This window comes from Erythrolamprus reginae, chromosome 5 (assembly GCF_031021105.1).
Source record: "Erythrolamprus reginae isolate rEryReg1 chromosome 5, rEryReg1.hap1, whole genome shotgun sequence".
NCBI lineage: Eukaryota > Metazoa > Chordata > Lepidosauria > Squamata > Dipsadidae > Erythrolamprus > Erythrolamprus reginae.
The window spans coordinates 100,316,838-100,435,972 of record NC_091954.1 but is presented as its reverse complement, the minus strand read 5'-3'; the positions used below and the strand labels follow the sequence as shown (position 1 = coordinate 100,435,972).

The following is a 119,135-nucleotide window of genomic DNA, read 5'->3' as shown; positions in this document are numbered from 1 at the left end:
TAAAGGGGGTGGGTGGAAGAAGCAAGGCTAGGCTAAAGGGTGAGTGGGAAGGAAGAAAGGCAAGGGGGGCACCCCTCCCTTTTCTTTCTTCAAAAGACACCGTTTCAGTGCCTTTGCAAGCACGTTGTTCTCTGCAAAAATTTTCCTCCCCCAAGCTGCCCCTTCCTCCTCCCTTTTCTTTCTTAAAAAGACACCCTTTCAGTGCCTTTGCAAGCACGTTGTTCTCTGCAAAATCTTTCCTCCAAGCTGCCCCTCCCTTTTCTTTCTTCAAAAGACACCGTTTCAGTGCCTTTGCAAGCATGTTGTTCTCTGCAAAAATTTTCCTCCCCCAAGCTGCCCCTCCCTCCTCCCTTTTCTTTCTTAAAAAGACACCCTTTCAGTGCCTTTGCAAGCATGTTGTTCTCTGCAAAATCTTTCCTCCAAGCTGCCCCTCCCTTTTCTTTCTTCAAAAGACACCGTTTCAGTGCCTTTGCAAGCATGTTGTTCTCTGCAAAAATTTTCCTCCCCCAAGCTGCCCCTCCCTCCTCCCTTTTCTTTCTTAAAAAGACACCCTTTCAGTGCCTTTGAAAGCACGTTGTTCTCTGCAAAAATTTTCCTACTCCAAGCAGCCCCTCCCTTTTCTTTCTTCAAAAAAAGGGGGGGGAAAGAAACCCCTTCATTCCAGCAGCAGCTCCTTGGGTTCGTAAGGTGAAAATAGTTCGGAAGAAGAGGCAAAAAAATCTTAAACACTGGGTTCGTATCTTGAAAAGTTCGTTAGAAGAGGCGTTCGTAAGATGAGGTACCACTGTAGTACAATCTTATAGAACGAGAGTGATGCCTTCTCTAGTTGCTAGTTATTTCTCCTATCTGGAACAGAATTCTTCCCTCAAATGGCTTGAAATTATTGGAATTTAGAAGAGTTTTAATTCTTGTATTCCATAATGTATTCTGATGCGTGGCAAGTTATCAAACCTATATTGCAAACCAAATAAAACGTTTGGCAGTGTTTACCCAACCTGTCAGTTTACAACTACACAATTCTAGAAACGTTTTTATCACATTTAGTGCTCCACACCCATGATAGATTGCTGTATTTACCCAACAACACCTGTCTTTGTAGCTGACTGCAATTTGCTAAGTCTTACATGCTCATATTGCACGGTTAGCCATCTTTCAGGCAATTACAATAACAAAAAGATTATTCAGAAAATGTAACATATTAATGTAAATGTAAACTTTTCCTTAGTACCTTACCTGAGTTCCTTTTCTGGAATTAAACTAATTAGGAATTCGGTATGTTGCTCTTTGGATCCTGTTCTGTCTTGTGGCTTAATAATATTATACTGTGGACCTAAATAATTCTTCTGAGATTTATCCTCTTCCCATTGATACATTGCAGTTTGGAATTAAATGTAGTTCAATAAATTGACATCAACCAGGAAGCATCCAAATTGAATTAAAAAAATAAATAAAAGAATTGATCGATCAATTCATTTAGCCAGGGTTATCTTTAATTTTGGACAATCTATAAAATGAAAATAACAATCATTTGCTCAATAAAATAGTAAATGCAGATACGATGGAGTCTTTTAAAAGTAAATACACTGAATAAATAGCAGATTTTTTTTCCTGAGGTGGCTTCCTTTTACTTATGATATTAATTTTTTAAGCTATTTGGTGCCACACTTTTCTCAGAGTGCATCAATTTATCCTTAAAACTAGAGAGAGTAAAAGGTTAGAGAACACACTGAACGTGTTCTGGAAGTATTGTAATTTGAGCTATAAATTGACTCAACCCTTGGACAACAAAAGCAACACCAGGAAAGTGTCACATGTAGGAAGCAATGGTATCCAAGTCTACAAAATTATTCTCCTTTTCATTTTGGAACGGCAGAAAAGAAGGGAAGGAAGGAAGGAAGGAAGGAAGGAAGGAAGGAAGGAAGGAAGGAACAGTAGGGTATTTAATGAAATATTTGAGCAAAACTATTTACTAAACTTTTGGCAAAATTTTGGGGAACAGAAAACAACCAAACACAATTGAGAAAAAAAATCTGCTTGGAGCAGCATCTCTAAGTTTTTGAAGTCTGCCACAGATATTTTAAAATAGCAGTGGTTTGGCATCATTCTCTGGCATCATTTTTCTCAGGAAAGTTAACAGCAGAAATTGTCCAAGAAGGATTAAACAAAGTGAAGCAGTTAAATGATCAAGAACCCATTGCCAAGGATAACTTGATTTAGTCAGAAAACCATTTTACAATGGATGAGAAAGGTAAGTTGCTGGATTTAAAATGTGTTTTGTGAAGTTGTTCAACTTTAAAAGAAAAAAAACATTTGAAAATATGGCTTATTTTTGTGTATATTTGTGCATATGAACTCTATTTCTGATGTGAGATGAGAAAATTCTTCAAAGTTCCAATGATTACACAATGTTTATCTAAGAGAACATATACAGCTGATAATGTTTCTAGATTAAAGCTATCATATTTAGAGTTAGAGTTTTAAAAGATCTAAAAAGTTCAGAGAGGGAGGAAGAGGGAGAGAGAGACAGAGAGGGGGGGGGAAGCTAAGCATAAATGCTTTCATTAATGTTTAACAAATTCCTAATTTTCTCAGACTTATACTGGAATAGAAGAAGCTTATTCACAGAACAAAACTTATTTGCTGCCTTTTCAAATTCTGTTCAAGCATAGACTAATTATTTCACATATGTAGAACTCACTAGGTAATTTGCATTCAGGGCTATCTATAGCAAACCATGATGATGCCAAATGGTGATGTGTTCAATGACATTATTATACAACTTTACCATAACATGCTGCATTTGCAAGATGACATCACTGTGAATGCTTTCCCTGCCCCATGGGGCACGAGGGCAAGTAAGATATGAGCTATCTTGACCTATTGCTTAGGTCAATAATGGCAAACCTATGGCATGGGTGCAGTAATGAGCAGCCAAAATTTTTACTGCCACACTGTGGGTGTGGCTTATTTTGTGGGTGTGGCTTAATGGCCATGTGATCGGGTGGGAGTGGCTTGCTGGCCATGTGACCAGGTGGGAGTGGCTTGAATGATCATCATCGTTCAAGTGAACTGTTAAGTCTTCGACTTACAACCTTACGAGTGTCTTTCGCTGGGGTGACAATTTGCTTCGCGTTTCCCGCGCTTTCCTACCTGGGTCGACCCCCCGCTTCAGGCTGGGTAGCTAGGCGAATGGGTGCTGCCAGATGCATAAATGCTGCCAGCGCTGCTTCCATCCGCGCCTTCTGCTTGCACTTCAGGCGGAGGTGGCCACCTCAGACTGGAGTGGAGCCGGGCAGGAGAGAGGGAAGCTCATCCGAGGCCAGGAAGGAGGAAAGAGGAAAAAAGCAAGGAGCACAGATGCAGCAGCAACAGCAGCAGGGGAAAAAAGGAGAGCCGAGCCGAGACCAGTAATCCAGGAAGTGACAGCCACCGATCAGGTGGAGCTGTGCATGCATCTTCATTTCCACCAGTGGAACTGTGTTCCACCCCGTCCTGCCTGCTGCCCACCCCTGCACAAGTGCCACAGGTGGCACGCAAGCCATTACCTTAGACCAGCTGCAACATGCATGTGTGTGCTAGCCAGCTGACTTTTGGCTCGCAGAGGCTTTAGAAGGACATTTTTGGCTTCCAGAGAGCCCCCGGGGATGTGGGAGGGCGTTTTTATCCTCCCCTAACTCCAGGGAAGCCTTTGGAGCCTGGGGAGGGTGAAACACAAGCCTACTGGGCCCACCATAAGTTGGGAAACATGCTGTTTCTGGCCTCCAGAGGGTGGGGAAAGCTGTTTTCGCTCTCCCCAGGCATTGAATTATGGATGTGGGCACTTGCACATGCATGATAGCATGCGCGCATGCTCCTTTGGCACTGGTCTGTCGGGCTCTCTGGTAGACTCCTCCCAAAAATTCACAGGTACAAATTTCAGACACACACATGTTTGAAAATTCAAAACAATTTTCTTTATAATGAAAATTCACTTAAACTAAGCCCTCTTTTGGTATAGTAAAGAGCACTAGTCTCCAAACAAACTGGTAATTTGTACAAGTCCCTTATCAGTTCTGTGATACTTAGTTTGCAGCTGTGAGGCAATTCACAGTCCTTCTTCTTTCACAAAGTGAAACACACTTTGCCCTGGTTTAGTTTCAAAGCGGGGAAAAATCAGCACACAAAAGGTCAAAGTCAGTAAAGCAGTCACAAAACACAACGATCAGATAATCTTCCACAATGGCCAAACCCACAGGCTGCTCTTTATAGCAGCCTCACTAATTACCACAGCCCCACCCAACCACAGGTGGCCTCATTTTCTTTGATAATAATCTCTCAGTTGTTGTTGCCTATGCATCGCTCTCCGCATGCGTGGCTGTATCATTAACTCTTGTTCTGAATCCAAGGAGGAGCTAGATAATTGATCTCCTTCTCAGCTGTCTGCCCCATTCTCCTCCTCCCTGTCACTCATGTCTTCTTGGTCAGAGGAGCTTTCATCAGCAGATTCCACTGGGGGGGGGCAAAACAGGCCTGCAGCATGTGGATGTCTCCCCACATTCACAGTCCTTGGGGCAGGAGCTGGGCCAGAGCTAACCACAACAGGCACGGAGGGAAAAAAAGGTTCGCCATCACTGGCTTAAGTCTTTATTCCGGTTCCCACTGAATACATTACCAGTATATGACCAACACTGAACTGTATTTTTTTCTTATGTCATATTCATAGTTGGCCAAATCAGATCATTTTCACCAATTACATTCGGCAAGGATATCTTTGTAGTTCCAAAACTAGATCAATTAGAGGCCTCAAAAAGAAGATTAGTTGTCTCATGCTGCCTGGCATGGCGTTGTTGGTAGATGCTGAAATGTACACTAGTAGTTTGTTCGTTCACCAGATAACCTGCTAATTTCTACTTGTTCAGCAGAAACAATGTCCTGTCATTGGAGAGTTCAGCAGTTCTGGAAAAAAATTGGCAGACTGCCCTCTGACAAGAATTTGGATTTAAACAATTGTCCGTTGAATGCAGTGGATATAATAGAGCTGAGTGAGTATATGTCTGTGTTATTTCTTTTCACACACATACAGGCATACATACACACATCAATTATTATTTTTTCTGGAGCCTTCAAGAACCAATTTTGTAAGTAATATTTGCATTTGTAAAATTTGGAATATCTCATTCTGCTCTTTTTATGTGGGATCTTGTTTGTCTTTAACTTTCCAGCCAATCCCATTTCTTACTTCAAGCCCTTTCCTAAAAACCTTTTAAAATAATTTAGAGTGGTCACAACTTTAAGATCTATGGATTTCAACTCCCAGAATTCCCCCAGCCAGCAGGCTGTATTTCTTGCATTGCATGGACTTTTGTTTTCAATTTCTCCTTTCCACCAAGCGCCAATGCATTTAATGAATTCTATCCACAGAAATCTATTCCACATAATAATCACTCCTCCACTCGAAACAGAATATCCTATGAAAATAGACTAACAATCCTGGCCCTAGAAAGCCTAGAACTACGGCGCCTAAAACACAATTTGAGTATTGCCCACAAGATCATATGCTGCAACGTCCTACCGGTCAATGACTACTTCAGCTTCAACCGCAACAACACAAGAGCACGCAACAGATTCAAACTTAATACGAACCGCTCCAAACTTGACTGTAAAAAATATGATTTCAACAATCAAGTTATCGAAGCGTGGAATTCATTACCGGACTCAATTGTGTCAACCCCTAACCCCCAACACTTCTCCCTTAGACTCTCCACGATTGACCTCTCCAGGTTCCTAAGAGGCCAGTAAGGGGCATACATAAGTGCACTGGTGTGCCTTTCGTTCCCTGTCCAATTGTCTTTCCTTTCTTTCACTTATCATATATATTTTCTTTATTTCATATATCCTCTCCTCTAAGTTTACTTTTACCCTTATATATATTACTACATGTCTATTTTTCTTCCTATGTATTTGTGTATTGGACAAATAAATAAATAAATAAATAAAATAATATCTGCTCATCTTTAAGGTTCCTTTAAACTATAATTAATTTTGTTGCAATAGACCTGTCATGAAGAATTACCATTCATTCATTCAACTGATGCATTTCCACAAAACAATAGATAATATGTAACTTACATTATGGGAATTGATGGAAGGCTAGGTTTTCACACTTTTCTTTCTCTGCTTCTATCATCATCATCATCATCATCATCATCATCATCATCATCATCGAAACATAGAAGACTGACGGCAGAAAAAGACCTCATGGTCCATCTAGTCTGCCCTTATACTATTTCCTGTATTTTATCTTAGGATGGATATATGTTTATCCCAGGCATGTTTAAATTCAGTTACTGTGTATTTACCAACCACGTCTGCTGGAAGTTTGTTCTAAGCATCTACTACTCTTTCAGTAAAATAATATTTTCTCACGTTGCTTTTGATCTTTCCCCCAACTAACTTCAGATTGTGTCCCCTTGTTCTTGTGTTCACTTTCCTATTAAAAACACTTCCCTCCTGGACCTTATTTAACCCTTTAACATTTTTAAATGTTTCGATCATGTCCCCCCTTTTCCTTCTGTCCTCCAGACTATACAGTCGTCGTCATCATCATCATCATCATCATCATTATTATTATTATTATTTATATGCCTCCCCTCTCCGAGGACCTAAGGCTGTTGAGAATTCTAAATCAAAGGAAAGATGACCTATTTATATTTTTTATTATTATTGGGTAATAAGCAATTTGAGATTGCTATTTACTGTTTAATAATTTATTTTAAAAAGTCATTTTTAATTTACCATTTACAAAGCCGACTTCTTCGAGCAAGATATAGTTAGAACTGACTGTGGTTTGTAACATTAAGATGACATTAAATAGAAACATACTGTAAAGCTTTCCATCTTCTTTTGGCTGGAGAGGAGAGGGGGGAAAACTCAGGGAAATATACCAGTATGCTCAAGGCTTCATCAGACTTGTTTTCTTAGTGCTACATCACAGCACTTACATGTGAATCATTGTTTGAAAATATAGCCAAGGGCTGTTCTCGCAACCTACTTCACTTTGGTTAACTGTGACATTGCTCTTTCAACTAAACAGGAAATAAAGAACCAGCAAAAGTTTTAAAGAGCAGCATGTTTAACTATATGTATATACAGTAGAAGAGACGTAGATTGCATTGGTGTGGCTTAATGTTAGCCATAAACTAATAAACTGGAAGGCAGGAGTTAGATTTAAGAGAAATAATAACATTCATTCATATTCTAGCCACTGATGGGTTGCCAAAACTTTTACTGCCACTCTATAGGCATGGCTTTTTTGTGGGTGTGGCTTGCTGAACATGTGACCACGTGGGAGTGGCTTGACAGTCATTTGACTGGGGGTGACTAAAAGGTCATGTGACTTGATGGGAGCGGCTTACTGACCAAGATAAGTTTTCAAATAGGTGCTTGGCCTCCTTTTCAGTTGATTAAGTCACAAAAAGAGCAAATAATAGACAGCATGATTGGTTGAGGAGCACAGTAACATTTTAAGGTTTTGTACTAAACCCACAAGGTTCAGTATGATAACAGATTAGGCAAATAGCTCAATTTTCTTTAATTGTTATAAAAGTTCAGTTCTAGATCATGGTTAAAATTATTAAAGCGTTTATGGGTAAAAACATACTATTTATTTCCTATTTTAAAAGTAATTAAGGATCATACTAAGGTACTAGAGAAGGAAGGATAATTAAGAAAACTATTAAGTATTCAATAAATAGTGCATAAACTTACTAACCCTACCGTGTCTCCCCCACTCCCATAGGGGCAGCAGCCCATTATTGGTTCTAGCCTAGCTGTGTGTCAGCAATCTTTCTCTCTTGCTTTGCTGTCTTTTAGCTACTCTAATATCACTGCTGCCGGATTTGGAAGAGATTGATCTTTCCTGGAATGACTTCATAGGAGGAGCACTACAACCTCTGGCCCTTCAGTTCAAACATCTGCAAGAGCTGAAAATCCTCCAGCTCAACAGCTGTAGACTCACCACCAAGGATGTGGCATATTTAGGTACCATTTAGTAGATCTCAATTGACTATGTTATTAAAGAGATTGATGGATGACACAAGTCACCAGTGATGAACTCCTATAGGTACAGTCAGGTATGCAGAACCGGTAGAAAAATGTTGGTCAGGTACGCAGAACCAGTAGAAGGTGTTATTCTTGTATTATAGCTTAATTGTCTGAATGGGAGCAAACCATTTTGATCTGGATGTATATTTTTCTTTATTTTTTTTTTCATTCTTTCTGCTATTATTGACATAAATATTTTGTAATCTGCATTTAATAATGATATCGAGTCTCCGGAGAGGGGCGGCATACAAATCTAATTAATAATAATAATAATAATAATAATAATAATAATAATAATAATAATAATTATTATTATTATTATTATTATTATTATTATTATTATTATTATTATTATTATTATTACAGATTCGGTCAGGGTCTGTACCTTTTTTGTGAATCAACGTGGTATGTGCTTCTTGCCATGATAGTGGGCATTCTGCATTCTTTAATGTATTGTTATAAATATCTAATAATAAATCTCCTAGAATTTGGAATGTTGCCTTATAGAACTCGCTTGGAAACCCATCCAGACCTGGTGTTTTATTATTATTTTGTTTATTAATTGCCTGCTCTAGCTCTTCCTTGGATATTTCCCTGTTCAGCATCTCACTGTCTTCCTTTTCTATTGGCTTTATCTTAACTTTCTCCTAATAATTCGGTATGTCTTCCTCTCTAATATTGTCTTTTGCATATAGATCTTTAAAGTAATCCAATACTATTTTTTTTCTTTTTATCTATTTGGTGTTGTATTTTATCTTCTTTATCAATTAACTGTTATATCATCCTTTTTTCTTTTTCTTTCCTTAATTTATATGAAAGCCACCTCCCAAACTGTTCTTGTGTCTAGTTGTCTTGGTGTGCAGTGCTCTGTAGTGATGTTTTGAGGGTAGGAGTTGAAATACTGTAGTTTATGTCCAGGATGCGAGGGGTCAGTAAATATTTTCACTGCCCTCTTTTTGAACTTGCGCAGTATGCAGACCCTCAATGGAAGGCAGGTTGGCAGCAATTGTTTTTTCTGCAGTTCTGATAATCCCCTGAAGTCTGTGTCAGTCTTGTTGGGTTGCAGCACCAAACCAGACAGTTATAGAGGTGCAGATGACAGACTCATTGATTCCTCTGTAAAACTATATCAGCAGCTCCTCAGGCAGTTTGAGCTTCCTGAGTTGATGCAGAAAGAACATTCTTTGTTGTGCTTTTTTGATGACGTTTTTGATGTTGGGTGACCATTTTAGCTCTTGAGATATAATAGAACCTAGAAATTTGAAGGTCTCTACTGTTGATACCGTGTTATCTAGTATTGTGAGAGGTGGTCGGATGGGAAGGTTTCTCCTAAAGTCAATCACCATTTCTACGGTTTTGAGTGTGTTCAGTTCTAGATTGTTCCCGTCCCACCACAAGGCTAGTTGTATATTCAGTTCAATATCTGAAACATCACAAAGAATCCCAAATGATTTCTATATTTATTTATTTACAGGGGAAGCACTAGAAGGAATTTCTCACCTTGAAATACTGGATTTATCATGGAATCCTGGCATTGGGGGAAGTCTTTCCCTTCTAACCTCCAAAATCCTCAAAGGCTCTAAACTCCATACATTAAAAGTAACAGACTGTTGTCTTACTCAGGAAGATGGCAAATCACTAGGTAAGACTCTGTGGCAGAGAGATGCTAACATCTTTGGAGTATTCACTGTATCAGCTTATTCTTCAAACTAAATGTCTGATTGAATGAACTCATTATTTTTCCAGGCAGGAAATCAAAATCATGAGGACTAAGTATTAATAATAATAATAATTTATTGGATTTGTATGCCGCCCCTCTCCGTAGACTCGGGGCGGCTAACAACAATAATAAACACAACATGTACAATCCAATAATAAAAAACAACTAAAAACCCCTATTATAAAACCAAACATACACACAAACATACCATGCATAACTTGTAATGGCCTAGGGGGAAGAGCTATCTCAGCTCCCCCATGCCTGGCGGTATAAATGAGTCTTGAGTAGTTTACGAAAGACAGGGAGGGTGGGGGCAGTTCTAATCTCCGGCGGGAGTTGGTTCCAGAGGGCTGGGGCCGCCACAGAGAAGGCTCTTCCCCTGGGGTCCGCCAAATGACATTGTTTAGTTGACGGGACCCGGAGAAGGCCAACTCTGTGGGACCTTATTGGTCGCTGGGATTTGTGCGGTAGCAAGCGGTTCCGGAGGTAATCTGGTCCATTGCCATGTAGGGCTTTAAAGGTCATGACCAACACTTTGAACTGTGACCGGAAACTGATCGGCAGCCAATGCAAGCCACGGAGTGTTATAGGGTTATGGCAACAGTAAGTTGCAAGTCTAAAAGTGTTTCCTCCCTCCCCTGTTTATATTTATAGTGTGGCTCTTCCTCCTGTCTCCCAAGATTGCTTTCACTGCCTATTACACTTTCCACTTATAGATTATATCATCCTTCTGTTGTGTCCATTTTATTGTGCATGGAGCAAGAGTTAGGCTGGGGTGGGGAGACAAGGAATAGACAAGTCTTGGTCCATTTTCTCCTGGAAGTCAGAAGAATTGGGAGAGAGCAAGACAGGTCATTTGTATTGGAAAATTATTGTGGATAACTTCCAGTTTAATTTGCATATAGGATGCATCCAATATATTCCATCATGACTCTATTTCCAAATGAGAGCAAGCACATACAGCACTTAGTTCAGCTAGCAAAAATATGGCTTGATACCCTATTTTCCCCAAAATAAGACATCCCCTGATAATAAGCCCAATCGCATGGCAATAAGGCCAAGTACCTATTTCAGGGCATAAAAAAATATAAGACGGGGTCTTATTTTGGGGGAAACATGGTATTTAATTATTGAACTTCAACAAACTTTTAAAAAATTAACTGACAAAAGTAAAACAAAGCAGGCAAAATCAGGGAGAGAAACATGGACATCATTGTTTACAGTTTATATGTCTATATCCATATCTATATGTCCCAGAACTCTTTAAAGCCACTGGGAATAGTGTAGATAATTAACATGTCTTAAAGGGAAGGCCCATTGGTTATTTTTACCTTAATCCTTTTTATATGTAATAGCAATAGAACAGAGATGAGAATTAGGATGTCATTTTTATTCTACATCCTGAAAGAATCAACAAAGTGGGTAGGGATGATTTATCCAATAATGAAAGTGTCTACTTCCTGCAATACATATCAATAATATTGATATTATTGATATGTATTGCATATCAATAATGCAAATGTGCACTTGAAGATCTGGCTGCTGTGGTGATAATGGTGTTATCTCGAGACTGAATGGCTGGTGTGCTATATAACTTACTTTTTATATTTAAATTGAACCTGTATTATTTAAAAATACGTAGTTGTAATCTTTAGAATTGAAGCTGCATATAAACCAAGCAGAGCAAATAATTTCTGATGCTTTTACTTTGGTTTTCTTCCCCTTAAGTTGATATATTTTAGCCTGTCAAAGACTTAAGACATTTTATTTCCTCATTTTGTAACTATAGATGATATTTGGTGATTTGTTCCTGAATTCTGAGAATGTACTTGCTGGGCAGATCTGGAGATTGAGATTTGGGGACTGTACAACCTAAAGATTGTCTAGCCCAGATCTCAGATATTAGTCACAAATGACCATGAGATAATTCTTGTTCTGATATTCTAGATGTAATTCTCAGACACTTGAAATATATTACTGTACAATAATTTTCAGACACTTTCTTAAAATGTCTCTGTGATATTTCCTTAGCGATCATAGTTCAAAAAACTGTTTGGGGTGGTGTGTGCGTGTATGTGCATATGTGTATATGTCCCGTCGACTAAAAAATGCCATCTGGCGGGACCCAGGGGAAGAGCCTTCTCTGTGGTGGCCCCGACCCTCTGGAACCAACTCCCCCCAGAGATCAGAGTTGCCCCCATCCTCCTTGCCTTTCGTAAGCTCCTTAAAACCCACCTCTGTCATCAGGGATGGGGGAATTGAGATATTCCCTTCCCCCTAGGCTTATAAAATTTATGCTTGGTATGTCTGTATGTATGATTGGTTTCTTAAATTAGGGTTTTTAAATTTAACTTAAACTTAAATATTAGATTTGTTTATATTGTCTTATTATTGTTGTTAGCCGCCCCGAGTCTATGGAGAGGGGTGGCATACAAATCTAATAAATAAGTAAGTAAGTAAGTAAGTAAGTAAGTAAGTAAGTAAGTAAGTAAGTAAGTAAGTAAGTAAAGAAGTAAAGAAGTAAATATGTAAATATGTGCGTATATATACAGACCTCAAAAAATAAAGGAAACACTTAAACAACACAATATAACTCCAAGTAAATCAAACTTCTGTGCAATCAAACTGCCCACTTAAGAAGCAACACTGATTGACAATCAATTTCACATGCTGTTGTGCACATTCATCTTTGTACAGAACAAAGTACTGTATTCAATGAGAATATTTCATTCATTCAGATCTAGGATGTGTTATCTGAATGTTCCCTTTATTTTGTTGAGCAGTATATTTATACAGACACACATACATCAATGCATACTTATGCAGCTGTCTGCTATCCAGTCTTCCAGTGTTCTTAACTACTCTGCATCTGTCTTATTTTCAGCTGAGCTTCTAAATAGAATTCCCAGCCTCAAAATTCTGGACTTATCAATCAATATAAAATTGGGACATAGCCTTAAAAATATTGCTCAGGAATTACGATTTGTATCAAGGTTGCAGGTATTAAATCTGAACGCATGTGGATTGGAACAAGATGGCTTCCATTCTTTAGGTAAATACAGGGGTTGATTGGGAACTGAGATTTTTTTTTCAAATTTGTAGCCAATCTTTTTGGAGTGAGATTGAAAACTTCATGTTGAGAGAGGTGATAAAGGTTAGTATGGTGAAAGCACAAAAAGTTGGGACTTGAAATCAAAATCATATTCATTTGAAGGAAGACCAACAAAATTAGCATCTAGTCCATCAAGCAAGAATACAGAGTTGCTCCATTACTGTAATTAAAACTGAATTGTTCATAAATTGAATTGAATATTACATTTTAGACATTTTCTAAAAGAGCCGAGGTGGCGCAGTGGGTAGAGCGCCACTAAAGCTGACTGCTAGATCTGCAGGTCAGCAGTTCAAATCTCATCACCGGCTCAAGGTTGACTTAGCCTTCCATCCTTCAGAGGACCCGGATTATGGGGGCAATATGCTGGCTCTGTTAAAAAGTGCTACTGCTAACATGTTGTAAGGAGAAAGGCGGCAATCAATCAATCAATCAATCAATCAATTTTCAGATTTCTGGGTTTTTTTTAATGATTGTTTAGCCAATATACTGATCTTAAGCATCACGTTGCTAAATTCAACATTTTAAAACCTGATTGTTTGAAATAATGTATACCTTGTTAACATCTAGAATAAGGAATATTGACATAAATGCAAGTTATGAACAGAAAATTAAGTTAGATGTTTTTGCTTAAGAATATTTTATATGTGCTTAAGTTAACCTCTTAGTAGTAAGTTAGAACTTTTATGAAAAAATATTGAAACTAAAATCTGATAACTTAAGGAATTTATCAATTCAAATCTTAATTCTGAGCTAATCAAAATGTGTTAGGTTATGCTTCAGCCACATTTCTGACCAACGAAAAATAACATAAGATAGTGAACATGGTTAACAATGAGTTAAACAGCTTTTATAATTTTGGCTTTGGAAATTCAGCATTATTATGTTAATCTTTTTTTTAAAATTGTGTGCATTCTTGAACCTCATCCTTATGGATGAAATGCCATTTATCTATTGTACAAATGAATATCTTATGTGCATGTAATGGTTAGAAATTATATAATTAGTAAAAATTTACCTATTTCAGGTGCTGCTTTCCAATATTTATCAGAATTGAGAACATTAGATGTATCATGCAATAAATTGATTGGAGGAGTTTTCCAGTCTTTGGCTGGTCATTTGGCCAGTTTAAGTAACCTTGAAATCCTGAATCTTCACCAGTGTTGTATTACAGAAGAGGACATGTTGGTTTTATGTAAGAAATATGTGGAAATACCTTATAACAAATTGTAAAATCGTTTAGCTTGGAGAAGCAGTGCTTATCAGCCCACGCAAAAATGGAATCATCGGTTCTCCCAGGCTTTTAACAAATCAACTCAGACAATTTATATCTCAGTGCAGAAGTAGCTGAGAGCAGGGCCATTATTGAAAATTACAGCAGAGAAATAGATTTGTCTGTTCAGCTAAGTGAGATAAATATCCTAGTCTAGTCAATTAAATCATCTTTAATGTATTGTCAAATATATTTTAACACAATGAGATCATTACTTCAACAGAAGACACTTTTTAAGTGAGTGCTTTCTTCAATGTTGCCTATGATGGACAAGTAAAGTTGCATTATCTACTAAAGCTGATATTGCTCAATTTCTTATCATTTTTAAAACTCTATTATTCCATTTTCCAAAGAATTAATTTAATTTATTTATTTATTGGATTTGTATGCCGCCCCTCTCCGGAGACTCGGGGCGGCTAACAGCAACAATAAAACAGCCTATAATAATAATCCAATACTAAAAACAGTTAAAAACCCATTATTATAAAAACCAAACATACATACAGACATACCATGCATAAAATTGTAGAAGCCTAGGCGGAAAGAGTATCTCAATTCCCCCATGCCTGGCGGCAGAGGTGGGTTTTAAGCAGCTTACGAAAGGCAAGGAGGGTGGGGGCAATTCTAATCTCTGGGGGGAGTTGGGTCCAGAGGGCCGGGGCCGCCACAGAGAAGGCTCTTCCCCTGGGTCCCGCCAAGCAACATTGTTTAGTTGACGGGACCCGGAGAAGACCCACTCATTATAAATGTTGTGTTCAAACAACTAAGAGTAGAAAAAAGACTCACAGGTCAATATATGAATCTGGTGTTCTATTAATGGATTCAAAATAAATTATTTTTGATTTTAATATCTGTTACCTTTTCCCTTACAGCCCAGATATTACCTCTTTTGTCAAATCTTGGGGAGCTGAATTTATCCTCAAATACAAATGTAGGGATATCCACCTATCATCTTCTTAGCAGACTCCGATTTTTACCAAAACTGACATCTGTGCTCCTCAGCAACTGTGCCTTGCAATATGATTCATTTCTATCTGTAGGTAAGAACCCATTAAAATTCTGTCTTTGACTTCTTGTGTCCTCCTCCTCCACTTTCTGGTAAAATTTGTTCCTCTTCTGTATACCGTATTTTGGGAGTATAAGACGCATCTTTTTCCTCCCTAAAAGAGGCTGAAAATTCAGATGTGTCTTAAACTCTGAATGTAGCTTTTTTTCCAAAGCTTCTTTTCCCAGCCCTAACTAAGTGCTAACAATCTTCCCAGCGCTTACCTTGCAGGTTCTTTCATTGTTACTCTTTGCAAAGAATGTTTTCCAAGCCCTAAGTCTTTGCAGGGTTTTTTTCATTGCTCTACTTGCTCCCAATGTTTCTTTCCAGCCCTAATCAGGTGCTAATAACTTTCCCAGCTTTTACATTTATTTATTTATTTATTTATTCATTCATTCATTCATTCATTTATTTATTTATTTATTTATTGGATTTGTATGCCGCCCCTCTCCGAAGACTCGGGGTAGCTAACAGCAACAATAAGACAGCATATAATAATAATCCAATACTAAAAACAATTAAAAATCCATTATAATAAAAACCAAACAGACATACAGACATACCATGCATAAAATTGTAACGGCCTAGGGAGAAAGAGTATCTCAGTTCCCCCAAGCCTGGCGGCAGAGATGGGTTTTAAGTAGCTTACGAAAGGCAAGGAGGGTGGGGGCAATTCTAATCTCTGGGGGGAGTTGGTTCCAGAGGGCCGGGGCTGCCACAGAGAAGGCTCTTCCCCTGGGTCCCGCCAAGCGGCATTGTTTAGTTGACGGAACCCGGAGAAGACCCACTCTGTGGGACCTAACTGGTCGCTGGATTCGTGCAGCAGAAGGCGGTCCCAGAGATAATCTGGTCCGGTGCCATGAAGGGCTTTATAGGTCATAACCAACACTTTGAATTGTGACCGGAAACTGATCGGCAACCAATGCAGGCTGCGGAGTGTTGGTGTAACATGGGCATATTTGGAAAAGCCCATGATTGCTCTCGCAGCTGCATTCTGCACGATCTGAAGTTTCCGAAGACTTTTCAAAGGTAGCCCCATGTAGAGAGCATTACAGTAGTCGAGCCTCGAGGTGATGAGGGCATGAGTGACTGTGAGCAGTGCCTCCCGGTCCAAATAGGGTCGCAACTGGTGCACCAGGCGAACCTGGGCGAACGCCCCCCTCGCCGCAGCTGAAAGGTGTTTCTCTAATGTGAGCTGTGGATTGAGGAGAACGCGCAAGTTGCGAACCCTCTCTGAGGGGGTCAATGATTCTCCCCCCAGGGTAATGGACGGACAGATGGAATTGTCCTTGGGAGGCAAGACCCATAGCCACTCTGTCTTGTCTGGGTTGAGTTTGAGTTTGTTGACACCCATCCAGGCCCGAACCACCTCCAGCCTTGCAAGCTCTTTCATTGTTACTCTTTCTGAATAAGTTTTTTTTCTTAAAGCCCTAACCAGGGGATAAAATAATGTGCTGAAGCTGACCAGGCCAAGGATGCTATCCAGACGAATATCTGGTAAGCAGGTTCTTTCCCCTATTTTCCTCCCCAAAAACTAAGGTGCATCTTATACTCCGGTGTGTCTTATACTCCCACCTGGTCACATGGCCAGCAAGCCACAGCCACAAAATAAGCCATGCCCATGGTGTGGTAGTAAATGTTGCAGCCCTTCATTGATTACTAGTAATAAAAGAAGGTTCATAAGGAAGAAAATGTTGGAAAATCAATTTGATATATTGAGATGAAATCTAATTTTGATGTATGGGACTGTCTTTCTTTGAGAAAATACAAAGGCTTGTTGTTAATTTTTTCAGCTGATGCTGTCTCTCATCTTCCTGAATTGAAGTTACTAGACCTTTCTTGGAATAAATGTGTTGGTGGGAACTTGAAGCTGATTCTGAAAGCTTTCAACCCTGATTCCAAGATCCAAATGTTAAAGGTGAGCAGCTGCAGCTTGGTGGATAAAGATATGATCGATTTGGGTAGGTACAGAATTGTATCCATCCCCTTCCATTCCTCCACACTTGTTCCGTAAAATCTACATTTCACTTTTGGTTTGTTCATTGGCATATAAGATATCTCCTTGATATCACAGGAAGTTTCAAATGGCTCCCCTTTTATGGTGAACTAATCCGTAGTAACAATCTTTCCCAATCTACTGTCTACTAAACTGGTTCCCAGAATTCCTAGTAGTAAAGATAAAAAGTCAAAATAAAAGGATTAACGCTAGAATAAGCAACATAAAAATGACTCTGTGGTTTTCCGCATCCTCCTTTTTAGCTGGTTTAGGAAGATGGGGATTTAGGAAGATAGGGATTTAGAAAGATGGGGATTACTTAGTTTAAGAAAATGGGGATTACAGAGTTCCCTCGATTTTTGCGGGGGATGCGTTCCGAGACCGCCCGTGAAAGTTGAACTTCCGCGAAGTAGAGATGCGGAAGTAAATACACCATTTTTGGCTATGAACAGTATCACAAGCCATCACTTTAAACCCCTAAATTACCATTTCCCATTCCATTAACAACCATTGACTCACCATTATTACTGGTACTCACCATTGAATAAGACACTTAGTGATTCTGATATTGATAAACATAATTATTTATTAACAATAATTATTTTTTTGTTATTTATTTGCAAAAATTATTAGTTTGGTGATGACGTATGACATCATTGGGTGGGAAAAACCATGGTATAGAAAAAAACCCGCAAAGTATTTTTAATTAATATTTTTTGAAAAAAACGTGGTATAGGCTATTCGCGAAGTTCGAACCCGCGAAAATCGAGGGAACACTGTACTTAGAAAGCTAGCAAAAAATCTTCAGTTAAAAGAGACATTATGTTGCACAGGTTTGTTATCGAAGATTGATGTTTAGAGCCAACTGTTAATTGATTTAATCATGAGAGGGACATGGTAGTAACTCCGAGTCTACAGAGAGGGGTGGCATACAAATCTAATAAATAAACAAACAAACAAACAAAAATGATAACCATTGACAGCAAGAGAGCAAGTGATTATTATTAACTTTAAAAAAAGAACATGAAAAGCCAACAAAACCAATACAGAATAAAGAAGGTGAGGAAGCAAACATACAGAAAAGGAGAGTATAAAAAGAATTAGGTAAAAGGACCTTGGCATTGTTGGAAGGAAAGAAAATGTAATAGACCTAGAATCTTTATATTTAGCTTTCGTTGTGTGAAGCACACAGGAATTCTATGACAAATGGTTGGGGCACCCATGATTGGGAGAAAGTTCCCTTAAAACAGCAAGTTACAAGACATTGACATTGATTTAATTCTGATAAATAGGGAGCTCACAGGAGCCTTTCCTTTCAATTTTATCCTTGTAACACTGTGAAATAGATTGGCTTAATAAATAGTGCATGTGCAAAATCTAACTTGGGAGTACACCTTGTATGTTTTGAAACCCATTATCTACATTTATAATAAAATAGAACAGAATAACAGAGTTAGAAGGGACCTTGGAGGTCTTCTAGTCCAACCCTTGCTTAGGCAGGAAACCCTATACCATTTCAGACAAATGGTTATCCAATCCTTTCTTTAAAACTTCCAGTGTTGGAGCATTCACAACTTCTGAAGGCAAATTGTTCTACTGAATAATTGTTCTGTTAGGATTTTTTCCTTAGTTCTAAGTTGCTTCTCTCCTTGTTTAGTTTCCACCCATTGCTTCATGTCCTACCCTCAGATGCTTTGGAGAATAGCTTAACTCCCTCTTCTTTGTGGCAACTCCTGAGATATTGGAACACTATCATGTCCCCTAGTCCTTCTTTTTATTAAACTAAACATACCCAGTTCCTGCAGCCCTTCTTCCTATGTTTTAACCTCCTGTGCCCTAATCATCTTTGTTGCCCCTAATTTCTTTGGTTGTTTCTCTCAGCTTTGATCATCCAGGATGGATTTCTAGCTCAGCTAAAGAACCTGGACCTCAGCTATAACAACAGTATTTCAGACCAAGGATGGGAGACCTTCTGCATGAGCCTATCTGCTCTTGGGCAACTGTCTGAATTGGATATTAGCTGTCATCCTTCATCACGGCGTGGCTGTGGGGAATGGCTTGGGAAGCTGTTGGATGCCCTATCTCGGATACTTCTGTTCACAGACCTAGAACTAAATGGCTGGCTTCTTTCTGTAGCTCAGCAAAAGCTACTTGAAGATTTCAAGCTGAATAAGAAACGAAATGTCCATTGCAACCTTTGATACAAAGCCTAAAATTTTGAAGCACCACAAAAATGTTTAGTTGGTGGATTGATACTTCAAATTTACCCAAAAATATTACAGTAGGGGGTCTCCAGACTTGGCGGCTTTAAGATTTGTGGATCTCAACTTCCACAATGTTTTAGCCAACCAAAAGGTTACAGGGGAAAGGTGGAGAACTATGTCTAATATCTAAGATAACAGTTTCCTAGTCAGTTGTGTTTTTCTCTTAGAGCTGGGGTCTCCAACCTTAGAAACATTAAGACTTGTGGACTTCAACTCCACAAAGGTGAGCAAAGCTGGCTGGGGAATTCTGGGAGCTGAAGTCCACAAGTCTTAAAGTTACCAAGGTTGGGGACCCCTGCTCTAGAGCAGTGTTTTTCAACCAGTGTGCCATGGCACACTAGTGTGCCCTGAGACATGGTCAGGTGTGCCGTGGGGAAATTAAACATGGGTCCCCAAACTATGGCCGTGTGCCGGATACGGCCCACAGAGGCCATTTATACGGCCAACCCCAGCCACCTCCATCCGAACATAAACATTCCCCTCACAATCTCTGACAGGAAGAGTGGAGGCACAGGGAACGCTCACTGACCAATCACCTTCTAGGATTCATCCCGACCACTAGCGACGAACCAATAGCAGGCCGCCTCTCATCCACACCCAGGAAGTTCCATGGTCAGGTGTGCCATGGGGAAATTAAACATGGGTACCCAAACTATGGTCGTGTGCCGGATATGGCCCGCAGAGGCCATTTATCCAGCCCACCGCCAGCCGCCTCCATCCGAACATAAACATTCCACTCACAATCCCTCACAGGAAGAGTGGAGGCACAGAGAACGCTCACTGACCAATCACCTTCTAGGATTCGTCACTAGCAATGAACCAATAGCAGGCCGCCTCTCATCCACACCCAGGAAGGTCCCCATTCGGGCTGCTGCGCACTTGTCATTGTGTGGCTGCAGTGAGTAGTTGAAACTGTTAATCCTCCCCATGATCCCGATTTCTAATCCTGGTCAGGTCTGGAGGCAAATGCTGCCACCACTAGTGTTAGAGTGTCATTTTGTGTCATTTTGGTTGGTGGTGTGCCCCAGGATTTTGTAAATGTAAAAAATGTGCCGTGGCTCAAAAAAGGTTGAAAATCACTGCTCTAGAGGATGGTGGCTATTCATTTCTTGACAGAGGAAGCGAGAGTTTTCCAAAGACAATTTTCATGGTCATGTGGCCAGCATGGTTATACACTTACTTGAGGATTTCAGATGAAATATTAGACATCCAATATCTAATCCTCACCTATTGATGGGTTGGATAGTTAATTCATCTTCTCTTCAGGTTTCCCATCCCAACCACGTGAAATGTTCTTTGATCAGTAAAAAAAAACTTCTTTACCTCTAAAGATAAACAGGGATTAACAAAAAACAATACTCATTTTGTGTGTGTTTATTCCTCGTGTTCTTTTTCTTGCAGACTTTCCAAAAGCCTTGTACAGCTCCAAGAAATAATTATTTCTTCTTCTTGGCTTTGGGTTTTTCTTTCTCCTTGCCTTTCTTGGCTTTGGGTTTTTCTTTCTTGACCTTCTTGATCATTTTTAGGACCTCTGAATAGGCCCCAACCCCTTTGCGTACCATTAGGCCGCGCCACCAAGCCTGGACCTGTGGGAATGAGGGAATAATTAATACCCCAATGTGGTTAGCAGTTGTTATGTTTCTTTGCAGACGCTGGACAAGATACACTAAGCACCTCCCTGGATTTGTTCTTTGGATTCAGGCACAAAATATGTCAGATAATTCAACTCTTCTATTCCCCCCCCATCCCTCAATATTTAAATTTCCTTTATGACAGTGATGGCGAACCTTTTTTTCCCTCAGGTGCCGAAAGAGCATGCACAAGTGTCCACACCCACAATTCTGTTATTATTATTATTATTATTATTATTATTATTATTATTATTATTATTATCATCATTGTCATCATTATCATCATCATCATCATCATCATCATCATTATCATTATTAATTAAATTTGTATGCCGCCCCTCTCCGTAGACTCGGCACGGCTCACAGCAATAGTAAAAAGCAATGTACAATACAAATCTAATATTTAAAAATCTAAACCCACATAATTTAAAAAGACATACCATACATAAACTATATAGACCTGGGGAAGATGTCACAGTTTCTCCATGCCTGACGGCAGAGGTGGGTTTTAAGAAGTTTACGAAAGGCAAGGAGGGTGGGGGCAGTCCTAATCTCCGGGGGGAGCTGGTTCCAGAGGGTCGGGGCCACCACAGAGAAGGCTCTTCCCCTGGGTCCCGCCAGATGACATTGTTTCGTCGACGGGACCCGGAGAAGGCCAACTCTGTGGGACCTAACGGGTCGCTGGGATTCGTGCGGCAGAAGGCAGTCCCTGGGGAGGGTAAAAACAGCATCCCCCCCCCCCCGAGGCCCTCTGGATGCCAGAAACAGATTGCTTCCCAACTTCTGGTAGGCCCAGTAGGCTCGTGTTTCGCCCTTCCCAGGCTCCAAAGGATTGCCTGGCACCGGGGGAGGGTAAAAACGTCCTCCCTCATCCCTTCCCGATGCTCTGGAAACCAAAAACAATCTCCCAGTGTCTCTGTGCAAGCCAAAAAGCTGGCCAGCACACACATGCACATTGAAGTACAACAGCCCACTTGCCAGCAGATATGGTACCCATGCCACAGGTTTGCCATTACTGCTTTATGATAATGAATACTATGAAACTTGTACAATTTGCCTTTCTTTTTAGTATTATTGTCCCTAATCCCACACTAATCAGATTATACGAGGATATTGTGATGATTTAATCATATTTTCCAGGAAGTATATTCAATTCCTGGATTCTTGCTTTTTTTAAAAAAAAAGGGGAAAGGAAGAAGCAGTTAATTACCAAACAACTTTAAAGTGCAGACTCGGGGCGGCTAACAACAATGATAAAAAACAACATGTAACAATCCAATTTAATAAAACAACTAAAAACCCTTATTATAAAAACCAAACATACACACATACATAACTTGTAATGGCCATGGGGAAGGAATATCCTAACTCTCCCATGCCTGGCGACAAAGGTGGGTCTTGAGTAATTTGCGAAAGACAAGGAGGATGGGGGCCGTTCTAATCTCTGGGGGGAGTTGATTCCAGAGGGCCGGGGCCGCCACAGAGAAGGCTCTTCCCCTGGGGCCTGCCAAACAACATTGTTTAGTCAACAGGACCCGGAGAAGGCCAACTCTGTGGGACCTAATCGGCTGCTGGGATTCGTGCGGTAGAAGGCGGTTCCAGATGTATTCTGGCCCAATGCCATGTAGGGCTTTAAAGGTCATTACCAACACTTTGAATTGTGACCGGAAACCGATCGGCAGCCAGTGCAGGCCGCGGAGTGTTGCAGAAACGTGGGCAAATCTAGGAAGCCCCACGATGGCTCTCGCGGCCGCATTCTGCAATATGCTGGCTCTGTTAAAAAGTGCTATTGCTAACATGTTGTAAGCCGCCCTGAGTCTAAGGAGAAAGGCGGCATTAAAAAAATTAAAATAAATAAACTTCATACCTTTACCGCTGTCTCTTTGGTTTTTCTTCTTTGTCGTAAATATTCCCATATGGCTGGCAACCCTTGAGTGAATACCTCCACGGGTGGGCTCATCAGAGGATTCCCTTCCAGCGTTATTTCTTGCAATTTTTCCAGGCTGTCCAACTCGTCTGGGACTTGAAATATTTGGTTGTGATGGAGGAATAGCTTCTGCAAATCTAAAGGCAAATCAGAAATAAAAGAATGAAATGGCGTGATGAGCTCAGTTGGCTAAGGAGACCAAGAATTTTCTTGTTTGTGTTTGTCTTTTTCTTTTGTTTACCTTGTAGTTGGCATATGGATTCAGGCAGATGTATAAGAAAGTTGTTATGAGCGTCAAGTACTTCCAGGTTATTCAATAATCCTATGCTTGATGGAAGACTCTCCAAGTAATTGTTTTCGATGTACAGTTCCTTTAAATTCTAAGGGGGAAATGCACATGTCCATTGGGCCAGATGTGGCTACTGACTTGTCGAGAAACTCAAGCAATCTTCAGAAAAATGTTAGGTGAAGCCACATATCATTTTAAATGGGGGGAAAAGGCAAAACTGAAACTGCAGGCCCTTCCCCAGAACTGACGAATCACTCAAGATGTTTGTCTCCTGAATCTTTGACACCTCCATTTCTTTGCCCCCAAAGTATCTTAGAGTCTCCCAGCTAAGTCAGCAATCCTTTCCTCTCTCAAGAAAGTCAGATGAAAAGTAGCACCAATCAGCTGGTATTTTGATGCCTGCTGGGTGACTACCTTGCTGTTTTGATCTTGCAGTTAAGCGATAAAACCCAAGGGAAATCACAATTTACCAACCAATACTCAGCTCAGATAAGAAAACATCAAGATATGGAGGGTTAGTTTGGTCTAGTGCAATGGTACCCAACCTTTTTTTAGCCATGCCCCACCTAAGTTACATCTCTAAAATCCTGACGCTCCCTCCCTGTGACATATAATTCTTACTTTTCAAAAAGTGAACTCCTACTCACACATCGTGTGTGTGCGAGATTTCCGTACACAGAATCAAAAAGGTCCAGAAATAGGCCAAAATAAGGAAGTGGCCGCCACTTGCTCCGCTCGTCGCCTCTTGCCACTGCTCACCCCACTGTTCAGCCCTACTCGTTGCTGCTCGTCCCGCTCCGCCGCGAGTGGTGGCTCCATCCTACCACAAGCAGCCTGCCTACCACCCGCTTGCCATGCCACCACCCACCACGCCACAAGTGGCCCGCCCGGCCCTTACCTTGCTCCGGCATGTGACCTCCTGCAGGGACACCAAGAAGATGGGCCATGGCACAGGGAGCAGGCCGGGTAGCCCCAAGCTCTGGCCACGTGGCTTGCTCTGTGCTCTCCCGCGCCACAGGCATCTCTCTCCTGCAGCACGGGAGAGCAGAGAGCAGGCCACCCGGATGGAGCTTGGGCAGGCCACTTTTGCTGCAGGCTGCCACTCTAGGCGCCGCAGTAAGATTCAGCTGCTGCACATGCGCAAAAGCAAAAAACCCAGTAATTTTTATTGGAATCATGCTAGCGGCATTGGAGCTAAGCTACACGCCCCATTGCCACCAGTGGAACGGCGTTCCCACCGTTCCGGCCTGTGGCCCATTCCTGCAAACAAGCCACGTTGTTTGTTCTGACAGTCGAGTAGTTATGGGATGCACCGATGATGTCTCCTCAAATGGTGATGAAAAGTTTGCAACCAAATTGCCAAGCTCGGAGCTCAAACCAACGGCTTCAGTTAACTACTGTCTTGGTTAGCAACAGAAATGTTGGGCTCAATTGTGGCCATAAGCGGAAGACCACCTGTACAGAATCCCCTGACTGGTGCCAATCTCAGTTCTGCACAACATTTGTAGCCAAAGCATCCCATAACTTCATCAGGGTAAGCTTTGTGTGTGTGTGTGTGTTTTTAAAGAAGAATGCAGCTCACTTTGAACAGTAAAAATCTGCTGACTGCTGCTTACTGTATACTTTAATCTGTAAAAATTAATAAATAAACTTTTTTTAAAAAAAGAATCACACAGCTTAGCTTCAGTGGCATCATCAGAATTTTTTCTTTCTGCAAACAATAATTAATATGTATGCATATGCGTCCTTTATTTTTTCTAATTACTGCAGTGAACAATAACCTGAGAAATGGGGACCATGGAGAACAAATCAGATGAAAACCTTATACAATCTTGATCTTGGCCAAAAGTCCAAGAGCCAATGAATAGATGTTTCTCAAACTCACCAACTTTAAGATATGTGGGACTTCAATTCCCAGAATTCCCTAGGAAATTCTGGGAATTGAGATCCACATATCTTAAGCTTGCTGATATCGATAAAGACTTTTTGGGTGAACAGTTTTCTAGGCCCGCTATTTACATTGCAAATGTCTTTACTTCCATTTGTATGTTAGCATTTTTTCTTACCTGCAGTTGGCTAATATTCTCTGGTAACTCTGTTAATTTGATCCCTCTATCTTGTCCCAGGTACAGTGTCTGTAGTGATGTAATATGGAATATTTCCTCCGGGAACACAATGAACCTGTTGCCGGTTAGACCAAGGCTTTTTAGCTGACAAAGCTTATTTACCGCTGGAGGTATCTTGATGTTTTCAAAATACAGATTTGGGGAAATACATATTATTCAGTTTGTATTATTATTATTATTATTATTATTATTATTATTATTATTATTATTATTATTATTATTTATTGGATTTGTATGCCGCCCCTCTCCGGAGACTCGGGGCGGCTAACAACAATAATAAAACAGTATACAAAATAATCCAATAGTAAAAACGATTAAAAACCCATTAATATAAAAACCAAACATACATACAGACATACCATGCATAAAATTGTAAAGGCCTAGGGGGAAAGAGTATCTCAGTTCCCCCATGCTGGATGGCAGAGGTGGGTTTTAAGTAGCTTACGAAAGGCAAGGAGGGTGGGGGCAATTCTAATCTCTGGGGGGAGTTGGTTCCAGAGGGCCTGGGCCACCACAGAGAAGGCTCTTCCCCTGGGTCCCGCCAAGCGGCATTGTTTAGTTGACGGGACCCGGAGAGGACCCACTCTGTGGGACCTAACTGGTCGCTGGGATTCGTGCAGCAGAAGGCGGTCCCTGAGATAATCTGGTCCGGTGCTATGAAGGGCTTTATAGGTCATAACCAACACTTTGAATTGTGACCGGAAACTGCTCGGCAACCAATGCAGACTGCGGAGTGTTGGTGTAACATGGGCATATTTGGGAAAGCCCATGACTGCTCTCGCAGCTGCATTCTGCACAATCTGAAGTTTCTAAACACTTTTCAAAGGTAGCCCCATGTAGAGAGCGTTACAGTAGTACATTTTAAATGGGTTCTAAAAATTGAGTGAATTTCTCATTGATTACCAAGTACCCTTTTATATGCCAGTATCTTCTAAAACAGGGGAACTACCAAGGTTTCTATAGGTGATTCACAAATATCAGATTGACAGCTGTGATCACCTGATTATGGTCCCCCTCTTAACTTTCGTCTGGCAGACAAAGCTGAATTCTTCCAGGTTCTAAAGTTTATTCTCTTTCTCCTTTTTAAACTTCTATTTTCCTCATCACCCTCAGTATGCAATGTCTGTGGAGTCTCCTAGCACCTTAATAAAAAAGTTAATAACTCCAGGTGAAATATAACAATTAAAAAATGATGTCCTTTAGAAGACTCCAGGATATTTTATTCCACATGAAAATCAGTGTTGGGTCTCTACCGGTTCACCCTGGTTTTGGTGAACTGGTAGCAGCAGCGACAGGAGGCTCCGCCCACCCAACCGCATGTCATCACGGACGTTCTGCGCATACGCAGAAGGTTCTGTGCATGCGCAGAAGCACTGCATGTGTGCGCACTCCCATTCCTGAACCGGGAGCATAGGTAAGTGAAACCCACCACTGCTGGAAATGTGAATCAATAGTGATGGGCGAACTGAACCTGCACAATTTGGGTCCATACTGAATTTTGCAGTGTTCGGTATGCCGAACACGAACCCGAAAATTTTTGAAAGTTCGGGCAAAGTTCGGGGTCGTGTTCGGCGTTCGGAGCTTTGATGTCCCTGGCAGGTTGCTAAGGACGCCAAGGTGATCACTTGGAATCCAGGAAGTGATCACCTTGGCGTCCTTAGCAACCTGTCGGTGACGTCAAAGCTCCGCCCCCAGAATCTCTTCATGGGAGGGATTCCCCGTTCGGGTTCGAGTTCAGGTTCGGTTCGGGTTCGGCCGAATTTTGTGTAAAGTTCGTCCGAACTTGCCGAACCCGAACACCGTTGGGTTTGCCCATCACTATGAATCAAGTCACTTACCACCAGAAATACATTCATTCATTCATTCATTCATTCATTCATTCATTCTACATTTGAACAAGCAAAAAGAAAATAAATTAAAATGTGGTAGGGACAGTAGGTACGATAATGCACTTATGCAGCCTCCCTTAGGGAGTCCCAAACATGTTTTTTTTAGGAGGCAACTGGACTTTCTTGTTTGTTTCTTTTGAAAAACGAAAGGCGGGGAAAAAAGCTCTGAGCTTAAGAATCTTATTGGATGAAAAGAGAAATGTCTTCAAAAGAAAAAACAAACAAACAAGGAAGTCCAGTTGCCTTTTGAAAAAGCACCTTTGAGACAACCATGACCTGGATTCAATTCAATTCAATTTATTAGACTTGTATGCCGCCCCTCTCCGAGGACCCGGAGCGGCTCACAACATGCAATACAAACAATATGTATACAAATCTAACAGGAAACTAAAATTCCATTATATAAAAAATAGTCAGTCTACTCAACCACATCCATACATGATATATAACGGTCAGAGAAGAAGGGGGCATGATCTAACTGCCCCATGCCCGGCGACATAGATGGGTCTTAAGTGTCTTGCGGAAGGCAAGGAGGATGGGGGCAGTATGAATCTCCATAGGGAGTTGATTCCAGAGGGCTGGAGCTGCCACAGAGAAGGCTCTTCCCTTACATCCCGCCAGACGACATTGTCTGGTCAACGGGACCTGGAGAAGGCCAACTCTGTGGGACCTTATCAGCCGCTGGGATTTTCCTTCCTATGGTGGCCTATCTGAGGCTGAAGGAAACTGCAAAGTATGGTCCAAAGGGTTTGCAGCCTTAATGGCACAGGGGAAGCTCCACCAATTTTTTTTGTGTCCCACATGAAACACACGTAACAAGCAGATGGAGCAATCTTGACATTTAGGATTGCAACCTGTGGCTAATTCTGCACAGGAGCCTCACGTTTATTGACTCATGTCTACATATTTCCTCAACCCTATGTAGGGAGAGAAAGCTGAGCTAACAAGCAGATCTTGGCCAGCTGTATGCAAGTGGTAAATAAAAAACAATTTCTCACTGCAATTTTTAATACAATATTTTGTTACAAAAGGTCTTTTAAAATTAAGGGGATATAAAAGCAAAGTTGCAATACACACATTGCAACTACTGTATTATTATCATTATTTTACTTGCCAAAAAGCATAAGTTCCCATGTTTTTAAAGATGAAAATGTATCTGTATATGTTTATGTGTGTGGAATTGTTGGTTTAATCGAGTGGTCCTTATATTTTCTAAATGTTTATTTTGTATTTGACAATTTAAACTTTGAGAAGTGCCCCTAGCAAGTACGATTCTGCCTCTATACATCTTTTATACTTTTAGGCCCACCCCACAAAATATATCAGTGGTTTTTCAATGATATAAATCTGATAACAATCTACAATTATTGATCCTTTAAAAAAATATTTAAGGATATTTTAAATGAATTTTAATTTACTATGGGAGGTGATCTTACCTGGGGAAGTAAAATATAAATATGGTGGATAAATACCTCACTTATCTGATTGTCGTCCAGGGACAATATCTCCAGATTTTCCATTGCACAAATCTGTGCTGGAAACTCTTCCAGAAAATTTTGACTTAGATCTAAAATTGTTGTATTGCTTAGTTTTCCAAAAGTAGGGTGTAACGTTTTCAGGCCACAGTTCTTCATATAAATTATAGTAAGGCTTTTCCAGTGCCGTAATGGACGTGGGAAACCAGCCAATGCATTCCCAGATATGCTAAATTCCTTCATTTCTGTCAATTGCTTTAAACTTCGAGGGAGCTTGGTCAATTTATTTGTTGACAAATCAAGGACAGACAGTTTGCCACACTTACTCAGTGAATCAGGCACTGTTGTCAGATTGTTATAGGCAAGATAAAGCTGAGATAAATTCTGCAGGGATGAAATTTCAGCTGGAAGGACACTCAGATTATTTTTCTCCAGGTCTATAATCTCTAGATTATGCAGTTGACAAATTTCCAAGGGAAAATGTTCAAACCCATTCTCTTTTAGGTAGAGCTCTTGAAGTTTGGAGAAATTCACTATTTCCTTGGGAAAACATTTTAGATTGTTGTTAGAGAGTCCCAGCAGCTTCAAGTGATGAAGATGTCTGCAGATTTCCAAGGGAAATTCATCCAGATTTATATCATAGAGTCTGAGATGCGTTAGGGCTAGTAGTTTACTGATGACTGCAAGTGAATCGAACGGAAGTAGATTACCGCTCAAATCCAGACTTCGGAGATATTTCAGGTCTCCCAATTCCTCACAGAGCTCTGATATCCTGTTCTTATTCAAATAAAGAACCCGAATATTCTTAAGGTTATTTATTGCTCCTGAGATGCTACAAATTTCATTCCTTTCCAGATGTACTTCCTCTAGGTCTTCCAGCTCAAACACTTGCCATGGGATGTTTTTCAAATTCCTGTTGGCTAAATCGATGAAATAAATCCGGTCTGTGATCTGCACAGGAACCAGAATCTCTTCTTTGGATTCTTCGGTTCCCAAAATTTCGTATATTATCCTTTCGAGATCAGACGAACGCCTTTCCTCTGTGGTTGCTAGTTGTTCACTTTCTTGAATGGCAGGAAAAGTTTCAGAGCGGAGAGCACATGCTTTTGCAGTATAAGAGGTCTTGCAGGCACCAATCGGAATGTAACTGTTTTCCCAGAAGGAGAAAAGAAAAACGTTTTCAGCCATGTCTTAAAATACAGGGGGTCCTCAATTTACAAACTGTTTGTTTGGCAGATGTTCAATGTCACATCGGCATTGAAAAAATGAGTTATGATCAATTCTCACACGTACAATGGCACTTAGCAACCAGCATAATTTTTTATTATTATTATTATTATTATTATTATTATTATTATTATTATTATTAATTAGATTTGTATGCCGCCCCTCTCCGTAGACTTGGGGCGGCTCACAACACAATAAAAACAGTTCATGACAAATCTAATAATTTACAATTTAAAAATGTTTTTTTTAAAAAACCATTATTAAGCAGACATACATACAAACATACCATACATAAATTGTATAGGCCCGGGGGAGATATCTCAGTTCCCCCATGCCTGACGACAAAGGTGGGTTTTGAGGAGTTTACGAAAGGCAAGGAGGGTAGGGGCAGTTCTAATCTATGGGGGGAGCTGGTTTCAGAGAGTCAGGGCCGCCACAGAGAAGGCTCTTCCCCTGGGGCCTGCCAACCGACATTGTTTAGTTGACGGGGCCCAGAGAAGGCCCACTCTGTGGGACCTAATCGGTCACTGGGATTCGTGCGGCAGAAGGCGGTCTCGGAGATATTCTGGTCCGATGCCATAAAGGGCTTTATAGGTCATAACCAACACTTTGAATTGTGACCGGAAATTGATCGGCAACCAGAAGGAAGGAAGGAAGGAAGGAAGGAAGGAAGGAAGGAAGGAAGGAAGGAAGGAAGGAAGGAAGGAAGGAAGGAAATATTGTTTCTTGCTCTTGAGTTAAAATGGTATATACAAAATATACCCACATTTTGGTGGACGGGTATGAATGTTGTCTGGTGGCGGGCACTTAAACACTGAGCACATTGTTATATGTTGTGTGCTGTGTGGATGTTATATATTATAAAAATTAATAAAAATATATTAATTAATATATATATTATATTGTTTAAAATTTTTAGAAAAAATAATTAGGAACAATACCCCAGAGTTTGATTAGATGTGAGACCATACACAAACGTAAAGGTTCCCCTCAAATGGGTGCTAGTTATCCCCAGCTCTAGGGGGAAGTGCTCATCTCCATTTCAAAGCCGAAGAGCCAGCGCTGTCCTAAAACATCTCCGTGGTCACGTGGCCGGCATGACTAAACACCAAAGGCGCACGGAACGCTGTTACCTCCCCACCAAAGGTGGTCCCCATTTTTCTACTTGCATTTTTCTACGTGCTTTCAAACTGCTAGGTTGGCAGAAGCTGGGACAAGCAACGGGAGCTCACTCTGTTACGTGGCGCTAGGGATTTGAACCGCCGAACTGCCAACCTTTCCATCGAAAAGCTCAGTGCCTTAGCCATAACTGGGCTCAATTGAGACAACAGTGTGATGAAATGACATAAGAGAGGAAAACTCTTCTTCTCTGGAGAGAGGAACAGTGATGATTTTTAACCCCTGCAAGTTGCCACTTGCTTCCTGATATAACTGCCAGATTCTAGGACGTTGGCTTTTTTTTCAAATAAAGATCGAATCTGATTCGCTGATGTGCCGCTGATGTCATAAACTAAACTGCCAACGGCTGACATTCGTACTAAAGACCAAGGATAGGCAGACATATATTAAGAAGGTAGAAAAAGAAAATGCTCTCCCAACAAAGTTCCCACGAAGGCAGAACCATATCACCATCAGATTCCAAGGTATTGTTACAGAAAAACGTTGGAAATGAAGCCGGTAGATCAATAAAAGCTTTGCATATACTCAGTTATTTAAAAGTTGGCTTTCTTGAGCTGATATACAGAACCCAAACTTAAGAGCGAAATCATTCCAGTACAATTGTCCTGAGAAACTGGCAGGTAGCATCAGAATAGAATAGAATAGAGTAGAATAGAATAGAATAGAATAGAATAGAAGAAAAGAGAAGAGAAGAGAAGAGAACTCCTTATTGATTGCACACACAAGAATTTATCTATCTATCTAATCTATCTATCTATCTATCTATCTAATCTATCTATCTCTCTATCTCTCTATCTAATCTCTCTATCTCTCTCTCTATCTAATCTATCTATCTATCTATCTATCTATCTATCTATCTATCTATCTATCTATCTGTCTATCTAATTATCTAATTATCTATCTATCTATCTCTCTATCTATCTAATCTATCTATCTATCTAATCTATCTATCTATCTCTCTCCCTATCTAATCTATCTATCTATCTATCTATCTATCTATCTATCTATCTCTCTATCTCTCTATCTAATCTCTCTATCTCTCTCTCTATCTAATCTATCTATCTATCTATCTATCTATCTGTCTATCTAATTATCTAATTATCTATCTATCTATCTCTCTATCTATCTAATCTATCTATCTATCTAATCTATCTATCTATCTCTCTCCCTATCTAATCTATCTATCTATCTATCTATCTATCTATCTATCTATCTATCTATCTATCTAATTATCTAATTATCTATCTATCTCTCTATCTATCTAATCTATCTATCTCTCTAATCTCTCTTTCTCTCTCTCTCCCTATCTAATCTATCTATCTATCTATCTATCTATCTATCTATCTATCTATCTATCTATCTATCTATCATCTATCTATCTATCTATCTATCTAATCCATCCATCCACCCACCCACCCACCCACCCATCTATCATCTATCTATCTATCTATCTATCTATCTATCTATCTATCTATCTATCTATCTATCTATCTACCTACCTTTCTATCTATCTATCTATCTATCTATCTATCTATCTATCTATCTATCTAATCCATCCATCCATCCATCCACCCACCCACCCACCCACCCACCCACCCACCCATCTATCATCTATCTATCTATCTATCTATCTATCTATCTATCTATCTATCTATCTATCTATCCATTTAATTCGACTTCTATGCCACCCAATCCCAAAGGACTCAGGGCAGTTTACAACAACAATGTAAATACAAACACAATAAAAAGAAGTCTTAAAATTTAAAATCTAAAAAAACCTATAAAACCCTAATAAAAAGCTCATCAATTAACAAATCACAACAACATGCATACTAGTCAGGTCAGCGGTTCAGATCTCATCACCGGCTCAAGGTTGACTCAGCCTTCCATCCTTCCGAGGTGGGTAAAATGGGGACCCGGATTGTGGGAGCAATAGGCTGGCTCTGTTAAAAAGTGCTATTGCTAACATGTTGTAAGCCACCCTGAGTCTAAGGAGAAAGGCAGCATTAAAAAAATTGAATAAATAAATAATAAAAAATCCGAATGAATAAATAAATAATCATACATACAATTTGGCCACAATAGTTGTTAATTCATGACCCCCCTCAAAACCTGCTGGCAAAGCCAGGTCTTCGTGGCCTTATGGAAGGCCAGTAGAGTGGGAGCAGTATGGACATCGGAGGGGGGGACGGGGGGAGAGAGTTGATTCCAAAGAGCCGGGGCAGCAATAGAAAAGGCCCTTCCCCTCAGCTCAAACATTTGTGTTTGGTGACTATGCTCTCAGTGTACATAAAAGACAAGATACATTTGTCAAGAACCATGAGGTACAACACTTATTGATTGTCATAGGGGTCAAATAAGCAATGAGGGAACAATAAATATTAATAAAAATCTTAAGGACACAAGCAACAAGTTACAGTCATTCAGTCATAAGTAGGAGGAGATGGGGATAAGAATGAGGACTAGGTGCTTTTATCAAGAGGCAATTGGAGTTTCTGTTTTTTCTTGGAAGACATTTCACTCTCATCCAAGAAGCTTATTCAACTCTGATTGGGTGGTGGGGAATGAAAAAAAAACACCTCCTTGTATTTATTTATTTTTTAATATATTTTTATTGATTTTTAATATCTAATTTCTAATGCCTCCGGGTGGGTTAACATCCATATATTTACATTTACATTGATATATTATTCATTTTTACATTTGTACACATACAGTATTTCTTTATAATGTTATATCTCTTATTGTTGATTTGTATTTCTTTTTTGTGTGTGTGTCCAATTGTACCACTTCGTTTAGGTAGCATAGTAATTTGAGTCCTTTTGATCGTTCAATTCCATAGTTTACTCCTTGTATTTATACTCTTTGTATATACAGTGTTCCCTCAATTTTCGCTGGTTCGAACTTTGCGGAAAGTCTATACCACGGTTTTTCAAAAATATTAATTAAAAAATACTTCGCGGTTTTCCCCCCTACACCATGGTTTTTCCCGCCCGATGACATCATATGTCATCGCCAAATTTTTGTCCGCCTTTAATAAATATTTTTTTAATACACTTTAATAAATAAACAGGGTAATAATCTAAATGGTTGTTAAGGGAATGGGAAATGGTAATTTAGGGGTTTAAAGTGTTAAGGGAAGGCTTGTGATACTGTTCATAGCAAAAAATAGTGTATTCACTTCCGCATCTCTACTTTGCGGAAATTCGACTTTCGCGGGCGGTCTTGGAACACATCCCCCGCGAAAATCGAGGGAACACTGTATTTTTATTGATTTTTAATATCTAATTTCTAATGCCTTCAGGTGGGTTAACATCCATATATTTACATTTACATTGATATATTATTCATTTTTACATTTGTATACATACAGTATTTCTTTATAATGTTCTATCTCTTATTGTTGATTTGTATTTCTTTCTTTCTTTTGTGTCCAATTGTACCACTTCGTCCAGGTAGCATAGCAATCTGAGTCCTTTTGATCGTTCAATTCCATAGTTTACTCCTTGCATTTATACTCTTTGTATATACTCCTACATCCAGCTGTCTGCAAGGAGTATAAATCCTTCCATTCCTCACCATCCAATCAGAACTGAAGAAGCTTCTTGGATGAGAAGTATTCATTTTATTGTATTTGACTTCTATGCCGCCCAGTCCCTTGGGACTCAGGACAGTGGTGAAAGGTCTTCCAAGAAAAAAACAGAAAATTCAATTGCCTCGTGAAAAAAGCACCTTTGGGACCACTATGATCTGGATGCCTGAGAATCTGCATAGATGCTTGACCAGGTAGCAGTGGAAAACTGTTAAGAATTCAGTTCGCATAAGAGAAGGGGGAAAAAAACCGGTTTTCTTTCTTTAATTTTACACCGCTTAACCATAGATTTCTACCACTGCGTGACCTTGAGATTGCAATTCAAAATCAGGAGCCCCACCACTGGTTTAGATGGATGGACAGGCTTTATGTCAGTGCTGGATGAAAGTCCTGATTCAAAGGGGAAGCGTGGTTTGAACTGTAGTATTCCTTGTGTACGTCAAAGTTGGCCTTCTCCGGGTCCCATCGACTAAACAATGTCATTTGGCGGGACCCAGGAGAAGAGCCTTCTCTGTGGCGGCCCCGACCCTCTGGAACCAGCTTCCCCCAGATATCAGAGTTGCCCCCACCCTCCTTGCCTTTCGCAAGCTCCTTAAAACCCACCTCTGTCGTCAGGCATGGGGGAATTGAAATTTTTCCCTTCCCCGTAGGCTTATAGAATTTATACATGGTATGCTTGTTTGTATGATTGGTCTCTTAAATTGGGGTTTTTTAGATTATTTTTAATATTAGATTTGTTTACATTGCCTTCTTTATTGTTGTTAGCCGCCCCGATTCTTCGGAGAGGGGCAGCATACAAATCTAATAAATAAATTAATGAATAAAAAGGTCATATTGATGGGCATGCCCAAGTATCACCTGGAGCCGCACATGAGTGCTTCGTTCACATTATGCTGTTAGCATAAGTTAGCATGAATTTTGCTCAGGCTTTGCAGTTACAGATTTCTGGAAATTTCAGGGAAAGTTCATGTTCTCAGGAACAGACAGTGTTGTATGAGATCATGAGAATAGATGGGAGAACTAGCTGGTACCATTAGACAAATTCCTTTGCCTAACTTTCACACAGGTTTCCTGTAAACTCCTATCATATACCTGTAGCTTTATCTATGATATGTTGGCATAGAAACATAGAAAGATAGAAGATTGACGGCAGAAAAAGTCCTCATGGTCTATCTAGTCTGCCCTTATACTATTTCCTGTATTTTATCTTAGGATGGATATATGTTTATCCCGGGCATGTTTAAATTCATGCTTATGAATTACACCATCATGTAGAACTGTGCATGTGTATTAGCTGGATTAGGTAATAAAGAACAGAGTATGTGTGAAATAAGTTAGTTTAAGATGAGTTAGGATAAGTTGCTTCTTTTAGTTCCTTTGGTTTCTTGGCTCTCTTCACTAATAAAGTACAGTGTTCCCTCGATTTTTGCGGGGGATGCGTTCTGAGACCGCCAGCGAAAGTCGAATTTCCGCGAAGTAGAGATGCAGAAGTAAATACACTATTTTTGGCTATGAACAGTATCACAAGCCTTCCCTTAACACTTTAAACCCCTAAACTGCAATTTCTCATTCCCTTAGCAACGATTTAGATTATTACTCACCATGTTTATTTATTAAAGTTTATTAAAAAAATATTTATTAAAGGCGGACGAAAGTTTGGCGATGACGTATGACATCATCGGGCGGGAGAAACCATGGTATAGGGAAAAAACAACAAAGTATTTTTTAATTAATATTTTTGAAAAACCGTTTTATAGCCCTTTCGCGAAGTTCGAACCCGAGAAAATCGAGGGAACACTGTAAGGCCTTCGGCTTTTTTCACCCTGCAATGATCTTCGTCTATCTTTGAATTATTTGTAACAACACAACATTGAACCTTATGTGGCTGAAAATTGCAGCCCTTGGCAATTCAGGGTGTTTTCCTGTGCAAGGCCCGGAAAGGATTCATCAATTTAAGGAAGGCAATTATTTCCTTTAATTCAGTGGTTCCCAACTTGGGGGGTCGGGACCCCTTTGGAGGTCGAACAACAATTTTACAGGGTCACCGAAGACCATGGAAAAAGACAAAAGACAATGCATGCGCATTGCAACATTTCACACATGTATGCCCTAGCGTGATTTTGCCTGTGCGCATGCACAGAGGGACGATTTTCCTTTTGCGCATGCTCAGAGAGCTGAAAATCACGGGAAATTATAAACAAAGATATTGACACACAAGGACTGGCAAAGACAGACCGGAGCCATTGTGCCAGCATTGCGTAATTGGCGGGCCGCTACCGGAACAGCGCACTGGAACCAGTGGCGGGCTACAAGCCAGAACGTTAAATTGCGCTCGCCACCGCGGCTCATAAATTCTTGCGGGACCAGCGTGATTTTGCATCTGTGGAGGAAGCAAAATCGTGCGCAGAGCTGTAGGCCCACCCGTGTTTCGGTATGTGCAGAAGCCAAAAACCTCACCGAAATACAGGCGCACCTGTAATTCTGTGCGCAATTTTGCTTCCTCCACTGGCGCAGCAACAAAATCACGCTGGTCCCGCAAGAACTTACGAGCCGCGGTGGCGAGCGCAATTTAGAGTTCCGGCTTGTAGCCCACCACTGACTGGAACCCACCGGTAGGAACCCACCATGCACAAATCCCAGCGACCGATTAGGTCCCACAGAGTGGGCCTTCTCCAGGTCCCATCAACTAAACAATGTCGGTTGGCGGGCCCCAGGGGAAGAGCCTTCTCTGTGGCGGCCCCGACTCTCTGGAACCAGCTCCCCCCAGAGATTAGAACTGCCCCTACCCTCCTTGCCTTTCGTAAACTCCTTAAAACCCACCTTTGTCGTCAGGCATGGGGGAACTGAGACATCTCCCCTGGGCCTATACAATTTATGTATGCTATGCTTGTGTGTATGTCTGTTTAATAATGGGTTTTTAAAAATATTTTAAATTGTAAATTTATTAGATTTGTTATAAACTGTTTTTTATTGTGTTGTGAGCCACCCCGAGTCTACGGAGAGGGGCGGCATACAAATCTAATAAACAAACAAACAAACAAACAAACTGGAAAGTATTAATAGCTACTGAAATCCAGAGGACTTACTCTGTTGATCGGACTTTCCTGTACGCTACTATTTTAGATAGAGTGACTTCTGAAGGTCTATATTTGATACTTCCCTCTGAAGCACTGGTCATGTTCGCAAATTCTTGTTATTTCTCGGTGCAAATAGAACCAATAAAAAAGCAGACAGTTGCTTCGCTTACTGCTTTTCTCAGGCCTCCTGTGCATCCGTTTTGTGTATCCTCTAATTATTACAAAACAAAAAGAAATCATGACATGCATTAGGGTGATTTTAGTTGCTGTCACTGCAGTTTAGCCAATAGGAAATATATACATATAAAATGCAATGGGCAAGGGAAGCATTCCAGGTGATTTTTCCAATAGATTATGTGTAAAAACTTCAAGATTTAAAATTATTCTGGCAATTGCCAGGTTCTCTCAGCTTGTTAGACAAAATACCTCAAAATTATACACTGCTCAAAATAAATAAATAAAGGGAACACTTAAACAACCCAATATAACTTCAAGTAAATCAAACTTCTGTGAAATCAAACTGTCCACTTAGGAAGCAACACTGATTGACAATCAATTTCACATGCTGTTGTGCACATTCAACTTTGTACAGAACAAAGTATTCCATGAGAATATTTTATTCATTCAGATCTAGGATGTTTTATTTGAGTGTTCCCTTTTTTTTTTTGAGCAGTATATATATATTTGCCAGGATCCAAAGACCCAGAGAAGGACATTGTAGTAAAACCATGAAGCCATTCAAGCAACTGTCTTGTGCTTCTTTTAATAAAGGGCTAAAGTAAACTTTTCAGCATTGGTCGAAATTTCCCTCTGTTCTTTGCTTTGATCTAGTACTGGTTTACTGTTCTAGTGGCTTCGTTTTTGAGAATAAGATGGTTCCCAGAAAGTCTCTGTACTGGAAAAGCAGAGAATTCTTGACAAACAAAGAAATGTTTCTCCCAATGATCAGAGAAGACCAAAAAACCAGGGGTCTTTTGATATAGAAGGAAGGAAGGGAGGAAGGTGGAGGGAGGGAAGGAAGAAGGAAGGAAAGAAAGAGGGAAGGAAGGATGGAAGGGAAGAAGGAAGGGAAAGAAGGAAGAGAGAGAGGAAGGAAAGAAGGAAGAAAGGATTGGTGTGAAGAAGGGAGGAAGGAAGGAAAGAGGGAGGGAAGGAAGGAAGGAAGGGAGAGAGAGAGAAGAAAGGGAGAGAGGGAATGAGGGGGAGAACGAAAGGAAGGAAGAAAAGGAAGGAAGGTAGGAAGGAAGGAAGGAAGGAAGGAAGGAAAGAGAGATGCATGAGAGGGAGAAAGGAAGAAAGGATTGAAAGAGAGGGATGGAAGGAAGGGAGAAAAGGGAGGGAGGGAGGAAAGAGGGATAAAGGGGAGGAAGGAAAGAAGGAAGGAAGGACGGTGAAAGGGAGGAAGGAAGGAAAGAGAAGAATGGAGGAAAGGGAGGAAGAGAGAAGGGAGGGAGGGAGGGAAGAGAGGAATGGAGGGAAGGAAGGAAAGAAAGAGAGAGGGAAGGAAGGAAGGAAAGAAGGAGGAGGGCGATAGGGAGGAAGGAAGGGGAGAGAAGGAATGAAGGAAAGAAAAAAGGAGGGAGGGAGGGTGAGAGGGAGGGAGGAAGGAAGGAAGGAAGGAAGGAGGGAGGGAAAAAGAGGGATGGAAGGAAAAGAGAGAAGGGAGGAAGGAAGGAAGGAATGAGGGAAGGAAGGAAGGAATAGCCATATTATCTTCAAGCTCTACCGATATCTTCCAGGCTCTACCGCTATACCGATAGCTTTGTTGGCTGAAGAACTCTGGTCGTTGAGGTCTCAAAGTTGCAAAGGTCGGAGCCCACGGCTGCAACTGGGGAGGAGTGAGGGCCGGGGGGGGGGGGGGGGAGAGAAGGAAGCGCATGCCCATTTCCAAAAGCGTCTGTGGTCACCATAGCAACCGCGGCCCGGGCAGCTTGGGTTCCTCTCGAGCCGGCCGATTTTTGCAAGGATCGCTTCTCAGTCCCGGAGGAGAAGAAGGCAACGTCAACACACAGGGAAGCGGTAGGAGTCCAGAATTGCACGGCCAGGGTCTCCCGCTCTTTGTCCTGCGCTCCTCTCGGAGTCGTTTACTAGGAAATCTTTTATTTTTTTTATTTTTTTATTTTTTTATTTTTTATTTTTTTATTTATTTATTTATTTATTTATTTATTTATTTATTTATTTATTTATTTATTTATTTATTTATTTATTCTTTGTCCAATATACAATACATATGAAAGAGAATAGACATTAAGTGATATATAAAAGATAGGAAGTAAAGATAGGAAGTAAAGAGGAAGAGAAGTGGGTGGGAAGGAAAGAATATACAGTATATGATAAAAGGGAAAGGAAAGACAATTGGACAGGGGACGAAAGGCACATCAGTGCACTTATGTACGCCCCTTGCAAAGGAACATTGGTAATCGTGAGAAAGCTCACATACACTGCTCAAAAAAAAAAATGGGGGGGGGACACTTAAACAACACAATATAGTAAGTAAATCAAACTTCTGTGAAATCACACTGTCCACTTAGCAAGCGACATTGATTGACAATCAATTTCACATGCTGTTGTGTGCACATTCAACTCTGTATAGAACAAAGTATTCAATGAGGATATTTCATTCATTCGGCTCTACGGTAGGATGTGTCCCTTTATTTTTTGGAGCAGTACATATGGATCTTGAAAAAAATTAGAATTCAATCTTAATTACTATAGTAAAATGCCATATTCATCAAACAAAACATTTAAACTAATTTCAACTATTATACATATATAGACCAAAGTTCTTAATATGTTACTTATACTTATACCTATACATAAACTACTATGCCATAATCATCAAAAAATGCATTTAAGCGTATTGATATTGTTATCACCTAAGTAAAAACAAATACAAAAAGTTAACTAGAAATAAGTGTGTATATCTTATTTTTTCTTATCTATCCATTTATAAACATTGTTCCATGTTTCATAAAATTTAGTATCTTCTTGATCATTTAATCTTCTTGTCATCATGTCCATTTCAGCGCAATCTAGTATTTTAGCTATAACCTCTTCTTCCTTGGGGATTTCCTCCCCTTTCCAATTTTGCGCATATATTATTCTAGCCACAGTTAATATGTGTATAATTAAGTAAAGAATTTCTTTCTTATAGGTCTGATTGGTAACTCCTAATAAGTAAAATTCCGGGGTATTATCTATATCTTGCTTTATTATTTCTTTTAATATTTTCTCAATCATCTTCCAATATATTTTAGCTTTGCCACATGTCCACCATTGATGGTAATAGGTTCCTATATCCTTCTTACATTTCCAGCATAATGGGGATGTTTTGGGAAACATTTTTGCTATCCTATTTGGTGGGAGATGCCATCTGTAGAACATTTTGATTTGGTTTTTTTTTTATGACTATTCTATACTAATTTTACCTAATATTCATATTGTATTCAAGATTTGTAAAACTTTAACTCAAATTTACTAAACCTTTTAACATTTAACATATATTCAATTATGTATTCTTTTTCTGTACTTGAATGTACACTTTCAAAAGAAGCGGGGGGAAATACACCCCCACTTTATGTTTAGTGTTTGTATGTGTGTCTGTTTATTTTATGAAAATTAATAAAAAAATTGAAAAAAAAAAGAAAAAGAAAAAAATTAGAATTCATTGAGCAATCAGTAGGGGTTTATTTATTTATTTATTTAATTTATTTATTGGATTTGTATGCCGCCCCTCTCCGTGGACTCGGGGCGGCTAACAACAGTGATAAAAAGAATATGTACCAATCCAATAATAAAACAACTAAAAACCCTTATTATAAAAAAACAGACATACATACTGACATACCATGCATAAACTGTAGAGGCCCAGGGGAAAAGAATATCTCAGTCCCCCCATGCCTGACGGCAGAGGTGGGTTTTAAGGAGCTTGCAAAAGGCGAGGAGGGTGTGGGCAATTCTGATCTCTGGAGGGAGTTGGTTCCAGAGGGCCGGGGCCGCCACAGAGAAGGCTCTTCCCCTGGGTCCCGCCAAACGACATTGTTTAGTTGACGGGACCCGGAGAAGGCCCACTCTGTGGGACCTAATCGGTCGCTGGGATTCGTGCGGCAGAAGGTGGTCCTGGAGATAATCTGATCCGGTGCCATGAAGGGCTGTATAGGTCATAACCAACACTTTGAATTGTAACCGGAAACTGATCGGCAACCAAAGGCTCACGCTGGGCCTGTTTCCAGTACTGTACTATGGTTCCTTTTAGTGACTGTTTGAAGTTGCAGCGGCACTGGGGAGAAAAGTGATTTTTCACACTTACTGCCTTTGCAGCATTCCTCCATGGTTGTGTGATCAACATTTGGGCGTATGGCAACTGCTTGGTATGTTTTTTAGGATAATTGCAGTCTCCCAGAGTTCTGTAATTAGAGTGGAGTGGAGTGGAATGGAATGGAATAGAATAGAATAACAATTGGAAGGGGTCTGTAATATGGTAAATGATTTAGCTTTACTAGATAAATGGTCAAAGCAATGGAAACTGCAGTTTAATGTTTCCAAATGTAAAATAATGCACTTGGGGAAAAGGAATCCTCAATCTGAGTATTGTATTGGCAGTTCTGTGTTAGCAAATACTTCAAAAGAAAAGGATTTAGGGGTAATGATTTCTGACAGTCTCAAAATGGGTGAACAGTGCAGTCAAGCGGTAGGGAAAGCAAGTAGGATGCTTGGCTGCATAGCTAGAGGTATAACAAGCAGGAAGAGGGAGATTATGATCCCGCTATATAGAATGCTGGTGAGACCACATTTGGAATACTGTACTGTGTTCAGTTCTGGAGACCTCACCTACAAAAAGATATTGACAAAATTGAACGGGTCCAAAGACGGGCTACAAGAATGGTGGAAGGTCTTAAGCATAAAACGTATCAGGAAAGACTTAATGAACTCAATCTGTATAATATGGAGGACAGAAGGAAAGGGGGGACATGATCGAAACATTTAAATATATTAAAGGGTTAAATAAGGTTCAGGAGGGAAGTGTTTTTAATAGGAAAGTGAACACAAGAACAAGGGGACACAATCTGAAGTTAGTTGGGGGAAAGCTCAAAAGCAACATGAGAAAATATTATTTTACTGAAAGAGTAGTAGATCCTTGGAACAAACTTCCAGCAGACGTGGTTGGTAAATCCACAGTAACTGAATTCAAACATGCCTGGGATAAACATATATCCATCCTAAGATAAAATACAGAAAATAGTATAAGGGCAGACTAGATGGACCATGAGGTCTTTTTCTGCAGTCAGACTTCTATGTTTCTATGTTTTTAAGGGACCTTGGAGCTGGAGGTCTTCTAGTCCAACCATCTGCTTAGGCAGGAAACCTTACATTACTTCAGACAAATGGTTATCCAACATCTTCTTTAAAACTTCCAGTGTTGGAGCAAGTTGTTCCACAGTTACATTGATCAATTGTGCCTGTCAGTAAAATTTCTTCCTTCTAAGTTGCTTCTCTTCTTGATTAATTTCCATCCATTGCTACTTGTCCTACCCTCAGGTGCTTTGGAGAATAGGTTGACTCCTTCGTTTTTGTGGCAACCCCTGAGATATTGGAAGGCTGCTATCATGTCTCCCCTGGTCCTTCTTTTCATTAAACTAGACACACCTAGTTCCTGCAACGGTTCTTCATATGTTTTAGCCTCCAGTCCCCTAATCATCTTTGTTGCTCTTCTCTGCACTTTTTCTAGAGTCTCAACATCCTTTTTACATTGTGGTGACCAAAACTGAATGCAGTATTCCAAGTGTGGCCTTACCAAGGCCTTTTAAAGTGGTATTAACACTTCACATGATCTTGATTCTATCCCTCTGTTAATGCAGCCTACAACTATATTGGGGGGTTTTTGGCAGCTGCTGGATTTTTGCCGCCACCTGACAAGCAAAATCTTTATGGAGGTCACATTCATTTAACATGTTTCTAACTTTAGCAACTATAGTGATTTATTTAACAACTGTGGCAAGAAAGGTTTTAAAATGAGGCCCATCTCATTTAACAACTGTCTCGCTTAGCTACAGACATTTGGGGCTCAGTGGTCATAAATTGAAGACTACCTGAGTTCCTGTTTCCTTCTTTGTAGGTGATCATTTAGAGAGATGTTACACATTTGATTTAATGTTATCAAATTTGTACCATTTCTCTAAATCAGTGGTTTCCAAACTTGGCAGTTTTAAAACTTGTGGACTTCAACTCCCAGAATTCTCCTGCCAGCATAGCATTCTGGGAGTTGAAGTCTACAAGTCTTAAAGTTGCCAAGTTTGGGAACCACTGCTCTAAATGGTCACCTGGAAAGAAGGAAAAGTGAATGCTGGTAGTCCTCAATGTATGGCAACTGTACACATTTCTGTAGACAAGTGGGACTTCAATTCCCAGCCAGCTATTGAAGTCCATGGGTCTTCATGATATCAAGCATGGCCAGTCTGGCGAAGAGAAGGACCGGGGTGACTTGATAGCCATGTCCCAACACTTGAGGACCTACTACAGAGAGGAGGGGTTCAGACTATTTTCCAAAAGCACTAGAAGACCAGAAAAGGAATAACGGATGGAAGCTGACCAAGGAGAGATTCAACATGGAAATAAGGAGGAACTTTCTGACGGTGAGAGTGATCAACCAGTGGAACAGCTTGCCTACGGAGGTTGTGAGACCAACACTTGAGAATTTCAAGGGGAGATTGGGCTGCCATTTGTCTGAAATGGTGTAGAGATTCCTGCTTGAGTGGGGGGTTGGAGTAGATGACCTACAAGGTCCCTTCCAACTTTAAAATTTGAGAAACCCTGATTTAGATTCCTGGATTGCAGGGTCTGGACTGGTCTCCAGAGGCCAAATATATCTGCACCACAGCTGCTGCCAGTTCCTCCTAATATGTGGGAACACTCTAGAAAATATGTGGGAACACTCTAAAAAATGTCCAGAGGTCCTTTACTAAAAGAGCCCTCCACTCCTCCACTTGCAACAGAATATCCTATGCAACTAGACTTACAATCCTAGGTTTAGAAAGCTTAGAACTACCTGTACGTTGCCTTAAACACAACCTAAGGATAGCCCTTAAAATCATCTGCTACAACTTCCTTCCTGCCAATGACTTCTTCAGATTCAACCACAACAACACACGAGCACACAATAGATACAAATTTAAAATAAACCACTCTAAACTCGACTGCAGGAAATACAACTTTAGTAACCGAGGAGTTGGTGCATGGAACTCACTACCTGACTGCAGTACAATCACCTAACCCCCAAAACTTTATCCTTAGACTATCCACTGTTGACCTCTCCCAATTCCTATGAGGTCAGTAAGGGCGTGCATAAGTGCACCTTCCATCCCCTGACCTAATGTTTCACTTTTACTAGTATAATGTATATAGATATTATATCTTTGTATACCACCAATATGTACTTGACAAAACAAATAAATAAAACTAAAACAAATAAATAAAAGATTCCATAACCAGACCCCCCAGAATCAGCTGAGGGTTTCTTATGAGTGTGTGTACATGATGCTGCTGCTCATAGATGCTATAGAGCCAGTGACTGTTTTCTCACCTTTTCCATTTTAGGTAAGCATGCTAGCGTACATGAGCCTGGATCAGCAATATTCTGAAACCTGCAAAGAAGTAAAACAACCTGTGAACCCGTTCATAAAGCGCATTCTCCAAGAATTGAAGCTCCCTATTGAAGGGTAAGGTAACAGAATAAAATTTAGCTGCTAATAATAATAATAATAATAATAATAATAATAATAATAATAATAATAACAACAACAACAACAACAACAACAACAACAATAACAAAAACAATAACAATAGAGTCAGATGGGACATTGGAGGTCTAATCTAGTCCAATCCCCTGCTTAGGCAGGAAACCCTACATTACTTCAGACAGATGGTTATCCAACATCTGCTTAAAAACTTCCAGTGTTGGAGCATTCACAACTCCTGGAGGCAACTTGTTCCACTGATTAATTATTCTAACTGTCTAACTTCTCCTTAGTTCTAAGTTGCTTCTCTTCTTGTTTAGTTTCCACCCATTGCTTCTTGTTCTATCCTCAGGCCTTTTGGAGAATAAATTGACTCCCTCTTCTTTGCGGCAACCCCTGAGATACTGGATGACTACTATCATGTCTCTCCTGGTCCTTCTTTTCATTAAACTAGCAATGCCCAATTCCTGCAAATGTTCTTCATATGTTTTTTGCCTCCAGTCCCCTAATTATCTTTGTCACTCTCTGCAATTTTTCTAGAGTCTCAATATCCTTTCTGCATCGTGAGAACCAAAACCGAATGCAATATTCCAAGCCTGTAGTAAACATAGTAAACAATTTAGTAAATTTAGTAATTATAGTAAACATTTTAGGCAACATAGTAAAACTATAATTCATTAAACATTCTGGGCATATGAAATGCTTTTGCAAACTAAATCTTGCAGCATAAAAATCTGGATTCTGCAAAGTTTAGGATACATATAACGTACAGGTTGTCCTTGCTTTAATGATTCAGTGGTTGGCAACTATTTGGAGGGACTACTTCCCTCCCAAAGGTACATATGACCCAGTTCCAAGATTAATACTCCTTTTTCATTTCAGGCATTTGCCATTACAGCTGGCTGCATTGTTCCATGGTCACCTGGTGTAATGAATAGAATAGAATAGAATTTTTATTGGCCAAGTGTGACTGGACACGCAAGGAATTTGTCTTTGTTGCATCTTGCCAAATGACTGGGACAAGCTCCCTAAATGGTAAATAGAATCTATTGCATTGCTGATAGAAACATAGAAGACTGACGGCAGAAAAAGACCTCATGGTCCATCTAGTCTGCCCTTATACTATTTCCTGTATTTTATCTTAGGATGGATATATGTTTATCCCAGGCATGTTTAAATTCAGTTACTGTGGATTTACCAGCCACGTCTCCTGGAAGTTTGTTCCAAGCATCTACGACTCTTTCAGTAAAATAATATTTGCTCACGTTGCTTCTGATCTTTCCCCCAACTAACCTCAGATTGTGCCCCCTTGTTCTTGTGTTCACTTTCCTATTAAAAACATTTCCCCTCCTAAACCTTATTTAACCCTTTAACATATTTAAATGTTTCTATTATTATTATTATTATTATTATTATTATTATTATTATTATTATTATTAATTAGATTTGTATGCTGCCCCTCTCCGAAGACTTATGTCTCCCCTTTCCCTTCTGTCCTCCAGACCAGTGTTTCCCAACCTTGGCAATTTGAAAATATCTGAACTTCAACTCCCAGAATTCCCCAGCCAGCATTCGCTGCCTGAGGAATTCTGGGAGTTGAAGTCCAAATATCTTCAAGTTGCCAAGGTTGGGAAACACTGCTGCAGACTATACAGATTGAGTTCATGAAGTCTTTCCTGATAAGTTTTATGCGTAAGACCTTCCACCATTTTTTAGCCCGTCTTTGGACCCGTTCAATTTTATCAATATCTTTTTAATATTAAGTACAGTGATACCTTGTCTTACAAACTTAATTGGTTCCGGGACAAGGTTCTTAAGGTGAAAAGTTTGTAAGACGAAACAATGTTTCCCATAGGAATCAATGGAAAAGCGATTAATGCGTGCAAGCCCCAAATTCACCCCTTTTGCCAGCCGAAGCGCCCGTTTTTGCACTGCTGGGAATCCCCTGAGGCTCCCCTCCATGGGAAACCCCACCTCTGGACTTCTGTGTTTTTGTGATGCTGCAGGGGAATCCCAGCATCGCAAAAATGGGCGCTTCACAGGCAACGGAAGTCCGGAGGTGGGGTTTCCCAGCGAAGGGAGCATCAGTGAAATCGCAGCATCACAAAAACACCAAAGTCCTCGAAACCCCATCTCTGGACCTCTTTGTTTTTGCAATGCTGCGATTTCACTGAGGCTCCCCTCACTGGGAAGCATCCCCTCCGGACTTCCGTTGCCAGCGAAGTGCCCGTTTTTGCGCTGCTGGGATTCCCCTGTTGGGATTCCCCTGCAGCAACACAAAAACACGGAAGTCTGGAGGTGGGGTTTCCCATGGAGGGGAGCCTCAGGGGAATCCCAGCAGTGCAAAAACGGGTGCTTTGCTGGCAACGGAAGTCCGGAGGTGGGGCATCCCAGCAGCAGCGGTGGGTTTGTAAGGTGAAAATAGTTTGCAAGAAGAGGCAAAAAAATCTTAAACCCCGGGTTTGTATCTCAAAAAGTTTGTATGACGAGGCGTTTGTAAGACGAGGTATCACTGTACATTTGATATTAAGTACAAGGAATTGAATTATGGCATCATTTACTTTGCAGCAAATTGAGTAAGACTTAGTTTTTAAAAATCCATCTGTGCATGCCTGGATGCATTTCAGATTATGAATTACTTTTTCCCCTCTCGGTGAAAGAGAAAGAAGACTCCATGAATAATGTTTAATTGGAGCGAAATAAAATGGAAGAGCTACAACGAAAAGAGCTTCTGTCTATGTTATCCACAGGTCGGACAAAAAGATAACACTTAAAATAGCTGGAAATAACCGCTTGATACCTGTGCAGAAAGTGACCGATTCTGATTTTCAAATCCTTGCGTCTGTCTTTATGAACAATGTGTATCTTACAGGTATGTTTCCTTATTTTAGCATCTGTAAACACAAAACATAATGCCTTAAAGCAGCTGTGAAATTTACCTACCTTCTTGTTGTGGTTGGCTCTGGCCCAGCTCCTGCCCCAAGGAATGTGGAGGTGGATGCAGGGGAAACATCAACATGTCATAGGCCTGTTTTATTGCCGACAGAGTCAGGTAGCGAAGTTTCCTCGGAAGAAGAAGAAGGTGGGGGGTGACTTGGAAGAGGGGGGCTTGGCAGACAGCCCAGGAAGCCAATCTCCCTTATCTTTGGTAGATTCGGATGAGGAATTGATAGACCCACACATGCGTAGAGTTATGCATAGAAGAGAACAACTGAAGAAATATTACAGGCGATAGAGAATCCACCTGTGGTTGGGTGGGGCTCACATAATTATAGCAGCTGTTAAATTGGCAGTGTGCGGGCTTAGCAGCGTGGAGATTATCTGATTGTAGTTGTTGGGAGTCACGGAGTTTGAGAAAAGAAATCCTTGTAAGTTTTTGCCACGTCTGGAACAAACAGTATTTGTGCCGAACTTCACAGTACTGGTTTATTGCTGATTTATTGCTTGCCTTGTTATCGGACTGTAATCCATTACTGCCTTGTTTATACAAGAAATCCCTTTGAATTCTAAAAGGGAGTTTTGCTTCTCTTTTGTTGAGATAAAAGACATTTACTGGACTTCTACTGCGTGTGTGTGTCTGTTTTGAACCAATTTTCTTTTCATTGGAGGCTTGTACTAGAAGTCGGCAGAACACCTTCTGTACTAGTTCAAAAGCCTGCATCACCATTACGTGCACTATTTCACCCTCTGCACATGCGCAGAAGGCTTTGCGCATTCACAGAGGGTTTAAAAAAAGACAAAAGTAGCGACGTCCAGGTGGGGGGGGGGTCATAGCCTCACACCACCGCTGCTAATAATTCTCCAAACAACCGACAGCGGCTGCTGGTGGTATGCCCAAACTGGTAGCATTTCAGAGCCAAGGTGGTGCAGTGTTTAGTACTGCAGGCCACTAAAACTGGCTGCTAGATCTGCAGGTCAGCAGTTCAAATCGCAAGGTTGACTCAGCCTTCCATCCTTCCGAGGTGGGTAAAATGAGGACCCGGATTTTGGGGGCAATATGCTGGCTCTGTTAAAAAGTGCTATTGCTAACATGTTGTAAGCCACCCTGAGTCTAAGGAGAAGGGTGGCATTAAAAGAAATCAAATAGATAAGAACATAAGAAGAGCCATGCTGAATCAGGCCAAAGCCCATCGAGTCCAGCATTCTGTCTCACGCAGTGGCCCACCAATTGTCCATGGGAATCTTGAGCAGAAAGAGAAGGCAAGACCCTCCCTTTCCCTTGACCCCCACAAATGGTACTCAAGGGAATCCTGCCTGCCTCAACCAACATAGAGGCGGCAGGTGGACATCCGTTTCAATAACCACCGATACACTTGGCATCCATGAATCTGTCTAATCCTGCCTTGAAGCTATCAAGGCTGACAGCTGTCACGACCTCTTCTGGAAGTGAATTCCATAAACCAACGACCCTCTGGGTGAAGAACTATTTCCCTTGATTTGTCCTCAGATAGATGGATGGATGAATGGGTGGGTGGGTGGGTGGGTGGGTGGGTGGGTGGATGGATGGATGGATGGATGGACGGACGGATGGACGGACAGACAGACAGACCGAAAAATTTCACCCTGCTTTAAAGGGGATTTATTCATTCATTCATTCATTCATTCATTCATTCATTCATTCATTCATTTATTAATCAGATTTGTATACCGCCCCTCTCTGTAGACTGGGGGCCGCTAACAACAATAAAAAGACAATGTAAACAAATCTAATATTAAAAATAATCTAAAAAACCCCAATTTAAAGAACCAATCATACATACAAACATACCATGTATAAACTCTATAAGCCTAGGGGGAAGGGAATATTTCAATTCCCCCATGCCTGACGACAGAGGTGGTTTTTGAGGAGCTTACGAAAGGCAAGAAGGGTGAGGGCAACTCTGATATCCGGGGGGAGTTGGTCCCAGAGGGTCGGGGCCGCCACAGAGAAGGCTCTTCCCCTGGGTCCCGCCAAATGACATTGCTTAGTCAACGGGACCTGGAGAAGGCCAACTCAATTTGTGATCTTCTGGAATCAGATAGTATAACCGAATAAAGACTTGAAGTTTAAATTTTCCTGTTTGTCTCAAAAGATGCTTTTATTTTAAAGGCAATTGGACATTCTGATTTTGCTTTAAGATATTTTACAAAACCAAAAAAATGGGGTGAGGTCTACATTCCTAAGAGGTCTGCGGGGGGCTTGCATAAGCGCATCAGTGTGCCTACCATCCCTGTCCTATTGTCCTCATTTATCTGTATTTACTATATTTATGTTTATACCAAATAACTGCTAACTTGTATATGTTTTGACAAATAAATAAATACATTTTTGGTGTCCTTTGGGTTTTTTTCAGGGCTGGACCTGAGATACAATCTCTTAACTGATGCTGGTGCAGCCCACATTGCTGCTTTCATTCAGGTATCTAGAAATCCCTGTTCCTTTAAAATTTTGGGAGGGAATTGCATTTGCCTTATGTGTCTCAGTCTTTTCTTGCAGGGTCGAGAATCTAGAATTCATAAACCCAGCATAGTTACAGACAGTTGTAGATTGGGCCAGGCTAGTTCAGGTTGTCCTCAGTGTATGACAATGTTTGTTCTTTTTCTGACCTCATCAGCTAGCCATGCCCTCACTGGGATTTGAACTTGCAGCCTTTGCCTTGCAAGGCAGAGTATTAACCTCTAGGCTAAAGTATCTAATCCCTTCAACTTTTTTCGACATAAATATTTTTATTTATTTATTGATTTATTAGATTTGTATGCCACCCCACTCCGAAGACTCGGGGCGGCTCACAACAGCGATAAAAACAATATAGCAGTGGAACAAATCTAATATTAAAAGCATATAAAACCCTATCATTATTTAAAAAACCAAACAGCAACATTCATACTATATATATATATATGCATACACATACACACACACACACACATATAAAGAAATTATGATTGGTTAAAGTGTATAAATCATGTATTCATTGTAATGTTACCATATTTCGACTACTGCAATGCTCTCTACATGGGGCTACCTTTGAAGAGTGTTCGGAAACTTCAATTCGCCCAAAATGCAGCTGTGTGAGCAGTCTTGGGCTTTCCAAGAAATGCCCACATCTCACCATCACTCCGCAGACTGCATTGGCTACCAATCTGTTTCTGGGCACAATTCAAAGTGTTGGTTATGACCTTTAAGGCCCTACATGGCATAGGACCAGACTATCTCCGAGACCGCCTTCTGCTGCACAAATCCCAGCAACCGGTGAGGTCCCACAGAGTTGGTCTCCTTAGGGCCCCATCGACCAAACAATGCCGGCTGGCGAGACTCAGGGGAAGAGCCTTCTCTGTGGGGGGCCTGGGCCCTCTGGAATCAGCTCCCTCCGGAGATTTGCACTGCCCCCACCCTCCTCACCTTCCGGAAGAGTTTAAAAACTCATCTTTGCTGCCAGGCCTGGCGTTCCTTAGATCATCCCCCCTGACCAATGAATGCTTTAATTTGATTGTTGAATGAATGATATTAATGCTTTTTTTTCCTTTTTAATTAGAAATTTAAAGATTGTTTATAATGTGTTAATTGGATTGCTATTATTCTTGCTTTACTGTATATGCTGTGAGCTGCCCTGAGTCTTCAGAGAGGGGCAGCATGCAAATCCAATAAAATGATTGATTGATTGATTGATTGAATGAATAAATAAATAAATTTGAAGGAATATGGATTTACATATGGATTTTTTAAAAAAAGACTTTTTGCAAAAAACGAAATCCTCCACAAATCTGTATGTGCAGATTGCATGGAGCCATGTAGCTGTTGGGCCCCAACTCTCAGCCATGTGTTTGACTGCTGACCAAACTGGAACATGCATTGTGCATTCATCCTAAGGAAACCAATCATTGGAAGGGTGTGACAACAGACAATGACAGACCCCCATGTCTTTGTATTGTAGGATAATCGGACCCTGCTCTATCTCAACCTGATGTTTAACGACATTGGTACCCTTGGAGCAGAATTCATAGCTAAAGGAATGCATGTAAGTGTGGATAGATCTGGGAGAAAGGCATAGAAAGCCATATCAGCTTCCCATTTGGAGCAAGACCCATTGGGATGTAAAGTCTTGGATAGATTCAGACAAGGCAGTTGGAGAGTAGATTCAGTCTTGTTGCAATTTCTGTTCAGGATCAGCCCTTAGGCTAGAAGTGGGGAACTATGGACCATTTATGACTTGTGGATTTCAAGTCCCAGAATTCCTGAGTTGGCTGAGCAGAGAGATTATCACTCTAATGCCAGATGCTGAGTTCTTTCTTGGCTTAATTCTTTGCTAGAGGGTAAAAATCCAACACTGAATCCAAATGAAAAAATATTGCTAAGGATACAGGCAGGTACACTATGAACAAGATAGCCTTTGGTCAGTGATGGTGAACCTTTTTTCCCATGGAAAAAAGCAGGTTGTGGAGAACTAGTAGGGATCATTTTGAGTAGTTCAGACAACCTGCAAATACCACCTATGGCTGGCTCCAGAGTGGGGAGGGATGGAGATTTTGCAGTATCCTTCCCTAGGAGTGGGGTGGGAATGGAGATTTTGCAGTATCCTTCCCTAGGAGCGGGATGGGAATGAAGATTTTGCAATATATTTCCCCCAGGAGCAGGATGGGAATTGAGATTTTGCAATATATTTCCTCCAGGAGCAGGATGGGAATGGAGATTTTGCAATATGCAGTGTTCCCTCGCTTTTTGTGATGGATGCGTTCCGAGTCCGCCAGCGAAAGTTGAATTTCCGCGAAGTAGAGATGCAGAAGTAAATACACCATTTTTGGCTATGAACAGTATCACAAGCCTTCTCTTAACACTTTAAACCCCTAAATTGCAATTTCCCATTCCTTTAGCAACCATTTAGATTATTACTCACCATGTTTATTTATTAAAGTTTATTAAAAAAATATTTATTAAAGGCAGACGAAAGTTTGGCGATGACATATGACGTCATCAGGCGGGGGAAACCGTGGTATAGGGAAAACAACCCACAAAGTATTTTTTAATTAATAGTTTTGAAAAACCGTGGTATAGACTTTCCGCGAAGTTCGAACCCGCGAAAATCGAGGGAACACTGTATATTTCCCCCAGGAGTGGGGAGGGAATGGAGATTTTGCAGTATCCTTCCCCAGGAGTGAGATAGGAATGAAGATTTTGCAATATATTTCCCCCAGGAGCGGGATGGGAATGGAGATTTTGCAATATATTTCCCCCAGGAGTGGGGAGGGAATGGAGATTTTGCAGTATCCTGCCACACTCACAGAACCGGTAGGGAAAATTTTGAATTTCACCCTTGAATATCAGGGATAACACCAGTCTCTCCTCAGCCTGACATCATCCAGGAAAGTGGGGAGGGAGGTGCTAAAATATTTTAAATTCCCTGAATAAATTGTCAACATTAATGTTGTAGCCTATGTAAAGGATTGGGAAAGAGCCATGCTGGCTAGGGATCTTGGAAGGCGAGGACCAATTTAAACTATTGCAAAGAAATAATTAAAGTTTTCCTTCCAGAGGAACGAAACACTGAGTTACTTAAGAATGACAGGCAACAAGATTGAGAATAAAGGAGGGATGTATTTTGCAGCCATGATGCAGCTGAACAGCACAATACAGAAGTTAGATTTAGGAGACTGTGACCTGGTAAGTAAAGTTAAAGCAAAATTATTTCAGAGGCTTGTCAAAAAGAAAAACATAACTCAACCACGTTTACCGTACGCAGCCAAGAAAGATTTACCATTATGACTTTGAACAGAATATAAAACTTAATTTTAAGTGTTAGCTTTAAATTGTTGAAGTTTAACTGTGGAGCTGAAGTGACCTTTTCCTGGATTTTTTATTCATTATTTTCAGGGTACGGAAAGCATGATAGCCATGGCAACAGTTTTGAATCACAATGAGTCAATTAAAGCTTTAAATCTCAACAGGCCAATTTTATACAGTGAAGAAGTGAGTATGCTGGGCTGTTTTAGCAGCCATGACCACCCCTAAATTTAAGTTGGTTTCACTCCCTCTAGGGAGAATAGATGGTAACAAATATAAATATGGACCAAAATCTTGGGCAATGTTAAATTTCTTTGTCCTTTGAATCTACATTAGACAAACCCAGATGAAAGCTAACATTCTCCTCACCGTTGGAAAGCACCAGGTTGGGGAAGGCTGTGGTTAGGAGCCATGGTGACACAGTGGTTAGAAAGTAGTACAGTGGTACCTCTACCTAAGAAGGCCTCTATTTACAAACTTTTCTAGATAAGAACCGGGCGTTCAAGATTTTTATGCCTATTCCCAAGAACCATTTTCCACTTACAAACCCGAGCTGGCAGGGTGAGCTTCCGTGGGGCCTCTCTAGGAATCTCCTGGGAGGAAACAGGGCCGGAAAAGGCAGAGAGAAGCCTCCGTGGGACCTCTCTAAGAATCTCCTGAAAGGAAACAGGGCCAGAAAAAGCGGGGAGAAGTCTCTGTGGGACCTCTCTAGGAATCTCCTGGGAGGAAACAGGGCCAGAAAAGGTGGGGAGAAGCCTCTGTGGGCCCTCTCTAGGAATCTCCTGGGAGGAAACAGGGCCAGAAAAGGCGGGGAGAAGTCTCTATGGGGCCTCTCTAGGAATCTCCTGGGAGGAAACAGTTCTGGAAAAGGTGGAGAGAAGCCTCTGTGGGGCCTCTCTAGGAATCTCCTGGGAGGAAAGAGGGCCTCCACCCTCCCTGTGGTTTCCCCAATTGCATGCAGTATTTGCTTTTACATTCCTATGGGAAAAATTGCTTCTTCTTACAAACTTTTTTTTCTTAAGAACCTGGTCAGGGAACGAATTAAGTTTGTAAGTAGAGGTACCACTGTATTACAGGCTAATTCAGCTCACTGCCAGGTGTTCGATCCTGGTAAAATAAGGGTCCTGATTGTTGGGGGCAATAGGATGACTTTGTAAACTGCTTAGAGTGGGTGATAAAGCATTATGGGGTGTTATGTAAGTCTAAGTGCTATTGCTGTTGCTACCTGGAATAGGTTCAAAATGTAATTTAATAATATGGAACTTCAGGAAGAAACCACCATCCACCTAGCTTTTATGCTGAGAGTCAACTGCACTTTGGTGGAATTGCATTTATGTAAACATGGAATGAAGAATTTTGGGATGGAACGTCTGTGCGATGCCTTGTACGACAATAGCACCCTCCGATATCTTGATATCAGCTGGTAAGAGAGTCTTGAACAATACAGATTGCTTTGTTGGAATAAGGCTTCTTTTTTTTAACACTGGTAATTCCGAAAACCTCTGCCGCCTAGTTGTTCCATATCCTCCTTCACAAGCCTGCTGATATTCCCCTTTTTTATGGAAGTAGAGATAAAAAATTGCACCTCTCTTGCATCAATCTAGACTTCCCTAACTTAACAGCTTTTAGATAGGTGAAGATTTGTTGAATGTCCAATTGTCACATGTGGGTGCATTCATTTTGAGAAATATGATTTTGGGGATAGGATGGCATATTCTACTGAAATGGATGCAATTAAGATTTGTAAAGTTCGGGTTTTCAACAATGTCGATGTTAGAAAAGAATTCATATTAATAATATTGGACAGTAATTAAAAGTTATATTGGGGGTTTCAAGTTTTATATCCAAATTCAGGTCCAGATTAAAGTTGTGATTTTGTATCCCATTTCCTAGGGATAAAAATAACTAATGACATTGGGATTCACTTTTGAATAGAAATATAGAATAGAATTCTTTATTGGCCAAGTGTGATTTGACACACAAGGAATTTATCTTTGGTGCAGATGCTGTCAGGGTACACAAAAGAAAAAATACATTTGTCAAGAATCATGAGGTACAACACTTAATGATTGTCACAGGGGTCAAATAAGCAATGAAGAAACAATCAACATTAATTAAAAAAAACAACAAGTTACAGTCATACAGCCGTAAGAAGGAGGAAATGTGTGATAGGAATGATAAGAAAAAACTAGTAGAATAGAAGTGCAGATTTAGTAAATAGTTTGACAACATTGAGGGAATTATTTGTTTAGCAGAGTGATGGCATTCAGGGAAAACTGTTCTTGTGTCTAGTTGTCTTGGTGTGCAGTGCTCTGTAGTGACGTTTTGAGGGTAGGAGTGGAAACAGTTTATGTCCAGGCTGTGAGGGGTCAATAAATATTTTCACTGCTCTTTTTGATTCATGAAGTATACAGGTCCACAATGGAAGGCAGGTTGGCAGCAATTGTTGAAAGATGGTTAGAAAGATCTAGACTCCACCCTAACAACACGGGTTTGACACCCCTAATCTAGAAGATCATCCATTACAGCATTTTTCAATCTTGGCTTTTCCCACTTCACATGATCTTGATTCTATCCCTCTGTTAATACAGCCTAGAACTATGTTGGCTTTTTTGGGAGCTGCTTATAGTATTCATGGCACCGGACCAGAATATCTCCGGGACCGCCTTCTGCCGCACGAATCCCAGCGACCAGTTAGGTCCCACAGAGTTGGCCTTCTCCGGGTCCCATCAACTAAACAATGTCATTTGGCGGGACCCAGGGGAAGAGCTTTCTCTGTGGCGGCCCCGACCCTATGGAACCAACTCCCGCCAGATATCAGAGTTGCCCCCACCCTCCTAGCCTTTCGTAAGCTCCTTAAAACCCACCTCTGTCGTCAGGCATGGGGGAATTGACACTTTCCCTCCCCCTAGGCTTATAAAATTGATGCATGGTATGCTAGTATGTATGATTGGTTTCTAAATTGGGGTTTTTAAATTAACTTAAATATTAGATTTGTTTACATTGTATTATTATTGCTGTGAGCCGCCCCGAGTCTGCGGAGAGGGGCGGCATACAAATCTGATTAATAAATAAATAAATAAATTAGCAAACCTTTGTGGACCGCAATGCAGTTCCTCCTCTGGAACACAATACATTCTTTTAAAAATGAATATTTATGCTTATCTCTTTTCAGTAACAAAATTAGCCGAGATGGCATGAAGTTTCTAGGACAGCTGTTAAAACGAAACACTACGCTCGAGATTGTGGATCTTAATTTTAACAGGATAGAAAATGACGGTGCTTTCTATCTGAGTGACGCTCTTGCTACACACAATCGAACTCTCCAAGCGTCAGTATACAAAATCTTTATTTCTAGACATATTGATGTGATAACACGAGAGTATTGCAAACTGCAGATATGAATGAAACAACAACCCCCAAAATGGAAAAAAATATTCAGGCTGTTACTTGAAACACAACAGTCACATTTAGAAGTCTCTGTTAAAATGGTTTATATTGAACGTCAAAAAAAATAGTGCATTTAACAATGGCTTTCATTATTTGCTATGGATTTTTTTTAATGTCCCAAAAATCATATCCCTAACCAATTTTATGAAAATTGTATCCATCTAGTTTTGTGATCCTAGGATGAGAAATTAAGTAAGCTGTTCCAAATTTCTTCAAACAAAATTGAACCTATTTGAATCTTTCTGACCATTGCTGCTGGAACACCTTAAGCCCGTGATGGCAAACCTATGACCCTCAGGCCAGAGGTGGCACGCAGAACCCTTTCTACTGGCACATGCGCCATCGCCCCAGGTCAGATCTCCATGACGCTACTTTCATCAGCTTCTGTTTCTCTGCAAACAACAAAACAAGCTCACAAAAGAAAAAGATCTTCCCTCTTGCCGTGCTATCGGTGTTGCGATGCCCCATCTCGCCCTAGCCAGCTGGTCTTCGGGTCTCTGCTGCACTTGCGCATCTTTCAGCATGCACGTATGCGCAGTTAGAGCACTTGGTGTCTAAAAGGTTCACCCTCACTGGCTTAAGCACAAGTCTCCTGGTGCCAAAATCTTCCTGATTTTATTGTCAGAAGTTGGTGATAAATTAACCTGATGTTTATGGGAACTTGGGAGGGGCGATTTTTCAGGAAGGAACAGATGGAGCCACAAAGCATTCTTTCGAGGGGTTCAAGGCCATCCTATGCCCACCCACCTGGGCGGAAGCGGAGGAAGGATTGGCCATGCTGGCACAATCTGAGTGGGCAACGTGACAAGGTGGTGGGTGGGGGACAAGGGATGTGAACTTTCAACTGAATGGGAAACTCAGATCCAGGTTTCCCTGCATAGGTGTTGTGGTTGTGCTGCAAGGACTGTGGGGGTGGATGTGGGTGAATCCTCCCAATGTCAGAGGGCGGTTTTGCTGCCAACTGCTTTCGACAGCAAAGCGTCTGTAGAAGATAGTGAAAGTGAAATAGGATCCTCAGAAGAGATAATTACAGGCAGCCCATTAGAGAGTTGTCCCGTGAGTGATTCATCATCATTATCATCAATGGATTCAGAAGGGGAGACATTCATTGATGTGCGCAGATGCAGGGCGGTATCAAGAAAAGAGCAACTGCGGAAAGACTACAGGAAATAAGGGAGAGCACCTGTGGCTGGGGGTAATTAGGCTAATGGGGCTGCTGTTAAATTGTCAGCGTTCTTGCCTCTGGGCGTGGAAGTTTATCTGTTCGATGAAGGAGATAAGTGTACTTTGAATCGGGATTCTACTAGAACTATTTGAACTGTTTCCAGGACGTTTGGACTACTTCCTAGTTAAGTTTGTGACTTGAGAACTCTTGAAGGAGGGTGGCTGTGACGTCTTTACAGCTGCCTTTTTTATCTGCTTTGTGTTTGTTTATTGTTCTTCACAGCATTCAAGGCTGTTGCTTTGAAGGTGAGCACTTTGGCTAAAAGTGTGTTCGGTTCGTATTTTCCTTTCGATAAAACAGTGTTATTGACTTTACAATTATGTGTGTCTGAATTCCTACCTTTGAACTTCATTGGGGGCTCGTGTCGAGAAGCCCGGCAGAACAGGTGTCAGGATGGCTTTGGAAATAAATTGGAACTTTGAGGAGTACTTTGACTTGGACTCTGATTTAGTTCGGATGTTACCTGGAACTTTGACACTTATCTCATTAGCCTGTAATTAATCTTCAGTGTGTTGATTCCTGGGTCTGTAATGTAAGCTTTCCATAAGACCATTTAGGCCATGGTTTGCTTAGCCATGGTTTGCTGAAAGCCACAGTGGTCTGGTTCAACACTTAGGTTGTCAGAGCATAAGTAAGAAGCCCTAAGGAAAATGGAAAATGAATAATCAAATAAAGGAGAAATGAGCACCACGGAGTGAGCCAGAGACATAAATACTATCATGAGGATGTTGTGGTTAGCTCTGGCCCAGCTCCTGCCCCAAGGACTGTGGATGTGGGGGAGACATCCACATGCTGCAGGCCTGTTTTGCCCCCGGTGGAATCTGCTGATGAAGGCTCCTCTGACCAAGAAGACATGAGTGACAGGGAGGAGGAGAGTGTGGCAGACAGCTCAGAAGGAGATCAATTCTCTAGCTCCTCCTTGGATTCAGAACAAGAGTTAATGATACAGCCACGCATGTGGAGAGCGATGCATAGGCAACAACAACTGAGAGATTATTATCAAAGAAAATGAGGCCACCTGTGGTTGGTTGGGGCTGTGGTAATTAGTGAGGCTGCTATAAATAGCAGCCTGTGGGTTTGGCCATTGTGGAGGATTATCTGATCGTTGTGTTTCGTGACTGCTTTACTGACTTTGACCTTTTGTGTGCTGATTTTTCCCTGCTTTGAAACTAAACCAGAGCAAAGTGTGTTTCACTTTGTGAAAGAAGGACTGTGAATTGCCTCACAGCTGCAAGCTAAGTATCACAGAACTGATAAGGGACTTGTACAAATTACCAGTTTGTTTGGAGACGAGTGCTCTTTGCTATACCAAAAGAGGGCTTGGTTTAAGTGAATTTTCATTATAAAGAACATTGTTTTGAATTTTCAAACGTGTGTGTGTCTGAAATTTGCACCTGTGAATTTTTGGGAGGATTCTACCAGAGAGCCCGACAGAACAGAGGATAAAAAGTGATATAAAGCAACATTGATTTTGTGATTCTGGATAACGATAGCAGATGTGGTTATGGATGGGGAACAAAATATAAGAGTTGCATGTAGTACAGGAGTCTCCAACCTTGGCAACTTTAAGACTTGGGGATTTCAACTCCTGGCTGAGGAACTCTGGGAGTTGAAGTCCACAAATCTTAAAAGTTGCCAAGGTTGGAGGCACCTGATCTAGTATAGAGATATTTTCTCATGCAGTTTGAAAAAAGGCTAAGCCTGCTCAGCTTTGCTCCAAATAACTTTGTTTTCTGCTTCATATCCTTTTCTTAGGTTAGCAGTGACGTACAACAATATCTCTGGACCAGGACTAGTGGCGCTTTCAGAAGCCATGCAAACAAACCCCGTCCTTTCCTACATCTACATCTGGGGAAACAAATTAGATGAAGATGCTTGTGTGGTAGGCCCTTCTGCTCAAAGGTTTCTTTAGACTACCGTATTTTTTGGAGTATAAGATGTGCCTTTTTGCCCCTAAAAGAGAGTGAAAATTTGGGTGTGTTTCTACACCAAATGTAGCCCTGCCCAGCCTCTCAAACAGAGGTTTCAGAGGCTGAAAATAGCCTGTAAAAACTCCGTTTCAGAGGCTTTATTTCAGCCTCTGAAATCTCCATTTGAGAGGCTGGGTGGGGCTACAGTGGAGATTTCAGAGGTGGAAAAATGCCTCTGAAATGGAGGTTTCACAGTCTGAAAAAACTCTCTTTGGTGGTTCCCATTTTTAAAAATTATTAAAGAAAATAGTTTACATCAGTTTATTTAATCAAATGAAAAAAAGGGAAATTAAATAACCAAGCCGGCAATTGTCATTTAAATAACTGAGTGATGAAACATAGATTGTGTTCTGAGCCAGCCTAAGCACAGAACCAAGAAACAGGGAAACTCCCCCTTTATTGAACTACAGAGTTCCCTCGCCACTTCGTGGTTCACCTTTTCGCGGACTCGGTGCATCGCAGGTTTTTATTAATGGAAAATACATATTGTGGATTTTGGCTACTTCGCGGGTTTTCTACTTGCCTACATGAGATTGTGTTGTGGTTAGCTCTGGCCCAGCTCCTGCCCCAAGGACTGTGGATGTGGGGGAGACATCCACATGCCGCAGGCCTGTTTTGCCCCTGGTGGAATCTGCTGATGAAGGCTCCTCTGACCAAGAAGACATGAGTGACAGGGAGGAGGAGAGTGTGGCAGACAGCTCAGAAAGAGATCAATTATCTCTCTCCTCCTTGGATTCAGAACAAGAGTTAATGATGCAGCCACGCATGCGGAGAGCGATGCATAGGCAACAACAACTGAGAGATTATTATCAAATAAAATGAGGCCACCTGTGGTTGGGTGGGGCTGTGGTAATTAGTGAGGCTGCTATAAATAGCAGCCTGTGGGTTTGGCCATTGTGGAGGATTATCCGATCATTGTGTTTCGTGCCTGCCTTGCTGACTTCGACCTTTTTGTGCTGATTTTTTCCCGCTTTGAAACTAAACCAGAGCAAAGTGTGTTTCACTTTGTGAAAGAAGGACTGTGAATTGCCTCACAGTTGCAAGATAAGTATCTCAGAACTGATAAGGGACTTGTACAAATTACCAGTTTGTTTGGAGACGAGTGCTCTTTGCTATACCAAAAGAGGGCTTAGTTTATTTGAATTTTCGGTATAAAGAACATTGTGTTTGAATTTTCAAACGTGTGTGTCTGAAATTTGTATCTGTGAATTTTCGGGAGGATTCTACCAGAGAGCTCGACAGAACAAGATTGTAAACAACACACAATCGGTTGATTGATGGAGAAGTGACCAATCTGAAGTTAGTTGGGGGAAAGATCAAAAGCAACATGAGAAAATATTATTTTACTGAAAGAGTAGTAGATCCTTGGAACAAACTTCCAGCAGACGTGGTAGATAAATCCACAGTAACTGAATTTAAACATGCCTGGGATAAACATATATCCATCCTAAGATAAAATACAGAAAATAGTATAAGGGCAGACTAGATGGACCATGAGGTCTTTTTCTGCCGTCAGACTTCTATGTTTCTATGACCAACCAGAGTGCTGCTTTGCTCGGGTGCCAAAAGGGCACTTGCAGGCACGATAGTGCCCACATAATGTAGTGCCTTCCCCCTGTCCATGCACACAAACACACCTCGCTGCTCCCCCCAACATGCGAGAAGGCCTCTCTAAAGCCACTGGACTTCCGATAGTAATTTTTCGCCCTCCCTAGGCTTTAGGGAAGCCTCCCGAGCCTGTAGATGACAAAAAGTGGGCCCAATGGGTCTGTCAGAAGTTCGTTTCCGAACTTCAGGTAAGCACCTTGGGCCTGTTTTCACCATCCACAGGCTCGAGAGGTTTTCCTGAAGCCTGGGGAGCTGACACAGGGCAGCGCCTTGTGTGCCTTCAGATATACTTCCATGTGCCACCTGTGGCACGCATCCTATAGATTCACCATCACTCCTGCTTAAGCAGGGTATGGGAGTAGAAGACCCCTTACCCTATTATTTTATGACCTATATTATGCTCTACTTTCATTGGACCATTGTCTTTTTGGCAGTCTCTGCCTGTCTCTCAAGATCTGTCTTTCTACCCACGTGTATTGTAACCTTTGAAGAGTGTTCGGAAACTTCAGATCGTGCGGAATGCAGCTGCGAGAGCAATCATGGGCTTTCCCAAATATCCCCATGTTACACCAACACTCCGCAGTCTGCATTGGTTGCCGATCAGTTTCCGGTCACATTTCAAAGTGTTGGTTATGACTTATAAAGCCCTTCATGGCATCGGACCAGAATATCTCTGAGACCGCCTTCTGCCGCACAAATCCCAGCGACCGGCCAGGTCCCACAGAGTTGGCCTTCTCCGGGTCCCGTCAACCAAACAATGTCATCTGGCGGGACCCAGGGGAAGAGCCTTCTCTGTGGCGGCCCCGACCCTCTGGAATCAACTCCCCCCGGAGATTAGGATTGCCCCCACCCTCCTTGCTTTTCGCAAACTCCTTAAAATCCACCTCTGTTGTCAGGCATGGGGAAACTGATTCCCCTGGACCGTTTCTGCTTTATGTATGGTTTATATGAGATGTTTGATTGCTTTTTATATTAAGGTTTTAAATTGTTTTAATTATTGGATTTGTATTGTTTTGCTGTTGTGAGCCGCTCCGAGTCTTTGGAGAAGGGCGGCATACAAATCTAATAGATAGATAGATGATAGATAGATAGATAGATAGATAGATAGATAGATAGATAGATAGATAGATGACAGACAGACAGACAGACAGACAGACAGACAGACAGACAAACCATATGATGTATGCACCATTCTTCATTTTATTTTCTTACTGAAAGTATTCCTGGGACACTGCTGATTGCAAAAATAGTCAACTTCATATTGTGTGGGTTTTTTTCCCCAGGCATTTGCAGACTTGCTTGAGAGTGGCCGTTTGAAGCCCACTGGAACAGATGTTGAGCCCTACACAGTGGATGGAATTATATATCTTGCTGAAGTCTCCCATGGTCTTAAGCGTCATTACTACTGGACACCAAGTTATGGAGAACCAGATAACAAAGTTGAAAATGCAGCTTTAGCAATAAATCCTGCTTCAGAACATATATGAACATAATTCTCTCCCCGCCCCCCTTTTCCAGGAGTGTTTTCATGTGTGCCTTCGTTTAACACACGAGCACTTTTTTAGATATTTGTATCATAATCATAATCATGACAACCATCAATGCTGGTTTATTTCAACAGTTGGGCTCTCAATGCAGCAATAGCTGACCTGATTGAAAGCATTTATTCTGTATCTTTTGTGTTTGTGAGTGTATATGTTGCAATGATCATAAATACAGTACAGTATGTCTTTTTATATGTTTTGAATTCTCAAGTGGATTTCAGACCACCCAATTATCCTAAAATCCTTGGTTTGATTCATGTTTAGGTCATTGATCATTCTGAAATGAAACTTTTTCGGATCTGTTTCCTGTTTACCTTTGTAGCCCAAACAATAACAGAAGAGCAGGACCCAGAAGTGTTACAAAACCAGTTTATTCAAATCTAACATTAAAATATTGCCACCTATGCACGGGTACCCTCAGAGGGATGTACAAAAAACAGGAAGTCAGCTACACACACATTTACCCATGAACAAAAAAGATTTGCAAATACATGAGAAAAATATTCCAGAAATAATTTAAACTAGTAGGGTAGGGCAAGTCACAAAACTCTTCAAAATGCCCACAATTGTGCAACTCTCATGTGGCAAAAATAATAACATTCTCAGCCAAGAGCTCAATGTCTGCACATTCCCTGCTCTGCATGAAGGTATTATTCCACATCAGCATTAAAACCTCTGTTTAATGATGGTGAATCGCAGCAAATAATTGGTCACCAACCAGGTGGTTAATTTAAGTCCAAAATGCAGTTGGCTCTTCCTTCCATCTTCCCCCATAAGCAAGAGGGGAAAGCTTTATACACAAAATGTAGCACACCCCTCTTTGTGACACTATCCCTACAGCACCCAACAAACTCTCGCAGCTAGTACTTTAATACCAGCAAAAACTATGATTTGTGAAAAAGATACGTTATCGCTCAACAGTCCCAAGTTTTCCGAGTATCACGGTAGAATCTTCAGACTTGGGAGGCGAAAAAAAAAGGTTGTATATTCAGTTATTGCTCCAATAATTTTCAGCTCTTCCAGAGCCTAAGTAGTGTATAAGATAAAAATGGCCTTTTAAAAAAATTCCTTCACATACAAACTGCAAACCGTAGAAAGACAGAAAATATTTATAAATATTAAATAGTCGAATACAGTCCAATAAAAAAACCCCGGGGACAAGATTTTTAGAAATTCGGAAACAGTATTCAAGAGTGACCCAAATCATCTTCATCTGAAATACCTACATTAAACTCTTTTCTCCAGAAGGTATATTATAAATGATATTATAAAGAAATATATTCAAAACCTATCTTCGTACACATTTTAGATTTTTTTTGTGCTAACAGAAGCATAGTATCACCAGCACTAAGCAAGATTATACCATAAAAGTCTGATTTGAATGTATCAGGAAAATATCTATCACGAAAACCACCAGGTTCTCGCCACAAAAGTAAAAAGTTGTGGCCAAGTTTCACAGAGATAACCCTTCTTTCCCTCTTCCATAACAGTAACTCCTAAATGTAGGATAACAATGTTAATTATATTCTTGAGTAGTGGGGGAAGGAAATAGGTACCAAAGCCATTTGGCTGAAGTTTGTTAGGACAGCAATTTGGCTGTCGTTAACAAGGGCAAAACCCATCTCTTTTTAGTTTTTGACAATTCAAAAACAGATTATTATTCAGGCTGGATTAACCAAGCAACACATCAGGCTAAGAACAGAGTGCTTAAAATCAGAATGAGTCTCTAGCTGTCCTGGTCCTGAAAAATGCATGGAAATTCCTTTGATCCTATGCATGCCAAAATGTCTGCACAATCACATCCAGTGGCATTGTTCGTCCTTCACATACGGTCCTACAAACTCCCAAATTCAGTCATTGGGACAAAGCACGCCTTTTAAAGATTCAATTTCAATTCAATTTATTAGATTTGTATGCCGCCCCTCTCTGAAGACTCTGAAGATAGTAAAGTAGTGTAGTGACTGTGAGAGGGATCTTGCAGTCATAGTGGAAAACCGTTTAAATAAGAGCCAGCAGTGTGCAGCAGCTTTCAAAAAAGCCAACACAGTTCTATTTTGCATTAACAGAGGGATAGAATCAAGATCATGTGAAGTGTTAATACCACTTTATAAGGCCTTGGTCAGGCCGCACTTGGAATACTGAATTCAGTTTTGGTCATTATGATATAAAAAGGATGTTTAGATGCAGAGAAGAGCAACAAAGATGATTAGGGGACTGGAAGCTAAAACATATGAAGAACGGTTGCAGGAACTGGGCATGGCTAGTTTAATGAAAAGAAAGACCAGGGGAGACATGATAGCAGTTTTTCGGTATCTCAGGGGTTGCCACAAAGAAGAGGGAGTCAAACTATTCTCCAAAGCACCTGAGGACAGGGCAAGAAGCAATGGGTGGAAACTAATCAAGAAAAGAAGCAACTTAGAACTAAGGAGAAATGTCCTAACAGAACAATTAATCAGTGGAACAGCTTACCTCCAGAAGTTGGGAATGTTCCAACACTGGAAGTTTTTAAGAAGATGTTGGATAACCATTTGTCTGAAGTGGTGTCGGGTGTCTTGCCTAAGTAGTGGATTGGACTAGAAGACCTCCAAAATCCCTTCCAATTCTGTTGTTGTTATTATTGTTGTTATTATTGTTATTATTATTATTTTTGATCTCTTGCCTTCAGGAACTGGAGATCAAAATGTACAATACACTGGTTCCTTTTACATTATGCAATGTAAACTGATACAGTTCATTCTGTCTGAATTTGGTTTCCTAGTTACTGGATACTAGTTATATTTAGTTTTGCATATCAATACCATAGACCTATATAAGCCTATCTGAGTGAATACTACAAATCTTACCCTAATCAGAATTTGAATTTGGTATAGTTATCAGAGGGAGAGTACATATTGCATTAGTGCTAAAACTGCTACATAATTTAATATTTGTACTTTTTCTTACGGCACAATGAATTTGCTTTTGTTGCATTGGATAAATTTGTTTAAAAAAAATGGAATCCTACTCAAATATTTCTCCATCTCTTTCAATATTCCCAGCTTGTATTTTCTAAAGTCTACAAAGAAGAATAAAAAAAGGGAGTTAAATAGTACAGCTAGATTTTCTTTTTTTGTTCCTTAGGAATTTGATGATAACTACACATATGTTTAAGTTCACACGCTGTTCAATGTCAACTTAACAGCACTTTTTAAAAAACATGTCCTTATCAGGAATTCCTTAAGGGCACCTCCTAGTCAAAACACAAAGGCAGAATTCTAGAACTAAATCTTTGGCTGAAATTAGCTGGTTAATTCATTTACAATGCGGAGTTCCTTAAAGCATCTATACTATATTTTTGATAAGGAGTGGTTGAAAAAATAGTAAGCCATTTGGCACCTCCTCACAGAAACACTTGGTATTGATAAATAAAAAACATAACTGCCATGAGGTTATCAAGAGCTTTTTTTTTTTTTTAAGTCCTTTTAAAAAAAAAACTTCTGTGGAATTGGGAAGGAACCACTTCTACAGCTTGCCTCAATTTTTGGCTAAGAATTTCATCTGGAAGGGAATTGTTTTTCAAGGGGGAAAAAAAAGAACCCAACATGCCTTTAAGTGGCGTAGAAACGGTTGGTGTGGATATTGTATGGATTTTGGGCCAGCTTCTGTTGCAGAAAGATTTTATAATCTATCAGACAAGATAGATTAGAAGTCAGCTATATGCTTAGAAACTGATTTGGTATGCAGGGACCACTCAGAATTTTAAACTAGGCAAGCACAGAAGGGATCAGATAGTTTGCCAGAGAAAACATAGTTTGCCAGAGAAAAGATGGAATATCGGTATTTCTTCTTCAGTTGCTTCGTTTGTCTGCGAGCTGTGGAGGAAGTAAATTTCTTTTTCTACAACTAACATGACAGATAAAACTAACCATCTTCTCAGAAGGCTACTAACATTTGTGAGAGAAACCAGAAAAGCTTTTCTTAAACCTGTAACCATGCCATTCCAATTGTTTTTTTCCAAGCCAGGGATATCTGAAACTGGAAACAAAAATCCTGGGAACATGTATGTACCTGGACTAGTCGAATCTGTATAGAGTAGGTAGCAAGTCAGGGGAAAAAAATACTTTGGGTGATTCTAGCTTTGAATTTTATCCCCAAGACCCAAAATCTAACTTATCATAACATCATAATTACCGTATACTTTGGAGTATAAGACGCACCACCCCCCTCTAAAAGAGGCTGAAAATTTGGGTGCTGCTTACATTATACAGTGTTCCCTCGCTTTTCGCGGGGGATGCGTTCCGAGACCGCCCGCGAAAGTCGAATTTCTGCAAAGTAGAGATGCGGAAGTAAATACACTATTTTGGGCTATGAACAGTATCACAAGCCTTCCCTTAACACTTTAAACCCCTAAATTGCAATTTTCCATTCCCTTAGCAACCATTCAGATTATTACTCACCATGTTTGTTTATTAAAATTTATTTAAAAAAATATTTATTAAATGCAGACGAAAGTTTGGCGACATATGACGTCATCGGGTGGAAAAAACCATGGTATAGGGGAAAAACCCGCAAAGTATTTTTTAATTAATATTTTTGAAAAACCGTGGTATAACTTTCCGCGAAGTTCGAACCCGCGAAAATCGAGGGAACACTGTATTCCAAATGTAGATTTTTTGAAGTTTTCAGCTCTAATAAGATCTGCGTTTTGCCTGATTTTCTCATTGCAGCTCCCTCCAACGATCAGCTGTGTTTTAGAAGCTGTTTTTCATCCCTAACAAGGGTCTAGTGCAGTGGTTCTCAATGTGGGAGTCGGGACCCCTTTGGGGGTCGAATGACCATTTTACAGGGGTCGCCTAAGACCATGGAAAAATACAAAGTTCGCATTTGTGTTAGGAACTTAAGCTTCCATTCTGGCGCCTTGTTAACATATTTTCACACTCCGACCAATCAGGCTTTATAGTGGGGGTACCCCTCTGCCCTTCCTGCCAATCGGCTTAGGATAATTGGCACTAGACTTCTGCTGGGGGGTCACTACAACATGAGGAACTGTATTAAGGGGTCGCAGCATTAGAAAGGTTGAGGACCACTGCTCTAGTGAGTGAAGCGATCTTCCATGCTACTCCTGATTTCTCATTACTTCTCAGCTGTTTTTTAATCTCTAACTGGGGGATAAAAAACACACACACACACTCAAAACCTGCGATGGAGGTTTTGACCAGACTAAGGACGCTAGCCAAATGAATATCTGATAGTCAGATTCCCCATTTTCTCCCCCCAAAAAACTAGGTGTATCTTATACTCCAAAAAATATGGTACATTATTTATTATCAATGGGGCCAACATATAGCACAACCACTGATAATAACTTATCAAGCTATTTCGCTAATATAGGCAACTTTGCAAATTTCTCTTTAGACAAGAAATTCATCCTGTGGCCTACAGAGCAAATATCATCGCAGCTTCCTATATCCAATGACTTAATCTCTCATTCAGATTTATCTCTGCTTCTGGATACATGGCATCTTCTTCAGATAGCTTCCTCTGTCCCAAGATCCTAATTTTCCTTGACATCTTTGAAATGGTACAACTCCCCCCATTTTTTTGTCCAATGGCATCCAGTTGTATCTGTAACACTCCGTGGAACATACTGGGCAGCTCCTGCATCTATAATGGCTGTTTTCAGAGTTGCTTTCAGTTATTGTTGAGTTTGTTTATTTCAAAAGCTAAGTCATTTATGGTTTAAAAAAACCCCTTCTTCAATGTTTTTATCTTGAATACTTTGACTTAGTTTCTGCATGAACACTGAAGGATCCCCCCGCCCCCGTATTAAATGGTTTAGGATTCTTAAGGCAGATGTTGAAGAGAAACAAGACTTTTTTTTTATCTCCTAGAAAATGCAATCTTGATTCTTTCTAGTGAAAATACACATACATATACATATCTTTGTTCTAGAGTAACAAAATATTAAGAGAAAAAAGCTGATTTCAAAGCAAAGATGCATCACCCAAAGTCCTTTGTGGAAACTGAGACGAAAATCTAGCTCACCCACAGCTCCTTTTGATCAGAGGTGCTTGGCTTTTTAGAGTTTTCGTCATTCAACAGTTGTCAGTACAATTGTTGGAGGAAAATAAACTGAGGTTCTGAATATCCCGTGATGGAAGATCTTAGAAGTGTGTCGGACGGGGAAGACTGACCATCCGTGACAGGCAGCAATACCTGGTGGTCCTCTGTTTCTATGGACAGAGGCAATATATCTGAGGGCTTCACATCAACAGATTCCAACAAAAGGCTTTGCTCACTTGGAATTGAATCTTGCTCACTGAAGGGAGAAGTGTCAAGTGTGATGGAATCCAATGGGTTATCGGAATCTGAAAAGTCAAACAAAACGGAAGAATTAGTCTCGAAAATAAAGACCTATTTATTTTATTTAGTCATTTTTTTTATTTATTTATTTATTTATTTATTTATTTATTTATTTATTTATTTATTTATTTATTTATTTATTTATTTATTTATTTATTTATTTATTTAGATTTGTATGCAGCCCTATTCCTCGGACTCAGGGCGACACAGAAATCTAATTATTCCAATTTAATGATATTTATTTACTTACTTACTTACTTACTTACACTTACTTACTTACTTACTTACTTACTTACTTACTTTTACTTACTTACTTACTTTTACTTACTTACTTACTTACTTACTTTTACTTACTTACTTACTTACTTTTACTTACTTACTTACTTACTTTTACTTACTTACTTACTTACTTACTTACTTACTTTTACTTACTTACTTACTTACTTTTACTTACTTACTTACTTTTACTTACTTACTTACTTACTTACTTACTTACTTACTTACCTACTTTTACTTACTTACTTACTTACTTACTTACTTTTACTTACTTACTTACTTACTTGCTTTTACTTACTTACTTACTTACTTACTTAGTTATTAGATTTGTATGCCGCCCCTCTCCGTAGACTCAGGGCGGCTCACAGCAATAATAAACAATATATAACAAATCTAATAATTTAAGAGAAACACTAAAAACCCCATTATTAAAAGCAAACATACACACAAACGTACCATACATAAACTGTATAGGCCCGGGGGAGATGTTTCAATTCCCCCATGCCTGACGGCAAAGGTGGGTTTTAAGGAGTTTATAAAAGGTGAGGAGGGTGGGGGCAGTTCTAATCTCTGGGGGGAGCTGGTTCCAGAGGGTCGGGGCCGCCACAGAGAAGGCTCTTCCCCAGGGTCCCGCCAAACAGCATTGTTTAGTTGACGGGACCCGGAGAAGGCCCACTCTGTGGGACCTAATCGGTCGCTGGGATTCATGCGGCAGAAGGCGGTCCTGGAGATATTCTGGTCCGATGCCATGAAGGGCTTTATAGGTCATAACCAACTTTGAATTGTGACTGGAAATTGATCGGCAACCAATGCAGACTGCGAAGTGTTGGTGTAACATGGCCATACCTAGGGAAGCCCATGATTGCTCTCGCAGCTGCATTCTGCACGATCTGAAGTTTCCTAACACTTTTCAAAGGTAGCCCCATGTAGAGAGCATTACAGTAGTCGAACCTCGAGGTGATGAGGGCATGAGTGACTGTGAGCAGTGAGTCCCGGTCCAGATAGGGCCACAACTGGTGCACCAGGAGAACCTGGGCAAACGTCTATACCATGTAGCATGGGCCTACGAGGAATAACGGATGGAAACTGACCAAAGAGAGATTCAATCGGGAAATAAGGAGGAACTTTCTAATGGTGAGAACAATCAACCAGTGGAACAGTTTGCCCGTGGAAGTTGTGAGCGCTCCAACAGTTGAGACTTTCAAGGGGGAGATTGGACTGCCATTTGCTTGAAATAAAGCAAGAATTCCTGCTTGAGCGGGGGCGTGAACTAGATGGCCTACAAAGTCCCTTCCAATTCAAATAAATAAATAAATCTAACAATGCCTAACAATTAGCTCCTAGATTTATAAGGATGTTTTTAAAAAGTTGTTTCCCTTTCTTTCCCAATCAACAAGACCCCCCCCCCCATAATATATAACTATTGTAAGAACAATAAAAGAAAGACAAGAAATTAATTTTTACAAGTTACATGAGGTTCAGCTCTGCATTTTTTTTTAAAAAAAGCCAACTATTAACCTATATAAACAAATACTGTAGTACCGAGGGACGATGCAACACCCCTATATTTTCCTATCCATTTATCCTTGGGAGGTTTTTTTGTTCAGGTTTTTTTTTTAGTTTCTTTCAATATTTTATGCAGGGATAGATTAGCAATACAGAATGGCAGGATTTCCCTACAAAAACATTCCATCATATAACTGTTCCATCATTCGCTGGCTGGGGAATTCTGGGAGTTGAAGTCCAAATATCTTCAAGTTGCCAAGGTTAGGAAACACTGGCTTAGACGACTGAGGCACAGATTTCTCCACTTTGAACAGAGACTAAGTAAATGCCTTTTAGGCTGTGAAAGTATTAGGTATTAAAGTGAGCACTTACCTGAATGAACTTTCAATTTGTGTTTCTTTAGATTCTTGATATCTGTATAGGAGTTTCCACACAGCTCACAGATAAATGGCCTTTCACCTTAAAGCAAAATTTCTAGTCAGACTCATTAAATTCCAATATAAAGTATTTCAATAGGAATGGGTAGTGGTGAAATCACCCTTCAATTTTTAAAAGAGCAGTAGTACAGTGATCCCTCGATTTTCGCAATCTCGTTCTTCGCGAAACGCTATATCGCGATTTTTCCCACCCGATGACGTCACTCTCTTCCTTCCTTTCTCATCTTTCTTTCTCTCTCTCTTTCTCTATCTTGCTTCTTCCTCTCTCACACTCTCTTCCTCCCTCTCTCATCTCTTTCTTTCCTTCTCTCTCTTTCTCTATCTCTCCCCCTCTTGCTGGCGGGCGGCGGGCGGCGGGCGGGCGAGCGGGGGCATCAGCGAGGAAGACCCAGGGAAGGTTCCTTCGGCCGCCAAGCAGCTGATCTGCTCGGCAGCGCAGCGAGGAGCCGAATCGGGGTTTCCCCTTTGCGTGGGCGGCGGGGAAACCCCGATCTTCATCTGCTCGCTGCTGCTGCGCTGCCGAGCAGATCAGCTGCTGGGCGGCTGCAGCAGCAGCGAGCAGACGAAGATCGGGGTTTCCCCGCCGCCCACGCAAAGGGGAAACCCCGATTCGGCTCCTCGCTGCGCTGCCGAGCAGATCAGCTGCTGGGCGGCCGAAGGAACCTTCCCTGGGTCTTCCCCGCCGCCCACGCAAATTCCACCATCTGCGCATGCGCGGCCATGAAAAAAAAAAGGGCGCGCATGCGCAGATGGTGTTTTTACTTCCGCAACCCTACATCGCGAAAAATCGATTATCGCGAGGGGTCTTGGAACGGAACCCTCGTGATAATCGAGAGATCACTGTATAGCATTAAGCAACGAGTCTACGGAAAGGGGCGGCATACAAATCTAATAAATAAATTTCATGCATAATTTGCTTCAGATTTCACCTGTATGAGACCGGAAGTGTTTGTTAAGTTCTCCTGAAGAAATGAAGCTTTTGCCACAAATGCCACATATATAAGGTTTTTCTCCTGCAGAGAACATAAGGGATAAATGATCAGAAAATGCTGTCTTTGACCTACACTCTTAATATAAGCAGCATAGTCTTTTTGATATATAGAACAGTTTTGGTTTCCAAACTTTTTAGTCTGTTATACTTTTCTACTGAGGGCAAAAGCCCTTCATGGCACTGGACCAGATTATCTCAGGGAACGCCTTCTGCTGCACGAATCCCAGCGACCAGTTAGGTCCCACAGAGTGAGTCTTCTCCGGGTTCCGTCAACTTAACAGTGTCGCTTGGCGGGACCCAGGGGAAGAGCCTTCTCTGTGGTGGCCCCGGCCCTCTGGAACCAACTCCCCCCAGAGATTAGAATTGCCCCCACCCTCTTTGCCTTTCGTAAGCTGCTTAAAACCCACCTCTGCCACCAGGCATGGGGGAATTGAGATACTCTTTCCCCCTAGGCATTTACAATTTTATGCATGGTATTTCTGTACGTATGTTTGGTTTTATAATAAGGGTTTTTAACTGTTTTAGTATTGGATTATTATTATATGCTTTTTTATTGCTGTTGTTAGCTGCCCCAAGTCTGCAGAGAGGGGCGGCATACAAATCAAATCAAATCAAATCAAAAAATGAATGAATGAATGAATGAATGAATGAATGAATGAATGAATGATACATGAATCCATCTTTCGCCTTTCAAAAGTCTGCTTTTTATATCTACACCAGCCCAAGCCCCCCCTAGGTCATTTCATTTCAGGATTACCTGTATGCTTTCTTGAGTGTGTGATGAGTGAACTTGAAACGGCAAATGTTTTCCCACAGGTGTCACAGACATAAGGCTTTTCTCCCGTGTGTCGTCGCACATGGTACGTCAGCGTGCTTGCTTGTGCAAATCGCTGCCCGCATCGATCACAGACATATGGCTTCTCTCCACTGTGTTTCCTAAGGTTAAAAAAAGTAAAACTTGTTATCTGTGCCCCAGTGGCTTTTCTGCAAATGGCATCATCTTGAGCCAAATTTCAGGTGATGCTCATTACTCACTCACCTGGCGTGAATTTTTAGATTACTCGAAGTTGCAAATTGCAGGTTGCAGGCGTCGCATTTGTACGGCTTCTCCTCTCCGTGATGCATTCGGCTATGGAAAACAAGCTGGCATTTCTGAACAAAACCTTTGTCGCAGAGATCACATTTGTATGGCTTTTCACCTGCAAAGGGAATTAAGAGGTTGCTTTAGTCATCTTTAGTCATGCATTCTAAAGGAACTCCAACCCCCTCCCGTTCACCCAACAAGACAGACACAGACTTCAGCAGATAATCAGAACGGCCGAAAAAACAATTGCTGCCAACCTGCCTTCCATTGAGGACCGGTATACTGCACGAGTCCAAAAGAGGGATGTGAAAATATTTACTGACCCCTCGCATACTGGACATAAACTGCTTCAACTCCTACCCTCAAAATGTCACTATAGAAAAGTCACGTCCCTCTTTTGTGTCAAGACAACTATACACAAAAATATTTTTTTTCTCAAACGCCATCACTCTGCTAAAGAAATAATTCCCTCACCGCTGTCAAACTATTCACTATTGCTATTAGTTTTCTCATAGTTCCTATCACCCATTTCCTCCCACTTATGACCTTATGACTGTAACATGTTGCTTGTATCCTTGTATTTTTATTAATATTGTTTCCTGATTGCTTATTTGACCCCTATGACAATCATTACGTGTTGCACCTCATGATTCTTGACAAATGTATCTTTTTTTATGTACACTGAGAGCATATGCACCAAGACAAATTCCTTGTGTTTCCAATCGCACTTGGCCAATAAAGAATTCTATTCTATTCTGGGCAAAAAGGAATTGTGGACAGACACAGGGAGATATGCCTGAATTTCAGAGAGTGGGCAAGACCCCGTCTGGTGACATCATTCAGACCCTGAAAGAAGTCCATCTCCTTGGCTGATGAAGCTCTTTATTCCAAGCTCTTTAACTATTGCCACTAATAGATGCAATGGAGAGATTTCCATTCCCCCGCCCATTATCCACAATAATTTAGCTATACAGTAACTGCTTATATAATGCTGGGAAACTTTTTGCCACAAATCAACCCCATAGCAAATGTTCAGGAATTTTAGGTATTGTCTTTCTGCTTAATTAAGGCTTGAACATTTTCAGACACTGCTTATTCCACTGAGTCTTGGGATGAGTACACATTTAATGGGAAGGAAGAGATGTGTGTGTGTTTCCTTTCATGATTTCACCAATTGTTTATCAAGTCAGATTTGACATTCAGAGTTTATTTATGTATTCATTACTTTTACATGACATCCATCTCAATATCAAGCAACTCTGTGTGGCTTACGCCATACACAGCCATCTAAAACAATTAAAAGATTAGAACCATTGGCCATTAAAAGTCAAAAGATAAAGTTTCACCCTGTATACTGCAAAGACAATTTAGACCAGGGGTCTTCAAACTTGGACACTTTAAGACTTCTGGACTTTAACTCCCAGAATTCTCCAGCCAACATGGCTGGCGGAAGAATTCTGGGAGTTAAAGCCCACCAGTCTTCAGACCAAGTTTGGGGACCCCTGATTTAGATCCACACAGTTATTAGTTAGTTCTAGAAGATTGCATGGCAAAAAAAATACTGGGTTGAAAGATATGGCTTAACTGTCACATAATGGAACTGTGACAATCTCACACTGTAACTGAATTTAAACGTGCCTGGGATAAACATATATCCATCCTAGATAAAATACAGGAAATAGTAAAAGGGCAGACTAGATGGACCATGAGGTCTTTTTCTGTCATCAATTTCCTATGTTTCTATCTTTCTATGTTGCTTATCAAGATTTCAAATACTGTGCAGACGAGCCACACACTACAACTTCTGTAGCAAACATTCTTTTAAAGACTGCCAAAAAAATGTGTGTGTGGTAGGGAGAAGCCTGTTGTGGGTTTTCTTTTAAAATGGTCAGCCAGAAAGATTACAATAAGAGCCCTTTTCTGGTGAAGTGGAAGATTACTGGTTTGCAGCCAAAGTTGACACCAAAGAAAAATGACTTTTCTCACCTCTCCTTCCTCCTAGCTGTCTTCAGCTTTCAGTTTTAGATTCTGGGCATCTATCCAGCTAGCACCTGGCATGTCTTTCTAGCCAAGCAATGTGACCTTGGATGTCTTCCCAAAACACTTGAATGTGAAAAACGAAGCTTTCTTTGCCACTCTTTCCATTCACAGAGAGCTAAGAAGGACATTACTTTATTCCTTTATGGGGTTTTGTTTCTCTCCTATGTTTCCTGGCCTGGGGATTCCCTGCCTTAACACTTAGCCTCCCCCTTCCCTTATGCAGCCCTTGCCAGTTATTATCACGACCCGGGAAACAAGTGCTTGGAAGCGAGTTCGACAGGGCCAATATAAGAGCTCTCTCTCTGTTTCCTATTTTAGCATCCTCTTTTACTGCTAGCTGTTGTGACTTTGGCCATTTTGCTGCCTGACCTAGTTTTGTGGTTGCTGCTTGGACCAGATCAGGAGTTGGTACTTACCGTATTTTTCGGAGTATAAGACACACCTTTCTCCTCCCTAAAAGAGGCTGAAAATTTGGGTGTGTCTTATACTCTGAATGTAGCTTTTTTCGAAGCCTTTTTTCCCAGCCCTAACTAGGTGCTAACGATCTTCTCAACTCTTACCTTAATAATAATAATAATGATAATAATAATAATAATAATAATAATAATAATAATAATACCTTGCAGGTTCTTACGTTGTTACTCTCTGCGAATAATGTTTTCCAAGCTTGCTATGTTGTTTCTTTCCAGCCCTAACCAAGTGCTAATGAGGTTCCCAGCTCTTACTGGCTTGCAAGCTCTTTCATTGTTACTCTCTTCGAATAAGGTTTTTTTAAAGCCCTAACCAGGGGATAAAATATTGTGCTGAAGCTGACCAGACTAAGGACGCTAGCCAGTTGAATATCTGGTAAGCAGATTCTTTCCCCTATTTTCCTTCTCAAAAACTAAGGTGCCTCTTATACTCCGGTGCGTCTTATACTCTGAAAAATATGTTAAGTCACTGTTCTTCCCATTGGACATTAGAGCCTCGGTGGTGCAGTGGTTAGAGTGCAGTACTGTAAGCTACGTCTGCTGATTACCAGTTGCCAGCAGTTTGGCAGGTCGAATCCCAGTAGACTCAAGGTTGACTCATCCTTCCAAGGTCAGTAAAATGAGGACCCAGATTGTTGTGGGCTATATGCTTACTCTCTGTAAACCGCTTAGAGAGGGCTGTAAAGCACTGTGAAGCGGTATATAAGTCTAAATGCTATTGGACAAGTCTTCCTAGCTGCTAGAACCAAGTACAACAGGAAGTTCTCTCTCCTTAACTTACCAGACAGGTCACTCACACTAGTCAATAGAAACATAGAAGACTGACGGCAGAAAAAGACCTCATGGTCCATCTAGTCTGCCCTTATACTATTTCCTGTATTTTATCTTACAATGGATATATGTTTATCCCTGGCATGTTTAAATTCAGTTACTGTGGATTTACCAACCATGTCTGCTGGAAGTTTGTTCCAAGGATCTACTACTCTTTCAGTAAAATAATATTTTCTCATGTTGCTTTTGATCTTTCCCCCAACTAACTTCAGATTGTGTCCCCTTGTTCTTGTGTTCACTTTCCTATTAAAAACACTTCCCTCCTGAACCTTATTTAACCCTTTAACACATTTAAATGTTTCGATCATGTCCCCCCTTTTCCTTCTGTCCTCCAGACTATACAGATTGAGTTCATGAAGTCTTTCCTGATACGTTTTATGCTTAAGACCTTCCACCATTCTTGTAGCCCGTCTTTGGACCCGTTCAATTTTGTCAATATCTTTTTGTAGGTGAGGTCTCCAGAACTGAACACAGTACTCCAAATGTGGTCTCACCACCGCTCTATATAAGGGGATCACAATCTCTCTCTTCCTGCTTGTTATACCTCTAGCTATGCAGCCAAGCATCCTACTTGCTTTTCCTACCACCCGACCACACTGCTCACCCATTTTGAGACTGTCAGAAATCACTACCTTTAAATCCTTCTTTTCTGAAGTTTTTGCTAACACAAAACTGCCAATGCGATACTCAGATTGAGGATTCCTTTTCCCCAAGTGCATTATTTTACATTTGGAAACACTAAACTGCAGTTTCCATTGCTTTGACCATTTATCTAGTAACACTAAATCATTTACCATATTACAGACCCCTCAATGTCCTTGGAAGTCTGACCGTTCCATTACTGGACTCCATCTTTCTGGTATCATTGCAATCCCTATAAACTTCAGCTGCTACTTTAAAGCTGAGCTGCCAGACCACTCTCAGAAGCCTCTGTTTCCTTCTTATCGAGCCTCACAGCATAAAATGTACGTACTTCTTCCTCAATGTTCTTCCGCCTTCTTCCACTAGTTCTCCACCACTCCAAATCTTTAGCTACCACTATGTCGTGTTATGCCATCACCCAGTTGCCACTCCAACTTCTCTGGAATTTGCAATAGTACTTAGACTTATATACCGCTTCACAGTGCTTCACAGCCCTCTCCAAGTGGTTTACATAGGGTAAGCACTTTGCCCCCAACAATCTGGGTCCTCATTTTACCTACCTGGGAAGGATGGAAGGCTGAGTCAACCTTGATCCTGGAGAGATTTGAACTGCCAAATTACAGGCAGCAGAAGTAGCCTGCAGTACTGCACTCTAAACACTGTGCCACTGAGGCTCTAGCCTTTTTAAATAGCCAATTAGTCTTGCTAAAGCCTTTTTGGCTCACACATGCCTTGCCCAGTAAGTGTTTATGTACAAGACAAGTAAAGAGTGACACCGCAGGGCAACCCTGTGCTTTAACTCAACTGTCTCGTCATATAAACCATAAGATTCTCTAACATTTTTGCAATTATGACAAAAATAAAGTTACTGCTTACGTCAAAGTAGATATGCACTATCAACCAGAACCTGTGCACCAGAAACCATTTTATTTAATAAGATTTTGAAGGTTTAACTATAGTTTTGTAATGCGATGTGTACATTAGTGTTGTTGTTGCTGTTATTATTATCATCATCATTATTGCTTTATTTTCCTTTATTTACTTGGAAGAACTTTTATAATGTCCCCACCTAAATAGTTCTGGCAAGAAACAAGGGCTACAAATATTACACAAAGGGTAGAATAAGGCTATAGCTCACAAATCAGTAGACCAGTGTATCGGGATAAACTACTCTGAAAATGGCCAGGAGTGAGCTTTCTGCTTACAAACTATATTGTTAAAATGTTCTCTCTCTCTCCTTGCAGCTTATAGAAACAAGAAATGCTGATACATCTAGTTTCATTTGATAGGGCATACCTGCTTCCTTGAAAAATAATAATCTGAAGATGAAGAATGTTCCTGAGTCCTATATTTCTGTCTGTCTATTTAGACATATACGCCACCCCTCTCTGAGGACTCAGGGCGGCTTACAACATATAAAGGTACAAAATATAAAACCAAATTCAAATACAAAGTCCAATATTAAATAATTTAAAATCCCAATTAATCTAAAACCCATTTAAAACCATGCACACACACTCACACTAATCCATTTGATCAACATCAAAATTAACAGCTGGAGCAAATGTTAACAATCAACAGCCCCAGGCCTGCTGGCCCAAGTGAGTTTTTAAAGCCTTCCGGAAGGCCAGGAGAGTGGGGGCAGTGCGAATCTCCGGGGGGAGCTGGTTCCAGAAGGTCGGAGCCGCCACAGAGAAGGCCCTTCCCCTAGGGCCCACCAGCCGGCATTGCTTGGCTGATGGGACCTGGAGAAGGCCGACTCTCTGGGTTATGAAAAAAATGAATTTATTTGAAAGATGGGTGACCTTTCCTGCTTATTTTGACCGGATGTAATCCCCATACCCAAACAGGGAGCCTACCTGTGTGAGTTCTTACATGCGTTTTCAGCTGGTTGCACTGGGTAAACGCCTTGCTACACAGCTGGCACACGTATGGTTTGACGCCCTTGTGAATCCGCATGTGCCGTCTCAAGCTACTAGATTCCGAAAATACTTTCCCGCAGGTATTACACACTGGCTTGGTTTTGGGGTATTTCTGATCCAGGTCTTCTCCCGAGCTCTCCAACTGATAGGAGTTCTTGTCACTGGCGATGTTAGACAAGCAGTGCTCTTTCAAAGCAGAGTTCTGATGTGGCTTGCTTTGTTTTGGCTTCGCGGCCATCGTCTGCACCAGGATTTCTTGAGCAGCAAAAGTTTCACTCTCCACCACAGGGGTGAGTTGCAGTTCAGAATTATCGCCACCTTGGGCAGCTTGCTCTGTGATCTCGGTGGCTAATTTATTTGCGTCTAGAAACATCTCCATGGCAGAGTTTTCTGCCACATCTCCTGGATATTGGACTGGCTTGCTCGGTGGGTGTTTGGGGGAACTAAAGGCCTTTTTTCGTTTTTTGGGCTGAACAGATTTTTTTTCCAAGGTCGCTGTTAAGACTGGAGATAGATCTATATCCACTGAAGGGGCATCCGATTTCTCCTGGTTATTGTAGTCACGAAGGGTTAGCAGGCAAGTCTGTTGGTTCAATGCAATGTTCCCAGTGATACTAGAAGTTTCTGTAGAAGAAGGATTAGCAATAAAAGCAAAGTCTTCCATTTTAATTTTACATTTAGTGACTACTTCCTCCACTTTAAGATAGTCAGCAGCCTGGTGAATTTCTTTAACATTCCAACTGCAAGAAAAAATATGCACAAAGAAAACGGATGGTCTTAAAAATGCACAAATATTGAGAAAACATACAATTTTAAAACAAGACTTTAAAATTCTAGATCAGAAATAAGAGTTATAATACACTCCCTTTTCCTTTTTGAAAATGGCCATTAAATCACAAAAATAAGCATCAGCCGTAAAAGTTATCTCACTGCTATATAATCTCATTTTACCAATCAATTCACTCTGTAGTCTAACACGATTATTCAGATTGACCAAATATGATACCAAATCTGATAATTTTAGATGACAAGGGGATACAATCTGAAGTTAGTTGGGGGAAAGATCAAAAGCAACGTGAGAAAATATTATTTTACTGAAAGAGCAGTAGATCCTTGGAACAAACTTCCAGCAGACGTAGTAGATAAATCCACAGTAACTGAATTTAAACATGCCTGGGATAAACATATATCCACTGTAAGATAAAATACAGGAAATAGTATAAGGGCAGACTAGATGGACTATGAGGTCTTTTTCTGCCGTCAGTTTTCTATGTTTCTATGACATAGAACGTGTCAAAACAGACGTACTGCCACATAAAAATATGGTAAATATTAAGACATGTGAGATCCAATGCTTAGATGGGGCCACTGGGCAAATTGTAAGGCTGAAAATGTTGAAGTCAGTTTAGCTTACAAAAATGCTGAATAGAAAATAATCACCAACAAAGTTTATATATCACCAAGTGGTACTAATTGAATTATTCCTCAGTCATCTCTGAGAGAGGCAGAGTGATGTAGTGGTTCAAGGTTTGGACTAAGAAGTGGGAGATTCAAGTTTTCTCTACTCTCAGTCATGGAAGATCCTCAGATGACTCCAGACATCCTCACACAGTGGTCCTTGTAGGGACAAGTAGGAGGAGCAAGTACTATTGCTGGCTTCTTGAATTCCTTTACAAAGACAGGCTATAAATGTAATATCTCAATACATAACAAGCGATATCAGTTCTAATACCTTATAACAAGCTGTTGTAATTATTATTATTATTATTTATTGGATTTGTATGCCGCCCCTCTCCGCAGACTCGGGGAGGCTAACAACAATGATAAAAAACAACATGTAACAATCCAATTTAATAAAACAACTAAAAACCCTTATTATAAAAACCAAACATACACACAAACATACCATACATAACTTGTAATGGCCTAGGGGAAGGAATATCCTAACTCCACCATGCCTGGCGACAAAGGTGGGTCTTGAGTAATTTGCGAAAGACAAGGAGGGTGGGGGCCGTTCTAATCTCTGGGAGGAGTTGATTCCAGAGGGCCGGGGCCGCCACAGAGAAGGCTCTTCCCCTGGGGCTGGCCAAACGACATTGTTTGGTCGACGAGACCCGGAGAAGGCCAACTCTGTGGGACCTTATCGGCCGCTGGGATTCGTGCGGTAGAAGGCGGTTCCGGGTGTATTCTGGCCCAATGCCATGTAGGACTTTAAAGGTCATTACCAACACTTTGAATTGTGACCGGAAACTGATCGGCAGCCAGTGCAGGCCGCAGAGTGTTGCAGAAACGATGGAGCCGCACGATGGCTCTGGTGGCCGCATTCTGCACGATCTGAAGTTTCCGAACACTTTTCAAAGGTAGCCCCATGTAGAGAGCGTTGCAGTAATCGAACCTCGAAGTGATGAGGTTAACAGCTTCTGTTAAGCTGTTTCTTGTTATTTCCCCCAACATTCCTTTCTTAATACTGGGGTTTTAAGTACACCACTCATATAACAGATGATTTTGCATCATGAAATGAGGAGCTTGCAAATTGGATTAAACTACTGGCAATTGTCATGTGACACTGCCCATCACCTTGCATATATGAGTTTCCTCTTCTGTTCCTGCCTGCTTTGTTTCTGTAGCATCTTAACTTTCACTGTAATGTAATCTTAAGAAAGAGCATTCAGTTTAGTTCTCTGTCTAGTACTTCCTTTAAGCACTAAATAAATATCCAGTCATACCTATCAAGATTTAAATCTCCTGTGTATATGAATTCCAAAAGTTTCTGAAATCCATCAGCCTTCACTTGATTCTGATCCAGAAATATATTACTTTCTGAAGTGTCCCTGTAAATAGCCCAAAAGTACTCGCTAAAAGATGCAAGAACATTTCGATGAGCTTTGAACTGGAATTCACCAATAATGATGGTACAGTCACAAAGGAAGCCCACTTCACGCTGCCTGTTCAGACTTTCCAGTAGATGCTCACAGTGATGGGAACACTGCATTTTGCGTAACGATGCACAGTTTCTTTCCTTTGGCCTGAAAAGCAAAGCAAATATATATAAGCATCAGGTTTCCTATGGTAGTTTCTGCAGAATAAAAGAAATAACACAAACCCCTCTCAGTCATTCAAAGATTTGCATTATTTAGACAACAGATTCTAATTATGATGAAGTAAAGCAAAATGTTCAGACAAAGTTAAAACAATTTCATTCGACAAATACAACATCCCCATAGGTGCTATATCTCATGAAACTATTTTCTGGGAAAAGATGTTCTAGAAAGAAAGTACAGTGGTACCTCTACCTAGAAACACCTCTACTTACAAACTTTTCTAGATAAAAACTGAGTGTTCAAGACTTTTTTGCCTTTTCTCAAGAACCATTTTCCACTTACAAACCTGAGCCTCTGAAACTGTAACCGGAAAAGGCGGGGAGAAGCCTCCATGGGACCTCTCTAGGAATCTCCTGGGAGGAAACAGGGCCTCCATTCTCCCTGTGATTTCCCCAGTCGCACGCATTATTTGCTTTTACATTGATTCCGATGGGAAAAATTGCTTCTTCTTACAAACTTTTCTACTTAAGAACCTGGTCACGGAACGAATTAAGTTTGTAAGTAGAGAAACCACTATATCAGCATCCCTTTCCAAAACAAGCAAATTTAAATTACAATAAAAAAGGAGCCATCTTAAACACTATTTTAGATTGTAATGAGATTCTGAAAAACTGGACTCTCTTTTGGGTTTGTCAAGCAGAGATTGAATTGGATGATGGCCCTATCAAGTTTCCTGCATCATCCCAGCAGCTTTTCCCCACAACCCGATGCATCTTTGTATATTTGGCAGACTAAATTCAAGATGCCAACTTAAGGATATATCTGTTGCAGAGTTCAGCTGAGATTCCTCCCATTTTAGGCAAAGGGTGTTATATCTTACAGCTCAATGCCCTTATGTAGGGATCCAGATACAAAAGGCAGAACCTGATTTGGAGTGCCAGTAGGCAATCCCCCAAAGACAGCTTTAGGTTTGGTGTTCTTAACAGGGATGCATAGAGGTAGGCTCTTTTATTAAATTACATTCATTGGCCGCCCATCTTACCCCAGGATAACTGCAGGTGGCTTACATTAACTGTACAAATAAAACACTACAAAAAATGCAATACGTAATCTTAGCTGACAGAAGGGAAAGCAACAGGATGGAGCAAAGGGGAACAGTGGGATGTGTTATTCATCTAAGCCAGTGATGGTGAACCTATGGCATGTGTGCCACAGGTGGCACACAGAGCCATATCTGCTGGCACACGAGTTGTTGCCTTATCTTAGCTCCAGCACGCATATGCGTGCCAGCCGATTTTCGGCTCACACAAAGGGTCTGGGAAGGTGTTTTTTGCTTCCAGGGGGCCTCTGGAAGGCAGGAGAGGGCATTTTTGATCCCCACAGGCTCTAGGGAAGCCTCTGGAGACTGGGGTGGGTGAAAAACGGGCCTACTGGGCACACTGGAAATCAAGAAATGGGCCATTTCTGGCCTCCAGAGGCCATCTGTGGGAGCCAGGGGAAGCCGCTTTTGCCCTCCACACACTGAATTACAATTGTGGGCACTTGTGCATGTACAATAGTCCATGCGCATGTGCTTTTGACACCTGAGGATAAAAAGGTTCGTAATCACTGATCTAAGCCATCTACAATGAATGAAAAATTGGACCAGGACTGGAGATTCAAGGGACCCCCAATTTCCATTAGAGAAACTCACTCGGGCGATTTGGGCTCAGTTCACCCTTCCTCACCCAAACTTCCCTAATAAGGCTGCTAAGGGGTTACTCCCTGTTGCAAGATGCAAGGGACCCCCTTAATAACAAACATATGCATTGGGTGGGGAGTGACGGGAGTTTTGGGGCAATGCTTCAGAGTGGCATCTCCTGCAAAAGCAGAAACACAAAGTGGCCCCATTGTTTTTGCAGCTCTCTCTTTTGCCTGAGGATATGGCTGAGAGATGGGAGGGGGAAGAGCTCCCTCTGCTTCCAAATCTGACCTCCCCAAATGCCCGGCTCCTTCCTGTCACACGCGCCCGCCAGCCGGGCTGCCTCCCACCCACTTCTTCTCCCGGGTCCTTCGGATTTTTCCTCCAGCAAGCCCGGGTGTCCTTTCTCTTTCCTTCTCCCCTCCCCCCCCGCTATCCAGCCCAAATGGTTCCGTCCTACCCCCCGCTTCCTTTTTTCTCTCCCTCCCTCCCTGCAGAATTACTGGGCAAACACACCTGGCAGGAGTGGCAACTGGAGAAGCGGAAGCCTCTTCCGCTCAGGGCGCCATTTTGTGATGACGCGAGGTTGAACCCGCCTCCTTGGTTGGTGGCGGTTTCAAGGCTCACTTCCGTTCGCCCGAACAATTCCAGCCAGGAAAGAGTGACGGGGTGGCTGTGGTTGGGAATTGGGGCGGGGCTTAATGACGTAATTGTGTGGGGGGGGAATGGGCGCTCCTCCAGCATAAACTACACTTCCCATGATGTCTAGCACAATAGATTATTATTAATGTTAATTTTGTAGAGGCAAATGGCGTGAAATCTATTTTGTCATCTGGTAAAGTGGGAAAGTTATTTCAAAGCCGCACGATTGCAATATTAAAACATTGAGGTACACGGGTTTTTTAAAAAAGTTCTTTTAAAAAAATACTAACCACTGGGAGCATGTGTAGTAAATTTATTACAACGGATTATTTGAGAGAAACAGTCTATTTTTCAACATTTTCTGTCAATTATAAATAAAATACATTTAAAAGAACGTTGAATAAATAACAATGTCTAAATAAAAGCTGTTCTGGAGATTAAAAAATGTTTCCGCCCGGTTTCGAACCGGGGACCTTTCGCGTGTTAGGCGAACGTGATAACCACTACACTACGGAAACCGCCATGCTCACCACTTTGAAATTATTTCCCTTATGCCTTTACTACGCCTACGCATCTTCAAGCGGAATTTGAATAGGACCAGCATCCAACAGTGAGACAAAATATTTATTAACAAAAAGTCCCAATTAAAATATAAACACTGCGGTCCCAAATGAAGACTTCCTCTATAAAGTCTACACATTTATAGGATAATGAGATCTAATCGAGTAATGAATTGTCTGCAAGCAAGCAATCCGGCTCAGAGCAGCTAAAATCTCCCAATTCAACCCTGATTTACATATACAGTATTTACAACTATAGAATAATTAACATTTACAATTACAATCACAAAAAATAATTATTAGAATATCTTCATTCTCTTTTCTTAAAACCCAATTACTTATGACTTGATAAAAAGAAAGGCTTAACTGTTATTCTGTCACTCCTTGAAGCAATTGTTGAGAATTTAAACAGTAGAAACTCCCTATGAAAACCAAGCTCCCACAAACACTCTGAGCTAAAAGATGGTTTGCAGTCACTTACTTGGGAGTAAATCCCATTTGGTTTCAGCGGTGTTTGCTTCTGATTAAATTTGAAATGGGGAGTTGATCAGTTCCAAATTTCCCTTACCACTGTCTTATATTGGCTGATTTCTAAAATTTGAAAAGCTCCTGGTGTAATATAAAGCAGTGTTTCCTAACCTTGGCAACTTGAATATATTTGGACTTCAACTCCCAGAATTCCCCAGCCAGTCGCTGGCTGGGGACTTCTGGGAATTGAAGTCCAGATATCTTCAAGTTGCCAAGGTTGGGAAACACTGATATAAAGGATTCCAAATGAAAGCATTCAGTCATTGCAAAGTGATTGATGGGTCCCAAGTGGGGAGGGGGGCGAGTATTTTTACATATTTACTACCCCACTTTTAAATGGTGAAACAGTTTCAGGCATGTTAGTGCTTGCTTACCATTCTTTGCCTTTCAAATGGAAAGATCTTTACATTTCTTTGTCTTTCAAACTGGAAGTTTGTGAATTCACTTCTGTGACCTCTTTATATAGGGCTATAGACTAAATTCAGAATGAGGAATTTGCTATTTATTTTTTTCAATATTTCTCCCATCAAAGTACTTTTCCCAGCAAGTCAAGATAGTTTTGCAATCCCATTTGACCAATTGACCTTCAATCAGAATAAACTTTTTAATCAGATCTTAAGAGATCTTTGTTCCAAGGCACAAAAATCTTTGAATCAAGACTGTGTAGATCAAGAAAGCTGTACTTTGAAGTCTTTTTCAGCAAATCCTGAAACCCATAACAATTGGCTGCTGTGCTTGAGTTAGGAACTGCCACCACAATGCAAAACAGAAGGACCCCAGGCTAAGAGAAACAGATTTATTTCTTTTGGTCCCCAAATTTATTGGGGAGATAATTATTGGGATAATGAAAAATATCTGCTTCCAGGAAAAATAAAGTGCTTACAAAGAAAGTGCCACAGATCTAGCAACCTGGTGGTCAACCAGGTATTTTATTAAAAACAGAGTCCTCTTCCAATGGGAAGCAAGTGGTGGGTGAGATCCAAAGCTCAGATTATTATTATTTTTTGTTATCCTTACCAATGCTGGGGCTACAGTTCTATGAGGGCAGCTTCTCAACTAGACTCAATATGGTTTTATGGTTTTCTGGAAGAAGCCTCAGAGAATTGGAAGAGGAAGGCCAGATATAGCCCAAAAAGTCAAGATGGTGGCTGTGACCCTATGCTTGAGACTACAGTACAGTGGTGCCACTACCTAAGAACGTCTCTACTTACGAACCTTTCTAGATAAGAACCGAGTGTTCAAGATATTTTTGCCTCTTCTCAAGAACCGTTTTCCACTTACAAACCCGAGCCTCCGAAACTGTAACCGGAAAAGGGGGGGGGAAAGCCTCTGTGGGGCCTCTCTAGGAATCTCCTGGGAGGAAACAGGGTCAGAAAAGGCAGGGAGAAGCCTCCGTGAGGCCTCTCTAGGATTCTCCTGGGAGGAAACAGTGCCGGAAAAGGCGGGGAGAAGTCTCCATGGGGCCTCTCGAGGAATCTCCTGGGAGGAGATTGGGTCGGAAAAGGCGGAGGGAAGCCTTCGTGGGGCCTCTCTAGGATTCTCCTGGGAGGAAACAAGGCCTGCACCCTCTCTGTGGTTTCCCCAATCGCACACATTATTTGCTTTTACATTGATTCCTATGGGAAAAATTGCTTCTTCTTACAAATGTTTCTCCTTAAGAACTTGGTCATGGAACAAATTAAGTTCGTAAGTAGAGGTATCATTGTATATCTGTTTTTATATGCAATGCTGTTTAAAGGTAGACAGAACTTCCATAGTACTAATGCATCTATTTTAGCTCTTTTGATTATAGCCAGCTGACGCTCCCAATGAAGGCAGCAATATTGATGCATTTTATCTCTTTTTAGTGCAGGGTGGCTATTTAAATATTTTTCCTTTTTCTGTTCCATTATCTTTGTTGGTTAATCTGTTTCAAGATATTGGCTAATTTCTATACATAAATTTCCAGATTCACTCCTCCCCAAGTACTTATCGTTGTTTCAATTAATGAAAATAAAAACCATTCTTACCCAATATTTGGCTTGCATCAGTCCTACACATTCCACAATATTTTGGGTTCAGGGAAAACCAGGGCTAACTAAATAAAAAAACTTTAGTCCTGGGGAAGAGGGATATGCTGTTCTGCCCCAACCATGTTTGGGGTAAAAAGGACATCTCCCCATTTAAAAAAATTATCTGCCCTAGTGCTTCATGCTTACCATGAGTCTTCGGAGAGGGGCGGCATACAAATCTAATAAATTATTTGTTGTTGTTGTTGTTGTTGTTGTTGTTGTTGTTGTTATTATTATTATTATTATTATTATTATTATTATTATTATTACCGTATTTTTCCGACGTGCAGAGTAAAAGATGCACCTTAGTTTTTTGGGGAGGAAAATAGGGAAAAGAATCTGCTTACCATATATTCATCTGGATAGCATCTTTAGTCTGGTCAGCTTCAGCACATTATTTTATCCCCTGGTTAGGGCTTTAAAAAAACCTTAATCAGAGAGAGTAACAATGAAAGAGCTTGCAAGCCAGTAAGAGCTGGGAACATTGTTAGCACCTGGTTAGGTCTGGAATGAAACATTTGGAGCAAGTTAGAGCAATGAAAAAAAAAAACCCTGCAAAGAATTAGAGCTTGGAAAACATTCTTTGCAAAGAGTAACAATGAAAGAACCTGCAAAGTAAGAGCTGGGAAGATTATTAGCATCTAGTTAGGGCTGGGGGGAAAAAGCTTCAAAAAAGCTACAGAGTTTAAGATGCAGCTGAATTTTCAGCCTCTTTTAGGGAGGAAAAAGATACGTCTTATACTCTGAAAAACACGGTAAGTCACCCCAGTGGTGGGTTGCTACCAGTTCGCCTTGATTCAAGCAAACTGGTAGTAGCGATGGTGGGAGGCTCTGCCACACCCACCCAGACATCATTATGAACATGGACAATCTATGCATGCGTGCATATCTCTGAACCCGTCGCAAAAGTCACCCTAGTGAGAAATTGGAATGGGAAGTGTCAACTTGTGTTATGAGTCTGTGCCTTTGGTCAAATTTAAACAGCTTCCCATTTAAGTTACACGTCCCCGAAGAGAAAAGACTAACCACAACTGGACAGTTCCTGAACCATGAAAGAGACTTCACTGAAGAATGCAGACAAAACAGAATCATCGTATTCGTCCTATCTTTACCCAAACATCCATTCAAGGCCTTACAAAGCTTTGCTCAGAAGGTATCATAGCAACATGGAGGTCATAATAGCCTGAGCCATACCTGTCTGGAGAGATTGTTAGCCTTAACCTTTCCCTAATATAAGACAAGCCCACTGAGGGTCACACGCGCTGTGCAGCAACTGGAACCATCAACCAGGGATGGGTGAGCTACCACCAGCTATAGTTCTAGACAATGGCTCAGGCCTGCTCAAAGCTGGTGTTGCTGGAGACAAGGAACCACGTGTCATCTTCACCAACTTGATAGGCCGTGCCAAGGCCAAGTCTGTAATGCTCGGTGCCGGCCAGAAGGATTTCTACATTGGAGATGAAGCACAAGCCAAGAGAGGGATCCTCTCCCTCAGGTGCTTTAGCAAACACTGGGGAATGTAAACCACAGGGCTGTGGTGGTGAAGCTATGTCATGGGTGCCACAAGTGGCACACGGAGCCATATCTAGGGCAGGCGAGACATTTTATTTATTTTGATTGATTAATTTTGTCCAATACACAATGAGGGTTTTAGTGGGTATACACATATGTAGTAAAATTCATGATGAAGGTTATAGAAGGTCATAGTAAAATATATCTAAGAAAGAAGAGAAGAGAAGATATAGGAACATATCAATGAACATATCAATGAAAGAATAGAAGAAGAGATATAGGATATTCTGTTTCGAGTGGAGGAGTGAAGGGCTCTTCTGGTGAAGTATCTTTGGACATTTTCAAGGGTGTGAATGTCTGAGATGTGATATGGATTCCAAACAGATGAGCTGTATTCAAGGATGGGTCTGGCGAAAGTTTTGTAAGCTCTGGTAAATAGTGTGAGATTGCCAGAGCAGAAGCTAAGTAGGATTAGCCCTATGTCAGCTCCAGTGCACATGTGCATGCTAGCCAGCTGATTTTTGGCCTTCCAGAGGGCAGGGGGAGGTCGTTTTCACCTTCTCCAGGCTTCAGGAAAGCTTCCAAAGCCTGTGGATAACAAAAAACAGACTCAATGGGCCTCCAGGAAGTTCATTTCCGAACTTCCGGTGGGCCTCTTAGGTCAATTTTTCGCCATTCACAAGCTCCGGAGATTTAAGTGAACGCTGCATGCATGCCGGGGCGGGAGGGAGGGCATTGCATTATGGGTGTGGACATATGTGTGTGCACTCTTTTGGCACCCAAGCAAAAAAAGGTCACTGCCATAGGGGATAAATAAGAGTTAGCTGGTCTGAAAAATCATGTTAAAACTGTTTACTTAGGGGAGGGAGTGACTCAAAAAAAAAAAAAGCAATCCTAGGCATTAAAAGTTGAAACGATGATGTAAAAGTAGGTTAATTTACATGAATATAATTTTAGGTCAAGTCAATGATATCTATAGTGCCACAATGGAAAAAGGCTATTCTGTACAATAGAACATCATTTTGATGGACTAATGCATTCTGTGATGATTGACAGTGAGTTCTGGCTTTGATCCATGTAATTGGATATAAACTCCATAATGGGCAGCAATTGGCAGTCTTTCAGATTAGTCATGCTGGTTGAATGTACTGGAGTTCAATGTCTGGAAAGGTATATGTTGTCCATTCAGGTGCTATTATTGCTGTTTTTTGGAGGGCAATGAAAGCTATCAAGAGATTTTTCTGTACCCACGATAATAATAATAACATTAATATTAATAATAATAATAATAATTTATTGGATTTGTATGCCGCCCCTCTCTGTAGACTCAAAACAACATGTACAATCCAATAATAAAAAACAACTAAAAACCCTGTTATACACACAAACATACCATGCATAACTTGTAATGGCCTAGGGGGAAGGAATATCTTAACTTCCCCATGCCTGGCGGTATAAATGAGTCTTGAGTAGTTTACAAAAGACAGGGAGGGTGGGGGCAGTTCTAATCTCCGGGGGGAGTTGGTTCCAGAGGGCCGGGGCCGCCACAGAGAAGGCTCTTCCCCTGGGGCCCGCCAAACGACATTGTTTAGTCGACGGGACCCGGAGAAGGCCAACTCTGTGGGACCTAATTGGTTGCTGGGATTCGTGCAGGCGGTTCTGGAGGTAATCTGGTCCAATGCCATGTAGGGCTTTAAAGGTCATGACCAACACTTTGAATTGTGACCGGAAACTGTTCGGCAGCCAATGCAAGCCACGGAGTGTTGAAGAAACGTGGGCGAATCTTGGAAGCCCCACGATGGCTCTCGCGGCTGCGTTCTGCACGATCTGAAGTTTCCGAACACTTTTCAGAGGTAGCCCCATGTAGAGAGCGTTGCAGTAATCGAACCTCGAGGTGATGAGGGCATGAGCGACTATGAGCAATGACTCCCTGTCCAAATAGGGCCGCAACTGGTACACCAGGCATAAATAAATAAATAAAACCCTGCTTTTCTACTATACTACATGACAGGGTCACAATTACTTAATTTGTGGATGGGAAATCATCAGTAAATTCCAGAATTGATATCCGAATCTGAACAGGTTAGAGGAGTGGTTCTCAATCTTTCTAATGGCCTTGATTCCTTAATCCTTAGTTCCTCATGTTGTGGTGACCCCCAAACATAAGTCTATTGCCAATTCTTCCAATAGAGCTTTAAGCTGATTGGCAGAAAGTTCAGAGTGACACCCCTACTGTAAACAACTGATTGGTCGGATTGTGAAAATATGTCTCAAGGCGGCAGAATTGAAGCTTTAGTTCGTAACACCATGGGAAATTTATTTTTCCCATGGTCTTAGGCAACCCCTGTGAAACGGTTGTTCAACCCTCCAAAGGGGTCCCGACCCCCAGGTTAAGAACCATTGGGTTAGAGGAAAACATTTTGCAAGCCATTTCTTTATTGGTGTTTCCTCTTCAGAGGCCTAGATGGAGACATTTAAAAAAAATGTTTGTACACAGAAAATGACTTTTCTCAGATTGTAATCACTTCTCAAAATGGGAGGGACCTACCGTATTTTAAGCTGGGTGCATTACTGCACAGACCAAGCCCCTGGGAACTGTGGAAATTGACTGCCCTTGGAGTATCTCCATTGTCATTATTAAAGAGTTCATGATAGCTTGTAAGAAATGGGGGTTCTTCTTATTTGGTCTATATGCTTTTTATATTGTGCTTTAAAATCTTTCTGTTTGAGTTAAGGGTGAACCTTAAAAAGTATTGATTCGTTCATGTGCTCATTATGTCTGGACCCAAAGGAACAAATTTCATAGCACAACCCCAAAAGTGATGGTGTACATCATATTGAATTTGATGAATATATGGTGTACATCATATTGAATTTAATTTGCCACATGAAAGATTTTCTACTAACTTTGCTGTTACTATACAGAATTACCCAAAATGTTATGGCTATTTCCTCCCACTTTTTAATTTAACAACGGTCATGCTTCTTTGTCACCATATTTGTATTAAGATACCAAATGTTAACAATAAAGATGCGCTTGCGGTATGTTGTTAAAATCTGCCTACTTATGTAAAAGGTTGAGGTTCAGCTAGAGCATTGCACACTGTTTAATTAAGCATAACCATGGTTTAACTCTTCTAACGAGGAATTATAATCAAAAATATGTGGTAGGCATAACAACCAAGTCAATTCATTTCTTTAAATGGCCTAGTTTGCAAAAAATTCAGAGCTGAAGCTGAACAACACAATGATTGTCATAGGGGTCAAATAAGCAACAAGGAAACAATATTAATAAAAACCTTAAGGATACAAGCAACAAGTTACCGTCATACAGTCATAGGTGGGAGGAAATGGGTGATAGCAATAATGAGAAAAAACTAGTAGTAATAGTGGTGCAGACTTAGTAAATAGTTTGATAATGTTCAGGGAATTATTTGTTTAGCAGAGTGATGGCTTCCGGGAAAAAACTGTTCTTGTGTCTAGTTGTCTTGGTGTGCAGTGCTCTGTAGCGACGTTTTGAGGGTAGGAGTTGAAATCGTTTATGTCCAACATGTGAGGGGTCAGTAAATATTTTCACTGCCTTCTTTTTGACTCGTGCAGGTTACAGGACCTCGATGGAAGGCAGGTTGGTAACAATTGTTTTTTCTGCAGTTCTGATTATCCTCTGAAGTCTGTGTCGGTCTTGTTGGGTTGCAAAACCAAACCAGACAGTTATAGAGGTGCAGATGACAGACTCAATGATTCCTCTGTAGAACTGTATCAGCAGCTCTTGGGCAATTTGAGCTTCCTGAGTTGGCGCAGAAAGAACATTCTTTGTTGTGCTTTTTTGATGACGTTTTTGATGTTAGGTGACCATTTTAGATCTTGAGATATGACAGACATTTAGTATTATTATTGTTGTTGTTGTTGTTGTTATTATTATTATTATTATTATTATTATTATTATTATTAACTAGATTTGTATGCCGCCCCTCTCCGTAGACTCAGGGCGGCTTACAGCAATGATAAAAACAATATATGACAAATCTAATAGTTAGAATCTAAAATAACAATAATACATTTAAACAGTCTAAAACAAGAAACCCCAATATATAAAAAACATACATACAGTCATATCATACACAGAAAACTACATAGGCAGGGGGAGATGTTTCAGTTCCCCCACGCTTGACGACAGAGGTGGGTTTTAAGGAGTTTACGAAAGGCAAGGAGGGTGGGGGCAGTTCTAATCTCTGGAGGGAGCTGATTCCAGAGGGTCGGAGCCGCCACAGAGAAGGCTCTTCCTCTGGGTCCCGCCAAACGACATTGTTTAGTTGACAGTACCCGGAGGAGACCAACTCAGTGGGACTTAACCGGTCGCTGGGATTCGTGCGGCAGAAGGCGGTCTCGTAGATACCCTGGTCCGGTGCCATGAAGGGCTTTATAGGTGATGACCAACACTTTGAATTGTGACCGGAAACTGATTTAATTCACATTTATATCCAACAGATATCCAGTAGAACATGGCATTGTCACTTCCTGGCCAGACATGGAGAAAATCTGGAAGCATACTTATGAGAATGAATTGAGATTAGACTCCGGCACAAGGCCCGCACTGATCACCGAGGCACCGCTTAACCCGTTATCCAACCGTGAACAAATGACAAGGTTGCTCTTTGAAAAATTTGAAGTTCCGGCCCTCTACGTGGCCATCCAGGCTGTGCTGGCCCTCTACGCTGCCGGTCTCACGACAGGCTGTGTGATGGATTCTGGGGACGGGGTCACACATACCGTCCCGATCTTCGAAGGCTACTGCTTGCCTCACGCTGTTCTCCGGCTTGACCTGGCGGGCCGGGACCTGACGGATTATTTAATGAGAATCCTGAGGGAAAGTGGCATTGCCTTAGTGAGCACAGCCGAAAGAGAAATCGTGAGGATCATCAAGGAGGCCTTGTGTTACGTGTGCTTAAACCCTGAGGAAGAAATGGCTAAGCCACCTACTGCGATAGAGAAAACGTGGAAATTGCCTGATGGTCAGATCATCAAAATCCACAATCAATTGTTCCGCTGCCCAGAGACCCTCTTTCGTCCATCTAACATTGGCATGGAAGCGCCAGGAATAGATAAACTCTTATTCAACACCATCATGAAGTGTGACATTGACTTAAGGACCACTCTGTACGCCAACATCCTTCTTTCTGGGGGTTCCAGCCTCTTTTACGGGATTTCAGATCGCTTGACTAAGGAGCTGGTTCGCATGGCGCCCAAAGACACCGAAGTCCTGGTCCAAGCTCCTTCTGACCGGAAGATCTCCGTCTGGATGGGAGGGTCCATTCTGGCTTCTCTCTCAGCCTTCCAGGAGATGTGGATTTCCAAAGAAGAATATGCTGAAGTTGGGCCTAACATAGTACACAGGAAGTGCTTCTAGAGTCCTGCTGAACGGAAACATTTTTTATTTAAAAAAGCTGTGGGAAGAACGTCACGGAACGCTTGGTGAGATTTATTTGCCTCACCTTTTTGAAAGACAAATAAAGGTAACAATTCCACGCCTGCTTCCTTAGGCTGTATTTCTTTTTATTATTATTATTATTATTATTATTATTATTATTATTATTATTATTTTTATTATTATTATTTTTATTATTATTATTGGAAAATAGATTTAATTACGGCTATACATTATATTACATTAAAAAAAAAGAAAAATTATACATAAATAGAACAAAGAAAGGAAAGAAAGGCGGCAAAGAAATTACATTAAAAACAAGAGAGATAACCTTGTTCTCTCTTTACTAAAGTATTTTACTTATGTCTTTCTAAATCTTTGTAGTACAGTGGTACCTTATCTTATGAACGCCTCTTCTAACGAACTTTTCAAGATACGAACCCGGTGTTTAAGATTTTTTTGCCTCTTCTTCCGAATTATTTTCACGTTACGAACCCAAGCAGCTGCTGCTGGGATGAAGGGGTTTCTTTCCCCCCCTTTTTTGAAGAAAGAAAAGGGAGGGGCAGCTTGGAGGAGTAAAGATTTTGCATGCTTGCAAAGGCACTGAAAGGGTGTCTTTTTAAGAAAGAAAAGGGAGGGGCAGCTTGGAGGAGTAAAGATTTTGCATGCTTGCAAAGGCACTGAAAGGGTGTCTTTTGAAGAAAGAAAAGGGAGGGGCGCCCCCTCTTGCCTTTCTTCCTTCCCACTCACCCTTTAGCCTAGCCTTGCTTCTTCCACCCGCCCCCTTTAGCTGCTCCTCCCTGCCCTCTGTTCGCCTCCCTTCTAAAGTTTGGGATTTTCCTGAAGGATTTGCACGCATTATTTGCTTTTACATTGATTCCTATGGGAAACATTGTTTCATCTTACGAACTTTTCACCTTACAAACCTCCTCCTGGAACCAATTAAGTTCATATGATGAGGTACCACTGTACAGTGTTCCCTCAATTTTCGCAGGGGATGCGTTCCGAGACCGCCCGCGAAAGTTGAATTTCCGCAAAGTAGAGATGCGGAAGTAAATACACCATTTTTGGCTATGGACAGTATCACAAGCCATCCCTTAACACTTTAAACCCCTAAATTACCATTTCACATTCCCTTAACCATTTACTCACCATTATTACTGGTACTCACCACTGAATAAGACACTTAGTGATCCTGATATTTATAAACATAGTTATTTATTAACAATAATTATTTTTTTTGTTATTTATTTGCAAAAATTATTAGTTTGGCGATGATGTATGACATCATTGAGTGGGGAAAAACGTGGTATAGAAAAAAACCCGCGAAGTATTTTTTAATTAATATTTTTTGAAAAACCGTGGTATAGGCTATTCGCGCAGTTCAAACCCGCGAAAATCGAGGGAACACTGTTCTTCATATTGTTGGCTTAAAAACTTCCAAATTCATTCTGCTATACGAATCTATTATTAATTGTTACTAGTGCATTATATTAATAGTAAAAAATAAAATTTCAAAGCTAATTACAATTTATTTATACAACTTGTTCTTAATCCAATTAATATAGCTAATTTTTCATAACTAAACAAACATTAAAATCATTGTTATCTGTAAGGAAAACAAACCTTGTTCATGACAGAGCTTTCTCATGTTCCAATCTATTTTGTGTTAGCTTTATTCCAATTATTCACCACATATTGGAGTGTTGATAAGGGGGCCCAAGAAGGAATTTAAGAGATTCTATTCCTGCAGGAGTCTATGACATGTTAATGTTTTTTCCCCTATCAGCTGATGACCTGATGGAAAACAGCAAAGCTAAAGGGTTCAGGTAGCTACCACATTTAGCTATCACATTTGACACACACAAACCCCACCATTTGGCAGAGACAAAACAGACTTAATGGAGGCAACATGAGGGCAACCAATTTCAAGCCAATCTTGTTTTCTATCCACTCAAGAATGGGTGAGAAGTGATTGGAGTTAACTGTGTGGAAAGTTGTTAGAGGCAAGTAAGCCATCTAGGAGCATCTACTGGTGGAGTTTTCGTTGTAAGACAAAAAGACAGAGCAAGTGTTTTAAAAGCATTTAAATGGTGTTGGAAGAAATGTTTGAATGGTGGAAGGTCTTAAGCAAAAAATTTATCAGGATAGACTTAATGAACTCAATCTGTATAGTCTGGAGGACAGAAGGAAAAGGGGGGACATGATCGAAACATTTAAATATGTGAAAGGGTTAAATAAGGTTCAGGAGGGAAGTGTTTCTAATAGGAAAGTGAACACAAGAACAAGGGGACACAATCTGAAGTTAGTTGGGGGAAAGATCAAAAGCAACATGAGAAAATATTATTTTACTGAAAGAGTAGTAGATCCTTGGAACAAACTTCCAGCAGACGTGGTTGGTAAATCCACAGTAACTGAATTTAAACATGCCTGGGATAAACATATATCCACGCTAAGATAAAATACAGAAAGTAGTATAAGGGCAGACTAGATGGACCATGAGGTCTTTTTCTGCCACCAGTCTTCTATGTTTCTATGTTCATCTGGGTTCAGTTCTAAGTTGGGAGAAAGACACTGAAATTTTGAAGATTGTTTGGAAAGATGGTTTAATGATGGAGAGGACCACGTGGTTTTGAGATCCTGGGCAAAAAGGGGCAGAGATGCTGAGACTGCTTGGGTTTTATGCCCTCTGTTGGGCTTTGAATGTTTGTGTTCTGATTGTCAGACTCTCGTGGGGCCATGCAGGGGTAACTTTGTAGGGTATCTTTTGAGTCCCAGGCTTGGTGGTGGACTCTTGCTGGGTGATGATGTAATCAAAGGGCTTTGGGGAGTTCCTAATATGACTCTTCCTAAAGGAGGTAGATCTTTGTTATGTAGAATAGACTGGCCCGGGCAAAGGTGGGGGTCTGAGTTTCTGCCTCCTTTTTAGGATAAATATTTCCCTTTTAATATTTACTAAAATATCTCATTTTCCTAGGAGAGGGGTGGGTGCTAACTTCCTACAGCAGGAATAGGCAAGCTTTGACTAGGGGGCTGGCCAAATTTGGGGGGGGGGGGGTAAGGCTGAGTCCTTTGGGAATTGGGCAGCATAGAAGTTGAATAAAATAAAAATAAATAAATGATTGCAAGATGGGGAAAGAGACACATCACACATCATGTTAGGATTAAACTTAACGGGAAGTTCTGGGCAGCCCATCCTTACACATCAAGATTGCAAAAGGAATATGAGATTGTAAAACCCTTATCAGGTCTGTGCTTAAAACTGTGGAATGATTGCAGGAGATTAGGAACTTTTCATCCTGTCTTCCCAAATTTACTTACTTACTTACTGGATTTATATGCTGCCCCTCTCTGAGGACTCGGGGCGGCTTAGAAACTTGGGTAACCTCTGCTCGAGGTTCTTGAAATATGGCAACTCTATACTATCAGTCTTTCCCAACTTTGGCAAATGCATGATGCCTGGCTTTTAGTATCCAGAATCCCTCAGCCAGCAGAGCAATTGCTGAGAACTTGGGAAAGTTGACATGGTAGAGAAACACTGACACTTTATGAAGTTATTCCCTTCACTGTGCCATTTGGTGCTGGCTGCTGCTTTTTAAAGAAATTGCTCATTTTAACACCTGCCTTTTTCAATAGCTGACTGATATCAGCCTTTCCCAGGCCTGATATTGAAATCCATCACTTCTATAGAAGTCTGGATTATTATGTTTACCTTCCTTATGAAGGAAAAATCCATTGTGTATAAAATAATTTAAGTTTTATTTTAAGAATATCAGTATTTGCTGTCTGTAGTTTCTGTCTTTAACAAGATAAGGACTGTCATTTTGGGATCTGTTTTTAACAAGATAAATGTTTGCTGTTTACCCAATAAACCATATAAGGTACTATTCATCTCCAGGAGAAAGAAACAGGATGTAGACCATATTTAGGCAAGGAAATTTGTGTACCCCTGTGATAAGTTGAGGAATTCTATGTACCTTTGTGATTTGTAAAACCTATATAACCTGCTCTTTAGCTTCTGTACAAGTGTCTCTTCCCTTATGAAGAGGACCCGCTTTGCAAACCGTTTTTGGTATACCCAGAGAGAATAAACATTTCTGTTCTCTTTGTCCAAACGTCTCGTGTGAACTTTTTCATAAAATTTCAGCGCACACTTATTTAAAGTACTGTAGAAGTCTGCTGGATTTCCAATTTCCAGAATTTCCAACCAGAGACGAAGAGAAAGCTGGCATTTATACTTCCATTATGCCCACAGACACCAAGGCAAAGCAAAACCAACTCTCCCTTCCTTCCCTCCTTCATCAAAACAGGAATCTGGTAGCACTTTTTCCAACTAACTAACAAGTTTTATGAAAACTCATAAACTTTCCTGACCTGCAGCTCTTCATGAGATACTACATCACAACATTTATCTATAAAACAAACATGTACGGCTGCACATGTACCAGAAGCAACTCTGGAGCAAGAGCATTTTTAAAAAAAGCATGGCAGTGCGCTGCATTGCATGATGGTAGCATTGCATAGCAGTACCAAGCATAGCAATGCATAGCATAGCAGTGCACTGCAAAGCAGTACATAGCATAGTACAGCAGTGCATTATATTGTATTGTGTTGCGTTGCATTGCAAAGCAATGCATACCAGTGCATAGAAGTGCCAAGAATAGCAATGCATAGCAAATCAGTGCACAGTATAGTACAGCAGCACATTGCATTGTGCTGCATAGCATAGCAGTGCACAACATAGCAATGCATAACAATGCATTGCATAGCAGTACATAGCATAGTACAGCATTATATTGCAATGCATTGCATACCAATACATAAGTGGTGCATTGCATAGCAATGCCAAGTATAGCCATGCATAGCACATCAGTGCACTGCAAAGCAGTACACAGCATAGTACATCAGGCCATTGCATTGTGCTGCATTGCATAGCATAGCAGTGCACAGCATAGCAATGCATAACAATGCATTGCATAGCAGTCAAGTACATAGAAGTGCCAAGCATGGCGATGCATAGCATAGCAGTGCATTGCAAAGCAGTACCCAGCATAGCATAGCGGTGGATTATACTGTATTGCGTTGTGCTGCATTGCATTGCAATGCACTGTGCTGCACAATATAGCAATTCCCAAAAAAGCCACTTGAAGAAAAAGCAACGAAAGTTTATGCTTAAAAAGAAAACAAAGAAAACACGTGTTAGTCGCCAAAAAGGCAGCAAACCTTACCGCGATTTAAAGCACGAAGTTGTAAAACAACCTCGGCAACTTTAACATGTTGCAAAAGCAAAACGCGGGATTTTCCAACCAACAGGTCCCGGGGGGAGGGAGGGAGGGAAAGGAGTCAAGTCTGGGCACGTTCCGTTACAAAAAAATTTAAAAAGTACCCGAGAGTAAAGCAACCCCATGTCGTCATCCGCCTCGCACCAATGAGAAACAAGACCTTCTCCCTCGCTGGCCAATGGGACGCCGCGGAGGGAGAGTATTTAAACTCCGAATACGGGCGGAGCTCCCGGCGGTTTGGAGGTTCTCCTCCTCATCTAACCCTAACTCCCGTCGCCTTCGACGGCGCCTCGCCTCGTTCGCTGTTTTACTCGCTGACTTTCAGCGAACCCAAGCTCCGAAAAACACGTCAGCTATTCGGGGAACCTCCTCCGCTTAGATGGCCGCGCGTCGGTCCCCTCCTTCCTTCGCCTCGGGCGCGCTGGGCTTACCAGCCCGGCGCCGCCACCCCCCTATTTGGGGCCGCGGTCAGCCTGGCCCGGGCCGCTGCTGCCGTGAAGGGTTCGCCCCTGCTCGCCTCAGGGGGGCGGCGAGTCTCAACGAAGGGCGGAGGACTGGGGGTGTGTGTGAAGGGCTCGCAAGGGCCCGGCGCGAGAGCAAAAACGGGCGGCGCCTCTTCCCGCTCGCCCTTGAGTAGTGGGGTGAGCGGCGGGCGGCGCCCGGACACGCCAAGTTTGGCGCCCGGGGAAAATCTTTTAGTAGTATCATGTATATAAATATTATATCTTTGTATGCCACCAATACGTACTTGTTCAAGCGAGCGCCTTGGCGAATGCCGGCTCCTCGGGGTTCTGCAGTTCTGCATTCCCGCCATGGCGACGATGGTTTAAGCCGGCTCTGCTGTTGATAGGCCCAAAAATAAAAGGCAGTCGCTTTTTATTAAGTTAATTAATTTAACTTATTTAATTAAATTATTCCTCCCCCCTCCGGCCTCTGCGTTGAGTAGGTGGCGAAGAGGGGGGGGGCTCAAAAAAAGCAACGCAGGCGAAAGGAAGGGAAAAAATGTGGGCCTCATCCCGGGAACATTGTTAGTCTTGGATGTGTGAGTCCTAAAAATGCTTTTTCCAAAAGGCATCAAGGCCTTTTATTTTTTAAGCTTTGAAGACGTTTCTTTTCTCATATAAGAAGCTTCCTCAACTCGCTGAAAGCTTCTTGGATGCGAAGGGAAACGTCTTCGAGAGGAAAAAAAACTCCAATTGCCTTTTGGGGGTGGAGGGGAAACCACTTTGGGACCTGGATGATTGAAACACATCCTGGGGGGGAAGGTAGGTTGATTCCTTGAGGCAACTCGGGCGTCGACAAGCGTTGTGAAACTGCTTTATTTTTTTAATGTGAGCCCTCCAAAAAGTTTAGGTGACAGGCAAGTTTAATAAATGTTTATGACTCATGTCTTAATAAATGTTTACACGTGTGTGTGTGTGTGTGTGTGTGTGTGTATAATATATATATATAAATAAATAAATAAAATTTAGTAAATGTTTATGAATATATTATAATTCTCTCTCTGTGTGTATGTATGTAAATGTTTTATGTGTTTTCACCCCAAGTCTGTTTTCCAACCTTTGCAACTTGAAGATATTTGGACTTCAACTCCCAAAATTCCCCAGCCAGCTGGGGAATTCGGGGAGTTGAAGTCCAGATATCTTCCAAGTTGCCAAGGTTGGAAAACACTGCCCTAAGTAATAGACATGCTTCTTTTGCCTCCGTGGACCCCTTTTTCTGGGGGGGGTGGATGACTTGCATAGTTACAGGCAATGCTTATCTTGGATTCCCCCCCCCCCCGTATTTTCAGGTATTTCTAGAAGTGCTTTTGAAATGGTTAGGTGACAGTACACTAGCAACATTCTGTAAGGCAGACCAGTTAAAAAAAAAAACTGGCTTCACAGTTCAGGAAATTATGAAATTGGTTCCATGATAGTTGGGAAGAGACCAAGAGGGGCAGAAAAACTGGCCTATTCCCCCCCCTCCCCATTTAAAAATGGGAGAAATGATTTAGTTCCTACACATTTTGAAAAGCTCTTACTAGAGTTTTAAGGAAACAACTGAAATATGGTGTCTAAATTTCTAATGCTTTACAGACCCATTTTGATCAAATGATAGCTCTGGAGATGTTTTTGAATGGTGTAATTATAAATACTGCAGGAATAGCTTCAGGTAAAATAAATGGTTACTTGCATTGGCTTTAGGCTGTGCAGTGATCTGGATTCAAAGGGTAAAGGTGATTAGGGGTGCACATAATTCATTGTCAGTATTTCCTTAAATCAAATATGTCTTTAAGGAGTTGCTGACAGGTGGAGTGTGAATGCCCTACATGCTCTGAATCGCTTCCCCCTTCATATCCAGAGTATGTACATTGTTTTATTGTGAGCCGCCCAGAGTCTGCAGAGAGGGGTGGCATACAAACCTAATTAAATAAATAAATAAATAAATAAATGTGTCTGAGTATGTTTTGGGAGGTCTTAGTATTGTCTTCAGAGTCTTGCAGGACCCTATCTTGTCTAATAGACATTCAGTTTAATTTACTCTGGTGGGATTCTTGTATACAAATTGAAAAATCTTTCCAATGACTAAAAGGTTTATGTTGCTGAGTCCAGAAAACAAGCTGCAAGTGGAGATTTCAAACATCTGCCAATTTGGCTAGGTCATTGATGGCTAACCTTTTCTGGACTGAATGCATGCACCAAGGTTGGGTTCTAACTTGCCAGTTTGCTTACTAGGTTGTATGGCTATATGCATTACGTGCCACATGGCCGCACCACGCATGTGCAGTGCAAAAAAAAAAGCCAAAGCAAGATGGTGTGGAAGCAGCCGTGCATGCACAGAAGACAAAATCAGCAAAAAATTCAAAAACACACACGCACCAAAAAAGATTTGTAGCATCCATGAACTGGCACCAATAGAACTGGCTCTGACATAACCAGCAGTTTGCTACCAGTTCTGTAGAATCGGTGCAAACTGGGAGGAGCTCACCTTTGGTATGCATGTGTGACCATCATATGCACCCTTTGCCATACATGTGTGTCTCCCCACATGTTCCCACCACATGCATGCACGTGTCCTACATGTGCAGGAGAAACCCAATGACCAGCTGGCTAGTGAGGTGTAACATGGTAAAGCTAAAGTAGGGCTAAGGCTCACTGCCTACAGTGGGTGATGTGTGCCACCTGTGCCATAGGTTCTTCATCATGAGGCTAGGGTATCCCAGCAAATCAAACTAAAGGGCAGAATGTTTGATGCTCAAAGAAGTCTCTTAAAATTCCCAGAATTTTATCACATGATCTAAATGTAGATCTTGTCAAAGTTATGAGTCTGCTATTGGAACTTGCACAAATGAGATCTTCATGGAGGTGCACCAGAAAGGAGCCTTGGCTGTCCACAAAGAACTAGCATGTTCATGAACATCTAAACAGACCAGGTCTTGGAACAACATGTTCTGGACAGCAAGGAAAATATATTTAGTCATAATACTAGAAGACATTTTGTGAACACCAATGATTGCCATTTCACCAAAAGAACCTGTTGCTAATTAAAGTGTGGGTGGAAATGCTAAGATTTGAAGCTGCTTTACTGCTTTGGCCTGGCAGTGCAGCATAGAATTTCTACTTTAGTTTTGGTAGAGGGACCTTGAAAATGTGAAACTCTTAGAAGATTGAAGTTCAGCCAGAAGTAAACCTTGCTCCAAGACAATCCTAATTAATCTAGTAAAACCTTCAAGGAATGGATGGGTAGAAAGGGTTCTGGGATGGATAAGTGAAAGCTGAATCTAAATCCCATCAAAACCGTGTGATGTTTTCAAATGGAAAGACTGCATTTGTGCGTGCGTGTGTCTTGAGAAAAAAACATGTTAAGACATTGCGCAGCTGAAATCTGCATGATGAATTAGAAAAAGGGCTAAGCCAATGCGTGTACTTTTTCCACACAAGGAGATTTCAGTTTTTCTTTTTTTTGCTGAACAATTGCAGAATCAATTTTCATAAGTTTTTGTTTAATTCATCTTTATATACCGTTTAAAGATAAAATACTGATGTATTCACATACATTAAAAAGAAAAAGTCAGAGGGGGTGTACTTAGCTTCTTCACCTAAATAAAAATGCCTTGTGACAAAATACTGTGCAGCGGTTGCTGTTGGTTTATTGTGTATAATTTGCAAATTTAGAATGTAGGAATAGGCTGTAGGTCACCAGACAATAATCACATGCTTTCAAATTGAGATTAAGCTCCCTACCTTTGTGAAAGTTCATATACAGTAGTTGCATTTTCATGTAATTTTTGTCACTTGTTTTATATGTTGTCATAATTCTTTGTAAAGATGCAATATTTTCAAAATATAAATTACCTTTATGGTGGTGAAGATGCAATTTCTGGTAAAATGTAGACTTGAATTTGATCAACTATTGCCATCTAGTGGTATCTTTAACTTTCAAAGTGGAGAAATCCAGCAAACTAATGTTTTCTAATTGTTAGCACGCATACTCTATTATTAGCCACCACTTCTATTTCATTATCATTTAAATCTGGATATAAAGGAACATAAGTGAGAAGGTCTTTCCATTATCTTAATATTCCTTAAGATGCCTAAAGTTGACTTCTTTCTTTTAAAATAACACAATTTCCAAAATAGGCTTTTCTATTTTTACAAAAGCATGGATTAGATATTTTATACTGTGTAGAACTGAATAAGATAAATCAACAAATAATAGAAATAGAAGCTATTTTGACAAAATTGCTATGAGGGGAAGCAGTAAGACAATGCTTTTTTTTGCTTAATTAAAATATACATTTAACTACATTTTGTAGTTTCAATTTTACATGTTAAATTTGTTAAATTTGTAAATATAAAATGTTACAAATTAATCTAATAATAGAATTGTTTTTGATAAGAAAATCGTACAGTCAAGGCTATGTTGAAAGCATAATTGGACAGGTGATTTTTCTTTCAAACTCATATATCGATAACCAGTGAGCCATAGTATTTCATACTGGGGATCAGAACTAAGCTTCGGGGAAGGGAGAGTCAATAGTTGCAGATGGTTTTATATGTGGCAATGCTCTGACAATAGTTACACCATGAATATTATCCAGAAAAGTTAGCCTGTCATAAGTAGCATTGCTACACAGTTGTTGCTTGAACAATTACTCATCTTAATAATTTACCTTGTCTAATCCACTGTAATGGACATGACACACCTGCAGAACCCATGTTTGTGTAACTCTTAATTCAGTGTCTTCATGTCCCAGTTTTTCTCTTCAAAATACTGGACAAAGGAATTTCTGATTCAGTCAATTGCTGGCAAACCTAAATCTAGAATGTCATTGAATTTATGCTGGTCATATGACAAATTATTATATGGACAATATCTCCGTATGTTTTCTTTTTACATCAGTAAATCTATGCAATTGATGCTTAATTGTGTCAAAGTTCTGAATAAAGTCTTCGGAGAGGGGCGGCATACAAATCTAATAAATTATTATTAATTATTATTATTATTAAATAGAGAAGACAATTGCAAAGATATATCTTTTTGAGTTTTTCAGTAAAAACCAAGCAGATAGGTTTATTTAAAAATAAACCTTTGCATTTAAAAATAAAGCAATGGTGGGGAGGCTCAGGGAGGGTGTTTCTGGCCTCTGGAGGGTCTTGGGTGGGTAGTGGTGGTGGGAGTCAGTTTTGACCTTCCCCAGCCTCCATGAAAGCCTCTGGAGGCCGAGGAGGGTGGAAAATGGGCCTTCTGATCATACCGGAAGTTGGGAAATGGGCTGTCTTTACCCTCCCCAGTGGTTCTCAACCAGGGGGTCAGGACCCCCTTGAGGGTCGAATGACTGTTTCAAAGGGGTCGCCTAAGACCATGGGAAAAGACAAATTTCCCATGGTGTTAAGAACTAAAGCTTCTATTCTGGCACCTTGGAACCTATTTTTACAATCTGACCAATCAGGCATTTACAGTGGGGGTGTCCCTCTGATTTTCCTGCCAATCAGCTTCAATCTCTGTTGGGAGAATTGGGGGTCACCACAACACAGGGAACTGTATTAAGGGGTCACGGCATTAGAAAGGTTGAGAACCACTGCTCTAGAACAGTGATTTTCAACCTTTTTTGAGCCGCGGCATATTTTTTACATTTACGAAACCCTGGGGCACATTGAGCGGGGGGGGAGTGGCTAAAAAAAGTTTGGACAAAAAAATTCTCTCTCTCTCTTCCTCCCCTTCACTCTATTTCTTTCTCCCTCCCTCTTTCTCTCCTTTCCTTCCTCTTTCTTTCTCTCTCTCTCCATCCCTCTTTCTTTCTCTTCCTTCCTTTCTCTCTTTTTTGCTCTTTTTCTCTCTCCCTCCCTACCTCCCTCTATGTCTTTCTCTCTCTCCTTCCCTCCCTCTTTCTCTCTCTCTTGCTTTCTTTCTCTCTCTTGCTCTCTCTCTCTTTCTTTCTCTTGTTTTCTCTCTTTTGCTTTCTTTCTCTCTCTCTTGTTCTCTTTCTCTCTCGCTCGCTCTTTCTCTCTCTTTCTCACTCTCTCTTTCTCTCTTTCTCTCTCTCTTGCTTTCTTTCTCTCTTTCTTTCTCTCTCTTGCTTTCTTTCTCTCTGAGCTTCGCGGCACACCTGACCATGTCTCGCGGCACACTACTGTGCCACGGCACACTGGTTGAAAAACACTGCTCTAGAACATGGGGAGGACGGAAAACAGGAAAAGCATGGAGAGCGTGGGGGGTAGGGGGTTGTGTGTGCAAGGGGGTGGGGTGCACTGAATTATGGGTGTGGGCATGCACCTGCATTTGGCACACAATGGCAAAAAGTTTAGCCATCACTGGTATAGAGAATGGCAAACAGATTTTTTTTCTGTAGAAGAATTTTGCCATCAATGTAATTATTGTTGGATCAGTTCAAAACTGAGTGAAGAATGCAAAGTTGGATGGGCCTGATCCAGCATAAAGCATCATCATGGTACTGTATAATGGAAATACGAATGTGCACATTTTAAACTGAATTATAAGTGGGTAAAAAGTATGAAAATGTATCAGTTTTCTAACAGTAGATGGCAATATGTATTCATTATCAGCAAAATTCCTGGTTTGTTGGTCTCAAAAGTCCCTTCTATAAGCCATCCATCCAGTAGTGCTGGTTGCTTGAGTAATAGTTGCGTTAGAACCCCTAACAATCTTGACAAGTCATTTATGACTACCGTTCTGTGGATGTGATTATGTGGCATTCAGTAGCTAGTCTTTTGCAATTAGTGAACAATGCAAGGAGTGAAGGGCACAAGAACAATGAAGGAAATAGCTGAGATTCAATTTTATGGGCACATCAAGCTTCCCCTGCATTTATGTATCTTAAATACATAAAGTACGGAACATTTACAGCACAATAGCTCCTTTCTAACAAAATAGCAGCAGGGGCCGGTTTCTCCTACTGCTGTTACCAGTGCGCTGTGCGTGCAGCTTTGAATGACCTGAGGGTGTGTACGCGTCCCAGCGAGATTTTGCTTCTGCACATGCGCAGGAAGTAAAGAGCGAGGGGACATGCGTGCATATGAAATTTCAGCATTTTATTTGCTTCTGCGCATGCGCAGAAGCAAAAAAAGCAATGTCTCGCACACACGTCCCCTCAAGAGATTTTGCACACATGTACCCGTACGACACCCAAAGCTGCGCACACAGCTCAATTTTTACTACCGGTGCAGCAGCCTCAAACGTGCTGGTAGGAACCCAATATTGAATAGCAGCTATTGCTTAATAGTAGAAGTGCGCCTCAAAATTGCAATTACTCTCCAAAGCCATGGATTGCTGCCCGCGGAGATTTATTCCAAATTGTAATTTTTCAAGATGACAAATGAGGAAAATTATTAAATGATAGAAAAATAATAACTACATTTAGCTTTAATTAAAATTAAATGGGAATTATTTTATAAAGCAATTTGTTGTGGAGCTGAAGGGCTTAATTGGCAGGGTCAGTGTACAGTAGTAATTTAGCTATTATGTTAATATTTTTTTTCATGAATGGTAGAAATTAGCTATTCAGTGATACTGGATAGTTCAGTGGCCAGCATTTTTACAGATCCAATTAGAAAACAGATTGAGTCTTATTTGATCACACAAACCTAGGCCATGATTTTTCTCAGTTGTCAAATAACCCATGTTTTTTTGAATTTAATATTTTTTATTGATTTTTTAAAATATAGACATAAAACAGGTGCCCACCACCAGACAAACATTCACACCCCACCACCAAATTGGGGGTGTTTCTTGTATAAACCATTTAAACTCAAGAACAAAGTATCTATTTACATATTATAAAGTGATTCCAATTTGTTTCTTGTAGCTTGGTCTCGGATTCTACTCGCCATATATCGTCTTACCGTGTCCCATCAGTTGTCGCACATCAGTTTCATTAACCAAATCCATCCTTTTATCCATAATCTCAAATTGAATGTGATCCACCATGTACTGGTACCAATTTTGCATTGTCCATTTTGTCGCATCCTTCCAATCCAAGACTATTACCGCCTAAGCGCTTTCTATTGCTGCTTGTTTTATTTCTCTAAATTCTCCCATCACATTACATTTAACTAATACAGTACTATCATTTCTTTAATAATTGTCCATCGTATACAGTATTTAACATCCTATTAATATCCTCTTGCACTTTTTGCCAAAAATTCTGCACTACTGGACATTTCCAAAACATATGCATAAACATTCCTTTATCTTGGCACCCATGCCAACAAATACCCTTAACATTCTGCTGAAAGTATGCAAGTTGAACGGGTATGTAATACCACTTATGTATATGTGTTTTCCTTCTCATTTCACTAACCCTTGCATTCTTAGGTAAGGAAATTGTATCTCTGAGGCAAAGAGAGGCCAGGCACCCTAACTCTAATACAAATCCTTGACGTGAGTGACATCAAATTGGCCACCTTTAAGCCAGTCACATGTCCTTTAAGCCACCTCCTGGTCACATGATCATCCAACCACTCCCACCTTGTCACATGGCTGGCAAACCACACCCACAAAATAAGCCACGCCCACAATATGGTAGTTAAAAATTTTGCAGCCCTTCACTGTTCCACTGGTTAATTGTTCTCGCCGTAGTTTCTCCTTAATTCCAGGTTGCTTTTCTCCTTGATTAGTCTCCGTCTATTGTTTCTTGTTCTGCCTCCCCGTGCTTTGAAAAATAAATTGACGTCCTCTTTTTTGTGGCAGCCCCTCAAATACTGGAACACTGCTATCATATCCTCCCTAATCTTTGTTTTCTTTAGACCAGTGTTTCCCAACCTTGGCAACTTGAAGATATTTGGACTTCAACTCCCAGAATTCCCCAGCCAGTGAATGCTGGCTGGGAATTCTGGGAGTTGAAGTCCAGATATCTTCAAGTTGCCAAGGTTGGGAAACACTGCTTTAGACTAGCTATACTCAGTTCCTGCAACAGGAACTGTTGTGTTTTAGTTTCCAGGCCTTTAATCATCTTAGTTGCTCTTCTTTGCATTTCCCCCCCCCCAAAATCAGCATCTTTTTTTTGTAATGTGACCAAAACAGGATGCAATATCCTAGCTGTGGTCTTAGTAAGGATTTATAAAATGGTACTAATACAGTGGTACCTCTACCTAAGAATGCCTCTACTTAAGAACTTTTCTAGATAAGAACCTGGTGTTCAAGATTTTTTTTGCTTCTTCTTAAGAACCATTTTCTACTTAAGAACCCGAGCCCGGAAAAATTTCCCAGGAAATTTGAGAGCAGCACGAAGGTCCGGCCAGTTTCCTGCCATTCCCTCTGGGTTTCTCTCTCTGGCACAGTGTATGGGAGGCAGCCTCGCACCGGGTATATTGGAGGCACATGCTCCTCCTCACCACCTCAGAGTCCCTCTTTTTTTTTTTAAGCCTTAAAGTTTTGGATTTTTTTTTATTCTCCTCACCTCACCTTCTTCCTTTGAAAGCGACTGTCCTCCTCCTCCTCTTTTCTTTCCTAATAGGTTTGCATGCATTAGTTGCTTTTACGTTGATTCCTATGGGAAAAATTGCTACTACTGTACTTACAAACTTTTCTACTTAAGAACCTGGTCATGGAACGAATTAAGTTCGTAAGTAGAGGTACCACTTTACTTCACATGAATTTTGATTCTATGCCTCTATTTATATATCCAAAAGTTGTATTATCTTTTTTGGCTATGAAAGGCGGCATATCAACCAGAGAATTCTGAGAGCTGAAGTCCACAATCTAAAAGTTACGACGGTTGAGAAACCCTGTACTATTTCATTGTGAATGTTTAATCAACACTGCTCCCCGACCATTATATTATGATTCACTTTATTTCCTTACAAAATATAATATCTAAATGTTCACTGCCTGTGATCAATTAATTACATCCTGCAATTGGACCAGCCTCTAAATCAGGGGTCCCCAAACTTCTCAGGGCTTCTCAGATACCATCAATGTTTAAAATTATGTCTTGCGGAAGACAGACTTATGATAGTTCTGCTCTGTGGACAGAAATAGGGTGATTCATGAAGAGTCGGAAATGGAAACTTGATGATTTCCTAAGTATCAAGTGATTACATTTGTTAAACATTTAAATATTTAACTTGGTTAACATTTAAAATAGGAATGTGAGGTGTTTTGGTGTTTCTGGTGAATTATTAACCTGTGTCTGAGTTCTTACCAAAGTACTTAATGGTCAGCCAAAGTCAGAAGGAGGTCAGGTTTGTAGTTAAAAGCTGCACATTTAAAAAAAATGCCTTCAAGGGCAGCAAAGTATAGCAATTAAAGGCAGAGGTTAAGATACAATTGAAGTAGGTTTAAAAAAACTTGACTGTACCTATTTTACACCTGAAAATAGTATAAACACAAAACAAAGCTGACAAGCAAATGTTGACTTTACACTCCAGATATACTTTAGGGGCTGCAGAAATGTAGATCCTCTTTCACATTTTCCATGCCACTGTGTAACCATAATTTGTTAAGAGACATTCATGCAGATTTATTTTATTTTATTTTATTTATGTTATTTTATGTTATTTTATGTTATTTTATTTTATTTTATTTTATTTTATTATTTTATTTATTATAAAACCAAACATACACACAAACATACCATGCATAACTTGTAATGGCCTAGGGGGAAGGAAATATCTCAACTCCCCCATGCCTGGCGGTATAAATGAGTCTTGAGTAGTTTACAAAAGACAAGGAGGGTGGGGGCAATTCTAATCTCCGGGGGGAGTTGGTTCCAGAGGGCCGGGGCCGCCACAGAGAAGGCTCTTCCCCTTGGGCCCACCAAACAACATTGTTTAGTCGACGGGACCCGGAGAAGGCCAACTCTGTGGGACCTTATCGGTCGCTGGGATTCGTGCGGTAGCAAAAGCAATTGTGATTACAGTTTGGTCAATTCCCTACATCCCCCTCCTTTTTTAATTTACTTTCGTCTTCTGTCACCTTAGTGGGTTAGCTTTACTATGCCCAGGAGGGTCCATTCAAAGTACTAACTATGCCTTTTAGCTACTGAGCATAAGCAAGGTCAATTAGGTGTTACCACCTGCTGTTAATTAAAGATTTGTCTTGGACTTATTCCACCATCATTATCAAAGTATAGCTCTGAAACTGTTTACAGGTTTCTAATGAATGATAGGAAAGGATTGATGGGGCTCCTTCAGGCACGTTTCAAGGGCAAAATTTCATAGGACTCTCATGTCAACATAAGGAGGTTCTTTCACATCAGTTGTTACTTCCTACAGCTTTCCAATGATCATAAGAGATCAACCAAGTCTGAAATTACTAGAGTAAAGGTTACATTGATTCAGTATTAAAATAGATCTTTATTAAAGGAATCGAATAAAGCTGAATTTGATACAGAAATCAGGAGAAACACATCAGCATGACAACTTATAACTAAAAACAAAATGCAAAATGTCTCTAACTTCCAAACATTTCTAACTATTTTGGACTATAGAAGTATTCCATAAATAATTTTGATTGCAAAGCTGTTGAAGAAGGCAGCTTGGATGGGAAGTGAACTTAGACTTATATGATCATTTCTGCATACATACAGTAGATATTATTTATTTATTTTATTTTATTTATTTATTTTTTGGATTTGTATGCCGCCCCTCTCCGTGGACTCAGGGCGGCTAACAACAGTGATAAAAAAACAGCATGTAACAATCCAATACTAAAGCAACTAAAAAACCCTTATTATAAAACCAAACATACATACAAACATACCATGCATAAATTGTAGAGGCCTAGGGGTAAAGAATATCTCAGTTCCCCCATGCCTGACGGCAGAGGTGGGTTTTAAGGAGCTTACGAAAGGCAAGGAGGGTGGGGGCTATTCTAATATCTGGGGGGAGTTGGTTCCAGAGGGCCGGCACCCTATTATTTCACTGATTAACTGATTCTTTTTAAGGTCCATATTAGACTTGTCTGAAATACCAGATATTGTTTCCAGATGGATTCGTGTATCATTCTAAGTCATGGTTTCCTTAATTTAGGGTTAGTGGAGCTCTGGGATACTTTTTTTTTAAATAGAAGTTTTCTTTATTTCAATATAAACATACGTAGACAAACATTTAAAACACTGGACAATATTTGACAGTTCTGTTTCTTATTTCCTATTGTGATATTTCTATATTACCATTACCATCATCACTATTATTATGTATATTATATGCATTGTATTATACTGTATATAGATCTTACATAGGCATCTCTTTTGTTCCACTTTTGACCGATCCTCTTTTCTGCTTAGGGTCCTTTGCGAGAATAAATCCCACAAAATCAATAGGATCTCCTCCCCGTTTTGATAACTGTCTTTGAGATTCCAATATCAAATCCTTGCAAGAGATACTAAAATGCATAGCCTATATAGCCTTTCACAAGCTCCTTAAAACTCACCTCTGTTGTCAGGCATGGGGGAATTGAAATATCCCTTCCCCCTAGGCTTATGGAATTTATACATGGTATGCTTGTATGTATGAGTGGTTCTTTAAATTGGGTTTTTAAAGATTGTTTTTAATATTAGATTTGTTTACATTGTCTTTTTATATTGCTGTTAGCCACCCCGAGTCTTCGGAGAGGGGCGGCGTACAAATCTAATAAATAAACAAACAAACAAACAAACAAACAAATAAATAAATAAATAAATAAATAAATAAATAAATATACGGCAAATATAACTTTGTATTTCATAAAACATGGCAGCATTGTCTTTCTGCCTGCCTGCCTGCCTGCCTACCATCTATCTATCTATCTATCTATCTATCTATCTATCTATCTATCTATCTATCTATCTATCTATCTATCTATCCATCCATCCATCCATCCATCCATCCATCCATCCATCCATCCATCCATCCATCCATCCATCCATCCATCCATCCATCCATCCATCCATCCATCCATCCATCCATCCATCCATCCATCCATCTATCTATCTATCTATCTATCTATCTATCTATCTATAGATATCCATACACACACACACACAAAAACACATACTTTCCAGAGTGACAGGGAAATGTATGGCTTCAAATTAGCCTCTATGGATTTAGGGGGTATAAGTAACACCAAGGCACTAAAGGATATGCAATGAATTACAACGGCTTATTTCATCTGAAAAAGAGCTGCCTTGCTAAATCAGCCATGGACACGTAATTTCAAGCGTACAGCGACTATTTAGTGCCAGTGTGTTTTTTCCGGTAATGAACATTATGCAAGATTGAAATGTGATCTTTGAAGCAGAAAATGAAGATCAGGGGGGGAAAAATTAAAAAAGTTAAATAAAGTGATCCAAAACAAAGCACTATTGTTTTCAAGGTCTACAGAAAAAGCATTGTGGCAGGGATTTCAACTGAAGCAAACAACTTGTTTACTTTTAGTTTCTTGTTTTTCCGGGAGTAAGCGCTGGATTCATCTTGATCCTGTGCGTGTACTAAGACCAACAAGATGAAGCATTTTGCACAGTTGAAGATATATCTATATCTCTACCTCTATCTCTGCCTCTCTTCTGTCTGTCTGTCTGTCTGTCTGTCTGTCTGTCTGTCTGTCTGTCAGTCAGTCTGTCTGTCTGTCTGTCTGTCTGTCTATCTCTATCTATCTATCTATCTATCTATCTATCTATCTATCTACCTTCCTTCCTTCCTTCCTTTCTCCTCCCTCCCTCCTTCCTTCCTCTCTCCCTCCCTCCTTCCTTCCTCTCTCCCTCCCTCCTTCCTTCCTTTCTCCTCCCTCCCTCCTTCCTTCCTCTCTCCCTCCCTCCCTCCTTCCTTCCTCTCTCCCTCCCTCCTTCCTCCCTTCCTCCCTCCCTCTCTCCCTCCCTCCTTTCTTTCCTTCTTCCTTCCTTCCTTCCTTCCTCCCTCCCTCCTTCCTTCCTTCCTTCCTTCTCCTTCCTTCCTTCTTTCCTCCCTCCCTCCCTCCTTTCTTTTTTTCTTTCTTTTTCTTTCTTTCTTTCTTTCTTCTTTCTTTTTCTGTAGAATTACCTGATATACCCAAATATGGGAGGGAGCATACTGCTTCCTTTTGCCTGTAAGCCATACCTTATTTTCAAACTTACAAAGAAATTGATAAAGCAATAAAGGGAGACTAGTGTAGACTAGTAACAAGGAAAGCAGCCCAAGTTCGAATCTCAGAAGGGTATGACTAACTGATGAGAGCTAAATAGAAATATACTAGTCTCCCTTTATTGATCAGTTCTTTGTAAGTTTGAATATATATTATTATATATGGGCCTTTTTGGCTGCTGATGTATATTTAGTTGGTTGTCCACCAAGTCTCCAAGATTCCTCTCGCAGTCACTGCTATTGAGTGTGGTCAAGTTGCATTAACAGAAGGATACAATCTAGTACTAGGAAGGTACTAATACCACTCTATAAAGCCTTAGTTAGACCACACTAAGAATACTGCATTAAAGGTTCTGATTTAAAATGTTGGCACTTTTGTGAAACGATTAAACGTTTGGGACTGAAATTGAGTATATGCCCATGTGTAAAGTTATGTGAATGTTTTAAAATTTGCAATGGTTTAATAACCCTTGAGAAAAGATAATTGTATAAAATAGTTACTGCAACTTTATTTTTGACATGATGTGCCTGTACAACCATGATTTTCCCCCTTTGTACAAAGAGACATTGTAGATAACGATTGTTTGATTATAGAGAAGGTCATTAGTTTCTTGTTAAAGATTGTTAGTCCATTTTTGTTGCTTTTCAAGGTTAATACAGTGGTACCTCGACATACGAGTTGAATTCGTTCCAGACCTGAGCTCGTAAGTCGATCAACTCGCATCTCAAACGAATGCCTTTAGACTTTGTTTTTCGCGCTGAGATAACTGGAAGCAAGGAGATTCTTGCGCCACCTAGTGGAAGCTCGGCTCGTATCCTGAATTTGAGCTCGGGTGTCGAACAGAAATTTCTCTCGCGTCGTGGCTCGTAACTTGGAATACTCGCATGTGGAGCAGCTCGTATCTAGAGGTACTACTGTATTCTTGGAAATAGTTGCTGTTATGTATAACTTTTCTAATAAAAACTCTGTTAAGCCAAAAAAAAAAAAAGAATACTGCATTCAGTTTTGGTCACCATACTACAAAAAAGACATTTAAACTCTAGAGAAAGTGCAGAAGAGAGCAACTAGGATGATAAGGGGACTGGAAACTAAAACATACAAAGAGAGGTTGCAGGAACTGGGCATGGCTAGTCTAGTAAAAGAGTAGGACCAGGGGTGAGATGATAGCAGTACCTGACAGGCTGCCACAAAAATAAATAAATAAAAATTCATTTTTGTAGTCTTCCTGATAGCTTCTGGTTATGAAAGTGATTTGACATTGCTACCTTCTTATGCTTACTCTGTATATTTTGTTTTAACTACTCAACCAAGCCAACGACTCAAAAATTTCAAGTACCAAATTTTGCAAAAGTAAAAATTTAGAGAAAAACTAAAGTTAATTCAAGAACTAAATATATATAAAAAAGAGAAGCCCCAATCTACCCTCTCTGAGGCGTGTTCCTAAATATGTTGCCTTGTTTGGTATAAATTTCCAGACTGCCTTAGCGCCACAAGAAATAGAGTTGACAATCTGTAATATCTAGACGATCACTCACTCATTGTGGTTGCAGGGGCTAATGGTGCCACCAGTGAAAAGACTCTTTTAATCACTGTGGTCATCCATCTCATGAAGTACGTGCATTTGTATTAATTGCAAGGTTTTCCTGCACCCGATAGATGTCTTGTGGACTGTCAAGGGATCAGGAGTTCAAGCTATTTCTTGTAGATGTTGTCATCATAGAGCGCCAAAGGTCACTCAAGGTCACATATGTGAAGTTGACCTCTCCCAAAATGGGGTCGAGTCTATTTTTTTGGGGGGGGGAGGAAAGAAGGGAAAATAAAACAGCATGTTCTCACCACCATTCCTGGCTAAATTGCATCTTCCTGAGCTGTTAGGTGCTGACATTTTTCTTAGGAAGTGCTGAGTGATTTCAACCATTATTGAAAAACCAAAGAATAGTGGTTGATGAAGACCCTTGATTTGTCCCTTGCACAGCTGGGCGGTAAGAATTAAACTATATATTGGTGACACATCTTGCTTATGAATACTGTCTCCTTTATGTAGTAGTATGAATTAGACATTGCACATTAAACAAAATAGGGGCTGACTCCAAAGTCTTGGCTGTGACCTTCAAAGCCCTTCCTAAATTGCAACCAAAGTCTATTTTTTTAAAGTGAAACATTGAATTTAATCACAACGCATCCCACTGACTTTTCATTAACTTCAATTCAATTTCAATTCAATTCAATTTATTAGATTTGTATGCCGCCCCTCTCCGAAGACTCGGGGCAGCTCACAACAATAATAAAAACAGTATTCCAGTGAAAACAAATATAATATTAAAAAGCACATAAAACCCTATCATATTTAAAAAAGCAAACAATATGTACATACCCAAACATAAATATAAAAAAGCCTGGGGGAAAGGTGTCTCAACTCCCCCATGCCTGGTGGTATAGATGGGTCTTGAGTAATTTACGACAGACAAGGAGTGTGGGGGCAGTTCTAATCTCCGGGGGGAGTTGATTCCAGAGGGCTGGGGCTGCCACAGAGAAGGCTCTTCCCCTGGGGCCCACCAAACGACATTGTTTGGTCGACGGGACCCGGAGAAGGCCAACTCTGTGGGACCTTATCGGTCACTGGGATTCGTGCGGTAGCAGGCAGTTCCGGAGGTACTCTGGTCCAATGCCATGCAGGGCTTTAAAGGTCATAACCAACACTTTGAATTGTGACCGGAAACTGATCGGCAGCCAACGCAGGCCACGGAGTGTTGCAGAAACGTGGGCGAATCTAGGAAGCCCCACGATGGCTCTCGCGGCTGCGTTCTGCACGATCTGAAGTTTCCAAACACTTTTCAGAGGTAGCCCTTTTGTTTTAACTGAATTTAAATGGAACTGGATAATGAAGGCTAATTTTTTGGTCCCCATCATAACATGGGTGGTCAAGTATAATTTTTGGCCCCAAAAGATTTGTGCCTCCCAAGATTAGAATAGAATAGAATAGAATAGAATAGAATAACAGAGTTGGAGGTCTTCTATTCCAACCTGCTGCTTAGGCAGGAAACCCTCCACCACTTCAGGCAAATGCGGTAGTTATCAAACATCTTCTTAAAAACTTCCAGTGTTGGAGTATTCAGAACTTCTAGAGGCAAGATGTTCCATG

The 119,135-nt window shown here is 40.7% G+C and overlaps 5 protein-coding genes and 1 non-coding gene across 11 annotated transcripts; 3 read left to right on the top strand and 3 right to left on the bottom strand.

The window, feature by feature from the left end:
* Positions 1 to 1,845: 1,845 nt before the first annotated feature.
* LRRC31 (leucine rich repeat containing 31) lies at positions 1,846 to 19,514 on the top strand. 2 transcript variants are annotated; one of them, XM_070753579.1, is made up of 9 exons: positions 2,169 to 2,248; positions 4,899 to 5,021; positions 7,852 to 8,019; positions 9,557 to 9,724; positions 12,687 to 12,854; positions 13,939 to 14,106; positions 15,057 to 15,224; positions 17,023 to 17,190; positions 19,107 to 19,514. In XM_070753579.1, exons 1-9 carry the CDS (start codon positions 2,236 to 2,238, stop codon positions 19,424 to 19,426), a joined length of 1,464 nt encoding a protein of 487 aa, XP_070609680.1. In that variant the 5' UTR covers positions 2,169 to 2,235; the 3' UTR covers positions 19,427 to 19,514. The 2 variants fall into 2 exon arrangements, with proteins under 2 accessions (XP_070609681.1, XP_070609680.1); XM_070753580.1 differs by lacking the exon at positions 7,852 to 8,019 and having other exon boundaries at positions 1,846 to 2,248.
* Positions 19,515 to 20,851: 1,337 nt separating this feature from the next.
* LRRIQ4 (leucine rich repeats and IQ motif containing 4) lies at positions 20,852 to 39,730 on the bottom strand. The gene is made up of 7 exons (XM_070753578.1): positions 39,656 to 39,730; positions 37,911 to 38,112; positions 28,824 to 29,973; positions 25,403 to 25,576; positions 23,289 to 23,427; positions 22,988 to 23,184; positions 20,852 to 21,075 (listed from the first exon to the last, which is right to left on the bottom strand). The coding sequence occupies exons 2-7, from the start codon at positions 38,000 to 38,002 to the stop codon at positions 20,926 to 20,928; spliced, it is 1,902 nt and encodes a 633-aa protein (XP_070609679.1). The 5' UTR covers positions 38,003 to 38,112; positions 39,656 to 39,730; the 3' UTR covers positions 20,852 to 20,925.
* An 89-nt stretch (positions 39,731 to 39,819) lies between these two features.
* Positions 39,820 to 64,383, top strand: LRRC34 (leucine rich repeat containing 34). Of its 3 annotated transcripts, none has more exons than XM_070753574.1 (11): positions 39,820 to 39,920; positions 45,495 to 45,616; positions 48,385 to 48,506; positions 50,968 to 51,032; positions 52,549 to 52,632; positions 54,144 to 54,272; positions 54,483 to 54,578; positions 55,661 to 55,815; positions 57,568 to 57,723; positions 60,823 to 60,949; positions 63,929 to 64,383. In XM_070753574.1, the coding sequence occupies exons 2-11, from the start codon at positions 45,501 to 45,503 to the stop codon at positions 64,130 to 64,132; spliced, it is 1,254 nt and encodes a 417-aa protein (XP_070609675.1). In that variant the 5' UTR covers positions 39,820 to 39,920; positions 45,495 to 45,500; the 3' UTR covers positions 64,133 to 64,383. The 3 variants fall into 3 exon arrangements, with proteins under 3 accessions (XP_070609675.1, XP_070609677.1, XP_070609676.1); XM_070753576.1 differs by having other exon boundaries at positions 60,823 to 60,969; positions 63,929 to 64,062; XM_070753575.1 differs by lacking the exon at positions 39,820 to 39,920 and adding an exon at positions 40,367 to 40,390.
* Positions 64,384 to 70,024: 5,641 nt separating this feature from the next.
* Positions 70,025 to 87,283, bottom strand: MYNN (myoneurin). Of its 3 annotated transcripts, none has more exons than XM_070753572.1 (8): positions 87,022 to 87,283; positions 83,457 to 83,756; positions 80,668 to 81,470; positions 74,781 to 74,940; positions 74,499 to 74,677; positions 73,680 to 73,763; positions 72,686 to 72,772; positions 70,025 to 70,536 (listed from the first exon to the last, which is right to left on the bottom strand). In XM_070753572.1, the coding sequence occupies exons 2-8, from the start codon at positions 83,720 to 83,722 to the stop codon at positions 70,274 to 70,276; spliced, it is 1,842 nt and encodes a 613-aa protein (XP_070609673.1). In that variant the 5' UTR covers positions 83,723 to 83,756; positions 87,022 to 87,283; the 3' UTR covers positions 70,025 to 70,273. The 3 variants fall into 3 exon arrangements, with proteins under 3 accessions (XP_070609673.1, XP_070609671.1, XP_070609672.1); XM_070753570.1 differs by having other exon boundaries at positions 87,136 to 87,283; XM_070753571.1 differs by lacking the exon at positions 87,022 to 87,283 and adding an exon at positions 85,969 to 86,047.
* On the bottom strand, positions 86,540 to 86,612 carry TRNAV-AAC (transfer RNA valine (anticodon AAC)). The gene has a single exon. It is a non-coding gene; the product is annotated as a tRNA-Val (tRNA).
* A 3,740-nt stretch (positions 87,284 to 91,023) lies between the features above and the next one.
* Positions 91,024 to 96,270, top strand: ACTRT3 (actin related protein T3). Its single transcript, XM_070753577.1, has 2 exons — positions 91,024 to 91,176; positions 95,234 to 96,270. Exon 2 carries the CDS (start codon positions 95,274 to 95,276, stop codon positions 96,150 to 96,152), a length of 879 nt encoding a protein of 292 aa, XP_070609678.1. The 5' UTR covers positions 91,024 to 91,176; positions 95,234 to 95,273; the 3' UTR covers positions 96,153 to 96,270.
* Positions 96,271 to 119,135: the final 22,865 nt, after the last annotated feature.

Coding starts and splice junctions, on each gene's coding strand:
- LRRC31 (XM_070753579.1), top strand. Junction 14,107..15,056: donor AGAGGACATGTTGGTTTTAT/GTAAGAAATATG, acceptor TTTCCCTTACAG/CCCAGATATTACCTCTTTTG. Junction 17,191..19,106: donor TAAAGATATGATCGATTTGG/GTAGGTACAGAA, acceptor TGTTTCTCTCAG/CTTTGATCATCCAGGATGGA.
- LRRIQ4 (XM_070753578.1), bottom strand. CDS start 38,002: ATGACCAGTGCTTCAGAGGGAAGTATCAAATATAGACCTTCAGAAGTC. Junction 29,974..37,910: donor AGGAAAGTCCGATCAACAGA/GTAAGTCCTCTG, acceptor CTGGGAAAACAG/TTACATTCCGATTGGTGCCT. Junction 21,076..22,987: donor CCAAAGAGACAGCGGTAAAG/GTATGAAGTTTA, acceptor TCATTCCCACAG/GTCCAGGCTTGGTGGCGCGG.
- LRRC34 (XM_070753574.1), top strand. CDS start 45,501: ATGCTAGCGTACATGAGCCTGGATCAGCAATATTCTGAAACCTGCAAA. Junction 52,633..54,143: donor TCATAGCTAAAGGAATGCAT/GTAAGTGTGGAT, acceptor TTTTCCTTCCAG/AGGAACGAAACACTGAGTTA. Junction 60,950..63,928: donor TAGATGAAGATGCTTGTGTG/GTAGGCCCTTCT, acceptor TTTTTTCCCCAG/GCATTTGCAGACTTGCTTGA.
- MYNN (XM_070753570.1), bottom strand. Junction 74,678..74,780: donor AATCTAAAAATTCACGCCAG/GTGAGTGAGTAA, acceptor TTTTAACCTTAG/GAAACACAGTGGAGAGAAGC. Junction 73,764..74,498: donor ACACTCAAGAAAGCATACAG/GTAATCCTGAAA, acceptor TGTTCTCTGCAG/GAGAAAAACCTTATATATGT.
- ACTRT3 (XM_070753577.1), top strand. CDS start 95,274: ATGGAGAAAATCTGGAAGCATACTTATGAGAATGAATTGAGATTAGAC.